At 33.2% G+C, this 144,179-nt stretch overlaps 3 protein-coding genes across 4 annotated transcripts; 2 read left to right on the top strand and 1 right to left on the bottom strand.

Annotated features, from left to right (window-relative positions):
• The first annotated feature begins 25,002 nt into the window (after positions 1–25,002).
• Positions 25,003–85,578, top strand: LOC147077908 (uncharacterized). Its single transcript, XM_085960948.1, has 11 exons — positions 25,003–25,294; positions 29,053–29,367; positions 69,519–69,570; positions 77,192–77,319; positions 78,996–79,166; positions 79,595–79,828; positions 80,432–80,578; positions 82,217–82,485; positions 82,842–82,931; positions 83,784–84,127; positions 84,866–85,578. The coding sequence occupies exons 2-11, from the start codon at positions 29,317–29,319 to the stop codon at positions 85,156–85,158; spliced, it is 1,779 nt and encodes a 592-aa protein (XP_085817074.1). The 5' UTR covers positions 25,003–25,294; positions 29,053–29,316; the 3' UTR covers positions 85,159–85,578.
• Positions 85,579–99,040: 13,462 nt separating this feature from the next.
• LOC147077907 (ubiquitin carboxyl-terminal hydrolase 20-like) lies at positions 99,041–121,579 on the bottom strand. Of its 2 annotated transcripts, none has more exons than XM_085960937.1 (20): positions 121,145–121,579; positions 119,381–119,500; positions 116,900–117,025; positions 115,932–116,118; positions 115,266–115,416; positions 114,626–114,713; positions 114,283–114,499; positions 113,449–113,563; positions 112,621–112,736; positions 108,887–109,073; positions 108,428–108,599; positions 106,639–106,809; positions 106,419–106,564; positions 104,643–104,821; positions 104,357–104,549; positions 103,397–103,507; positions 101,401–101,544; positions 101,162–101,288; positions 100,839–100,976; positions 99,041–100,602 (listed from the first exon to the last, which is right to left on the bottom strand). In XM_085960937.1, the coding sequence occupies exons 1-20, from the start codon at positions 121,220–121,222 to the stop codon at positions 99,202–99,204; spliced, it is 4,167 nt and encodes a 1,388-aa protein (XP_085817063.1). In that variant the 5' UTR covers positions 121,223–121,579; the 3' UTR covers positions 99,041–99,201. The 2 variants fall into 2 exon arrangements, with proteins under 2 accessions (XP_085817063.1, XP_085817064.1); XM_085960938.1 differs by having other exon boundaries at positions 106,419–106,534.
• Positions 121,580–122,237: 658 nt separating this feature from the next.
• On the top strand, positions 122,238–133,490 carry NiPp1 (nuclear inhibitor of protein phosphatase 1). Its single transcript, XM_085960936.1, has 8 exons — positions 122,238–122,339; positions 122,432–122,646; positions 123,617–123,725; positions 124,987–125,089; positions 126,719–126,802; positions 127,696–127,921; positions 128,351–128,504; positions 131,061–133,490. Exons 1-8 carry the CDS (start codon positions 122,311–122,313, stop codon positions 131,281–131,283), a joined length of 1,143 nt encoding a protein of 380 aa, XP_085817062.1. The 5' UTR covers positions 122,238–122,310; the 3' UTR covers positions 131,284–133,490.
• The last annotated feature ends 10,689 nt before the right edge of the window (positions 133,491–144,179 follow it).

The raw sequence follows: 144,179 nt of genomic DNA, 5'->3' as shown, positions 1-144,179 counted from the left end.
GAGCCGGCTCACCAGCGGCGCGCCCCCTTTGTGCTGCCAGGGACGGCGCAACGGTCGGACGACGGAGGGGGGCAGGGAGGAAAAGAGGGCAAGCAGTAGCATGCACCCTCACAAAACCTCCGAAGTGTACGGATCAGGGATTTGGAACGGAGGAGGTACCTGCTGGTTTTTTTTAATATCCTACCGCCATAGCAGTCATAATCTAAAATATGCCTACGTGCAAATGGTGTTTTTTCGTATTTCATTAATTTAGTTCATGTTTTAACTTACTTCATTTTAGAACCTAAGATTCCCTAAACAAAATTATGTATTTTATAAGAAAGACATCCAATGAATAAAAATTAATCGTTCTTACCATTCTTGCATAGTGATATAAAATTCACAGTCCCTCCCGACAGTGTACTAATCTAGTACAGACATCGAAATCACCCATGACATATTTTTATTATATTAATTCCTTATATAAGGGTGCGATTGCTGTAGTGCCAATATAAATAAAGGATATAGAACAAAAACGGTATTTTCCATTTTTGAAAAATTAACTTCCTGAATACGACGTATCATATTTATTACATATTTTAGAGTTAAGTGATAGGTATGTTAGAATAGCTGGTATAGACACGAAAATCACCCGTGACATGTTTTTTTCTGTATTCATTTCTTATATAAACAGTGTGATTGTTGTAGTGCCAATACAAATAAAGGCTCTAGAAACAAAAGCGGCAGTTTCCATTTTTGTAAAACGTTGGCTAGTCAATAAAAATGTCTCATTTATTTCTTATAAGTATAATTTATGTAAAAATATTATCGAATGTTATATGTTATTAGTATACCAACAATATTGAAGAGTAATACATTTTTATTAACTATCTAAGATATTACGAAAATGGAAACTTCCGTTTTTGATTCTAGACCTCAATTGGGGTTTATTGTATTTTGGATATTTTCATGTCATATTTTAAATTGAATCCTTCAACGTATTGAGGAAGTCTAATATAGACGGTATTTTAACATATATCTACCTCTTTGTATTCGACAATGCAATGATATAAAAAAGTAAATTAGAATCGCTTATAGTTTTGAAAAAATTAAGACAGTGTAACAACAATTATACCACTGTGTAGACTGTAGACAAAGCAGTCTGCTGACAGTATACATCAGTTTTGAACCTGTCGGATCTTCAAGGTCAGCGGGACGGATGGCGGAAAGCCTCGATAAATGTATTTCATTGGGCATTTTATGCGTACAACTCCGTGAGATCTCACCCAATCCGGTAGTTAACGTTATTCTTTGTAAATTATTCATTCATACCTTCAATAATAATAAAAAAAATGTTTCGCTATTTTTTTTAAATGGGCGTTCAAAATGTTAAACCGCCATAAAATATATACTTACATCACAGCAAATACGGACACGAAATTATGTTTTAATATTACAAACTGCATTGAAAAACTTACCGATTATATTTTACTATATAATGTTAAATTAGATGAAACATGAATATTAATGCACGTGTTGACAAAATAATAATTTTACAAAGTGCTATAACAATGGCCATCAGTGCTTTTATTTCATCCTATCCTCTGTGAGTGGAATATATCGCGATACGATTATCGAATATATACATGATACATTCCACTTGCCGTGGGTACATTGGAAAAAGGTTCTGATGTACCAAAATATGGTTTTTTCTCAAATTTAACAACTTTACAATAATACTCTTTTATGTTATTAATTTATTTTATGTAGTTAAATGTTAATTTCTAAGATGACAAAAAAAACAAAATATAATTATATTATATAACTCATTAAGATACCCTAAATTCTTAATTATCGACCTTTACACAGCACCTTGCCTCTTAAGAATCTAATGACTATACAATCACTGCTAACCTTTTAATTACCACATTTAAATAATACGTTAATTATATCTAATGGGCAACGACTCCAAACGCGCCAGTCGCGGTGTTAGCACTAAATGTGTTTGAATATTTGATTTGTTATAATATATTAGGAGCCATGATTGTGTAATGTACATGACGATCTTTGATTCGGTACATTTTATACAGAGGTGTGCGTACCTACCGTTCTATTTCTGTAATTTGGCATTATTGTGTTTTATTTGACGGTTTGAGATGTGAGTTAGTACGTACTTTAGTTTAGAATCATGTCTTTTGGTAGCAAACCCATGCTACGCGTGGGTATTGCAAGTAATAACTAGACAAACTAGTATAAGAAGTTTATGTAGTTATTTGGCTTCCCCTGGTCGAACCACCGTAGAGTTTGTACCCTATCCGCCCAGTTTCCCCTAAGTTACCGCCGAGTTTAACCCCCTGATGCCCATAGTTGCCCGCCTCTCCCCTTTTCGTACACGCCAACCAACCCATTTATTCCTCCTTAAATAAATTAATATGTTGGCTAAATATTAGCAACAAAAAATAAGCTACAAAATAGTTCGCTTTCGAGGCGAGGCGGGAAAATATAGATAGGGTAAACGCGGGCTGGATGAGACATTTTTTTTACGCTCAAAAATAGTTGATTTATTGTTGAGGAAATATATGTCGAATATGCATCTGCTTTAATAGTAGTTTTATAACTTTCGTGAATTATTATTTCGATTGTTTGGTCTAAAAGTAGGTTCATACTCTCTGATTAAAATGCTTATCAACATAAATGGTAAAATGAAAACCTTAAATAATATTTACTGATATATTATAATCGAAATAAAAAATAATAATTAAACGTTTTATTGAAATACATTTTGTTTTATGTTATTCTTGATTTTAAATCATAATCGTAAACTATTTCTTTTTAAATCTACATAGAATATTTTATATATACTATTTTCATGTCAGATGAGATGAGATGGTTAAAATATGAAAAAAAACTAACATTTTTAGAATTAGAAGAATCAATTTTCAATCAGTTTAATTCTTCATGCTATTAAATGTAAAAATATTGCCAAAATAAAACTTAAAACTGACAAAATAAATATTGAAATACATAATTCTCAAAGAGGTGACTATAGTTAATAATAGTTGATAGCTGCCGCGATTCAATGCGCCGACGTACAGAATATTCTTTACAACTACCAATTTGTTCAACTTTACTAGGTATATAATATTAAGGAGTTGGAAATCAAAAGTTGTAATAGAAACAGTTACTTAATATAACTTCTCCTAGTTATTAGTATAAATTACTTGATCGCTTCTCTTTCATATACGACTAATGTTTAAAATAAGAACACAAAACAATATTAGTACTTACTCTCAATAATTTCGTTCGAATTTTGAATGTGTTTTTTTTTTTTTTTTGGCTAACGTGTATACGCAGCGCAAAAGACCAAAGTAAAGTTAGCGTCACGCATATCGGCCATTCCCGGCGTAAACGGATACCATTCGTCTCCTCGAAAGTTGTATTTTATAGATCGTGATACATTTACGGGCGGGGGGACGGGGGAAAGGCGGCGCCCACGCGGTTACTTCGCGTCGGTAGACCGGACTTATAAGGGATAGTTTTTCCAACCCCAATGCGCCATGACTTTAGTTTCAACCCGTTGAGGCCGGTGGATAAATGCGTGCGATAATTGATTATTTTTTTTATTATGATATTGTCTCACTGCCAGACGTGCATGTTTCATAAGTAATAATTTAGCATTTTGTAAAACAGTGATTACATTGAACTGAGGTTACTTGACGATGTTATAACGTCATTCAGTCATCATTTTTGTATGGTCACAACATCGAAGCTCGAGTATGTAGATATAAAAAGAAATAATTTATATTTAAATATGCTTGTATGTTCTATAACAATCGACATTTGAAATTAAATAAAAATAAATACACAAGCACAATGAATTATAAAAAAAAATCACTCTTAAATAATATTCAAGAGAACTTAAAATATCAAAATACCCATATTATTTAACAAATAATGCATTAAAAATGAATATTGTATATTAAGTAGTAATAGTTTTTTTGTTCAAATTGTAAGTTTACCTTTGAAATAAAACATATTTGTTTTTATATACGTCTTGTCAATTGAAACAATTTAAAATTGATATTGCATGTCCCTCGTAGCATTAGTTGATCTCAAATAAATAAAAATCTTATAAGTAAATTGATGTTAATTACTTTAATACCATGTTTTTCAATCAAGAAATAACAGTAAAATAGTAATAATTGTTTTGGAAAACAGTAAACCCTTTGACAGAATTAATTGCTTAAATTCCATCTAAATCACTAAACTACCACATAACCGAGACAAATCTAGCAAAATGAATTCAAGAGACTGCCTACTAGAATATTAGTTTTAAAAGCACATAAGTGACTAGGCGATAATTTTACCATTCTCGAAGAGTTGAGTTTTTACTCTGTGGTACTTAGAGCAGTCTTTGCAAACATCAGTTACCCAACTCTCCCCTTTGGACGACCACGTGGGGTGGTAGGGGTGGGCGCCACTCGCCTCAAGGACTATCTACCATCTACTATTAGTCCAGTCCCAACAGTATGTTTCCGAAGTGAAGGTACTCGCAAACTATAAGTCGGTAATTGTTGGTATTGATCAGGTTTCCACATATTATACATAAATATACGGAGTAAAAGTATTTTGTTTTCTTGCCCCTAATATCTAACATCATCAACACCGTCAACAGTAAACTATGTACTGCCAGCTTCCTAAACTATTTTATCTTCAGAGATGCTGCCTTTCTACAACACTGCGGTGTAGATAATATCGTTACTGTTCTGGCAGAAGACACTAATTCGAAAAAATTACATATTGAGTTAGTACCAAAATGTTCCTTATTTCAAACTATACCGTCTGGAAACCTTCTAAATAAATAGACAGTCTTTATTTTAAAGTCATCCTTTTTACGATTACTTAACAAACTCACATGATAGACCATTATTTCAAACTTTTTAACAATTTCAAAGTCAAATTACTCAAAACTAGTATTCTCCAGTTAGTGTGTTCTGCCAGAACAGAGACGATATACTGACCTCCCTTTTTATTTCCGGTATATTGAAGAAAAGCCTCTAAGGTTTTTATTGGGTGTTTTTGATATCTGAGTTATGTTTCGTTTATTTAAAAAAAATCTTCAAAGCAAGTGCCATTTAAATTAAATAATATCTTATAAACTACATATTTTTTTATTCGACGAATAATTCACAATATTTGCGAATATAGCATTATTTATTGAATACATAATTTGAAACCACATGAGAGAAATATATAAGTACTAGAAAAAATCTTTTTGTGAAAAAATGTAAAAACTGCTAGAGTTAATTTCATCGTATTTAGATAGGACACACATAGCTTAGTTGGCGGAGGATTTTGGCGCGAATTCAGTGAACACGGGTTTGTGTCTTGCTGGACGCCATTTATGTATTTTTTTTCTAGTAGATGTTTTTCTGAGTTGCTTTCCAATTATGTATTTTAAAGAATATCTGTATTTAAAAAACACAATACTAAAAAAATATATTAAGTTTAACATGTCTACTGTCAGGAAAAGTATATAGCCATACTGTTGTGTAAAACGAATAAGTTCCCCCCCCCCCAGGGATTGATTGGTTAATTCGTTATTGGGGTTAAAACAGTCGAAATCTCTATTGAACGTAAAATCAAATTAATGTGTGTAATCAAATTAACTATATAATTTTTCTCACACATTACGCAACGTTGCTATGCCTTGAAATCATTTCATAGGTATTCTGAGAGAATCCTGAGAAAAACTTTTCGATAGCCTGGCTGTGAATTCCGTCATTATCACTAAAATGTGCAGGATCCCTATCAGTAATCTTTTGATCATGACTTTTTGTACAATAGTCTCTACATTCCATTCTTCATGGCTCATAGGAAAGATTTAGATTTTTTGACGATCAGGTATTAGCTATTTCTTCAACATATAAGAACCATGATTGAGATCCTAACATATTTTGTAAACAAAAAATTAATGTGGATTTGTCAGACGCATGATTCGAACCCGCGACGCATATTCAGAAGCGAACATTATGCCACTCGTCCATCATGTCGATAGTCAAACATTAGTCAAAGGCGTCCGAAGTTTATAACTTGTGAATAAAATACTGTTAATTACCTACTTAGGAGTGGTTCAGGGCGTTTAGGCAATTCATACAAACAGTACCGTTTTACGTCATCATTTTCAAAGAAGTACCCATTTGTCGTTCAGCTGCTTCTTCCTGAGTTTTCGCTAGTTTCATTCGGTAGGTTTTCCAAACTAGCAGAGCCTCGCCAAGATGCGCCTTTGAAAAGGTCGGGAGGGAGGTGGATGAGGGATCGAGAGGTCTTTGCCAACTCCGGTTACCCCTCCTCTTCCCCGTTCAACCCTCTCAGAGGGGATAGGTCGACGCTCACTACTGCTGGCTTTAAGGACTACCTACTCCACTGGCTTCGTCTCTACAGTGTGGTCGCAATTTAGTTTAACATACGTTAACTTTTGAAAATGGAAACTTAATATGTTTCGACCTCAAAGCACGGGTACTAAAGGCAGTATATCTCAATGTACGGCTATATGCAATTGGTTTCTGTGCGTATTTATAGGAATGAATTATTACCTTATTAACCTTAATTTTCCAGTTAAAAATAAATTCGGATGTACGAAAAAATTATAATACACACTTTTTATTTCCCAAATAACCTAAATATATTTTGTTTTAAATGCCACATTTTCCTAAACTGATCATCATAGTGCCAACCGCATAATCGATAATCTTGATAAAGAGGATATGTATACTTGACCATCTCCTATATTAATAAATCGTCTTTATTTTTCTCACCTCGATTACTAAACTTCGATTCAGTAAATCTTATTATTTTTATAAATAGTCCATTAAAAATAATAAACAATTATTTTATTTTTAAGCAAAAAATAGTCTGTAAGCCATACGGACTTGCATTATTTGCCTCATCACCTGATAAGAAAAGAAGCTAAGGCAAACGTCGATTGTGTGAGAAATTTGTGACGCGAAAAAACTTTCTTCTATAGAGATAGAGCCTAAATGTATGTAATTGAAGCAAAAAAGGACTACTAGTCCACTGGTTCAATTAACTACAAATGATTTCATATTGTATATTCATTTGCAAATAACTTCACACTACTGCTATGATACATATTTCCCAATTTTCAGGGCGTATAAAAAGACAATCCACCACAATGAGTAAATAAGCAGCCAATAATACTACACTTCTTTGACATTATTATTTAGTTTAAAAATGGTTTGAAAATATAAGCACTATATTTTATTTTAAATTTAAGGTCATTTCTGTATTTTATAAATAACAATATTTTTTTCTTTTCTATTTTCAGGTAAGTCTATGCAGCCTAACATTATTTGTTACAAATCTTAGGATTGATTGTAAAACAGGTAAGTCAATATAAAGTATAATAATGGGGAAATTGTATTTCTTGCTGGGTTATTGAAATGAAATGGATAATAAGAATAATCCACAAATGTAACTCATTTAATTGACTATATACTCGAAGTATTTACAATTATAAAAGAGGCAATCCATTTCTAATTATAATATAATATTAAATTACGAAATCTCGGTAGAAGAAGAACGTCCTGGTTCAAGAACCTCAGAAATTCGTTTGAGGTCAGCACTCCATCTCTATGTAGAGCAGCGAAGGACAAAGTGAAAATGTCCGAACTCATCGCAGAAGTCCGGTAATGAATATGGTATAAAAAGAAAAATAAATTACGTAATACGCGGAAAAGTATTCAACACACAATATTAATCCTACAGCGCGTAGATTACTTAATTGTTGACATCTTATATAAGAACGAGGAAGAATACTCCTGAGTACACCTTAATATACTTATCATTATTATCAGATATTTAATATTAATCAATATTAAATGGTCTAATTAAATCTAATTGTAACATTACTGTCTATAAATTAATATTCTTGTATCTCAAATAAACGGTAGATGGCGGAACGGTAAAAATACGTAAAAATTACCGCTCGGTGAAATTCTGGATAAAACGTGTCATCTGTTCACAATGATCCTGACATATTATGTTTTAAGAATACGTCATGTTCACGTCCATTATATACACAGACGACTGATAAGGTGCAATTTACTAGTAACCGCTGTATTATCGCAAAAATCATTTGATAAAAAAAATCGGGCTGGATGTTACAGTATAATATATATAAATAAATATCGATTTGAAATTACTTCGTAATGTAAGATATTCTAGATAGTTTCAATTAATGTAGTTAGAAGACTCTCTCGTGTTCCTGTACAAAAATATCGTAGCTGAATCCCTTCTGAAGTTTTCCTACAAAAAATCTTCATATAAGCACACAGTGGCGTACGGCGGTGTAGGTTGGTAAAAGGGGGACGGGGCTGCCTCTAAGGGCGCCACCCGATACCAATGCTAAGACTTTTCCACTGACACTGGACGCTTGGGAGACAAATTAAGGGATCGGCAACCCGCATTTTGATAGTTGCGGAAGATGGAAGTTACTGATAAGTTTATTTATGGTACATATATGTAATATATATATTTGATTTTGTATATGTTTTGGTAGTAAGCATGAATATAATATTGAAAAGTTCAACATTTCAAAACGTGCTCAGTCTAAATTGGCATATTTTCACGTTTTATTTTAATGGGTCCCGTTAGAGTTTATATTAAACCTTGTTTTATATTAATTCTGTTTCCTCAAAATTAATTCGCCTTAAATTCGTTATAGCAAAGTTAAATCAACGTATTATATATCAAAAATATCATATTATTAAAACGAAATTAATAATGTGATATAATATGATATACTTATTAATCATTTTAATAAAATAAACCCAATCTACGGTACCTTATAACCGAACCGATTTCAACTGCTCGCTTGAATTATTTATACAAATAGTTTTTTTGAATTTGCAAAACTGTGACTAATATTAATATGTTTGGTAAACAATATTAAAATTACATAAAACAAAAAACACGTACATAATGACGAGTATAATAGTTAGACGTTGTTTTATAAATTCTTATAATAAGATCTAATTAGTTTATTCGGCGTATGTGCTTCCGTGTACATGTGTTATTACTGTTTATATAATACTAATTCTATTTATTGGTGTTTTTCAGTACTGTTCAATAATATTTATTTGTCTTTTCGTCCCATATTGTAAACGTCTTGATTTTCTATTTTTTAAAGTGCACCATATATAAATAAATTAATTCGAATTTGAATATCTTCCCAATTTTGACAAACATCTGAGTTGGCGCTATTTATTTTATGGCGGCAGATAAATTTAATTTATTTCAAATATAATTTATCTTTAAAAAGTATTGACTCCTTCATATTATTATATTATTTCTAAATGTGCTGCTATGAACTTACCACATAAGCGTGAAGCTTGATAGTTTTGACAGAAAATATGATGTAATTAGAGCGACACAGAACTAGATAAAACGATGCAATAGGCTTCATTTAAAACCAGTCGGAAATAATGGTACAAACAATTAAATTTAGTCTATGTAATTCGTGCGCAGTAGAAAAAATCGTAATGTGCGAAATTTAAATATACAAATCGTCGTTGAGCTGTTCCTTTTTGTAACAAAATTTTAATTTTTCAGGAAAAAAAATAACTACTTTATAAGCACAAACTGTACGAGTTTTTTTCATTTCTTTAAGTCTCCGGATGTTTTAATTTACCTAAATGTCATATTATTATGAATAAATAAATGTTTGTAATGTAACTGCAAAGATATTACGGTTTTATTAAAATGATACACATTACATCGGAGGTTTCTATAGTTAATTATGTTTAAATTATAGTGTTATGTAGAATATTTAGGGTTTTTATAAAATATTCTATTTAATATAAACAAACAGAAGATATAAAAAATCGTTTTGACAAAAATTATCACATCGGAGGTTTTTAAAGCTCAATAGCAGAATATTGGTTTCGATTGCAGACCAATGATTTCATTCTTTTTAAAAACCGTTGCTTGTTTGTGGTGTTGTATTTTGATTACGTACATATGGATATAATAATAAATCGACAAGCAAGTACTTATATATTTTCTAACATCCAAGTACTTACTTAATTATTTAAATTATTTCTTACAAGTTCTTTGAGTAAATATTAATTTTCTGAAACCTATTAGAAGCACATAATTAAAAAAAAATCTTGAAAAAATATATAGGTGCCGGACGGGATCTGCATCCGCATTATGTGCTAATTTGATTTATCAATTTAGCCATCTACACCATACAACGAAATTTACTAATGCCAAGCTATACGCCTTGTTTATTAAATGCAGTTAATATTGGCGACCGGCCATTGTGGTTTGAGCACATTGACCGGAATCCGATGCGTACGAGTTTGGATCCCGTCCGACACCTATATATTATTTTTTCAAGATATTTTAAAATATGTGTTTTTTACGTGTTTCCGAATTATGTTTGTTTATGTAAACAATGTTTATTTTCGTATTATTATTTTTGAACCGGAGGGGGGGGAAGTGGTTTTCGCATATTTATAAAATTAAAAATACCTATGTACGGGAGACCAAAAATCTATTCATCTAAAAAGTTTGATAATCTAATGAAAATTACCTATTTCATTGTAATAAAGTGAACCATTTTACATACTTAACCATTTTCCAACTAATAACAAAACACCAATATAATAATAAACAATTTTAATATCTTGCGATCGCTTATCACGCCGTAGGGCTCAGCCTCGACCCCCTCCGAAATAATATCAGGGAATGCCTTTGAATCCCGCTCGGGACCTGACCCAAAACTTTCGGGGAAACCCGGACTGGAGAGAGAAAATATTATGAAAGAGCCAGAACTGGGATGCGAGTCCCGGCATTACCTTTGGCTGACCGCATGCGATCCCGGAATATGTACGTACAAATATGTTTTGGTGACCCTACATATTATATAACTGTACCTACATTTCAAGATTGTGTAAATGATATTAAATTGTAAATGCCGATAAAGATAATAAATACCAAAGAGTTAATATAGTTAATATAGTAAATATTCTTGTTCTATAGTAAATGTATAAAATGCACGAAGAAAAAAAGGATTCCACCGATTAAGTTACTTACAAGTGATTTCGCATTACAGAAAACTTTACACTACTGCTATAACATTTATTTTCCAATTTGCAGGGTATATATTATAAAGACAATGTACGTCATAAACAACCAACAATACTACATTTCGGCATTATTATTTATCGGAGAAATCCTGTAGAATTTGTGTAAAATCGTTTTAACTACACCCGAGTAAGTAATATAAAAATGGTAATTATTGATGTATTAATTCCAAACACAAAACCAGCTGATTATAAATGCAAACACTGTTTTTAATAGGACGCACAATATGGGTTAATTGGTAAAGCACACTCCACCGAATCCAGTGGATACGAGCTCGATTGCCATTTATAATATTATATGTTAGCTTCAACCATGTGGTATTATAATTTTTATTTGCAGGTTTTATTCTCTCAGAAACAGTAAGATACACAAAAACGCTTTGATGTTTAGCTGACCAATAAAAATATCAAGATGAAGTGTTAATTGATAATTTTGACCTTCGTCTGTGACCATCATAAACAACGTGATTTATATCTTCATTGTCGCTTCCGCATTGACATTTACGATCATCCGTTTTACCTAAGCGGGTTAAGTATGGTGCAAGATTGTAGTGAGGGAATGGGACAATTTGGCACCGCGAACTGGCCTCCGCCGATTGGCCTCCGGTAATTGGCCGCCGGTACAATCGGACGCCGGCCCAATTGGACGCCGACCCAATTCGACGCCGACCCAATTGGCCTCAGGGAGGATTGGACACCGCACAGTTGAATTAAATGCGCAAAGGAATAGACGTACGTTACGATTTGTTGGAGTAAATAAGCAAGTCAGTTTAATATGCTTCTATCTTCTCAGTAGTTGTACCTTATACATTTCGCGCTTGACACATTTTTAATATAGATTGAGAATAATCATTATGCCTTATGATGTTTATTAAAAGAAAATAATTCTTCCCTCGCTAAAACTTAAAGATGTGCATAATCAATTAATTTATTGTCTATACATGGCTACTTATTTATATTTACAACACATATTAAAAATAATGTTAGATGTTAGAATGAAAATTAGATTTTATTTCAGCGTTTTATCGACTTAATATTATAATAAAGCTTAAACATGTAAGTATATTATTATGCATAAATGCGTATTTTAAGATAGTATGAAATTACAAACAAAATATTAAGTATAAATGTTTCAGTAGTTTGATTGATAAATTACTTAGGTACTGGGTGCTGGATGAAATCCCGAAGGCCTAAATCCCGAATTCTGAAATCCCGAATGGCCAAAATCCCAAAAAATAAAAAATACAAACATCAATAATTGCGCAATTTTTGCAAGAGAGACAAAAACCCATTTTTTGTGGAAATATAAATAAATGTAAAATACAAACATCAATAATTGCGCAATCGTGAGCGCAATATTTTCAGGAGAGACCATTTTGTAGAACGAATGGATTTTGTGTCTCTTGCAAAAGTTGCGCAATTATTGATGTTTGTATTTTACATTTTTTTATATTTCCACAAAAAATGGGTTTTTGTGTCTCTTGCAAAAATTGCGCAATTATTGATGTTTGTATTTTTTTTATTTTTCGGGATTTCGGTATTCGGGATTTCGGCCTTCGGGATTTCGTCCGACACCCAGTACCTAAGTAGTTTATCAATCAAACTACTGAAACATTTATACTTAGCAGATAACTTACTTCATATTTTGTTTGTAATTTCATACTATCTTAAAATACGCATTTATGCATAATAATATACATGTTTAAGCTTTATTATTATATTAAGTCGATAAAACGCTGAAATATAATGTAATTTTCATTGTAACATCTAACATTATTTTTAATATTTGTTGTAAATATAAATAAGTAGCCATGTATAGACAATACATTAATTGATTATGCACATCTTTAAGTTTTAGCGAGGGAAGAATTATTTTCTTTCAATAAACATCATAAGGCATAATAATTATTCTCAATCTATATTAAAAATATGTCAAGCGCGAAATGTATAAGGTACAACTACTGAGAAGATAGAAGCATATTAAACTGACTTGCTTATTTACTCCAACAAATCGTAACGTACGTCTATTCCTTTGCGCATTTAATTCAACTGTGCGGCGTCCAATCCTCCCGGAGGCTAATTGGGTCGGCGTCGAATTGGGTCGGCGTCCAATTGGGCCGGCGTCCAATTGTACCGACGGCCAATTACCGGAGGCCAGTTCGCGGTGCCAAATCGTCCTAGACCCTTGTAGTGATAAGCTCTGCAGAGATTAATAATTTTGAGAATTGTTTCCCTGTCAATTGAAGGATATTATCATGTATTTAGTTTTTAATGCCAGCTTCTCAATCTCCATTACATACCATGCATATACCATGATTTACCCATAACTCATGTAAGATGGTGTCACGAAGCTAGTATTGTTCACAAAATTGTATTCTATCAAATTTTGGTTGGTTGTACATTAAATTTGATATTTTTTTTATATTCCTCTCGTTTGCAGCTGTACCTACCTCAAAAGACATTTAAGTGTATTTGAAATGCAGGGGCGGAGTGGGCTGTGCAAATTTCTGCTGAAGATATATTTAGATGGGCAGAGGGGGTTTGTCGGACTCACGGGCCGGCACGAGGTAGGCTTCTTTGCGCGCCTGTGGTACTAAGGGGAGAAATATTACAGTGCGTCTGTAATTTTCACTAGAATAAATACGCATATTATCAAGACATGCGCGTTATTTTTTTTGTACATTTATATAACATTTATTATCCTTTTTTTAACCAATTCAAGGTTTCTGAAAAACGTGGCTCTCTCAAAGAACACCAAAACAAATTGACGCTTATAGATCGGAATTCTGGGTACTCAGAAAACAGTATGTGTTAAATAATATGGATATCTTTGAGAGACAAGTCTTGAGAATAATCTTCGGGGTTTCTCAAGAAATGGTATTTTGAGGTCGAGATATAATGAGAAGCTGTACATACTTTATGGGGGGCGAAAAGATCACGTGGCATATGTAAATGTAGATACTGCAGTGGATCGAACATGTGAATAGAATGCCGGAGGAGTTACCAGCAAGGTGAGCAATGTACGCACCCTCTGAGGGCAAGAGAAGAACTGAACGACCGAAATAGCGCCACCGGAGACTTGGAACGGCGGCTGCACTGGAACGGTGGCATTTGAAAAAGGCCAAGACCCGCCAAGAGTTGTAGTAATATAAACATATACGATGGTGTGTATTAGAATTATTTCAAACGGTTAAGCGTATTTTTTCTTAAGATCTTGGTTGTAAAGGTCAGTCTTCAGACGCTAGTGTGAACAATCTGTAGACCTTATAATAAATATGCATGTCATTATTATGCTACTCGTTTCAGAAATCAACTTTTAATGATCATATAAAATATATTAATACCATAAAAAGGTTGCATTGTAAGCGTCGTCTTTTGAAGTTTTAAGTCAGTGTTTATGGCACCTATTGAAATTATTTTTTGTCAATGCCTTTATTTTTACAACGTTTTTCTTAGCTCGTATTCTTATTTGTCCGGTACAAATCTTGCAATCGATTTTTAACTAACTTCCCGACTAGTTAGACATTTGAAACTTTTAGAATATATCAGAACACGATGCCAATACATTTTTTTTAAATACTTTTAGCCATCTTTAAGTATAATTGAATTCATTTTCAGTTAATTCTGTTTTGTATGAAAAGTTATTTCGACACCATTATTGGTTGCTAGGGGTCTGCACTCATAGCAACTAAATTATTAATATATACGTACGTTACTATGGAAATCAATATGTCATGTCAAGTACATTTTTTTTAATCGTTTAAGCTAGTCAAGTCAAGTTTATATGGTTCAACAGAATTTAAAAACGTTGTATATAAAAAGTTCTTTTTATCTTGTAATTATTATTAATTTTTACCATTATACAATAAAATAATATATTCGGCAAACTTTATATTGTAGTGTGCAATTGATTTGTCTATTTTAGAGAAATTACAATTCAATATAAATTCAATAAAATTGGAAAGGAAATATCAGAGCTAAGAGATTTCTTTTAAATAAACCGATGATCAACCAATTGAAAATATCTCATCGTCATACATAAGAACCGTGTCTAATGACTATCCTTATTGCACCATTGTCGACTAAATATAATAGCATATAATATATTAGTTGTATAATGTTTAGTCAATTGATGATTTAAAATACTAAATATAATTCGATCGATATATTGAAAATGCGTGGTCAAAATGTTGTAGATTATAAAGAAATCATTGCATCAGAAGAGTCAACTTGTATAGTATATTGTCACAATATAAATTAAATATTTTTTTTATTAGTTAATTGTTTTGAATATTCTACGACGTTTAGAAAAAGAGTATTACGGCAATAATACATAATAAATACAAAATTTTAAAAACGTCTTAATTACAAATAACAACTAATATAACAAGAAAGTAGAAAAGACAGCATGTGTTTATGTAGATATTAAAGAAACATGATATATACAATTATAAATTTAATCTATTTAACCCGACCACAAACATTATACAGTTAATAAAAATAAATCTATCTTTATTATGCCATCAAATAAGTTATTGATACACATTATTTCAAACTCAAACTTTCAACCGATAAATTTATACTCTTATTATTTAGTGAGAATATTTATTGACCACCCGGTACTTTTATGAATGATCTCACTTCCATGTTGACATTTAAAATGAAAATAAAAAATCGTTTACATTTTTTTGACCGACGTTTTTTTAGCGAACGCTGCAAACATTTCGGCAGCGATCATTTTCATCATCAGCCACGGCCACCACTGCTAAATGAAAGCCTCCATCCTCAGTAACTAGTTCTTCGCTGCTACGCAGTCTGCCGAACTTGATGGTTTCGCCGATTCGGCGGGTTTTATATACCCGAACCCGTAGCATTGGCAAGCATCTCAATACATTTCATGAATTGATGCTCTTTATAAAATCGCGCACTCGACTGGTTTCTTTTAAATGTAACACGCCTTATAATTTAGAAACAACACAGAAACATACTTATTAGAGAAAATATTGAAAAAAAAATAGGTTACAGGACAGGACTTGAATCTATCCATCGGATTCCAGCCAACGTGCTTTACCAATTTAATCACTTCTATCCTATCTAATTACGACAAAATTAACTAGTAGGCGTACAACTGAAACGCTTTACAAATTTCGCTAATATTAGCAATAAGATTTTGTGGTTTTAATCAAAGTACCAGTGATATTAATTAATTTGATTAACTTATTCAAATATCAGTCTTAACGTACTCACACTTGCTCAAGTAGCATGACCACTGGTTGATTTCATATAAATTGTGTAAACAAATTGTCAAGGCTTTATCGTAATTAATAATATCTAAAATTATAAATTAAACTATTTTTTATCCAACAAATAATTCACGAGATTTAAGAATCTTTATTAAACATACACAATTCGGAAACATAAAAAAACACAACTATTAGACAAATCGAACCTGCATCCGTTGGAATACGTCAAATGTGCTTAAACCACAATAACAGAGTTTCAAATATTATCGAAATTTTGAGTTGCATGACTATTAGTTTATTTTGTCGTAATTAGAAAAGACGTAGCCGGCAACATTATTTATAAAGCAATTTTGAAAATGTTTCCAAATTATGTGTGTTTAATATAACAATTGTTTATGCAACTGCATGTTATTTATTGAGATTAATTGTTTTCGGGGAGCCGATATACTCTCATTGGTGGGTACTATTATACCCAAAATTACTACTAATTTTTATAAATATCGAACCGTAGATGTCGTTAATGGTACAAATAATGTTTCAGTATGAATAGTTCATGCATAATGGTTACAGTCAAAGTCGATATTTTAATGGTATGACAGGTGAGGGGTGTGCGGGCTGACATGTGTCCACTGACTTGCCCCGTTTTGCCCACACCCCTTTCATTACTTAACTCTGCACGGGTGTGTTCTTTCCATAACACCCCCTGGACTATAGCTATACGCAACATTTTTCTAAAATCTGTAAGTATGTACAGAAGCGATAATAAAAGAAATACTTTTATTTTATTAACCCTGACAATCTCCGGCTTCGGTGTATAATACGAGTATCTCTAGCAAAGTTGCCCTTGCAGCTGGTAGATTGATCTTGTAGCATCCATGTAGAGCAATCTATGCAACAATGGCGCCGACTGACGCACTTTCGGGCGGCTTTTCGAGCACATGTCTCAGCCACGTGAAGCGTCTCTTGTCACGAAGGACTGACTGTTCGCCAAAAATTTACGTATTTACTAAATTAACCATTATTTACTTTAACACATGTGTACGGAAGTGTTTTTTAAATTTAAAAATAATATAAATGTTTGTATCTAGGTACTGACAAAATTTATAATAATAATTAATAAACAAAATATTGTTAGCATTTTTTATTCTTGAATTATCTGTATCGCATGAGAGAAAACATACGAAAATGTGTAAGAAAGAGGCGAGACAGAGAGAATAATCTAAATTTGAAAAATCGGAAGAATCGTTTATTTTAATCGGGTCGTCAAAGAAAACAAATGATACTCTCTTAATAGTTTGACAGATGCTCTCAGTGCGGCAATAGGATATCTAGTGATTAGAGTATCTAAATATTAGTATGTTATCCAAGAACTTGAAGGGTAATTATAACAGAGATATGGTACTATAGCCCACTGTAATATTGGGCAACACACATCTAAACATAATAGATGAGGAAGATTCATCAGCTAAACGTCGCCGCTTGACATTTGGACTAGTTTACCGATGGCGTGCTCGGCAAACTCAGGAGATTCTACAAAGACTCCGCCAGTCTGAAACTGAAGACAGTTAAACAGAACATATTCGTAAACAGTATTCATTAAAAATGAAGAAGATATTATAATTCACCAAATATTAAAAAAAAAAAAAAAATATATGTACCTATATATATTTAGAAGGAAAGGTCAACAGTTTCGTGGTTTAAGAATATTCGTGATTGATACGAGTACAGTTCCACTGAATTTGTTCCTAGTATCAGATGATCAAAGCAAAGATCGCCATCATGATGGTGGCCAATGTCCATTATGGGGCAGCACGATAAGAAGAATAACATGCTTAAAATTTTACTGTTCAGCTTGTTATACTACTAGTCTCGATAATAGTGTGATAACTGAAATAGCTATCGACTTATACGCCAATCTGTAGAATTTAATATAATATATTATGATATCATCATATCGATGGTGATATGACAAAAAATATAGAGAAAATACGTTATTTTTAAAGTTAGATTAATTACAACGTTCTCTTCTCCGTTTTAAAAAGGTGTCAGCCAATAACTTTATTCCGTGATGAAGATAAAACATTTTTTTTGACAGAGTAGTAAATATAATGAGTAAATATAATATGACGAAACCAATAACATTCTTTTCTGTGAAGTTAATAATTATCACCAACGCCCTTTTGCCTGAAAAGTGTCGAATGATAAACGTATGTCAAAAAATAATAGGTGAATATGCTTATAAAATATAACGTGTTTGCCATCGTTGTAGCAATGCCGTAGCACCGGCGTAGATGTGGCGTAGATGATGCACATAAACGTAGCGATAAGTCCTGCGTTTGCGACGTATCCGCTCTATTACCGAAGAGGCACCTTTGTGGTGCTTGAGGCATCTACGGGGACATACATGCATACACATAAATATAATATACCTTAATACTTATACATTTTTATCAGATTGTTTCAAGCTTATTGAGTTATTATATTTTTGTAATAGGCTTATTTTAATAATTCAGGGCCGGTGAATATTTGAATATTTGCTACTTAACTAATTAAATATTGATTCAGAATTGTTTAACCAAATTAATTAAAAAATGACAAAACAACGCATACGTAGACCTCTGTGTGTTTCCTGCGCTTGTTAGCTTTTATAGTTAACACAATATGTAAAGCTAACGACCAGTGTGAATTTACTGAAACTATTTTGTTAATGCCTTGCCTAGACCAAGCTGCCTCTGTCCATGAACAAATTTTACAAATGTTTGTTAACATATCGAGTGCTTAAAGTCAGACAACGTTATCTACAAAAAAGTGTTTTTTTGTTGAGATAACGTTATTTTACATTTACAGCTACATGATAGTCAAACAACGTTATGTCAATCTTTTCTAATTTCTTATTAAATCGTCAATAAAGTTTAACGCTAACTACATAAGTTACCCTTGTTTTCATATTTTTTAAAAACTATCCCTATAAATTTTAACATCATCATAAGCAAGATAAATGTACAATACACAATAAATTATACAATATTAACATTAGCTTTTAAATAAACATTTCTCTTGTTGAGTTACAAGAATCTAAAATAACGATTTTTGGCTCTCCTGTAAAGTTGCACTTTTGTAGATAGTGTTGCTTGACACTAAGCCCTCGATATGTTCCAACACAAATGTCTGTATGATAACATTACATATAGTTTGGACAGTGGATAGTTTGTTTTTGTTTCTTTTGTGATTACCAATTAATTGCCGCCATATGAATATAATATAAATTCATTGTCGAACAAAAGTTCGGCTCTAATTGAAAATATTTAGTTATAGCTTATCCCGTTGTAGTACTCGGTGTCTTTTTGACGCATCTACAGAAAGAGTAAAAATAATTATAATAATCTCCGGGCAGTTTCCAGGAAAGCGAAGGAAGATGAATTGGAGTAGCAGGATAGCAGGAATTATTATTGTCAAAATATTTCGTACTTCGCAAAACATGTGGGTTAAATCTCTCCTTACCGCAAGTACAGTGCGTGCTGAAACGCGCTGTATACTCTCATCAAAAACATCACACAACAACAGAACACGAGAAAAACCTTCGCCGGGGCTTCCCTATATTACTTTTTAATACACGTCCTCGTTTTCGGATGCCAGGTTTTGTTCCGTCTAATGATGTAATTCGTAGATAATTAGGAGCGGCTCGTCGCGGGGCCGGCGCGCCCCCTCGGGCCCACGGGTGCGGCCCGAGCACCCCAACCCACCTTGTCGTTTCGCCCCACACCCACTCCGTATGATGAGGTACAGAGTGAGGGTTGTGCTGGATTTCATTGCGTGAATTCATTGCGGCAAAAAATGTATATGATATTATAGTTAATTTGTTAATTTAAAAAACACTTTTAAATAATTTGAAATCACACCTCTCAAATTAAAGTACAGCGTAATTAGTGTGTGCATCAGTACCAATTGGTGAAGTATAGAGTCTTGATTGTGAAGGTTCAGGTCTCATTTGGTACAAATATTTTTTTTCTAATTGGTATGTTACTGGTGTGTTTCTGAGAAAACATCATGTTCTTGGGAAACGATAAGTGGGCTTAAGAGTATAAATACATTTTATATAGTAATTTAATGTAACTTTTTTTTCATTCATTCATAATCTTAGGTTTCAATTTTTTGTTGTGATGTGTAGAAGCCCTTGCGCGCAAAAATTGTACAGAGCAACTTTCAGGTTTGACCGACGTACACTTTAGCAATATAAGCTAAATTTTGTAGTTCGTAATCATTTTATCCATAATTTAACGATTATTTCCAGTTAATTGAGAAAGCATTTACCCTGTAAGACTCCATTATACAAAACTCTATATTTATTCAGAAAATACAGTCTTATGACATACCTGCGATTGACCCATGTGCCACAATACACAAAAAATACAAAGTATGGAATATTTTTGAATATTAAAAAGAAGAACATGGAATAGATAAAAATACTTGCATAATAATAAATATGAAAAAATAATAATTGTTGTAATATAGTGAAAGTACCCAATCGCTTAAACAAAAAGAAAAATTAACTAATAAAAATAGTTATAAACTTAATATTATATCGAAGAATACATTAATAAAAATACAATAATTATAGAATAGACTAAACTATATGTCAACTAAAAACCAAATGTTTAGAATTTATTTATACTCGAACTATTGTGAATATTTCTTTACCGGCAATTAATTTTTGTCTCGCGATGAATTTTTAATGGTATAATATTTTACTGCGTCACCCTGTCGAAGAACAGAAAAGCTGTGGGAGAATTTTGCTTTCAGAAACAACACCATGATTTTTTTTCTTTTTTAATTTCTTTTTTTGTTTTCATTTTGATATACCTACGCTTTTGTTGAATCGATTCAAAAAAGCTGTTCCGTCCGGGGGGGGGGGTAAAAACAGGGGGTCTTTCGTTTTGAATACACATCACTTGATAATTCAATTTTACACGATTTTTAGACATAAAAAAATTGATTAGGAAATTACGCCGTACTTTGAAGGCTTACGTCACTATTTTTATACAACAGTTATGTTATGTATCAATTTAATGTTTTAGAAAATCTTCTAATTGACAGCCTTCTCGAGTAAAATTTTATTTCAACATATAATTTACTAGAAATTTTATTTTGCTGTTTTACCGGCAAGTATCTGATATTTTCATTTTACAATTTGACTGAGCAATATGTCAATTAGTTTTTATTTTTGCTTATCTTATTAAAACATTTAGATGTTGATAAAAAACTTCTTGTATAGAGATGTAGCCTTAACATATTAAAGTGAATCAAAAAAGCGACGCCTAGTAACAATAGTATCCAAGACTTGCTTCAGCGAATTTTATAGAGAACATATGGATCAACTTATTTCTAGCTGTCTCTTCAGTAATTTTCACTGTAAAGTTGACTCTCTGTTTGCGAACCCTGAAATTCCGGTAATGTGTGGACCACATATACCCACCCATTCCCCAAATCTACACATATAACCCCCTCTGCACGCTATACACTCCTGCTCCATATCAACCCCATCCCATAAGACAGTGGCGTGCTAAGTGGTTAACTAATAGTAATAACTATGTCTGTTTATTCACTTAATCATAATGTTCCAAATATTCACTAGAGATTGAATAAGTAACAACGATAGATAGTGTATTTTTTAAATTTTCTATTATACTTCTTAGTTTTCTTCGATTTTCTTATATTTTCAGTAATTTCTTCCACCCACGGCCGAATTAGCCATAGGACTAAAGGGGCTTTTTTTCAACAAAATTTTATAAATGGATTAACTATATTGATTAGTTATTTATACTGGTTGCTACAATTAAAAATCCCTACAGTCTACATTCTGGCATATCAATTATCTCGAAATGTTACTTGAATTAGGTTACGTTCCATTGGGTTAATCTAAGATAGCGATATAAAAATCAAAATAAATAACGGATTAATCTTTCTCATATTGATGGATCTTGATTGTCATGGAGCTTCATAAAACTGTGAAATCAGTGAAAAATAAGATCCATGGTAACCAATCAATAAACAGCTCTTCGAAATCGTAGTGCTCAAATCAACATACAAAAAGGTACCAACGTAGCACGGAGTTTATTAGTAATCGCATTGAATTAAACCTTCTTACCATGAAGATTTTGTGCCGTCTCTGGTACACCCTCGGCGCCGCTGTACCCTCAGTGGTTCCAACACCCTTGGAGCGAGGGCGCCACCCCCGCACGCAGCCGACAGCGCGACGCACGCACACGCGTAGGCAACATTACTTACTGTACGCATATATGTAGGCACTGTCACGCTTTTATGTGTGTACGTCGTGAAGAGTTCCCCAAATTTATTTCCTAACTAATCGAAAACTTTTAATTTTACAGTGGAAACTCCATTGTTTGAACTTAAAGTTGATTTGTTTTGGCCCCGCATCAGATAAAGAGCAACTTTGTGAAGGAAACAATTCAGAAAATATTTCTAATAATTCCTTATCCGTGGCTGTCTCAAGCGTGTTCGCATACGATAATATTCAATTTATTTTTATTTGACTACGTATTTTTGCCGATTTATTCTTCTTGTATAGGTAAATCACTATACAGTGACACCATGGGTACAGCAAAAACGACACACATGCGAATGATCTACCCATACTATCACATATCGGAGGTAGATTACCATCATAAAAATTTTCACTTTATTGTCAGATATTGGAATAGTTTGCTGGACCATAACCGATCAGTGAGATTCAAACCATAATTTTCTGATTCACTTTCTGATCACCCGACCTTACATTATACAACCTTAAAGGTTGAATTTCAACAATTTACTACGTTTCGGAAAATTCGTCGCGACCCCTATTTTGGAAAACTCTGTCAGTGTGTGAGTTTGGTGTCGGTGTATCTTTGTCAGTGTGTGTTGGATAATCGTGGACACAACTACCATCACATAACATGTGCACATATACTAACATGTCGTTGAATATTGTTAGCGTGCGTGTAGCAAAATTCACAAAAAGTGAGCACATCTTAAAATACTATAACTACACACTATACTCTTAAAAATATTTAATTTACTGTCCTGGACTAGCATGATTTTATGTATGTTTAAATAAAATGAATATATTTAATATATGGGGTGTGTATATATATTTACCTCATATAGGCTCTTTGTTTACAAAACTGCTAAAAGGACTTGTGTGATAAATACACGGGCTACGAAAATAAGCATCACCAAATACTAGCGGTAAATGGTAGTAGGATTCTGAAAGTACATGGCTAGACAGCTAGGGATGAAAACATTAGAATAGCCACAGAATAGAGAAAACGAAGGCTTGACTTGGTCATTAGAGCCATTGTACACGGTTGGGAGAAGTGGAAGTAGAAAACCAGAAAACATTAATAAATCCAGCATTAAAATAAATATGCAATTAATGTAGCGTTATGCTTCTGCAATTCGTAACGTACCTATACAGTTGTAGGTGTATGTGTTTAATGTGAAACCAAAACGCGTGCTAACACTGACACAGTTTGGAAAACGACTATAGTCTGTTGAAATGGATTTCGTAAATACCATGACTTAATTTTTTTACTGTTGTAAATGTCCACTGTTTATAATATCTTAAAGGTATAATTTTAATTACAAATTCATCTATAATATATATTTTTATATTATTTTCCGGAAGGATGGTTTTTCGGTGTTTATAGTTCAGCTCGTGTAGTCTCAATAATTTATTGACTTAGTTTCTCGTATTATAAAGTCTCCATATAAATCTTATGGTATTTTCCATTATGACAGTTCTATATTGAACATATATAATTGCTGATAGTTTTACCTGTTGTACAAGTGAATCATTGTTTTTTCGTTTATAAGCTTCTGTCCTCATTTTTACCGTGCGTCTAAATGCGCGTACAGATAATTTAAAAATCATTGATTGTCACATCTATATATCCACCAGTATAAGTTATCCGCTGAGTGAGGGTGCCACATGCTGACATTTGACATATCATTCAATACTGTTTATACTATGATGAGCTTATATCTAAATTCAAATACCGAACGATTTATAATGGTACATATATAGTTCATATAGTATAAATCATAAATTCAATTGGTTAATTGAAAAAAAATCGATATACCTTAATTTTGTCACTATTAACCTCTATTCCTAAAATGACAGATATGCATAGTCACGTTTGGAAGTTTTTGTGTGCCTATCAACAAGATACTATATCAAATCTGGATGTTTTCATGTCTCTGTATTCTCGTATATTAAACCACTCACTGTTCACATCAAGATAAGGGGAACATTATTTTCAGTGATCTAACTGTGAGTTAAATTTATTATTACTACTCCAGTATAGAATGAATGGACAACAGATTTGATCGTGTAAACTGTAAGTTAACCTTGTATTAGAATTACAAATATTCCCGCTTATTTAATTTTTTAATAGTTTTTTTGCGTCGAGATTATTTCCACGTCGCCATTTTCCGCGGTACCATCCGAACATACTATAACCTCGTAGGAAAATAACTACCTCTGTATATACGACCTCCCATTGATGCATTCGGTCTCTGCCCATGCTAGCCAAGAGCCAGTTTTCATTTTCAGTGCGCCCAGTGCAGTCGCGAGGGTAGGACGTCTTTCCGCATCCTCCGTGCCTCCGAGTCGCTATAAAGTTTTAATATTATCTCCGCGAATCCGCGAGCCCGATAAAACAATATTCACGGCTGTCAATATAATTCGCGCGCGCGGGAAATTGCCGGCGTTCCGGATTTGAAAAATTTATTATTGTGCTTTTGTTTGATTGTTTTTTTTTAATATTGTATACGGTTGTTTGGTGGAAAGAAAAGTTGACACTTGGATTCTTTGTCTGTTTTGGACTTTGAAGTTTTTTTGTGGTATGTCGTTGATAATGTATTTGTAATATGTTTTCTCTGTAAAAATATTTAAGATAGGTGATGTTATGGTATATTACATAAGGATTTATTGTTGTTACCTCTGAGTAACTTAAAAATATATCAAATTATTTACCGTATAAGGAAACCAGTAGATCGTTACTAAATGCGATTATTAAAACTGACATTTAACTACAATTTATTATTTTAAGTGGAAGTCAGGTTTATATATAATTTAAATCACGCCATTTAATTGCTAAAACTAATATCACAGATTCTAATTGTCATAACTTAAAACTTTGTCACTCTGTAAGGTATGTACCTACTAGTTTATTTCTTTTATCTTTGTTTAAACTTGTATACATATAAAAAAGAAACAATCTATGTTCTTAAATAAATGTTAGAATGCAATATAGTGTTATTACCAATACATGCCTTTGTTCTCATTGTGTGTAAAAAACTTTTTTATAGAAATTAAAAAATAAAGTATAAAATATAAAACTGTGGGTCGCGGGCCTGAACCCGCGGCTGATTAATAAAATGTATATTGTTTTGTTGAGTATGTTTGGCTTTGTGAATAGCTAAAAACTATTCGTCGTAAAAAAAGTCTGAGGAGCGAACATGGTAAAACATGCTAATCACTATTATGTCTCATTTTATAAAAACAGTAAGTACTTACGTTCATAAAAGATTTTCTTATTATTGACTAAATTCAAAAAAAATATTAACAGAACAGACAATTTTAAATTACTTTTATTCCGTGTATAAAAACGCTGCTTGTATTAAAATACATCACTGGTTGCAATTTTCATAAACAATAAACGATTCTAAGTAAACGGCCTTGTTAAAGTACACATTACGATGCTTTATAGTCATTTTTCACGTCGTATATCTGTGGAAAATATTTAGAGGTTTTTGCAACCGCTGAAACTATTTAAATTTTTCGACAAGAGGTTTGTTTTAAAACTTTGTTTTTACAAAGTTACCCCTTTAAAATAAATTGTATCTACATAACTTTATTCCGTATACCTATATCTACGAAATTCCATAATGTACTACATTTCGTAGGCATTCCTTCAAATAAAATAAGGCATCAATTTAGAATAATCATTTTTTTTAAAGAAACGGATGCGTTTTTGAATTTTTTTTAAATTTTACATTGACATAATATATTATTTGAAAAAAAACTGACAGAAAATATTAACTTTTTATATGAAAAAGTTGGATGATCACACATACATTTTTTGCTAAAAATTCACATGAGTAGGTATAAGAAAGTTATAAAATACAATTTAATATTATTTTATTCGTGATAACAGTAATTGAAAACTCAATACACATTTATTTATTGTTTCGATTCATATTTAAAACACTGGTAAATAATAAATCAATAATACAACAATTTCAATTTACACTTCATTTCTATCTCAAGAACTATCTTTATATTATGTAATATTAAAATATTTTACCAACGTTAAATAAACTCATGTTCGATGTTTTAAATACATCACTGTCCTTTGATAATAAATAATGATGCATTCATGAACTAACACACACCAAAATAGTACTAGTAACTAAAATACAAACATTAAAAATATTTGTAAATTACATATGGACGAATATATTATTAGTGTTGCTATAACATATACATAATAATTCCTTTTAAGCACAGAATTCAATGAGTAATAATATTACTGCTATATCCGGTACTGTTTAATTCCGCATCTACGAAAATGTACTACTGACCTTTGACAATAAATTCAACGATCGCTTTGTATGTAAGTCATCTTACGCATGCATTTTGCATGCTTGTATGTATGCGTGTACTCACTCTGCCCAACTGCCTTTTTATTAAACCTGAATTTGCAAGAATTGAGCGGTCGGATTTTCTTAAAATTATATTTTCAGTGTTTTCTAACCTATTTCATATTTTGTAGAGATATTAAAATTAATTTACATTATTGTTTTCCATCATGTTATGGAAATTCATACTATTCCGACGTTTTCAACGATTAATCTTTTATAGTTTTAAACTGCTATTGTTATTATAATAATAAAAAATTTAGCATTCAATATTGATATATAACAACAATAATTTGAAGGTAAGCTAATTGTAATAAACACAACATAATCGAAAATAGTTTATACTGTGTTAACTATGTAGGTAGGTAGTGTTAAATCTTTCTACAGTGGCACCATGTGAACAGGAAAATTGCAATTATATCAGTATATCGCAATTATATCGGTATCATTTGATAGCATTGAAACATGCATTCTAGCAAATAATACCAATACTCATGCGAATCGCGCATGGTGCCACTGTAGAATAATTAACCTATACCTACCTGTCGGATAAAAATAAGTTCTTATTAATAATAAATAATTATTATTTTAAATATATGTCCTAATCTTAGACATAATACAATTATAATAAACTTGACTTGTAGTATGTACTGGTAAGTTTATTCAATGTTTCCTTTTTCACACAAGCGTTTATGAAAATCGGTAGATACCTATTTTCTATGTATTTCACACTATACTGCTTTGTTACAATAATAAATCTGAAATTGAAGAAGACATACAAAATCACTTGGTCTTATTTATAGAATTGAAGTAACTAGATTCCGCTAAACATCGGCTTATAATAATGTATCCATCCATCACCTGAGTGCGACTCCAAAATTTATTTAGTTACATTGTCCCATACAAAGCGCAACTTGAATAATATTAGTCAGATTATTTCGTATGCATTTTGCATATATACATACCAGAGTGGACTGTGTTTTAGTTGAATATATTTAGCGACTGTATGCGAAACAAGGTTGATTCAGAATCGTGCTTGCCTCAAATTGTCAACAACAAAATGCCGTTGGTAAAGTTTTAATAAACTATAAACAGGGCCCGGGAACTGGTTTTCCTACAAGTTTGCCATTAAATTGGTTTATTTACTGTAATATTGATATATATCATTAAATTTCTTCACTTACTAATAGGTTTGAGAATACATATGTAAATAAATGTTGTATAAATAAATACCTATTCACAAAAAATGCATTAATTCATAACTATAGTAATAATATTCAGTTTTGTAAGATAGTAATTCAATGAAATTGTGTTTCCCATTAGTTCAGTGTTTAGTTTTTAGTTAGAATAAACAGTGTCCTAATTCACGAATTATCTTCATAAGCCATTATATATTAATTTTATTATATTGTCAGTCTTACAAATACCAGTACAAAGCAATTAATTTATTAATAAATTGCTATTGGCGAAGAAATAATTAATACACTAATGAATAATCGAAGTAAACCCATCCAGTTATGTAGATTACTAAAGACAGCTTATAAAATATTATGTACCATAACATAATATGTATTTACCATCTAAATTAAGTATAATTATGTTTATAAATACTATTAGGTATTGTGCGTCTGTAGTCAAATGGTGGATCAAAATTACATGTGTATTGTTTAATGTGTGTTTGTATCCGGAATACGAGATCTTTATGTTGGCGCGAATGGTGATCGACAGTTTCTCGTAACATATCTATTAAAATAACCTCCATCCTATGTAGTCCCATTAGAACCAAACATGACATTATATATATATTTTTATAATAAGACTATTGCTCCTCGATTATGTAGTTTTTTTTTTAAATATTGTAAAGTATAACCAAAAGTAAGATTGTATACTTAAATATTTGTTTAATTGTCTGAATCGATAGAATATTGTATTTAATACGTTGATATATTTGTTTATAGAATCTAAAAACAGTGATATATAAAACATAAGTGGACAGAATAGTTACAAACGTTTAAACATTTCTCAAAAAAAAAAAACGATTAAAATCACTATCAGGGCGTCATGACCAATTCAAGAGTGTCGCCGAATTGAATCGGCTGGCCGTTTCATCAACCGTCCAGTTGAAGACATCTTTTCATATAAGCAGCGCTGTAGGGTCAGCTATCCACCGGCACCATCGACTGGTGTCACCGACCATAAACGAGAGAGGAGAATTCTCGACGATGGCTGCAAAACGAAAAGCGGGTGCATTGCTTCAGCATGTTCTGCCAAAGGTAAATATTTAGTTGATTAATACATTGTTATTGCATACATTACCCTTACAGCAAGTACCGGCCCAGGATTGGGGCCACAACCACACAGGCATATGCTATAGTCGCCAGGAGTTGAAAGTTTTTCTTTACGGAGTTCCGCGTTCTATCGAAGGTTTGGAAAAGAATCTCAGTATATCCTGTACCATTAGTATTAATGAGTTATCCAACATTCTAAATATTAAACATTGAGGTAACTTTTGAGGCTGTGTAGCCAAAAAACAAACTGTATATTCCACGTTATATTTTTCCCTATGGCCCATATCAGTGTTTCTTAAACTTTCGACATCTGTGTACCCCTTCTATAATTTTCGTAACACTGAGTACCCCTCGTCAAAAAAAAAATGCATACGTATACTTTAATAAGAATCAAAATATATTTATTATTTCCTTTTTTCTAAGTGAAGTTGGAAAAGGCAAGATGTATTTCTATGATGTATTTTATATAGAAATACTGTGTGGGCCCCACATGATGAATAAAATTGATAGTGTGGTATAATGATTCCCAAACTGTCCAATCCCGGCACACTAGTATGCCGCGTGCAATTGGGAAATATGCCGAAGAAATTTCTTGAAATTGATATAAAGTAGTATTTTCGTATATTTTTCTCACAAATTTGTTCTACACAAGCAAAATTTAAAAAAATGTTGGTTACGCGAATATTATTATATTGACTGTATTTAGCAATATTAACTATTTTGATTGAACGATCTCAAAAAATAGCAATCAACGATATTACATTCTTGCATTATTAAAATATAGCGTTAAAATATGTGGGGGAAAATACTATTATAAGCAAGAGTTTGTAGTTGCCATCGTAATATTAAGTTTTCTATGAATACCGATTCACCCACATTCAAAACGTTATAGAATTGCTATTAAATGACTAGTAAAATATATAAGACTGAAAAATTGATAGGTAAGTACTTATGTAATCTTGGTGTGTCGCTATAATTTAATTTTTAAAGAGTGACAGGACGTGAAAAATATTGAGAATCGCTGGTATAGTGTCTAATTAATAGCATAATAAGAGAGTATTTAGTAGGCACACAAAACTACCGTAAATACAATATTTTATTTAGAAAACAATATTATGGCATTAGGTACAGTTATTAGCCAATGCGCCATAATACATATTATTCAACAATTAAATATACAAGAAAAATATATCAACATGTATAATAAGTTAGGCATTTTTTTTAATATGTGAAGCGCTTACTTTAAAAAGCGGCTAAAACGGTTTTATGCAATTTTGAGTTATTTCAATTATTTATTTATCGTTTACTACCGTTTTAGCCGATTTTGAAACTAAGGTAGATTTTTTAATAATTTATATCGACGTATTTAACCGAGTTTTGAAATTAAAACTCAGACCATACTATGGTAGACAAATATATATATTAAAATATAATATATCTAACTCAAAATACTCGAAAAACCGTTTTAGCCGCTTTTGAAAGTAAGCGCTTCATGTAACGATGAAATAATATTTTTGAATAAAGTTGTAAATCTACCCTCACTTGAAATTTTTCCGCGTGGTCAATTATTGTTCGGATACGGATGAATCATATTTTAATTGAATAATAAAAATAAACACGCGGTTTTATAAAACGTAATTTATAAAAATTACATAACAAACCCGTTCGTTTTCTTGATCGCGAGGTATCAGGCTGACATGAAGATATAAGAGAGGCTGCATCGGTCTCAAAATGCAGTTCACCTTACTCGAGACATTCTGCAGTTATGTAGGTATGAGTACCTACGTATTATTTACGCGGCGACCTTGCGCGTTCAGTCAGTCAGTAAAATTCCCTTTCGCGGTAATATTGGCTTTATTCGAGTCGTTAGTTACCTCACACAACTTTGTGTAGGTACTTCGTAGTCCAACGTGCTAAATGTTATGTCATTCTTTTACTGTTTATTATTAAAGTATAATGAAACGGTCTACCGTAACAGCAAAGACGGTAAAGGTAGTTAAAGCTTTGAACTGATAAAGCAAAGCGTGTAAAATGGGGAAAGTCTTTTATTTTATTTGTGAACTACCTCATCCGTTTTAGAAAAAAGTTAGGTTATTCAATTTTAATCTAAACACGTGCAAGACGATGGCTAGATGGAGCGAGTCGGGATGTGACCGTAACAGAAAAAGACAGCGAGTTAAAGTAATAAAAGATGGCTATGTACTACGAAGCGTCGATCTATGCGCAGGCACCCGACCGGTGTTAAATAAAATGTGAAATATATTCCTGGCTCGCTACAATACTATTAGCCCTTCCTATTTTTTGTGCACTTTGTTTCCACTATGGTACAATTTATATGGTATTTCTTGATCTTATATTATATTCAATGTAAGACATAGATAATAATGTTGACAGGTGACACTGCCAATTCGAATATTTTTTTGTAGTTTGATAGAACTACATAAATATTGTTTTTGTTTATTTATTGGGACAAAAGAGTTCGGAATATGCCAAATAAAACAATATTAATTTTCATGTTGACACATTTTTTTTATTATTTTCAACTTATTATTGGCAACCTTTTTTGAAATTTTTTTTACGTTGATAGTTTATTTTAGCCTTATTCTTTACGATTTTAATTGATTGTTCATCTAAACAATGTTGGTTTATTGTATTAAAACTAAACACATCATACGAATGTAATGCGTATTTTTATCCCAGTGCGGCTCTGTCAAATACACCTCTAACCATACGTTTGAAACTTTATACAAATTAATCTACAATCTAAAATGACTTGCAGGTAGAGTAATCATCGGCCACTACATTTTCATAGAAAGGGGGTTTCTTCAACATCTTTGATTTTGATTACAGAATCTATGGTTATACAAAAACTTGTAGATACACATCTGGGAAAAAAACAGTGGTCAAGCAGGTCAAATTTGTTTCTTCTAAATATCGCCATTTCAGATTAGTTGTATACCATTGTATAATTAACTATTTTTTAAACAGTGCCAAAATTGTATTATATATTATATACATCAAGCATTGCTCTTAGAAATACAATATACTCGACGTTCTACCTACTTACAAAATTTAAATTATCCCAAAATGAGATATTTTTTAATAAGCTGACAGCAAAATTTGGTTAAGCCGCGTTGACACGGTCCAAGTACGATCCAAGTAGACTTGGATAGGAATAATTAGTATGAAGATGTCTCATCCAAGTGACAGCTTCATACTATTTATTCCTATCCAAGTGCACTCATATGTGACATCTTCATACTAATTATTCCTATCCAAGCTACTTGAACCGCGTCCTACTCATCCAAGTTAACTTGGATAGGAATAAATAGTATGGAGTTGTCACTTAGATAGGAATAAATAGTATGAAGCTGTCACTTGGATGAGACATCTTCATACTAATTATTCCTATCCAAGTCTACTTGGATCGTACTTGGACCGTGTCAACGTGGCTTTAGGCATATTTTCAACTCCTGTTAATGTTGCTTGAAAAAATACGATTTATTGTTTTTAATATAATAACAAATAATAATAATAGATTGTATTGAACAGGTGTTCAAAAGAAAATCGTATTTTTTATGTAAACATGTTATTATTGTTATTTCAGACAGTCGAATGCATCTTGTTTTTTATTGCACTATGCATTTTTTTATACATTCAAGAATTTGCATATTTACATGAACCGTGTCAAGATATTTTCGTTGACACTAACTGTGTAATAAACGGTGCATTGAAATTGGTTAGCGAAATTGTGATTTTTCTGAACTCGTTGAAAATTGTAGGTAGAAATCCATTATTGTGCTCGTAAATATCAAGTCGTAGGTAACTATGAAATATCTGACTGACTTATCAGATATTTGATACTAAGTATTCAATATTAAATTAATTTTCTTATTGAATAATAAAATTTGAAATTTACTGTCTGAAATGCTCTACGAATAATGCGTTTTTTTCTCATTTTTTTTATCTCAATGCTATACGGCAATCCTTTTCAGTAAAAACTGTAATACCTAACATCTCTTAATTTGTGATGTCTCGGTCCAAGAGATTTTTAAAAGTTTTTTGATACATCAATTTGCGGAAAGTCTTCAGTGTTTCCTTCTTTACAGTAGGGATAAAAATTATATAGCTTATTTAAATATGGCTGCATGAACTTAAGTGTAGTACAGCATGGTATGGAAAAGTTCATGCTGAGCTTACAATTTAAGTACAAACGTAAATAAATCGACGCTATGCGATCTAATATAAGTATTTTACTAAAAACCTTAAAAATGGGCAAGATACGAAGTTCAAAGCAACGACATTAGCTGGAAATTTTTATCGCTCAGTGGTACCCAAGAGGTACGCACGTTAAATTGGTAAACATAAACACTGCTGGATCGACGTACTAGAATGAAATATGTTTGTTGATGCTTTCATCTAGAACTAGACTGATAATGATTATGACATGGGGTTACATAATAATATGTATGTGTAAAACTTCTGTAAATTATTAACACAAATCCATGACAATTTATAAAAATAACGGGAATAATTCTAAATAATGCATAAATATATGTATACTTAAATAAATATGTACTCATAAGCATGGCCCCCACAAGGGGGGGGGGGCTGATAGGGCTCTAGCCTGGGGGGCCGGGGTGACGAGCCGAGCATACATATCACAGATAAACACAGATCACAAATTTGCTCTAATGGTAAAAAAAGTCGCCTGCGGCGCTATTTTCCTTTAATGATAATAATATTAAAACTATTTGGTTGTACGATGCAGTTTTTTACTGTGTGCCGATACTCAACAACTCCATAATTCAAATGGATGTACCTAAATACATATTAAAAATATAAAAAAAATGACAAAAAAACACCATTCAATTTGGATAACGCTACTGCAGCGCGTCACACTGACTTTACCATTAGCGATAGGTAGGGGGGGCCGCCAAAAATCCTAGCCTGGGGGCCCGCTTCAGGATGTTGGGCCATGCTCATAAGTGACTATCATTAGTTATCAGATATTTGATACGAATCAAATGATCTAATTCAGTTCAAATAAGCCTCGCATTTTAAATAAATAAAGATATGTTAAGAATGCGTACAAATTACCGCTCGGTGAAATGCTGGACGAAGAACGTTTCATTCGGTCTCAATGTTATTTAAATATCTGTTCACGGCCATAATGTATACGTATAAATTACGTGCAACACCTCATAATATATTGTCAATTTTTTGTCGAATGTCTTAAAACGAATTCTGTTGAAATCAGTACCGTATGAGACAGTTATACAATAAGTTGTTGAACTAATTAATCTGAAGTGGTATGTTACATAGATTGTAGATAATTTTAAACTCTCGTCGATAGAAGTTTATACCTAGTTGGTTTTCTATTGATGGAATCGGCACAAATCTGTGCGTTGCGTGCTGTAATCTTAAAAGCCAACCTTGAATCGTCAAGTAACATAATGCCATGCCATTTCGGTCGGTCACCGCTAGATGCAACTACTCGTATTATAAAATTACTTATTATTCAGGCTCGGAATATATTAACTAAACTCGTGGAGTGTTTCTATAGGTGGGTACAGAAATATCACAGAATAATAATGTTATGAAAGGACAGTGCTGAAGATATTGTTCTATCTATTTTCAAAAATGAACTCACGGTCTTACCCAAAGACTATAAAATATAAGGAGACTTACGCGGAAACCATCCACGACCACGTCTAAAAAACTCTACAGCTCCATGACAGCACACAACCAATCAATTAAATTTCTTAACAATTATGGTCCAGCCATCTCTACCGACTTTTCACAACCACAAGCAGCAATATTGCTTTCAAAGCCTATTTTTTCTAATACATTAGGAGACAAAAGACAGGCTACTAATTTTCTACAAAGTGCTGCCTCCGTCGATTCGAAAAAAGACAACCACTGTATTACACATATTTTCCATTTTTATTTATTTTTCCCTCTGACCCACGACGAAGGGTCATGAGTTCTTCGTTAATAGGTATACAATCGTAGTACTACAGATGACGAGGATAAAATACCATCTGGCTTCGATGCCTCATATTATAACTATATACAATAGAATAGACGTTATTTATGTTATGATATTTGAAATTATTTAGGTAACGCATGAAGCATGGTTAAGTTGGTAAACTCCAGAAATATTAACATCGCTCCGTTGCCATTCCGATTTTTTACTCACGGAATGGTTAGCATTTTTTATGTTCATTGTGATTACTTACATAGGATTTTTCAACTAAATAATAATGCCGAAGTGTAGTATTATTGGCTGATAGATAATCAGTGTCATCGTTACGGATTGTCTTTTCATACGCCTTGTAAATTGGCAAATAAATGTCATAGCAGCAATGTGAACTCCTCTGCAAATTAACTTGCAATGCAAAGTCACTTGTAACTACGAGTAACTTAATTAGTGGACCACACGTCCTATTTTTGCTTCAATTTAACATATTACGGCTCCATCTTTATAAAAGAACGTTATTTCAAAATCTTTGTTCCTACCAGTGTACCAATCGAATAGTAAAACTTACCGCGTTTTTAATTTATCTCTGCTCCGGATTTGATTATCAGCTACCGTGTTTGACGTATACATTTTTTGGATTAAATATATAGTATGAATTTATAGTCACTACTACTACTCCCTGTTACGCCCCGACATCGGAACATTGGGCAACCACAAACTTGCGCCATTTACATCGGTCAATTGCGACGCCATGCGCATTCTGCCACGTAAATCCTGCAGCGTTAATCCTGGTGGTCATTCGTGATGCTGTAGGTATCATAACAGAGCACATGACCCAGCAGCTTTAAGCATCTCTTCGTAATGCGCCACTAAGCATTGACGTATTCGTTCACGACCTCGAATGTTTGTAACGTAGTCGTACCAGGGTAGATGTCGCAAATTTGGAACTAACACCAACAAAAGTGTAGCAATTGTAGTAGGTAGTAAGAATACAGCGCTTATCCGTAGATGTTTGAATGCAGCCCTCTCCATGCCCGTGCGGATTCCGTGTTCACTTGAAAGGACACCATTTTCGGAATACATCTATAGTTTATGGACATATCTCATAACTAATATATCAAATAATTGATTATATCTTATATCAAATAATATAAGATATAATCAGTCAAATATTTATAATATACATCTCCCGCATCTACGGTTCTATTGCCTAAAGATCTTGAAGAACTTTCTTCTGTCTGACAGATGTCCGACCACTGTCATACTTTCTTGGCAGGACATATCGGTATCTATGTATGTAAAAAATAATATTATGGGTTCATACTGTTCATAATTTGTAATGCTCGTTAATTGCAACAAATTGCACACATTAAACGACATTTTCATTAAACAATTGATTTGAGGAGCTGAGAACCCAAGGGGTACAAATGACAAGTGAATTAAATATGGATTAGGTGCAGTATCACTACACATCGCTATAAATACGTAACAAAAGATTTTAGAAGCATACCTACGTAAAACTAAAATTATTCTTAAATTAATTAAAGTTTTTATTATAAGCAGAACGGAGACAAGAATGATACACAAAGGTTATCATTATAATAATTATAAACATCTACATTACATTGCTTTAAACTTCGCTATCTCCTTGTATTTGAATGTTGTTGTTATTTTCATAGCAACATTTACTGACATCCATTAAATTGACCTCTCTTCGAAAATAATGCCGTAACTAGCTTCTGACAGTCATATAATAATACGAGTTGGTTACAATTTAGCTAAGATTAATATTAAGTTATGTTTCTGTATAAACTTAAGTGGCTTTAAGAAAAAAATGTTCTGCCAGTGAGCCTTTTCTGAAAGGGGCACATGGCACGCCCGCCGCAACGGCTTCGGGTAAAGGAGAAACCCAGCCATAAGTGAGAAGAGGTGACGACGATATATCGTCACTTGCTGTTCACCTGGGGTTACATGTAAAAGAAATCGGTTCCAGCTTCTTCCCAGAGACGTCGGATTAGCGTTAACGATTGCCTAGTTGATTTAATCTACTTGAATATTGTAAACTGCACGATGCCTGTAAACTTTATATGTTCTTCTTATTGGATTCGCCCCCCCCCCTAACACTACGTTAAATGTTTTGACTTGACTTGTATATCGTATTTCTTAAAAAAAAAAATAACAAACAATGCAGTTATTATTCCATGCCTAAAACCCGAATACAAATAAATAAAATAAAAGTCAAATTGTTTTCTTCGCAATGTATATTCTGACAACAAGATCTCGTTTACAGATTTTTGACAATAGTCTTGATGTTGTAACTTTAGAGTGGGGGCAAAATGAAATAATAATTGTATTGATTTCGTCGATATACCTATATATATACATTATTAATGCCCTACCAAAAAAGTTGCAGCTTTCTCATGGAATAATAACTTTGCTGACGAGGCTTTTGGGAGAATGAAAATTAAATTCTAGCCCTATACGTAACTAATTATCGCATTTATGTCTCTTACACCATTTTAGTCTGAAAACATTGGTATATTTAAATTACAGTCGCATATTTAACATTGTAGACAATTTATACAATATGGTTTATGATCCCTTATATCCTCAGACTGTCAATTATGCTCACGTGCAGTTTACAATGACTTTTAAAACTCATATCACAGCAAAATCGGTTAAAATGATATAGCGTGTTTGACTCCGTACAAGTTAGTAATAGATTGTCGTCAGTGTCAGGTTTTCAAAGAGTCATAGGTACAGTTTTCAACCCCTGTTTGTGTATTTAGTACTCCATTATATTGTATCGATACCCTTCTCTGCATGCATGCCATACGAGTGGCCATAATCGATTATCAAAAGTATCGATTATTCGGTTAGTGTCGCTTAAATGGGTACTTCCAACGCGTTACTGACGACCACCGGCACCGGATAATTGCGTCAAATTAAAGTTATTATAAGAACATTAATGTGTGTTGTTTTCTGTAAATAATTCTTTGTGAAATATGTACTATTGTAATATAATAAAAACTGTGGAGGTACCTATATGTGTTTAAGTTATTTGGCTTGTACAAGTTTATAAATTGAAATACGTAATATTAGTACCTATTTGTATTTGAGTCGTATTAAACAAAGTAGACACTACGCCCACTTATATTTCAATGTACAGTCTACTTGTCAACGCATCATATTATACAGTGGCGAAGGGTGACATTTGGAAAGAGGTAGGCTGTAGAGATCTGATAAAAAGAGCACACTTGTCAGGTATACTTACGAGAATAGTACAATATTTACTACTAATGAATAGGTACACACTAATAAATGACAACGACACACTAATTCAATGAAACTTCAAAAACTCATTGTTATTAATATTCGATTAAATGCCGCTGAAATATTTTTTTTAATAATCTAATTATTAATGATTTTGGATAAAGTGCGCAGTCGTGACAACAATATTATTATGCGCGAATGTTTTAGGCTCAGCGATAGGAGCTTACCTTATGTCCTATAAATCAACAGACTCTCTGAAATTACGAGACGAAAGGCCATACGAAAAAAAATCAGAATTATTTCACACATAATCGGAAATGTATTTACGTCAATATAGATGGCGCGCTGTGGTATATGTTTTAATACCTTTGCAGATTGTTTTGTGAACTGTGTAATACTGTAATACATTCCTATATTATACGACATCTCTCGTTGGCAAAATAAATTATTTTTATAGAACATAAAATAATGAAGTGATTAAGTATATAAATATGTCAATATGCAATTACAAAATATTTTTCTTAAGCAGGTAGGCTTTAAATAATCGCCTAGTATGGAGTCTTCGCCACTGATATTATAACTGATCCTAACAATTTTATTATTTTCATACTATATTCGTTATTGGATATTACCGATGAGTCTGGCAATATTATTCCTGTCTACCATTAGAATAATAATAGTTCAGAATGAACACACGTGGAATGCTAAGTTAAAACCCGTTTCTGATTTTTTTTGTAACATTCTTCTGTCAGGGTCTCGCTTGCCGGTAATTTTCTTTGGTTGTTGGTTGTTAAATTAGTTGGTAAATATTGTATGATGTGGTGGGCTCTAGTTCTAACTAATATATGATTATTTCTACGGTCCTTTTCATCCCATCACCTCGACGTTCGTAAACCGTATTGTTATCATTTCATCTGATGTGGAGCATGCATCTTTACAACTATATTTAAAACTCTCGTTTATCGAAAAAAAAAACCATGTATTCAAGCATATTCAGTATTAGAACCAACGACTCACGGTTTCAGAAGTTGCCAATCTGTCACTTGCCAAAATCGGACACTAGGAGTAGCATTGTATCGTCGGTAATCTTGTAAAAGACGTAAATCCAGTTTATTTCTAACGTCAGACGTGTATTATCGAATATTTACATCTCTGTAAGACTATTACATCCATAATACATCTAATAACTTCAAAAATTATTCCACAAAAACCTAGTAAATCCATACAATGAAAAAATATGCAATGTCAGGATGCATTGTCATTTATATAGAGTTTCTTTGTTTTAATTTTTTGAATTTCGAACACCTATTTAAAACGAAATATAATTGAGTTGAATAAAGAGTTTTCATTTCCATTTTTTCATTCAGTATATTTTTAACTACTGTCGATGAATATTAAAAAACACGGTAATAACATAATAATTGAGTTTGTATTTACCTGATAGAAAATATAATATTAATTACATATATTAAACTTAATAAATGAGCTTTTTAATCTATATTTATTTCGGTAGTCTATTCAAATAAACAATTCGTCTCTGCTTATGTACTTTACTTACGGAAACAACATACTACTATACTCTTATTCACTCTAGTATGGACTTATTTTTTACAACGTTTTTATTAGGTCGTATTCTTATTTGTCCGGTGGTTGTTTGTCTTGTACAAATTTTGCAATCGATTTTTAATTAACTTCCCGACTACCTAAACATTTGAAACTTTTAGAATACATCAGAACACGATGCCAATGCATTTTTTTAATACTTTTAGCCATCTTTAAGTAGAATTTAATTCATTTTCAGTTAGTTCGTTTTTGTATGAAAAGTTATTTCGAAATAAATCCGTAATGCAATCCACTATTATTGGTGGCTAGGAAACTATTAATATGTTCGTGCGTTACTATGGAAATCAATATGAGTGTCAAAATGATATTTCAGTATTATTTCTATCAAATACATTTTTTTTATCGCTTAAGCTAGTCAAGTCAAGTTTATATGATTCAACAGAAAATTTAAAAACGTTGTTTATAAATAGTTCTTTTTATCTTGTAATTATTTTTGTTTAATTTAACAAAATCAGTCGCAGAGGGATTATATACATTTGTTGGAAACGTATTGGGTGCATTAAAAAAACTCCGTCAACATTAGTGGCACTTAAACTTTACAGAAACGAGTCGCGTTTTTACGTTTGGGAAACTGTTGTTCGCGCCAAATTTTCCGTTTGTATCTTTTTGATTCGGCCTTCCTCCGCAGAAATTTGGCGCGATTTCTTTTGTTCTTTTTTTGAATACCAACCGATTTTTTCTGGCTACAGCTGCCGTGCTCATCCACTCCGATAAGGGTAAATGCGTCATGTTAGTCGTGTTTACTTATGTACGTATGTGGTATATAAAGGGTGCTGGGAGGGGTCGAGGGGGGTCTACGTTACATAGGCTTTATCGTTATCTACCTTATGTGTCGAGTATAGCCTAACCCGTGGTACCGGGTGTTTCGGAAATTTGTGACTCGTATAGCTTTTGAAACCACTAAAAATCTTTCAGTGAAGAAAGATGTTTGCGCCTATCTAAACAACAGAATTCAAGAGTTAAATGTGAAAATGAAATCGTATATTTTAAGCATAATTTCTCTATGACACCGTGAAATTTATAATATGAAATTAATAAACAAATATATACATATGACTGGGTTACCCACAACCAAACTAATATTAATTATTTTATCTATAAAAAATACGCGTAATGTATTTTAATTGTTATTTTTATTAGTTTCTATTACTAACAACTGATATTATATCCTTATTGTAAACAGAAATCTTAAAAAAAAAACGGTATATTACTATCATTTTCGTGCAAATGTATAGAGTTAATATTAATTTTAATATAAAATAATTATTAAAATCAATTAACTTTGTGTTTTGAGCGGTGTTTAACTTAAAATAACTTGCATTGTGTAAATGATAAGCAGCAAAAGAGTCAAGCATGGTCGTTATGTTTATTAATATGTAAATATTACTGTTGTACATAATTATATACATGATATGAACTATAATATACTATATGGCAAGTTCGGTATCCATTTTTCTATATGTAATTTTTTACCATGAATTAATAATAACTATATATTACTAATTGTATTTTTGTAATATTTTTCCTATGTCTTTTTCGTGACGTGTTGTGATTAGTATTAAACTTATTATTTATAATGTGTTTTATACGATATTTTATGTATTTAACGTAACAGACTGTAATCTATATGTAATGTATATTGTTATAATATATTAGCCTGAAGATGCCGAAAGGGGAAATTTGGGTGTTTAAAATTGATTCCTGAATAGTGCAACATTTTATCAATTAGAATTAAAATTAAAATTCCATAAGTACCCTCAGTCGATGGTATTTATTTTTAAATTTAAGTATATGAATAAGTGTAAGTATCTAGATTTACCCAACAATGTGGCACCAACTTTACAAACTCCCTGTAGCCGGGGTAGGCTGCGTGGTTAGGTACGTCGGGGTGGCAGTGGCGCACATAGGGTAACGATTCGCCTCCCTAACGCGCGCCGCTGGCATAGTTTTGCCGCCTACCCCCTGGACCCCCGCCCCACGCGGCACATGGGCGGCGGAACACGGCTCGGTGGTGTACCAGAGAAGTAGGCGGCTGTTAAATCCTGTTTCGTACCTAACGACATTTCGACGCCATTCAAAATTCGGCAATACACGTTTTATGTCGTCGCAGTGAAGGCGCGATTATTCATATTCTGATCGAGGAAGGCAGACTGTCTGGTCCGCGAGATCTTCCGCTAGACCGATCAGCTATTTAGTTTTATGGCTTCCACTAGGCATAGTTGTTACTTAATTACTAGTAAATCCTGAGGTCACATGTCGAGAAAGAATTTTTTTCTCAAATAGATTCAATGTAACTAACTATAAGAAAAACTTACTTTAGTGCGGCGATTCTCAGAGGAAGTTATGCGGACAATCGGTATTTGTCACCTGTATCCAATGACATTATTAATGGACAATGCACTCAATATAGTAGCTAGCAAGTAAATTCGCGCATAGTGACGTTCTCACATATATAGGTAGACGTCACGCAATTTCCATTATGCGATATCACGCATCGGGAATTTATAGCAATATCACCTTTATTTTAGTGGTTTTAGAACAGTGTTTCTAGTGTTAATGTTCATTTGAGCGAACCCGTTCGAACCGAACCATTCGGCAGACCCGACAAGAAGCATCGGGAATTTATAGCAATATCACCTTTATTGTAATGGCGTCAGAACAGATTAGCCATTCGGCAGACCCGACAAAAAAGTGATTGTCATTTTTTTCTCCAGATGCTTCGTCCATATTAATGTCATTGCCTGTATCAGAAGTAGGCGTGTAAAATATCAAACATTACGTTTACATGGTTTTTAACTTGTGTCGTTTTATGTGTTTTAAGTAGTGATGTGCTTCTACTTGACTATGAAAAACATCGAATTTTATATAATATGTTAATTATTTTATTTTCAATGTTTAATTTTTGACAAATTTTAAAGGGGAGGGAGGCGTTATCATGAAAATATGCTAAAATAAATCATTTAGTTAAATCCGTTTTAGAGTAAACCAATATCACGATTCACGACGATGGATTTAACTTTTAACTTATACTAATGTATTAGAAATATGATAGATACAAAATAATTTTGTAGTAATCCGATAATTATTAAGGTATAACCTGGGGATCGTTCTATCTGTCCCGTTTTGTGTTACGGTGAAATTTACGACTTTCCTGCACACCATTTTTTTATTGCTTTGACAATTTTGTCCGTAGCTGTAATTATTAATACACTAGTAAGAATAACCCTGAATATTTAAGATTTTTTTGATATAAATACACCAATCTCTTTTTGCGGTTGAGAAAATCACGTCGACCACGTTCAAAATTCTGTTTCGCAATTTTTTGCTGCACCATCAAAAAAGTACGTATAAAATGCTGCGATCGGCAACATAGAAATGGTCCATATACAAGACAAGACGCGGGAAAAAGATAAAAAATTGCGTTTATGTATTTTTTTCTGTTCCATTGCTCCAGTAGGGATTTCCCTCGCACACCCTTGGGCATCGGTTCCACTTTGGGTGGGCGCCAAGCGACGCCGCGAAACGGCTGCGTTACGACGCTCGGGTGCGTCCAAACGAAACAATATAGTATCTCGTTGCAAAATCGCATACCAACCAGAAACAGCTGTCAAATCAAATTGTCAATAGTTTTTTTTAATCCGTTAACATTATCAATACACTGCGGCAATTTTTCCCAATACCTCATTTAGTATATCATTAACTATTGGGCTGTACCTACATAATAATACATAACCTAACAAATTAATAATCATCAAACATAAACGACAAAAGTAAAAGTTTTATTTTGCTCTTGATTTTCGGATAAGTTGTTGTCTACTTTTACGAGTCTTCTAATTCTTAGGAGATACACACGTTTAATTTCTCGATACTCTTTTGGTCGTTGTGCGGCTTATTTTGACATAATTTATTTGGCGAAAATTAATAGACAATACTAAACATTATTTCTCATGTGAAATGTGTATTTAACCGCATGAGCGCGTCATGTGCCTTGTCTTGGGAGTTTCAGACGGTATTAATGAGTTCAGAGAAATTCGCTGAAAAAAGTTTTAGGTGGTACGAGTATTACTAATTGTACCATAATAAATTCTAGTATAGTGCTGAAATTTTGGTCCGGCTTATTTTTGTTTTGTTTTCCCAAAAATAATTACTCTATTTTCTATACTTTTTTTAGACATCCACTTAGGACTCAAAGGTATTAAGGCAATGGAATTAACCAATCTTTATTACATGTGTAGCGTGTAATAGTCAAATTCCATTTGATGTATTGTCACATTGTCGATAATATTAAAAAAATATTGGCATAATATGAAATTTATTTTGTTAACAGCATTGTGGACCAATACGACATTATTTCATAACGTGTGGACTCGTCATATGCCATGTAGGGGCGGAGGTGGGTGTGGGAGCTTCAGGGTGCGCCTAATTGCGCGGCGCTGGCGGGTGTTTCGTGTGGGGGTTGATGAGGGTGTGGGGTGTGGCGGGCGGTGTCGTGTGGGTGAAGTGCGACTGTGGAGGTTTGGGGTGACTGGCGGGGTGCAGCCGGGTGATTTGCGGGTGATAGGGACAGTGGGGTGAGAATAGGATGACGAGGCTCTTTAAGTGATCGGGACACACGAAAGATTAAAGGACAGTAAGATGGACAGTAGCGATTTATTTCAAATGGAGTTTTCGGTTATCGCTAAGCCTATCATTTGGTAATGTCAATATTTTGGAAGATCATTTAAAATAAAATACGATTTATACGATTTGCTGTCCTGTTAGTACAACAATGTCATCCTCGTAAAATATATCTTAATTTATAATACCCTAAATTATATTAATGTATTGTTAAGTTACTTTGTAACTGGGCTACTTTTTAGTTACCAATTCCGTCCACACAGTGGGGTTATAAATGATCCAGGTTTATTTGAATAATGAGTCGAGCCGTGTTGTCGATTAGTCCCGGTCGCACATAGGCACTCGTCTTGGCTGCAACACTTAGAATTTGTCAAGTGGTTTTGTTGTCATTCACAAAACACGTGTAATTTAATGTACAGCCGCACATATTTTAGTTAAAAAAATCGGCTTGTCGCGTGTAACAAATTTCACACGACGTGTTTCGGCGCTTATGTTGAAGCTGCTTTGCCATTAATTTCGTAACTGTCCCATATGGTCTCGCTTATGCGCGTAGAAGAGAGTTGCAACATTGCCGGCAGTTTTGATTTATGTCCACATCCCAGTCGAGACGGTTTTCTGTGCGAGAGGGTTTAATGATATTCGTAGTGCGGTGTAACATCGCCTTCTGCAATGTTTTTGCAACGCGAATATCTGGCACTATTATTATGTGTGTAATTTCAATATGTTGTATAATCTGTAAAGGGTGGAGGCAGGGATCGGAGGATATCTATGTACGTGGAAGGCTGAGGTTTTTAGTTCAATAGATCGCCGCTAAGATATCACAGCCATGATATTAATGTATTTTTATTCTTCGTAGAGACGTCATGATTTAGTATCGCGATCCAGGTGATTAGGGCATTCAAGTCGTGAGGCTCCATTTCTCTTGATATCCAACGACATGCAGGGACTTTTTCAACGTGAAACGTGTGACATTCTTAATTTGGTCTGACCATCCCAAGCTCTTTGAGTTTGGACTTGTCGCCCTACCAACATATCCATGTGGCGAAGAACTACATCCTCTGTGAATGTACTCCGAGAGATTGCGTTTAAAAATAATTGCGGCATATTTTTGCGAACGAGAAGATCTCTTCGCTTAGCTTTTGTATATCCGTATTATTTTAGCTTTGATTTTGTGGACATGCTTAATATTTATTAACTATAATCATTATTTTTTTGTTAGTTCACCGTCATCCTCTCTCCCATGCGCGCTTTTATTAGAAAATCTATGTAAACTAAATCAAAGTACACTTTAATAGTAACTGGTGATCGGTTTATTGAACACATCACTGCCTTGCTGTTTTGTAGGAAACAACAAATCATATTATGCAATCATTCATCGATCTTTTGTGAACGTCCCACTGGTGATGGCCCAAAGGCAAGTCACCCTGGCGAGAAGTGGTATGGGATTGAACAACGTGAACACGAGTACTCGAGGCGCGGCGTGCGTGCCCCAAAAGGGTGCCTCTGTGTGTTGGTACTCCGCTGTGGGCACAAAGCCGCAGATGGCATACTACCCACCCACTGTTCATACTCTAGCCATCTACAATTCAGCAACTAGGTACATTTTTTTAACAAAAATCCAGTCACCAATGCCTATATTAACTACCAAAAGCTGTATGTACACATAAAGACTGTCATAAGGTCGCACCGGTAGTATGTTTACGCATATGAGCGACATTGTACGAGTACCACTCGATAGCAAAAATTGACTTAAATGTTAATTGTCTTACTAAGTATAAGAGAGTTAATCATAAATCTAAAGAAGTACCGTGGCATCATAGTGAATTACACACAAAGAAGAGAATTTCATAACCATCTCCAGTTAAACCAGTGCTTCTTAACCACGTTTAGTCATCTTTTTCATATATAAGTATTTAAATGTATCACGATTATCCACTATTTTCTTTCTTGCGAATTTAAATGTCCATAAGTAATTCATTTTCAAAACGTATTTTTTTGTAGACAATATATCTGTGATATAAACCTGTAAAAATGTGGCAACTTTTTCATTACAAATCTTTTTCAGTACCTATCGATCTGTTTAATTATAGATGCAATGTTATCTAATTAAAGAAAATTAAAACTTGTCACATATAAAATAAAATAAATTATCTAATGTTTTCACAGAATTATAACTAAAAGAATTCATAAAGAATATACGTTAGCAAGTAATAATAAAAACTATTATCTACTCATTCTTTACTGGGTTTGTTTTGTTTTTAATTTCATAAAAGGGTAATTTATTTTTGTGTAAGCCACACAAGTAAATGGCAGCTGTCGAAAGAATACAAATGACCAATTTAAATAAGTGTTGCCTAAATACTTTATATTATACATACCTACAATACGAGTATACATAGTCAACTGTAATTAAAAACATTTTTATATTTTAGGACAAATCGAAAAATTTAATAGATATTTATTTGTACGTCTTAGAATGATACATAATAATATATTGGTAAAATGTTTCAGTGATAATATTTAATTTTAGAAATGATTTCTGTGTCGTTTTGCATACTATAAAATGAATTAATGCAAGTCACTATTCAGGTTGTATGAAAAGATTCAAAATGTTCGAATGGAACGGAAAACAATATCTGAAGTTGCATGCAACAGGTGGCAGTGTTTTCCTTCCAGTTACAACACAAGGAAATGCGCGGGAAATAGATCGCGGCTAACATCTCATTATTATTGTAATGCTTTTTAAATAACTATTTGGCTAATAGGTTTTTCGCTGTTTCTATTTGTCTATGATAAATATTATAACAAATATTATAATTCTATAGTAACCACCAATATCTCTTAATTATTAATTATCAGTCGCTTGAATAATTAAGCATATATCATAGATTTGAGGTTTTATATTATTATTTAGGTAACAGTGTTTTGAATTTTGTAGGTAACATCTAGTGATAATAAATATATTTATAATTTGACTATACATAATACTATGTATCTACATTAAATCACATTTTAATATTAATTTAGTAACCACAGAAGCAGTGATAATTATTTCACTTAATTAAAATAATTGTTTGTTAAAAATACAAAAAGCGTAGAAGGTGTAATGTATTGTTTTTGTAACCGATCCTGTCAGTTTTGACGAGTTGCAAACACTTACTTTTAAAACGAATCCTTTGTCTTTTATTCATAAGAACATTACATCCATAAATTATAACAGTGCTCCGCAACCTTTTCTCACCCACGGCACACTATAGGTCTTACTAGAATTCCGCGGCACACCTCACGTAAAACAATTTATACACCAAAACATGGACCCCACATACTCTAAAATAGCGTTTTTTAAATGGTCTTAGAGGTAAAATGAATGGTACTGATTGTATGTTTAGCGATTTTTTGTATTTATTAATATATCCACTTGAATTATGGTTAGTTATCGGGTTACGAATAATTGTTTGTCGAGTAATGACATGATAATATTAAATAATTGTATCCTACCATCGCATGTTTGAAAATATCAATATTAGCGTAGTAATATAGCGCCGCAGGCGACTTTTTTACTATTAGAGAAAATTTGTAATTTCTGTTTATCTCACTTATTGGTTGACCTGCCACGCCGCCCCCCCTCCCCTGAGCCTGGGTCCCTAGGCTAGAGCTCTGTCAGCCCCCCTCTTGTGGGGGCCATGCACCAAAATTTCATTAATTTATATTTTTTTATTTAATAAAAAAACTAAATATACAAACAACTTTGTCTTAACTCCTAATTTATCAGAACACGTCAATATATTTTCATTCTGACCTTGCATTGTTTTATTAAGTCTATGCAGGTGTTCAAATATATTACCAACCACGTACGCAAATTTGGCTATTTGTATAAAAGTATTGTATAATATACAAAAGTATTTGTATTTTTTTTTTGAAGCAATGCTCCGCGGCACACCTGGTATTGTTTCACGGTACACTGGTTGCGGAGCACTGAATTATAAATTACACTTACTTGGTAACAAATAGTATTATTATTTATTAAACACACATTTTTGCATTGCCATAAATTGATGATAATCATTTAGTATAAATGGTTGCAAAATGTTTACAATGTTAAAAAACGAAAAATCAACAAGGTGCATATTAGGTAGCATTTCATTATTCTGACGCACTCACGTGTAAAAGTAATTTATAGAATCTATGGGTACGTTATATCAACATAATTAATGACTAACCTATTTACTGATATTCTACAAATCGGTACCATATTTAGCGATCTGAATTATTAATCATACCTAATATAAATTGTTTTTGATTATTCTTAACTTCACACAATTACAATTAGTAGGTCGTAATTGTAACGGTTGACTGATATCGTCGTTTTGGATGTACTCGTATAATAGATTTCGTTTGAAATACGGTAATCTGGGTTCGACCCCGCCATCGAATTGAATTAGCATGTTGTTATTTTAATTAATATGCAGACACTGTATCTGAGTTTTCAGGATATTATAATGTATTTTTTCCGTTTCTTTGTCCCTTGCCTAAGCAACGGTAGCGAATGGCCAACAGAAGAACATCATAAAAAGTCTGTTCGATACCTTCCTCACATTGTTGTCCACCATGTAGGATAGATTAATTATTACGCTCCTGATCGATGGGTGACGTCTTTATACGTTGTATGGGTATAAGCAGGTCATGCATCGCTTCGGGGTGGCACACTACAAAGGGCGGGAAATGAAGGAACGAATACGAATATTGCAACTTTTGAGAGCAGTGGCGGTAAGTGGCGCTTCGTTAGAAAGTGCTGACATCCTAGTTAAAACAATAATGTAACCATAAAAGAATCCAGGCAATCTATCCTAATTTTTTTTCTAATATTAAATGGTGGTTTGTTGCACAGGAAAAAATACAAAGAGTCCTTCACATATGTATGTTTCGTGAAAATGCTCTAATCCGCAGTAGATGATGTGTTTGTCATTTGTTAAAAGTTTGTTTTGCACTTGTGTGTTTAAGATAACCGAAAATAAATAAGTAATAAAATAGGTTGGTAGGTATTTAACAAATTTGCATAAAATTTTAGACCAAAAATGAAAGGGCGCGACACTTTATCTAGGGACGTCACTGGGTTTATGTTAAGGGGAATGCGATATGACTGCAGATTTTCAATGATAAGACAATTACCATACCGATGAGAATACTATCAATTACACAAATTACTCACTTAGTAAAACCTGCGTAAGTAGATATTTATCTAATCAACTAAACTGTTGTTAAAAAAAACCTCCAAGTTGCGAATGTTTATGGTAATAAATATTCGGTTGTCAAATGGTTTTTTACCTACATCGTATTTCTATTTTGACTTACATCATAATAATATGTATAACTAACACTAACGTCGATAGCAAGTTTAAGTAAAATTTATTCACATTTTTATAAAATGTTTTTTTGCTGTAATTAAAATAAAACGCTTTATAGAGTATAAATCTTGTTCCAAAGAGGTATTCGTATATTGTGTATTTAAATTTGCACTCGTGTGAAATAAATTTAGTGATAACAGCAACCCGATATTATTATATTTTTTTCCCATGCCCGCCATTGGTTCTCAAACGAAGAGGGGCGGAGCCGCAGGTTTACAACTGACTGAAATAATAATTAGTATGCACTGCGTACGGTTACGTTTTTATAATTAATTCGGAGCTCCGTTTTTCATTAGCGAACGGGAAAAATGGCGGTTTTTTATTGTAATTTTTATTACGTTAAGCTATTTTGTTAACTAGTGTTGTTTTGTGTTTGCGATGTATCCATCTTCCAGTAGCATGGAATTTATTATAAGGCCCTCGTAGTCCAGTACGCAAAGCGCTGCCCTTTCATCCGGGGGACCCGAGTTCTATTCTCACGAGGTCACAATATATTTATGTAATTTTCTCAAAGCCTGGGTGTTTATGATTGGTACTTAATACACTACTGTCATTGGGCTTCATGACATATTGTATTACTAAAAACAATATATGTAACTACACAAAAAAAATACAATATTATACAATACAACATTATATTATTATACAATGTAATAAAGTTCGCTAAAAACCTCAAATGGAAATGGGCTGGATACATAGCTCGACGAAGGGACAATCGTTGGACAAATCTAGTCATCCAGTGGTCCACAAGAGGTACAAAACGTCTGCTAGGTAGACCTAGAGGCCGAAATGATAAAGTTCTGCGGAAGTACGTGGCAACGCAACGCTCAGAACTGAGAGAAGTGGAATCAGCTTGTACAGGCCTTCATCCAGCAGTGGATAGAATCAGGCTGATGATGATGATAATAATATCCACAGGTTTTTTTTTTCGACCATGTCCGATCATAATAGGAACATATGGGCCTCCACAGAGTAGAGGTTTGTATTAACAGATTTTGTTTTTTACGAGAAATGGATGTCAGCCACTTGCTTAAACTATTAGGTCCATAACCTGACATACACAAATTGAAAAACAATATGTGCAAGTGCCAGACCCAGGATTCGAACTTGGGACCCACGGCGTGATAGTCCAACGCTTAAGCCGCACGGCCACCGTGGGTGCACATATTGTATTCCCTAAAAACTTCGTCATTGTTATTTTATCCCCATATTATAACAGTTACTTTTGGAAGTAGGTAGATTATTGGTGCCATAGTACATTGTGGAGGTACTTGTCATTCATACTGATGGGACAAGAAGATAATAATAGTATGACGTTACTACTTTTGAAGAAATACACACTAATGTCAACGTAGAAAAATCTGAAAAGCCTTCAGTGCAATATGCCGACATGTTATGATAATTTAAAGGTAAATGTAATGGTATTTTATACAAAATCATAATACATTAACGTACGTATTATTACAGCCTTTGAACGCACGAGGTTTGGTAATAAATATTTGACACAGAGTATCTGTAGGTATAGGATCCACCAGTTTAAAGTTATCCGCAGAGTGAGGACATATCGTTCAATACTTTTTATTCCGTGATGAGTTTAGTTTTAAGTTCGAACACCCGACGAATTATGATGGTACATATTATATAGATATATTACGTATCCGATACCTCTGTCGGTTTGTTTCTAATATAATGTAATATAAAAATTATTTTTATTAAATTGCCTGATTAGAAGTCTTCGCCACTGCGGCATATTATATTATATAATGTATGTCAACAATATTTTACTGCAAATAAATCTTTACACCTGAATTCTTATTAGTTACAATGAGTTACCTTTTTGTATTTATGTAGTCAAACCGTTGATGATAAGACCCCTTTAATGTTGCGCAACAAATTGTCGTGCGTTTCTTATATCAATGGTAACAGATCGTCACCCCAGTTTCATGTTTGACATTTTTTTAGTAATTTTTAGTTAATCAAGTTTTATGATGTAATCTAGATATATTATTATGCGATGTTAGTATTATGTGTTGGGCACAGTATAATTCCGGGTAGCAAATAATTAAGCCGATTTATAAAAAATACCATTATTCCCGCTGAAGACAGATGACAACTTCATATATTTGTAGTTGATAACTGCATATAGATGGAAATTCCAGTTATTCTTCCCTTATAACAACTAAGAATTCAAACGCAGAAAGAACACGATTGGTCGTTTCAAACACGGCTCGAAATGACCGGAGCGCAGGTTCGGTTCATGAAATCCCCAAGATTATCGCTCCGTCTCTTGGAAAAAAAATAATTTGATCGTCTAAGCTAGATAGGACATAATAATATATTATAACAAAAATCTAATACACTTATTTTTTAAATATACATTAAATTAGATAAATATGTTAATATTTTCTGGAGGTGGCTTTCGTGGTGCAGTGCGTAAGGCGCTTGCCTTCCACCCGAGAGTTCATGGGTTCGATTCCCGGTCAGTACACACTATATTTATGTGTTTTTCTCAAAGTCTGGGTGTTTGTGATTGTTCAAGATTACTAACAACCACCTTGTATGAAAAAGCAAGGATATGGTTATTAATAATTCTAAAAAATATATATATTTTCTGGAAATTATTGAACTCTCCGGTTCGTAAAAAATCCATTTCGAGCACTGGTTTCAAATGGTTATCCTTCAATGTTATTGAAGCAGAGAAACGTCGTTTAATGTTTTCGTTTTTACTATTTTTAGAAAATTAGTATTATCGACTGATGGTACTTGATAAAATTTGGATTTAAATTCTAATTGATTTCAGTGTGCATTTGGCATCTGTGAGAGGACATAGTGTCGGAAGATATTGAAAGGCGAAACCCGTGTTCCAAAAAATTACTCAAATAGAAGAGTAGGTACCTACATCATTTTAATTTGTTAGAATATTTTTGTCTCTTGCTAATATATTATGTACTCCTTGGGAAGTTTCCGGTTGACAAACTCTTCTATAGACAAACATCCTATGACCGAATTTGGAATTAAAATCATCACTATCCAATATATTCAAAATAGTGAATTGGGTGATACTTAAGTCCAAAAAAATGCCTGAAATCATGAAGGTTTTCATAAAAATCGACCATAAAAAATATTTTCTTTTCTTATAATAATTATGCTCTTTTTGGAATTCCAAATTACCGTTTATTACAAAGAATGTCCAGCTGATTTTTATTGTATGTATCAATAAAAAACTATTGAGTAGTTATTTTCGTGTAGCATATTTATTGGAAAAGTGTTTTTTTGTATTGACGATTCTTCACTTCTCACGGCAAAAGAAGTAGGTATGCGTATATTTTATAACTCACGTGCATTTTTTTAAAATACATTTTTATTATACAATAACTACCTACATAGTAGGTAATAATAACTTACCTGCATTAAAAATGAATAATTGAACAGGGAACAGACGAAACAAAGTGTAATTAGAAACGCCTCGTTGTTTTCCCAACAAGAGGAGGAGCTACGAGTAGTTACTATTGTTGGTTAGTTAATTAATAAATTAAACAATGTTGACTCCTTCTTTACACTTTGAGAGCCTATGGAAAATATACCGATTTAAAAAAAATCTTTCTGTTATTTTAAGAATCTACCTTTATACATTATCAAAAGACAGCATGTAGAAAATTATGAATAGATAAGTAGGTACCTACCTATTATAAATTATATTTTTATAATTAGGGCAGGCGATCTGGGTTCATGACCGACTGCACAATAGTTTTTCAGGGGTCTGAATATTTCTTGAGCTTTCACCCTCCAACATAAGACTTTAACAGTAACATTCATTAATGAAGTCGAGTAGCAACCCTTATTCTTTGGAATTTATTTATAACAAATGGAAATATTATGTAGTTATTATTAGGTCTCATTGTCTATGGTTTCTCAAAACAGCTAGGCACTGAATTATTTTCTTGAGTTTCCATTTAATTACCTCAGGAATTATATACCTAAATAACATTTTTAATTGTCGGTTATTCCTTCTGCTGACTTATTGCTATACATACTGACAGGTAACGTGTGAAAAAAACATAAATTAAATTTAATGGCAGTATGTATTGAAAGAGGGAATTTTTCATAATAATTCATTACTACGTAATCATCGAAATTATTTTGCAACAATATACCTACGTTGGGAAAATGAATTATATATTTTCTCACAAATTTAATGTACATACAGGTAGTTATTATACCCACATGTAATTAATTATGCAAGCAAATTAATCATTCGGTTAAGTCTGTATATTTATGTTACCTGTTAATGATTTTGAAAAATATGTATATTTCCATAAAATACACCTCCCTATTGAAGAATGAAAATCTTTACGAGCAAGTTTTAACCTCTGAGATGTATTGATATACTTATTATTCAAATTCTGAAAAAAGGATGCCAAAGCCTATATAGCATGCTTAAATTTTCTCCCGGAATCAAGGAAAAGTTAAAAGAGACAAAGCGATATAACATGCGCCATATAAATACCATCATAACTAATAATCATATTATAAGCCCCAACTGCTTGATGCGCACAGTAAGATATCTCAGTCTAGTGGTTAAGCTATCCCACTTAACCGATTCTCCGTGTGTGACATTATTGACGAAATGGGTGATCACTCACGCTATACCGAGTGCCGTTGGCTCTGGTGGAGAGCAGCATTATAATGTACCGCATAAGTAGAAATTTTTGATAATTTAAAACAAGATAATGAGAGCGCCAACAATATATAAAAAGTGGGATTTTAATAAAGCCGTCAATCGCATTATGACCAAATGTCAAAATATGCCGCCATATTGTTTGTAGCTGGTATTTTAATGCATCAACGTCTATAACATAGGTCAGATTAATAATATAGAAATGTAAAAGCCGGTCGCTATGGACTAAAGTTTTAAATTCGGATTCGGGTTGTTAATTTATGACGTTTTAGGCTATAGTCGCAAGAGGCACAAAGCGCGATTGTCCTCAAATATTACCAATATTAAAATGCTTGCTTCGTTTCTGTGTCAAACTTTAATAACTTATACGGATGGAAATATTGAAAAGAACATATTTATCCGTACTCTAGAATTAAACCTTACTACAGCGTCACCCAGAATCATCATCCAGCGTCATCAATCGCACTAAAACGTGTCTATTAATTGTCGTGATACAAAAAGTTCATTTGAATCCCTCCAGCATAGTATAGTTCAAATACTCTAAATTATGCATTATCATCATCATCAGCCTGAATCTATCCACTGCTGGATGAAGGCCTCTTCAAGCTGCTTCCACTTCTCTCGGTCCTGTGCATTGCGTTGCCACGTACTTCCGCAGAATTTTATCATTTCATCGATCCAGCTACTAGGTCTACCTTGCCGACGTTTTGTACCTCTTGGGTACCACTGGATGACTAGATTCGTCCAGCGATTGTCCCTTCTTCGCACTGTGTGTCCATCCCATTTCCATTAGAGGTTTTTAGCTAACTCTATTACATCGCAAACCCAAGTCTGTTTTAATTATCCAATCATTCGCTTATCATTACTCAGTCTCAATATATACATCAAGTCAATAACTTCTATAATAATTTGTCATTTCTTCTTGTTTTTTTTAAGAAAAACTACTAGTTTTACTACTAACACTAACACACTAACCATTTAAGGCTTTTAATAAACTCTATTACATCGCAAACACTTGTCTGCTTCCTTATCCACTCATTCTTCTTTTTGTTCTTTCGCGTTATACCCAGCATGCACTTCTCCATACCACGTTGTGCTACTGTAAGTTTCTGGATCTCTCTTTTACTCCTAGTCCATGTTTCACGTGTGAAATTATGCATTATAGTTAATAATTATTTAATTTGAATCTTATTTTTTTTCATTTCAAAGGAAGCGTATCGCCCCGCCCTACTTATCTCTGTGGCTGTTTTTTTTTGTTTTTTGTTATTAAAATGCTTATGTGTCGATAATTCTTTTTTTTAATATAACATGTTGATTGATCTATAAACGCACAGCGGTGCCAAATTTATATGCCTATCTCGGCAAATGTATGTATAATTTTGAAATAAATTGTGATTATCTCGTCGCATGCGAGCTGTACTACGTGGTCATCTGTGTGATTTTCCTATACCGTTTCACAAATTCATGGCAAATTAGAACTGACTGGTGCTGTGCTGACTTGCTTATAACATTGACATGGTCAGGGCCGGCTTAGTTCATCCGTGCGGCAAGAGTTTTCCACAATATTATTTACTAATAATACAAGTACCTACATAGTTTGAAAATACTTCTGAGAAATATATTACCACTAGAAAAAGTTTTTTTTTCTATAAAAATACGACACCCTAAGTATTCGAGCCTGCGCTCCCCGTGACTCGCGTCCATGTGCTCTGACCGTTATTCGTTGAATTAAAAAAAAGTGTCTGTGATTTTGAATATCAGCATTTTGACTATTTCCATTATTTAATTTTTATCTTGTCTGTATATTTGTTTATTAAGTTATCACTCAAAAATTACTTATCCAATATTAATGAAACTTCCACAGATCATAATATACTACAGTGTTAGTACCGATTTAATAGATTTTCATCTCAATATCTCAAAAGGTTCAGTAGTAGGTATACAATTTCTGGAAAATAATGTACTTACAACCATTTATTACGACTAGGTAAATAGGTCAGATAGCAGCGTCGGAATGGTGAGGTGAGGTATTATTAAAAGATCGCACGCCTACACCTAATCGTTACCAATTTCATGGGCATCGTCGGAGCTAATAATACAATTTGAATTACGCGTAGGTAAATTGGTGAGATAGTGCCATTGAAAAGTTGTGAAATTTTAAACAAAAGAATAACAGCGTAACAGCAAAATAATAAATTTGAATTAGGAAAATGTGTCATTATGTATATAGATATTTTCGCGTAGTTTGTAGAAAATATGAACATGTATGACTGCAATTTAATGTAACAAAATATACGCGATGTTATTGGTTAATATTAACAGCTCTCATGCGTATGTTCAAGTATTGTATTATCACAGCTTAATAGCAAAGACAATCATTCAACATTTTAACGATAAATTCTCTTTCTACCATAGAAAAATTTAATACCTACCCATGTCTTTAGGTCAGCCCTGAAATTGTCCACCCCCACTGGTATGCCAGTTCGAGTATATGCCTACGCATGTTTGCAGAATGCCATATATATGTATTATATACGAGGCACATAAGCTCACTTTGGTATATGTGGTCCATCGGCTTATGTACAGTGAAATGACATAGAGCCTCCGCATGCATATGCTAGGACAGTAATCGGGAACCATTGGACATTGTAGTGTGCATAAATTAAAATAATTTTGAGTGTTATGAGTTTTTTTTGTACTATTCCATTGGAATCGGTTTTAGCGACTCGAGTGTTATCTTTTAACATTTCTGGATTCTTTGTATAATTTGCCTATGGTAAATATACAATTGACAAATTCTTCTTCTTTCTTTTGCCATATCCGCCTCTTAACTGGAGCATATGGACACCACGCGGCGCCTCCAAGAATCCCTGTCGCTCGCCAGTCTTCTTGCTTCGTTTCAGATCAAACCAGCATCCCGTATTTGTAATTCAGACAATTGACAAATATTATAGTTAATTAAATTAAATTAGTACTGTACCTGAGAGCCAGTGTATCTTATGTCCAGAAAGAATACTTTTGGAAACACATAATTTAAAATTTAAATTTCTTGATATTAATGGAATTGTATCTTTATGGCTTTGGAGATTTCAGGTTTCTGTTATGAATACATATACACAAACAGAGAATTGCCTCTGAAAGATATGTTTATTTATGTAAAAAATCTAAACGTTTGCCGTTTATGGAGTGATTGGATATTGTGGTTTGATTATTATCAGCATTAATACAATAATTTGTGGCCTCATATTGGGAGAGAAGATCGAAGATATCGTCTTATCTAGACTCACCCGAAATAACCATGCAAAATAGTCGAACTAAAAGTCATAAACTCTTCATTCTCAAGCATAGGAAGTATTTCTTCTTGGGATGCAGTTAAGAATTGATTAGGTACTCTATGGTAGACCTCCGACGATGTGTAAATACATGACTGGTGGAGTATTTTTATATTGTAATATTTTTTAAGTCAAGTTTTTAATTCAACAACAACTATTGTTAGGTTAGGTTTAAGATAATAACTCAAGAAATTATGGGTTAGTCAAAGTTTTTAAATTATATTTTATTATACAGAATACATTTCGAATATTAAATAGTATTTATAATATTACTTAAGTACTTTTGGAATAAAGATGAATTTAGTTACATTTACCCCAATATTGGGGTAAGTGTAACAAACTGACTAGTCATCAAAAAATATTAAAATGTCGTATTATAGTAATATATACAGTGGGTTCCTTCTGTACATATTAATTGTAATGCTTTTGTAGATCCTACGGTAAAGTTTTCAACTGTTCAAAACATACATATTCATCATGAACCACGTTGAAATTCATCTCATTGAATTATATGTCACACTTACCCCGACTCACCTTATATTCATATGGCGGCGAATTGTCAACGACATAAGAAACAGACACGCTATGTCACAAAATACACATAAAAAGACAATCTCTAATTGTCACATATTTAGTTTGTTTATTGATTTCACTCTGTGTTACTTTTTGCATTGTTGAGAGATTTTAATAATTATTTTGTATCCCATTTTTATTGTGCGTTAATTTTTAGTTTACTGGATGACCCATTTGGTAGCCATTCTTGAATCTGAAACTAGCAACGTATTTGGCACAATATTATTCTAAAGTTAACCAATGTTAACCTTGTGTGTAGCGTGTTATGAATCTTAAATATTAAACTATAGGTGATGAAAACCAATGGTTATGGACTACTGCAATATGCCGTTATAATATCGAAACAGCCGAATCTGTCCAATTCTGTAATCCTAATCACACTACAGCCAGCGGTACTAATATGCATGATTAATGTTGCCACTAATTATTTTGTGAAAATTCACAAGCTTTATTCGGCACAACTAAAATTTTTTGTGGTTTAACAAGAGATGGCCATTGTTCATAGACCTCTGCCAATAATTATTAATGAAATGTTTTCATAGATGCCTCTCTAAAATCTTGTAATACTGTGAAGGTATAAAATCATTTACAAATGTATTTTGAATTTATATTAATGTATCTTATAGGTAACGTAACCGTATGTTGAACGTAGAAAAAACATTCTTTATAACTTTCTCTCCAGATTTATGGATTGCCACAATGTCGGAGAGTTTACTATACACGGCCGCAATATTGGCCGAAATTGACATGCGGTAGGGCATTGCCGACTGAAGAGAAAGCCGACACATTCACGACTGGTCCTACCTTTCCGTCTCTCCTGTTGTCTATGGATGACCTGTCATTGCCTGTCTTCTATAGAGTGCTCATACCGACCCATCTCTCGTGTTTAATTATATATGAATTAAATGATAAATAATACACTAACATTAATACACCTTCTAAAAATGTAATGCATAGGTCAATGCTATATATTTTTTGGAAATCGATATTAACACTGGTTTTTGTGTGAAGTACTAGTCTGACTTTGACAGCTGATGAATAACAGGAATGCATATTAGTTATAAATAACACTGATAGTTAATATCGTCTCTGTTCTGGCAGAACACACTAACTGGAGAATACTAGTTTTGAGTAATTTGACTTTGAAGTTGTTAACATGTTTGAAATGGTCTATCATGTGAGTTTATTAAGTAATCGTAGAAAGGATGATTTTAAAATAAAGACTGTTTATTTATTATGAAGGTTTCCAGACGGTAAAGTTTGAAATAAGGAAAATTTGCGTATAACTAACTCAATATGTAATTTTTTCGAATTAGTGTCTTCTGCCAGAACAGTGACGATATATTTGTGTAAGAATTTTTTATAATATTTGAAACGAGATAGGGCGAATCAATATGTCAAGCAATCTGGGATCTGATTTTGACAGCTGAAAAGTGGACCACTCGTTGCTTGTGCAAAAAGTTATGTTCATGCTTTATTCAACTAAAGATGGCGGTGGGTAGGGGCATTACCAAAGTGATCGGTAAATTTTGATTTTCATGATGTATTACTGATAGTATATTAAATCGAATATTAAATAGAAATGACACTCTTCAATTGACTTTGATATCTGGTGTTGACAAATGGTTTAAATTCCTTGAACAAAGCATTATAGCGAACTAATTAGTCAACCAGAGACTCAATATAAAATTATATAACGGCTATCAACATGTCTAACATGCATTCTGCATTTTTTTGGATACCTATATTACTCGTGGACCGAATAATCTGGATAGACTTGTAGCTTTCGGTAACCTTTAAAGAATGTGAAGCAAATGGAGACAATCGGCGTGCTGGAGGGACTAAATGAAAAAGCTTACTAGGGGCAGCATCAGTGTTGCCATATTTTTCTATGCTGATTATAGTACAAAGGCGTAAAAATTATAGTATTTCTGAAAAACATATAGTACATGAACATTTTTCGTCTTGAATCCTTTAAAATTATAGTATTTTGGTATATTTGGCGTAAAATTATAGTATTTTACATTTTTCGCGAAATCAAAATTATAGTATTGTACTATAATTATAGTACGGTTGGCATCACTGGGCAGCATTCATTCATCGCATGGAAATAGCCACAATGTCGAACGGACTATGTCATGCGTATGCTCGAGCAAAGGTGCCTTTTAACACTGTTGCTTTTCACTATATTATGTAGACACCCAGGGTTTTTCGTTGTGGTATGCTATTGACTGTACACGAGGTTATGTAGTATCCTAACAAGTATTGTGAAAATTCATTCAACATTCTTGATAATTTAAAAATTCATTCATCGTTATTGATAACACGCACGATGTCTACACATAGCCTCGAGTGTATTAATTTGTACAATTCTGAAATTAACAACCACACATAATTATTATTACACATATTTAAATACAAATTCACTGGCCGCACATCATTCGCTGATGTGATCGCATACGCCGTCATCGATTTTATTATTCCCCGTTAGTTAACGCATTGTTGGGTGAGTCGGTCAGGGGGCCGTTGAGATTGCCGCGGGTCTCCGGTTCAAAGCCCGACCAGGCTGCAGGGCATAGTCGTGCAGAAGGGTTGATAACTCCCCCATCGTTCGCAAGTCGCCGCGAAGCTATTGCATGATTGCATCATCCCTCTGTAATAACGGAATGGTACTCAATCTACTATCCAGCCATGGAGTTTTCATAGGGAACTCATTTAATCGTAAGTAAATAATACTAATTATTTAATTATACGAGATTTTTGTAGTTTTGTTATAGATTTTATTTTATATCAAGATTAATTTAGTTTATTGAAATATTTGTAATCATATTTTATCACTCTCAACTACTATATATCTTATAGCATCAGGTTAGTTCAAAATTTAGAAAATTTAAAACAATAATTATAATATCAATGGACAAGTACTTTTATTGTTATTTTTTTTGTGAACATACATGGTATTGATATCTTAAAATGTCTTTAAAGACGAAACCAATCTTGGAGTAAATAAAAAAAATTTTAACACTGAGTACAAAAAATAAAATAGAAGATATCATAATATTATCTTTGATAAACTATTTTTTATAATAATTATATTCAGTGAATGATACATAAGATTTAAGAATATAATTTTTTTTATTGAACATACATAATTAGTGTTTACCTCGGTGCCGGTTAGAACTCGAACCCGCATCCATCAGAAATCCTGACGTCGGCTATGAATCAATGTAAGTATTACTTATTATTCGTACCGTGATTCAAACTTCCAAAGCTGGTCGTCAATATTAACGAAATTTGATAAACACTTCAGTCGCATGATTTCTGTTAAATTCGTCGTAATTAGGTAGGGTGCAGGTGGTGGCTAAATTGCTAAAGGACATTGGTCCGATCCCAAGGTTTTTTCTAATAAGTATCTATATTTCGAAGGTGTTTCCGAATTATGTATTATATTTATTCGTTTATTTATATACATGTATTTTATAGTACCTATTATGGGCATCGATTTACATTAAAGACTACAATGAAAACAGGAAAAGTTTTTTTCTACTCGGAATTTTATGATGTATACCCAATGATTAGGTAGTGTTTTACAATTAGCATTATCGTGATATCATTGCGAAAACTTATTAAATGACAAATTCCATTGCAATTCTTATTAAAGCTGTTAGCGCAGTCAATTCATGACTAAACGTCATATCATAGCTATGTGCACCTGATCCGAACAAATGGCCCGATTCTCTGCATGCAGACCAGGAATTGGTGCCCCTAGCCGTTAACCCTCATCTAACGGATGCTGGTATAGAATTGGGGTTGAATTGACCTGTATAACACTTACTCAGCTATCCATATGTGTAATTTATATGTGTAGGGGTCAATAATTCGATCAACCTACCTCAATGAGTATATAAGTTTATTAAACTTACATTTAAAATCGGTATATATGCATTGAAAACTATGTATTTATTATGCAGAAGGTTTCGACTCGTCTATTTTGGCGCTTAGTATTTCCAACTGTCATTCACAAAAATTCATGAAAATTCAAGAAGTCAACAAGAATAAAATATATTGAAGGGAAATTGATTGTTCCGCAACTAACAAATTCCTCAAGCTTAAATACATCCAAAAACTAATGAGCTGCGAAACTTGTTCATCAATTAAATAGTGCATTTTTTTTCTTTCTAGATACCTCGCATTTACTATCGAGGTTTCTTAAGGACTTTGGCACGCAAACTACTCTACTTGATGCTAGTCAAATGAAAATTGTGCCGGCTGAGAGAATATGCCTTATGAAAACTATTTTTCTACCCGCATCGGGTATTGCTAATTTGAATTTGGCCAGGGCCTATGAAACCGCCTTGCAAAAACCCTGGAAAATTCTTTGTAGCGCAAGGCAGTGGTGATTCTGATGAATATTTTGTCGTATTCATTGGGAACTGAGGACTGCGATTTGTAGCCGAGTTTTTCCCGTGGTAAAAGAAATGTCGCATATGACTGATATTCTGAGCACATACTTATCCTGTCTTATATGATTGCAGTCACTGGATCTGAAAGGCATGAATCATCATTACATGTCACCATTTATTATTTTTAGATAGTGCATGTTACATTTAATAATTTATAATTCAAAAACATAATATATAACATGTCGTATATAGATGTAAGCACATTGAAAATCGTCTCGACTAGGATATGGTCACAAATCAAAACCAGACGCAGTGTTGCAACTGTCTTTCGTGCGCATATGCGTGACCATACCGGGACAGTGATGTCACGAGACTAGCTGAAACGAATGAAAAAGCAGCTTCCGCATATGCGCCGGTGTGACATTCTGTCCATGTCGAACGAAATTTCTTATATGTGACAAGCTGTCGATAAGCAGATGTTTTTTTCTACCAAAAATAACCCACCGACGCTATGTGCGCCTGTACATTAAGTCACAACTATTTTGTGATGGGCAATAAAATCGATGTGTTCCACTCAAAACGAGTTTCAGTGTGTGATCGGCCTAAGTAGTTTAATGAGGGCACTGAGCCTTGAAGTTTTTCTATTAAGACCCATGATGTTGATTAATTAGATTTTTTTTCATTGAGGTGTGACTACCTATCCCAATATCGTCATGTATGGAATGGGAAGGTATATTATACATGGATATGTTGGTAAATAGTTACGGTATGTATTGACGAGGGGTCCCTTCCCACATAGCAAACACTCATGCGGGTGACATGTACTATCCCCTGGGATGGTGTGGGAAAACACTGGTATATGTTGCCAGGTTCTCAAAGTGTGAAAAGTGATGGTTTCAAATTAAACGTTACAAATACTCGTAACGTAAAGCATGATAATATTCATTAACAGGTGGAAATTTGAGGAATGTTAAATACTTTGCGACTGGAATATCTACATTAACCTAATCCACAATATTAGTGAAGTTTGCAGTTTCACTGACCGTGGCCATGTATGCGACGTGTGAACAAATACCACTTTTTTTAAACAGCTAATTTGAATGAATGGCTAGCTATTAATAATCGTAAACTACTGTTGAGATACCTTCGCATTGTGAAAATTTATATGGTTCATCTTGAAGCAGATGTGGTGATGTACTTATTTTGTACATGTATTTAGGGAGTTTGTGTTTTTCATACCTCCACTATTTAACTAGTATTTATTTGTACAGTAGGTTAAGTAAATGAATAAATATTAATCTACATGAAAGTGTGTTAATTAATGTACAATGGAAGAAGCGTGATTGACAACTTAGTGTTGTTTACACGGTTTTTGTCTTTGATAATTTTTGAGTGTTACCTGCTGGGTACATTTTTTTAAATTAAATTTATTTATTTACATTAGTGGATATTATACATTACAATTCTAATACGTTTGCAATACGCCATGAAACATACGAGGAAAACAATGTAAAATAATCACTTGGTAGGTCTTCTGGGCTGAAAACGACTGTCCCCAAGTGTTCAAACGTGTGCAAATCGTGACATAAAAATAATGTTATTAAACAATACGCTCAAGCCAGTATACGTGAGTGTGTTTATGTTTAAAAATCTGTTTTTCACATCTCTTGTGATTGCAAGCAAATACGTCGATAAAGGGATAGAGGGCGAACGTTGACAAGGTGTAGTGACCAAATTAAGGAATTTACTGGAAACTTATAGCATCAAGCACAAGGCTTGCAGTTGATAGTTAAAATTGGAGAAAGTTTATACATAATCCCATGATCTTCAGACAAGAGAATGATGACGAGGAAGAGATAAGCAAGCAATGGCGGGGACGGTCCCGTTGCCCCCTAATTAACTGGATTATGATATTCAATAATTGAGGTTCCCATTTTGACAATTGCTGGTCTATAATCATGCGAGGTAGGCAGCGGACAGGTCAAGCGGCCCGCGGGCAGTGTGGTACGCGTGAGAGGGCGACCGGGAGTGATGCGTGCGTGCGGGGGTGCCAGGGGGCCGCTGGGTCGATATCCGGCCTGGGAGCACGCACTGCGCCTCTCCAGCCGGGCCCCAGTTTTGGAACCAGGCTGTTTAATTGATCGCGGAGACGCCATTCTTCGTCTTCTGGATTCTCACCATTCCAGTGGGTGCTAACTGGAAATTTGATAGTGATCATTTTCCATATTTCGCAATTGCTAGATGTTGTCAACTTGTTGGTAATTATTCAAAAAGTTTAAGGTTTTGACTATAACTATAACGAATCATATTATGATTCCAACATTTAACATCAGTTCCAGAACGATTTTTAGCGTGGTATAATTGTTAAATATAGAAAAAAATAATACTACAGTGGTGCAGCTTACAAAAAATGAAGGTGCGCATAATCGATTTCTTATCTGTGTATTTTTCAATACACATGTTCACTATCGCCGACAGTGTTTAGATCGCCCATATTGTTTAAAATTTTCTCGCTTAGTATTTGTGTCGCCTGATGAAGATTTCAATCGGTTATGATAATAATCTGTGTCAGTTGGTCTATTCTATACTTATCGACCGCTAAAGTGATAAAGTGATAAAATATTATCAAACTTAGGGTAGGTTTGTATCAAAGTATTGGGGATTGTAACAATTACAATAATTTGGTTGTAATTGTTGCAATAAGTGCTATATTTTAACAGCACCTCTCTTGGCTGTGATAAAATTTAGAGCGAGATAGACAGTTTTGTCTGTTTAGACGGCTAACTTATTGTAACAATTATAATACCTCAATACAAATATGTAATAAATACTATCACTTTATCACTTTAGCGGTCGATAGTTGCCTTGTATATAGAATATACCCGCAGATATGAAACAACATATTTGCATTTAAGACACACAATTAAACCAAAACATAAAACAACTATTCTTATATTAAGATGTCTGTTTAGACAAATTTAATATTTTCGTTATCAGACGAATACATAAAAGAATATGGCTTAAAAATTAATTCTACCTACATTGCTATAAAGGTGCATTTAATTATAAACTCGTGTTCATGTCTTTGACTTATTATGATGACGAGCCTAATATTGAGGTTTTATATCGAATGATAGGTATATCCTCCATAATTCAATGTTCCACAAGACTGTTAATTTTGTGCCATTGGATTGTCCCATTAGCAACGTTCCAAGATCTTGGTTGGAATGTACTAGGTATACGAGATCCCTAATTAGACCCCTAATTAAATAATAATTACAAGATAAAAACAATTTTTTATATACAACGTTTTTAAATTTTCTGTTTAATTATTATGCTCAAACTTGTACTTGATATGAAGTAAATAAAAAACAAACAAAGAAACAAACAAATGTAAAATACTGAAATGTCATTTTGATTTCCATAGTAACGACGTATATATTAATAATTTAGTTGCTAGGACTACCCACTTAGCAACCAATAATAGTGGATTGGATTACGGATTTCTTCCGAAAGTAAGTAAAATAAAGTTCCGAAATACGAAGTATTAAAAGAATGCATTGGCATCGTGTTCTGATATATTCTAAAAGTTTCAAATGTCTAGCTAGTCGGGAAGATAGTTAAAAATCGATTGCAAGATTTGTGCTGGATAAACATTCTGGGCAAATAAGAATACGAGCTAATAAAAACGTTGTAAAAAGAGGCCTATTCGCTCCTTTCACTTTCTCATTGTAGTCATTTTTTGTTTTCTATATTTTTCGTCTTATTACGAACATTTACGTTATGTAACTTTATTTATCGATATTACCTATTAAAACGACTGCGTGACCTATTCGGGGAGTGAATTAATTTAATATTCTTATTATGCCCAATTCAGTATTATTATCTAACTTGAACATACAATATTAAAATTCAGGTGGCCAGTATAGGAAACTGTGGACCTTGCACTATCCTCCCACATATGTAGTTACTTTGTGCATTGGATAAATAGATTGGTGCATTGGACGCAACTATCCCGGGTGGCGAGTGCCTAATCCTGAATCCCGAAATCAACTGCTGCTAATTATTAGATTTATGGCTCGAATGCAAACGGGTATTGAAGGCCTTCCCATAAAATTTGAGTTCTACACACAATATTTTTTCGAATTACGAATGACGTCTACTGTAGTGGTAACTCATAGCTGGTGGATAGTTTGCGCCGTAAACTGTACGATTATTATTAAATGTCTGCGTCTGTATTTTTTTTTGCTAGTCGTATATGAAAATACATAGTATCATGCAATAAATTAACGAAAAATAATTTAATTAAAATCTATCTTACCTATCGTAATTTCATTATCCAATCTAAGGGAACTAGTAAAATATGTTGATAAAAATACTTAAAAACGATTCGTCCGTGTATTTCGGTTTAGGGAATCCAATCCCGAGCCAAAATCTTGATCCCGGGATTGGCTTTTTTTGCAATAGTTAATATAAATATTTTATATACACAAATAATGTTGATAAAATTGGTCAAAAATAAATCGAGTATAATTTATACTCTTTAAGACATTTATTGTTAATATTGTGTAAGTTCAATCTATGTGTACTTGCCAGACCCAGGATTCGAACCTAGGACACACGGCGTTATAGTCCAAGTGGATGACATCCATTTCTCGTAAAAAACAAAATTTGTCAATACAAACCTCTATCTACTCTGTGGAGGCCCATATGATCCTATTAGGATCGGACATGGTCGAAAGAAGAAAAGAAGTTCAATCTTGGAAATACGTAGGTGTAATGGAGTAAATAATATTGTTATATAAATAATAATGACGTGAAAGTAAAACAGTTTTATTTGTTTATGAAAAGATAATATAATAAGATTATTTCTAATGTATTTACCTATATGTTATTAAAAGTATTTTTTCTGTTATATTTTCTTTTTTATTTTATTTTCCATAAAAATCAATCCCGAAAGTTTCGGGATTATGTTTACCAATCCCGGGATTCATAGGTATCGAAAATAGTTCGGGATCCCGGGATTGGAATCCCTACTTCGGTTCGGAATTTCGGGTTCGGAAAAACCCTGCTGTACCGAGGGCGCCGTGAACCGATAAAGTTTGGTAACCCTTGAGTAGTCTTTGTTTGACTCTAATCTACTGAAAACCAGAGTTCAAAATAATTCTAATAAAATAATATAATATGTAAAGGCAATTGTCCTTTATCCATGACGGTTAAATAGATCGTTTCAAAATGTCATAAAATGGGTTCTTTTTAAATTTAGATATTTTTCCCAGTTTAATTGTATTGTATTATGTGATATTATCTACTTAAGGGGGGACATGCTCAGCGCAGGTAAAAATGGAGCATTTATGGTATTTTTAAAGCATTATCCTGGACATTCCTTTAACGATGACTGCATAAAGTATTTTTATTACATAAAATAGTATGCTTTTAAACCTCTCGCTCTAATGTTTTAGAATATGGTCATATTTCAGTATATATCCATGTGCAGTGGTGTTAAGATATTTTATATTAATTAATTTTTAAACGCATTTATAAAACCATTAGTATAATTTATGTCGACGTTATTATAGTGAAATATTTACGATAAAAATTTATATTGATAATCTCTGTGTCTCAAATTTGACAAGAATTAGGCATTTTATTATTCAAAAAATGAGCAAGATTAACACATTTGAAGATAATTCTAAAGATACTAATTATAAGCTATATCTTTGACCATTCAAGTGTGATAAACATTCTTTTGGCATTTCCCAGTGGTTAAGCTACAACATACGGGCGTAGCCATAAATTGACAAACTATAACTGAAGTAGGGAGTAAAATGATGTTAACGCCCGTGTTTGAACATGTACCTAACAAAAAAAAATATTTTGTTTTAAACGTTACATGTTCACATTTACCTTACCAAAGTTACCTATTTTTCAGTAGGTCTTGATAGTTTAATTGAAATATGTACTTATGTTTTTATAATTAAGTATTGAATAGAACAGATTATCATCAGTTGTACAGTTATGTTTTTCCTTCTTCATAGTTCCTTTTCTCGTATTCTGTTAAAACTTTGGATGATAGCTTCACCTTGTATACAGCTATCCTGAAGTGGGTACTTAGGTTGAATACATCCATGAATATGCCCCAGACGTCAGATTCGTGTTCTTCTTCCAAGGCTTCTTTTTTCTTGAACGTTCCTCTGCAGTCAGTACATTAAAAGAGTTTTTCACAATTTTTTTCTTTTTTCGTTTCAGGAATCATTGCACCCCGACCCAGCCGACATAACGGACGATGATCACTTCTCAGGTAAATATTAATTCATTTGAAATATACCGTCTTTCCCACCACAATGTTTCGGTTTTCTATTTTAACACACAAGGTATAATCTTCAAAGAATGATAGCTGTCGAAAGACCTACATTATGAACCATTGTTCAGGATTACTTTGTGTTAAATGAATTATGTAATAACCAATACATTTTATTGTATAATTATGATATTTAAAAATTAATTTTGAATGCTTCATTCCTCGTATCATAAAATGATAAAACTTATGTGATTTACAGTGGACTTATATAATTCTGTACAAAATGCACCCAATTCAACGATACACGTACGATACAGTATCGTAATATGTACTTCAAAATCAGTTGTTCTCTTTTATTTTATTTATCTATAAATAAGTACGTTTTTTTTGTATAGATATATTCAATATTACATAGCTCATAATTCGGTCAAAGCAAAAAAAAAACGTACACAAATCATTATTAACATATTATATGGATATCATAACATAACCTCTATGAATTTACGAAACTGAGAGCATCAACGTGCATATTATTCAATATAATTGGAATCAATTGTTTTCCGATGTTTTTTTTATTATAAGTTAAAGGGTTTACTTTGAAATTCATAACTCATTTATATTTTATATGTCGCCTGATTCGATAGCGGACATATCTACAACGCAGCCAAATTATTATAGATTATTCATCATTACATTTTTTTTTGTGTCAGTACTGATGAAAATCCCGACATAGCAAATCCCCGAAATAATAAATTTTAAATTCTTTAAACTAAATTAGTATTGAGTTGGCAAATTATAATTAGAATTCAGAACATATTATAACTGAGAGTTTTTTTGTGGCGTTTAATCTTAGAAGTCAATTAACAAGGTATAAAAAGAGTAAAACTTAAAAAAATATTTCGATAACGGTGACCAAGACCAAGACCAATTCCCGTGTTACCTTATATAGAGTACAGGCAAAGTTAACACCGATGTAATAACGAAATCAACCAAATATCCTCACAACATTGTTCGGGATTTCGACATATTGTTAGGATTTAACTGTTAAATGATCCTGAAATAATCCTGACCTAGACAGGTCATCTAACCCAAAATTTTGTCACGTTTGAATAAAACTACATTTGTATTTTTATATTAAGCTGACATCTCAAAGTGAACCAAAGATAAATGGAAGAATAACATCCTTCAATTTTAGTTGCCAGCTTACACATTTTGAGAAATTCATTGCATACCATTCATCGTTCATTTCTTATTTTTATTTTATTGTCAAAATTGAAAGTTAAAACTGACTTACCGCGAAACACCTGATTGTTTAAATCGACAGGTAGTCAACTAAAAGACGCCGATAAGCTGAAACTGATGATCCTTGCGTGGAACATTCACAGCCAGAATCGAGGTAAAAATAACAAGAAAACATAATAAATTAAAAAACAAAAAATATTTTTCTTTTCTTTTTTAAAGTGTGTTTGTGATATTGTGTGCTAGTTTATTTTTATACCGTTTTTTTTCATTCCTGGATCACAAGATAATTGAATAGTTTAGTTACTTGTTTATTATTTAGTAGGATTAACAGGTGCATGATGTATCTTTAAAAAACAATTCAAATTTTTCTTTAAATATCAATTTTATATCAATTAATGAGATTTTTTCGTGGTTTTAATTTTCATATTTTAATTCAACTTTTTTATATTTCACGTGGAATTGTATCCTTATTTTTAAATTAGTGTCCAATATCATTTTTTTTCATTTGCGCAGCAATGTATAAAACTAGAAAAAATCTTTAAAAAAATAGTTAATAAAACGCCTTTTCAACAAACCATAAAATAGGTATAATAGTTGAATATTATATTTTAATTCGAATTATATTTTCTGTTGACGCATTGGCTTGAGAGTATTTAATTATTATAGTAATAACTAACTCAATCCTCCAAATCTTAATATTAATAGATCTTGAAATTTTCTAGTTCATAATAAGATAAGGATCTTAAGTAATTTTATAATAGAATGCTGGAAAGTCAAAAAGGCATTTCAATTGTTAATAAATGTTTATTTAATACTAGTTAGATAGAGTAGTATGGGTAATTCCGAAGATAACCAGGAATGAAAATTTATTTTGAATTTGGTATTTTGGTAGTTTTAGTTTGTAAATAATTGGTTTTGAGAGTTCTGTAAATACTTTGAGATTTTTGTATGTTGTGCTTTGTGAGGTATTTGTAATTTTTTTTTTTTTTTGTTGAGATATTATATTTTACTGGAGTTTTGTGCGGTAAAGTTCCCGAAAGAATCATCAGTGGCAGTTCGTCATAATGTGTAATATATTGTTTTATATCTACAATTTACTTATATCTTCATACCCGCTCATAGAAGCAGATGGAATTATTGGATAACAGTGGCAAAGACTTGGTATTAATTTATTTCTAATGTTTATCTGACTTTTAAATTTTATTTTACTGTTTAAATTTAATACTGTTTAAGTTTAATTTTAAATTTTACTGGAGACAGCGTGAACAAACATATTATATATAATTTCAATGAGAATATTCATCTGTAATAAATTGTCACCGTAACAAAAATATCACTATTTGGTATTCCTGATTTTCTTGGTTTAAATGCTAAACTTTTTTGTGTGTATTTTTAAATCGATTGATTTAATTATGTATTGTGGAAAAAACCTTGCCGGAAAACCATTTTACATCTTGATATGTTTGTGAAAAATGTGAGTGACAAATAATAACGAATATCTGTCACAGATTCAACTGTGTTTGGTTTTATACATAATTAGAAACAATCTCGGAAACTTTGATACATATTAGAAAAAAAATCAATTTAAGCAAATGAACACCCATCATAACTAGGGAATGAAATACCGATATTCCTATAACCGGGATCCCGCTATTCATTAATACCGAAATAGCGTTTCTTGAAATCTAAAATACTGGATTTTTTGATATTGAGAAAGTAGACAAATTAAAAATAATATATTTTAAAATTTAAATGATCGAATCACGCGATAAACGTGAAATAAAAATAAAAAACGTACAGAACATTATATTACTTATATGCTTTGGGCAGAAAACTCTCGACTTTGATTTTTGACGAAATTTAGTTGTAGCTATCCTAAAAATCCTGTCGATTTTAATTTATAGATGGAATTCTATTTTATTTTGTGTAGAAAAATGATGGCAAAGAAAGTCCTGACACGTTTTGAATGAATACCGGTATTCAATGTGTAGTACCGAAAACCGGTATTGATATTTTATTGGATATTGTAATCCTTAATCACAACCGGGGAAAGCAACTATAACAATTAAGCAACCAGCTCGAAACTGTTTATGCAGAAGTTTCATATAGCATTTAAGATGTTTCCAACAATATTGACAACAATTTTGTAAATTTAAATGAAATCTAATATCGAATAATATATATATTTCCGAAGTTGTTTCAATGAAGAATGATACTAATATTTTGCATTTGTATATTTTTTAAATTACTCATTAATTAAAGTATCTAAACCGCCTTAGAATTGAGCACCTAATTAATTTTGTAATATTATTCACTTTTGTCAATACTTACTACTCAACTGAAGTGTTTAATTAAAAATTTCCTTTAAAATGTCAGGTGCATTTAATATTCTTATTTATGCGCACAATGTCCGTTGTAAAGGCAAAGGAGTACGCCCAAGGGTCCGCGAAAGGTCAAGAACGTCGAGTTTTCGCCTCGAAATTATTAGTGACCAGTAGCAATTATTTAATAACATGCTCTGTCACTGGACAACAGTGTTAGTACATAGTACCTATATCATATTACGACCATTTTCATAATGAAGTATCAATTTACTGTCACAAAATACTATCTGTATATTACAAACATGATGAAAAAAACCTTTTTTCTCTGCAGATATAACTTTTGTGCTATAAGATAAAGCTAAAAAAGCGTTACAACATATAGTGATTAAATTAGCTACAAATTCAGTTGAAGGAGATTCACACTTGTCATATTATGAGACAAATTTTCTTCATAAGCCTAAAATAAACTCATTTATACAATATTATTATTTACTCGTAAATAAACATTTAAGTAACGTTGCAAATAACAGTATATACCTACGCAAATAACCAAAGCAAAATTAAAAATTACAATATGTAAGTTAGTAACCACAGCAAGACGTCGACAGCAGACTGCATTTTTTTGAAGAAACCACGAAACTCGGAAAACTCTTAAAAAAAACCTCTTTGGGAAGTGGCCAAAGTTTTCACTAAACTCGTAATGATCAAATTAAATTACTATTGTCATTCCGCAATGGGTTATGTTAACATATTTTTGGATAAATGATAACATATTATGGAAAAAACGATATGCGTCTTTTACCAGACGCGGGATAAGAACCATGGTTTCACAGGCAGGCACTCTGGGATTGCTCCACTATGGGCCACGTCCATTATATTTGTTGTAGGTACAGTACAGTTATTGCACATACGTAAAACTTGCTCCAGTGGCTACAATATAATATATTATATTTGTCTTGACTTATCTGTCACACACACAGATTGTATCTTTGTCTGCGCATTGAACACGTTAACGTTAACGCATTTAGCGCATTGACTTTAATGTTGACAGCTTGCACTTATTTCTGGTTTTGATTTATAGCAGAATGCTTCGTTTGGCAGAATAAACCTCTCTTCAACATCGATTGAACGCATTATTTTCTATTCACTTTTTACTCAATTATTTATCATTTTTTAGTATTATGGCCAAATATAATCTCCATCATGTACAGCCATTGTTTTATAAAAGTTGGAACTTAACTTATTATAGGTATATTATAAGTGCGGTGTCAACGGTAAAACGAAACTGGGAAGGTGCGGTCGGTTCAGTCCTCGAAATGGAAAAATTTACGAACCGGAGCGCTCGACAGTTTTCTGAAGATTTTTACATAGTAAAGTTATCAAAGTTTATGTGTTTTTTTTCATAAAAACAAGTGTGTTAGATTTTATATAATATGGTCTATCCAGTTCAGACGGTCAAATTATTTATTTCACGACACGGAGCGATAATTTTACCGATTTTACGAACAGGAACGGCGCTCCGGTGCGTTCCGGTCCATTTCGAGCCCTGAGTCGGTTACTTTATAATAAAATAGGCGATTAAATAAATGTCAAACGTTACCGATTCAGCCGTCAATTAAAATTTACAATTGCGCCCCACGTAACGCCACTGCTTCTCAAACACTTTAAAAATTAAGAACCCTTCTTCTTCATTCCTGTTGTATATTTTTTGTATTCTAGAAAAAAAAAACTACCGAATGCACAACTATCACTATCCATGCTAATAATATAAATGATTTGAAACCGTCACAAGTTATAAGTTAAACCAGTGAAGTTTCCAGATTTTTTATTATTTTGATTACATGCAATGAAAGAAATGTACAAACATATATGAGTATTTAATCATTTAATGGATTGAATTGTATTTAGATACAAAATGTATAGAAAAGAAACAGTACTATTTTATCAGTTAAGTATGTGATTTTGGTGAAAATGAAAGACTGTTAATAATTACCCCTATCCGTGTTACTTATCCACTGGATTGTGTACCTTGTGTCTTTCCTCTAGTTTCTGGGCATCACCAAGCGGCTCCAATCTTCCTTCACGCATTTCCATATATAAATTAATAAACAATATAGCCGCAAAATTGTCAGTAGGGAAGTTGAATAAATGATCTATCTTAAAATTTTCGAGTGGTAATAATATAACAAATGTTGTTACTAATCTTCTATTCTTCTCATGATTGAGGATCATGACCACCCTGAAATTCATCGTCATCTTCTGAGCGACCAAGACTCTCCATCCATCTAAGTAATCTGCTTCTCTTGGGGCAGAGTGAAGGTTGGTCAAACTAAGCTCCGTCGCTCCAGCGCGCCGATGCTCTTCCTCTGCTTTGCGTTCTCGCGGACGGTTCTTGCGGACGGCTACGCAAAACTACCAGTCTCTCGAGGTTATCCGGTCCGCGCCGAATATTATGTCATGAAAATTACAGAATGCGTCTAACTGTCGAGACTCGTTCCTTTATCTAGAGTTTCTAGATGATTGACAGATTCGTCCTTATGCTCTGTCCAATAATAACTACATATAAACTATTCGGCCCCAACACCACATTTCGAAGACAACAATCGCCTTTCACTCCCTTGCCCTCATGGTCCACGATACCACACAAAAATATGCAGAACACAAAATGTTTGCACAAGTATAATTTTTTATCATTGTTTAATTTAGTTACTATTTCCTCCCGCTCCTTCGTGGAACTCACGGTTTTAGAAGTACTGTTTTTTAAAACATCTTGCACACCAATATTATACATTTTCTATATTTATTATTCATGAATAATTGTTATAAACTAAACAACGACAATGTATTAATTATTTAAGAGTAGGTACATTGTAAATATAGAATCGTGTAGAATAAATAATAATATTATAATGTACCTAAACACTGGACACAACGCTGCCAACATTCCTGTCATAGCAAGATAATAATTAATATAACAATTAACAACTTCTTTAATAATTATATAATTATTTATAACGTTGGTATTACTGCACAGAAGAAAAAAAAGTTTGCCATGTTTTGGTCCACAAACTGTGTCTTGAGAAAACAACCTCTTAGAGAAAATTATACACCGGATATATTTTGTTTGTGTCCGTGATATAAGTTGGCATTAACTCGGTGTGTTTAGTTACTACAGAAATCCCCGGAATGTATAACAACTATTACTTAAAGACGTAATTGTTTGGTAATTAGCTCTATAATCCGATGCGGATCTTGACTGCTTCATAAAGAGGTTTCTTAACTAATTTTATTTTACGAGGAATATGTGTTAGCCACTTGCCTACCTATTAGAACCATACCCTAGTTTCCAAACACTTAAAAAGATGTATTTTTTTCATACCCACGAATTTGTAAGCAGACACGCTACCGTTCGGCCATTGCGGAAAAAAATTCTATAAATACCTAACTAAAAGGTAAATAAATCGTCTTACATTCGGAATACACAGAAAATTGGACAAGGCCAAAATTAAAACAAAGTTAATGAAGAAAATTCTTCTTATATGTAAAGCTTTTTATATATGAAAATCAAGTTGATCGTTACTTAATGTAGTGATTATATCAGCTACAATTCATTTGACGAACACGTTTCAGACATGTGTTCTGGAATTAATTTTTCAGGGGCGTACTGTGGATATAAACGGCATTAATATAATAGAGAACTATTTTTTATACACTGGACAATCATTATTTGGGTAAAACTGTAAGTAACAGTGGGTAGGTAAGTTACAAAAGCAAGTAACTGTTGTCAACAGTAGATCGCAATTTTTATTATTATATACAAACAATGCTGGAATATTATATTAATTAAATTTAATATATTTATGGAAGTACATTATAAAATGATTATTTTATTCTCTTCTGCTGTATTCTAGTTATTTTAGGATGAGCATGACAATGCACATCTGAACTAATCTCAAGTGTCATCCATGGATTTTCCTACTTTCACTGGATTTTGAATTAATTAATTTAAAAAATGAAGTCCAGATAATAATTCTGATTTGTGTCACTTGTTCCAGGTCGCAACGGAGAAGCATCGGAAGGCGTCGGTGTGGGCGGTGATGCCAACATGGCGGAGCTGTGGGCTTCGTATCACTCCGCTCTCGGACTGGCTGGATCGGGGAGGAGGAACACCAGAGACCAGCCGGTTAGTTGGAAGGTCGTGTCGGACCGGGGACAAATTGCTTACTTTCTTAAATTCCATCTTCATAAACGTCATAATATAATATATAATACACACTACCAGTGAATATCCATAATATCGACTTTAGAACGGAAAAAAGGAGTAACCCTCAGTTTTTTTCAAAATAGGATTTATTGCATAATAACGTTGTATACGACTAAATACACATTATGTCCAAAGGATATAAGCTGCAAATGCCGATTTATTATCTAAATAATTTAGCTGGCAATTAAAAATGAAAGAAATAAGTGACATGGGAAAAACGACTTAACCATCATTTTTGTTGGTTTTTTTTAATTAACCCAATAGTTAATAACAGATTAGGGATACAGAAACTACATTATCAATAATTATCATGCATTCCAAGGTGATGTCTATTTTGTATTTTAACTTTGATCGAAAACCATGACAAAAACGTTTTTGTGGCTCCTGTAAAATGATTTGTGTTGATTACGTCGTTTTTCCTTTCCATAGTCGATATGAAATGTTGAGGGACCCCAACGTTCACTCTAAGGCAGACGGGTAATTACGTAGAACACTTTTCTCTGGGTAGCCTTATTTCAATCATGGTTTTTACTCTCTAATACTGGTACGTCTCCACACAATTTTTGCATTTTCACTGCGCTGCGTTGGTAAAATGTTCCAAGAAAATGTAAAAACGTGATTACTAAAATATAAGTGATTTTTGACAGTGTATCACTTATTCTATTCTATATCTATTATCACTAATCTTTGATAATAGCCAATATAGAGGTTCACATTCCTGTGAAAATGATAGCTACCTATATTTTTTATAATGCATAATATTATCTAGAAATGCAATAAAAGTAATTTACTCAAAAATTACTTGTAGGTATCTACTATGTATATATTTGGGACAGCCAATATACCGTGACATAACTAACGAGGAACGCCCTTCAAAGTTGTGCTAGGTGCATCATAGGAAGAACTCCTGAGACCCTGCGTGTACCATTATACATAGAGTGTGCAGGATTTCTAGTTTGACAGTGTTCATTATTCTTGGATTAAGCCGTATTGTCTCTTCATATTAACCAACATAAAGCGGTCGTCGTATTCCAATGCGTAGTGCACCGCCTTCTGATTCAGGGCTCCGGGTTCTATTCCCGGTTAGGTCACAATATTTTTCACGAATTTTCTCAAAGTCTATGTGTTTCTTTGATTACTTCACTGCTATTACTGTACTCTTGTTTCACTACTATCATAGGGCCTCGTGGCCTGTTGTTGTAGTGTTAAAAACACTATTTAAAAAATACGTATTCGTAAAAATCAATTTTTGTAAAGAAGTCTTTCAATGGCCAACTTTTATGTCAATAATATGCAATCTCTGAAGTTGAGACTTGACGAAAATTGAACTATAAATCTTCAAAATCGATTGATACTTTTAACTAAGTAGCCTATTTTCTTGCTACACCTAATTTTAAATATTAATAAATATTTTTTTCTTTCCTTGTGCCTTTTACATTGTCATGCTTATGTGTATAAAAATTGAATAGGTTAGAAATTATTTTTAAATCGTCTGTTTTAGGGAAGATAGAAAATGCGAACATGTAATAATTTCATAAAAACAAACCTACTGCCACCGTTGATTAATAATATGTATTATGAATGTATCGTTACAGAGTCCTGTGCTCCTGGGAGCCGGTGGCACAGAACCAGGCGGTCTCCACGATGAGACCTCTTCGTCAGCAGGCAACGGAAAAGAAGATGATGATGCGCTCGGTTCAGATGATGAGAGCGACGAAAGACTGGACCCCCAGCAGCACGACCCAGAGAGGTTGAAGGCATTTAATGTGAGTGGACTATCTTACCCTTTATTAGCCATATTATTATGCATTAAGAGGCTACCATAAGGCTAACCTAACCTAATTGTGTATACAATCCTTTGATTTTCAATTGGTTACTTTTACAATGACGCTGTAAATATCTGTTTTCAATGTGTACCTTTATATAGATTCAATTGGGTCTAAAACTGTAAGCTTAGGATTGGCTCATTGTATGAAACAGCTGATAACCTCAACTCGAAGAATTAATATTGTTTCTCACCATTTAAATTTCACATGTGATCCTTCCCACACCACAAAGTAGACATGCGTTACTCTCATAATAGGTAACGTATGTGTATGAATGTGTGATATGTGTATGTTGCTATAACATGGAATCAATTAAGCAATCATTTTCCGTTAATCATAAAATTGAATCAAGTATTTAATTATTCCAGATGTTTGTCCGCCTGTTCGTTGACGAGAATCTCGACCGAATAGTCCCGATCTCGAAACAGCCAAAGGAAAAGATTCAGGCCATCATCGACTCCTGCACCAGACAGTTTCCAGAATTCGCGGAGAGGGCGAGGAAACGTATCAGGACCTACCTCAAGAGTTGCCGGAGAAATAAGAAAGTCAGAGGAGAGACGCCGCAAGGAAATAGCGCGACGACACCTGCCTGGGATGCGACAGTATGCATTTATTTTATACTTAATTTACCTATTTTCCTGCAGTCTTGCTTTTCATAACTGAACGTCGTAGTTCTAATAATGATTGTCTTTATATCAAATTTTATAAACAGGCAATCTTAATTCAATGCACTGGTTCTTCATGGTTACAGTGATAGATTTTTGCTCTTCCCTTACCGCAGACATTACGTACATAGTTGAAGTCAGATGTTATTTATCTTTGTATGCCGACACATTTCTTCACGCCAAGTTAAAAATCAACTGTCTTTTTGGAATGGATTGAGTTTTGAATATCCAGTATTGGATGAATAATATCTTTTATTGAGTACTCAAACCAGCGAATCTTGGTTCCTTTTGCAGTGATATATCTACCTCTATGAAACTCTTTTCACGGCGGTAGCTGTAATAAAAATAAAATATCGCACAAAAACAATAGTGTGAAAGAAGAAATGATGGAAGGTAGGTAGGTGTAATCCGTATCAAATTATATGATTCCAGAAAGGATGTGTTGAACATCCTACTAATTGCTGTTTCTATGGCGCCGTGTAGGCAGTTATTTATCCTGAAAATATTGTGAATTGATAAAATTTGATGTGCTTTTATCAGATTCGTCCAACGCCAGCCCACCTGACGTCGGTGCAAGCAGAGCAGATCCTCGCGCAAGCCTGTGAAAACGAAAGCCACAACGCCAAGAGGATGAGACTCGGCCTGGAACCAGTCAGCCAACCGATGCCCACTTCCAATCCTGGCAGCGTGAGTCGAAAAGTCATTTCATTATATTGATACTCCTTAGCGATAGTGCTCATAGAACGCGTCGAGTGGGCGAAGTCGGCGTATGAAGCGTTTAGTCATAACCATAATCACACGTCTCTTCCCGCGCATTACTCTTCACCTATGTAATAAGCGGCCCAAGCAGCACAAAATAATTATTTTTACAGCGTCTCTCATAACAAAGCAATAAAAATATTATATTATTTCGGGGCTTGTAATTTATATTTACGACAACATTATTCAACCAGCGAAATATAGGACACGGAACAAAGAGTTCCCTGTTATTAAATAATTGCTTTTCGCCCGTCGATCGACGACGCCTCGAGCAGCGTAATTTTGGTAGCCGTGTTCAATGAATGGACTTCTTTGTATTTTCATTAAATCGTATCGCCGAGAAGCGAAAAACGGTGACTCATGCGGCAGGCGGGGCGCAAGGCATCGTCAAGTCCAGTGGGCGCTGGCGTATTTGATTATGTTGTATTTTTGATGATTTACGCGCCACTTGTAGAAATTTTGCGCGAGCGCCGCACTCGCTGCGTCAATGGGCTTTATGCCTTACAGTAATATTAATAATAATTTGGGACTATTAAAAGATTATCTGTATTTTGTATTGTTGAGTAACAGAGATTTTTCTTTTACTTTGTTATAGAAAATATACTATTATGCCTAGTCTAGACTAAGATAATATATATTATGTACTTGAATAAATGAACATTGTATAAAAACTGGTAACAAACATTTCGTTAAGAACTTTTAAAATGTTTTGTTCATGTTATTGTACTCAGCCGTATTTTAATCTTGACTAGGCACTGGGAAATGAATGCTGTAGTTGTTGACGAAAAATCTATTTCAGACATTTTTATGGTAGTGCAGCTTTAGCAAATAAATCTTGGACCACAAAAGTGTGAGTTGTATTTGCCACCACAGAACAGATTCCGATCATGTCCGATCCTAATAAGATCATATGGGCCTCCACAGAGTGGAGGTTTGTGTCGACAGAATTTGTTTTTACGAGAAATAGATGTCAGCCACTTGCTCAACCTATTAGGTCCATACTCTGACTCATACACAAATTGAAAAACAGTATGTGTACTTTCCAGAGCCAGGATTCAATCTCAGGACAGAACAGATTAGTAAGATAGAAATTACGAAAGATATAAACCAAAGCTTTAAAGCCGGATTCGGTTTATTACCTACTTTATAATGATCAACCCATAAAATGAAAGAAATACAAAATATCTTACAAGAAGTCTTCCAAAATATTACCAATATTGAATGCGCATTTCGTTTATGTGACAAACTTTAATGCATACAGATGTAAATATTAAAAATAATGTATTCTTCGAGATTTAAACCTTCTAACAGCTTCAACCAGAAGACAAACCACTCCCCATTATTTTTGTGTTCTCTGTTTTCTACAAATAAATCTGCAATGTGGAACGACGTGCAGCTTTTTTAATCATTAGTAACCCATTTTTCAGCTTCTCTGCGTTCAGCTTTTGTTCTAACCTGTAGAACAAGGTTTCTTCGAAATCCTTGGTTCTATACAACTTACTATGTGATAATTCGCTTTATTGTTTTAATATTCGTATAATAAGTTTTATATTATTTAATTTTCAGTCTATCGACACCACTGCATCGTCAACCTCCGTCACCCATCCACTGTTGGGCTTGTACAACAGCACAGTTGCTGCAGCGCAGATGCAAGCCGGCTCAAGTCCCGGATTGCAGCAGAGCAAGGGAGAGTCCACTCTGTCCGGGTTGCCCAGCCTCCTCGGATCGTCACTTCAAAACTCCGCGCTCGAGAACGGAATTTGCCTCAACAATAATAATATTAGTAAAGGACAGAATGACGTCAGTTCGGGGGGAGGGGGGAGTAAAAATGCAAGGTGAGAATAAATATTAAATATTATTTTAGAGATAGTGCAGTTCTACCAAATAATACTAAAAGTTTACATTTAAAATCTATAAATCTATTTTTTAATTCCATCATAAATTCTCATCATTATTTTTATCATTGAAATATGTAGGAGAACTTTTTGAATTACATATATTTTAATGTTTTTTTAATTAATTAAAAAGTTTAGATTGTATTGCGGGCACCTAGAATGTCTGTGTGTAAGGTGCCTCATTATCATTTAAACAAAAACATATTTGATGCTTCATAATATTCTATAATAGTATAATTTCGTATTCTATAATATTTAGTTATGTAAAATAAAGTGGTTTGTGAAAATCTTTGCAGTCCCGCCTCATCACCAGCACCGCCTCTACCCTTGTTCCGATCAAACTTCCCCCAAGCGTTTGGACAACACCAAACATTTGGAAGACAGAGGTAAAACAACTAATTAACGTTATCTACACACCTCTGTTTTTATTTTTTAGGAACAATTAATTAAATAAAATTATGCACATTAATAAGATACTTATATTAATATGTGCGGTGTTGAAACGGGATAAAGGATTTTCCTTTAACATATTGTATATTATATAGTAGGATTGTTATATTTTGTTTATAAATTGTATATGTATCTTAAAATAAAGTTGGGTACCTACCTATTATTTTGAACATGTCATGGGGACATGGTAAGAACCCGTATAGCTATCCAATACTGGCAACAAGATCTGCTCCAAGTATGTAGAATATATAATGAGATATTAAGAAGGTTCAAATAGCTTTTATAACACAATACCCCATTTACACGTGCATGGATTTACTGCTGGGAGTACGTATTATTGGCCATAACAAAAAAATACACATGTAAACACGTATTATCGTGCAAATTCCAAGATTCCATGCATGTATCAAAAAAGTTCAAAAGCTTCTGAATTTTCACGGGACAATTGGACCGTGCAATATCTGCGAGTTCAGTAGAACAATATTAGCGAACCTGCTGGTTAAAAAAGCGAACTACACCACCCAGAGACTCATTTTGGGGTTAACCGATTTTCATGACCTGTCAAATAGTACCATAAAATGACAACGTCGTGCATCGCTTACTCTTGGAGTATGAGATTGGCGAGACGTGTAAACAGTTATTATCGTGTTAATTTAAAATACAAACTATTGGTGCAAGTAAATCCATGCACGTGTACAGGCGCTATAACACTTTCTTTTGGAGTGTTTACATTTTACGCAAACGGTGAACAGAAACCAGTAATGAATTAAATTTCTTTTAAATTGCAGTTCCCGAACATCAACTCCCTTAACAACGAGCGCAACAAACATCACCGACTTGGCGTCATCTCTCGGAGTGAACTCCTCGACATCTTCAGCGATCCACGGTTTTGGGAGTCACGTCAGCAACCCTCTCTCGCTGAACTCCTCGGGAGTCGGGAACAACACTAATGCTCTCCTGTCATCACTGGGTGCGGTCGCGGGCTTGCACAATCCGGGAGTAGGAGGATCTAGTGCAGCCGCGGCCGTGGCGGCTTACCAAAGTGCACTTTTCTCTGCTGCGATGGCGGCTGGTGGCCACCACGGGCAGGCTCTTAATTTCGGAGGGCTTGGCGTCGCTCTGACTGGAAACGGTAAGAAGAATATGTCTGCTATAAACCGTCATACCTGATATCATGGGTGTCTATTATTCCTTCTTTTCAGCTTTTATACCAACATAAATTTTTGATAAAGTAACTATGGTAGAAATGAAGAATTTCACAATCTGGTACATTCGAAAAGCATAATTCAAAACCATAAGATATTATATGTCTAACTTACGATACCGAAATCGACAATCTAGTTTGAGTAAAAAACCGGTGTTTTGTTACAAATTGTTTATCTTTTCTTCTTCTAAGTATGGTCTTGCATTACGCTCAGTCTTTCAAAATCATTTTGTATGGAATATACCACATAGAAACGTCAACCTGTCTCATAAAAACAATAGGGACCATTTTGAAATCATGTAGGTGGTTTCTAATTGCGAAAGGAAAAGAAAGATAAGTCTTCAGAATGTAAACATTTATTAAATACTATGCTTATTTAACAATAAATAATGCATAATATGTAAAGCTGTCCTATCTTCTTTTGACCCTTCTGAAAAGTATGTAGTAGTTTTGGACTTTGGACTTTGGACTCTTCTCACTTTTCTTTTCGCACACAGATTTATTTTCTACAATCATTTGCCTACATCGTTATATTCTTTTTATAAAAGAAAGACACAACAATGATGCAAAAGATAATATCCGAAATCTCTGTAATAATCCATCTTTTTTACAACAAAGCTATGAATATATTCTAAAACTTTCTAATATGTTGTCTCATTCTTTTAGGTCCGACAGACTTATCGATGAAAACTCCTTCAGCATCAGTGGCATTGTCCCAGGCAAGTTTTTCCTCATCATTGTCATCAGTGAATGCAGCCAGCGCGTTAGGGCTCAACCCACCGATCGCATCGGCCTCCCATGCGACGCAGAGCTCCTCCAAACCTTTGCTATTATCACATAAATTGAATTCAGCAGAAATGGCTGCAGTAAGACAGCTGATCACTGGATACAGGGAGTCGGCCGCCTTCCTCCTGCGCTCCGCTGATGAATTGGAGACTCTTCTTCTTCAGCAACCATGAGGGTCGCTAAAGCGCCCGTGCGCTACTCTTTTGTAATCGCTTCAACGCGGAAAAACTAAAGAACAATGTGTTTATGTTTGTCATGTTTAGCTGAAAGTGATCGCTTTATTTAATTTATATTTTAGTGTTTCGCGTGTTTTATTGATTTTGTGTCTTCGAATATAATGCTCAACGATATTATGTTACTTATATCTTTATTGTTTGTCAAAAAAATTTATCAGTCTACTGAAATGAGGTATCTACAATATATCAGAAAAAATAAAATATTTAGACGTGGAATGTCAATCAGTGGCGAAGAGTACCTGAAGGTGATAGGTAGGCTATGGGTAACTGAAAAAAAGTGCTAGGACAGTCATATTATGAGACATGAAGTTGAATGTTGTTTCATCAGTATTTACTTACAATTATTTACTGAACATCAAAAAAAACCATTTTAAAGTAGATAATATTTTATGAAAAAAACCCAAACACCAAACCGCAATGGCTTGCTAAACGTGTGAAAAATAAATACGTTTATAAACAAAACCAAACTAGACGAAAGACCTCAAAAAATGCTTCTCTTTTGTCCATAAACACTTTCATTTTACTCATACAATCTGGAACTTGTGATTTGTGGAATTCGTGATGTCATTAGGGTATGTGTTTTACATTTTGAATGTGTGAAAGGCTACGATAATTGAGATCTCACTACTAATTTCATTTAATTATTTCTTCTACCACTACATTTTAGTGGTTAATAAATTCTCATAGTCAAGTCAAAGTGAAAATTAATATATATAAAATTAGTGTTTGCTATCGAGTCCGTGCCATCATGTCGCTTATTATTAAGATTGATTTTCATTGAAGTAGGCTCTAAATAATCGCCTAGCAAGGAGTCTTCGCCACTGATGTTAAGTGTTACATGATATTGAGAATGTTATGAGAATTTTTTTCAGTATTTTTCTCAATTTCTAACACAAATACAACATTCATGGTTTAATATTACAAATGAATGTAATTATGAACTTGATTTAATTTACAAACTATCTGGACTAACTAAATTAACTGGAGATATCAAATCTACATAATATTTACTCCTGATTAATCTTGGCTGTACAATATATGTATTCATGTTACTGATTTGAAAGTGGATTGTTGATAACAAAATTTATTAGAATCTACAAACCGAGTCTACCTGTGTTTCTTTTACAATTTGTGGTTGTCTTTTTAACCAATCATTACTCGCCAACACAAACATTTTCTGTTGGTCCATCCTATTGTAATTCTCTAAATTTAGATATTTATTTATTGAAATCTTGGTGTACCAACAGGCCGGTTCGGATTAGTAGAGTAATTTAGTTACCACTAAATGATTTAGTAACTGAAAAGTGTCCGACAAAGTGTCGAGAGTGACATGTCAAAATGAACAGAGCACAGCGTAACAAAGCAAAAATAATTCATTAATTAATTTTTTTATTCAACAAATAATTCACAAGATTTAAGAAAGTAACATTCTTTTTATTGAACATACATAATTTGAAAACACTTTTTATATATTGTTATATATGTGTTTTAAAATAATGTATCTTCAAAAAATTAATAAGTTAATAACTTCATTTATAATGGCTATATTAGAAGAATTGAAGGAAGAAATTCTACGACAACTAATGAACTTGACTAAAGATAACATCTTTAGACTTATCTCGTGGCTTGTTTGGTATATATAAGCATGGGGGCCGCTACTCAACCGAAAAAATAGAATAAAACAGATTGACTCGACTAAATGATTTTACTAAATTACCTAACTAAATTTGTCTGTTCATACATGTTTAGTTACTAAACCACTCGCCACTCGACTAAATTACTCGACTAATCTGAACTGGCCTTACCGGTCATAACAATATTTCAACCTCAGCTAATAAAATAAATAATTGGACAAATTTTTATAAAAATTATATTCATTGTCAGATTTTATAACATGGTTGCAGTTAATTTGAAAATACATTGCTTAAGTTAAATAAATTGTCCTAATTGAATGTGCTCTTAGTATAATAGTGAAATGATGTGTTATATGTGAAACATTATTATTACTAAGATAATTTTTAATAATATTTAATGTCGATGTACAGATTAATTACGCAAGAAACACGAATTGATTGGATATCGAAAAATACTTTTCTCCATTTTTAAAAATTATTAATTAACATACCTAATTAATTATCCATAAAATATTGCAATCTTTGCTATCTGTAAATTATACATTGAATTTAATATTGACACATCATGTCTGTTGTCTTAAAGGCACTGTCAAACATCATTAAGTATGTTTCGAATTAGGAGCTTTAAAAATGATCTACAATATGATTGTCGATGACAATGCCACAATGCCAACCCTTTAGATTATTTCTAATCGCGTCTATAAGGTAGATTATTATTATTAGTAAACAGTCTTTGTACTAATTAAGACATTTTTATAAAAGATTCCATGTACAATATTTTTCAACGCGTGAATGTAATAATTACAACAAAAAAAATCACCATTGTTACCGCTTGCTTGTACAGTAATAATATTACAAATTAGTTTAGAAAAAGCTCTTTAAATTTAACCAGAATAAATTATCGGTATTTAAAACTAACTAAGCTAAATTATTATTGATGATCTCAGAAAATTTTAAATTTAATATTCTCGATGTAGCGTAATTTACGGACGAAATATATAATATTATATAGTGGTTAAACAAAAACAACAAAACAAAATGTGATGTATTTATTATAATTACTTTTTGTAACTATTGATAATTTATTATTGTATTTATCTATCTTGTAAGTTTGACAAAATTGATAATTTGCGTAGAAATTATTATCAACGCGTGTATAAAGATTAATATAAGTAATAGTGATGATAATTTATATTATTGAAAGGGGATAAAATGCGAGTAAAACTGCCATATTTTAAAATTTAGATTGTAATATTTTACACCTCTTTAAATGCTGAAAATTATAATATTATATCTAAAATCTAGAGTACCTTTTTGACAACTAATCTTATGCTTTTGAATTCCAAAAATTATCTTTAAGTGTTTATTTATCATTCTTTTCAAATGTTATAAACCCTTTTAGGATGATTCAAAATTAAACTGTAAAAGATTCCCATGTGCCATAACTGAGTTATTTAAGTCAAATAAGGTTCATCTACACGAGCATGACAGTCTAAAAACATTACATAGGTTCTATAAAGTCAAATAACATTTGTTTAAATCTCGATGGTGATTAATAGTAGGACCCAAATGAATTGAAACACCATTGCTTCACAATAAACCAAACAGTATCCGCAGGTACATGAATGCAGGTTTTATGTAGATAACATTGTTTGACATTAAGGTCTCCAATTCAAAAACACATCTAAGTGAATATTAGCCGCCATTCGAATCTCTCTAAACACGCACGTAGCCATTTTTTGAACCCATCTTATATTACGACAATAGTTCCAATGACATTATGGTTGATACAACTTCAAATGACAGTCATATGAGAAGAGGGAACTGTATCGTAATACTTACTTACTTTCTGTTTTCATATTATGCCACGTGCCTTCAGTGACGTTTTTCAAGTCTAGATCGGTGCTTGGCGTATTGCATTTGATTGGTCTGTTTATAACATTGCGCAAGTCTATTTTATTACATGTAAGTATTTCATTTATATATTTTTAAGTCTAATGGAACTTGCAAATCTCTTTAATCAATTCAATTAACTTGTCATGTTATTGTTATTGATGATGTCGCCATGGTGATACACCTACATAATGTGAAAAGATTCAGAAATATATCTATTGCAACAATCCTAAAAAAATCGTTGCACCAAGTGGGATTTGAACACACGCAAGGGTTCATACCACTAAGATAGCAACCGAAGTACTAACCTTGCAGATGTAAAACCTAATAATTACAAATTTAATTATTTCTTATTCAAGATTGAATGAATATACATTAATTATTATTCTGCGTTGAATAAAATAGTAATTAAATGGATATTTATTATGTATCTTGCTGTCATTAAATAACATAAACATTCTGCGTATTGAATAGCATTTAACTTTTTAACTGTCGGTAGGTGTATGTATGGTACCTTGCACGCCGCGAATTTTATTGCAAAAATAAAAAAAATGTATTAAAGTTTATTTATAAAAACTTACCAAATAAATGAAGAGTGCGCCGATTGTGCCGCCATTTATCCCATAATAACAAAATTAAAATGTTTATGATTTTGTATCTTTAAAATAATTGATTTACGTTAGTAAAATCCTGCTTAACGGTACGTCCAAAGACATCATTTTCGTATGAGCGGCGTTCTGTTCACGAAAAAGTTCGCGTCTTTAGACGTTATTGGCAGCCATCTGGTTAATTAAACATACAATATTGTATGTATATTAAATTTGCCCCACATATAACATCATAATGTTCATGACTATCCATTTACAATATTATATTTAAGCCTTTTTATATTCAGTTATTTTAAGGATAGTGTTGTAAAGTATCGTACTTTTTAGCTTTATATATTTATGATTAATTTGTAGAAGTCTGCCTTGTTACCCCCGAATTGATTGATAAATTCTTAGATATTACAAACTTAAATTATATTACATTGATAAGAAATCTTGTTCATTTTAGATCTATTGTGTAGTAGTGCCAGTTTTACGGTTTTGTGCATATAATTATTACATATTGAACATTGTATTTAGTGCCTATATTTGACATCTGATTTTTACTAAACTATGAGATACTGTTGTAATGTATGTGGGATACAAAAATACCTGTAGATAAATTGCTGATTTTGTTTTCTACCCCATAAATCAAGATGCTTCAAAGTTAACGTAGCAAGCACGAATCAATTTAGTCTATTGTCATATAAAAGTCTAAAAGTCAAACAATATTTACGTACACCATTGCAGGATTAAAAGTTTCTTGATTTAATATTCAGCCAGATCAGTGATTCCCAACCGGTTCCGCGACCTCTCAGGGATTCTGCAATAATTTGCAAAACCTTGCCTAAAAAATGGACAACTTTTGGGTAATACACCTATTTTGAAAGTTGAGCTCGTTTTTTAGGTTTAGATATTGCATCATTGTTATTATTAAAGTAGAGATAATAATTCTAAGGAGGCGAGTGATTTAGGAAGGAATACAAATAATACAATCTTTGATGGTAATTTACATCGACATTGCAAAATTTTCACTTGCGGCACTAATATCCTACTAATGTATGGTTTTGAAAGTTTGAAAGTTAATGTTTTGTCCATATATCCATTTAAAATATACGCACAGAATTGTAGTAGATAATGAATTTAGAAAACACATTATTTTGAGACTAAAATATTAACGACCGGTATTTTGAGTAAGTTTTGTTCATTCTGTCTAAGTACTTTGTGGTCAGCCAGGTAGGAGTTCCATGAGATTTAATAAAATTTCTTGATTTTAATGAGCTAGATGAAAATTTAAGTTCTTGATATGAACGTAGATTATAGGGTAGCTATAGAAAATATCCCGTATGTTCGTTCCTGCCCGTAATCTGGCTACTCTATTGTAAAAAAATTGTCAAAGAGAAATGACACTCATCGACCAATAAAACCTGCAAAGAATTTTACAATTAATTTTATAGTACAATAAAAACAGGTTTTATGAATGGAAGTAATATTGTTTGACTTTAAGACCTGGAAATATCCATTGAGTTATCTGTTACGGAGAAGGGTTAGAGGAATAATTGGCATCTTGATTTGTTTATGGTCATTTGTGCTATCTTGGTTTGGACACTCCATTACGCTATTATAAACCAGTGTTCTGTAACCGAAAATATTTGTTACTCAGTTTTTATGCTGATAGCCAGCCACCTTTAGATGCTGATTTTGGTGTTGCCAGTCACTGTAGAATTAATGTTACGTTCTTGTAGTTGATTCTGGCAGAACTGTGCAGAATGCTTCATCCCACAATACTCATAATAATATGCAAATAACGGTGAATATATTAAATTAATACATTTACAGCTATCTATAAACTATGCATATTCTCGATTTCAATTTATGTTACATTCGATTAGTTGCTTCTTGGATTCATGTCTAGCAAGAGTTCTGTTGCAATTATTACAAAATATATTATACTGTTGAATGTGTATGTATCCAGAAAAAAACTAACTATCCCAAACATTAAACATTTACATATTATTATGTTATTTAAATTGTATGATAGTTCGTATTATACATATTGTCCTTTTTCCTTATTATTTTTTAATGGTACACATTTTTTAAACAATCTTACAAAAATCAAATCAAACTTGTCATGTTCACATCACGTCAACATTCCAATGTGTTACAAATTGGTGAATATAATGAATGATATATGTTATTGTCTGTGTTTGGGATAGTTGAGTTTGATTTTATTATCAATAAGTTTCATTGTTTGTATGTGAAGTGTGTAGATATGTACCGATTATTTTTTTTAACTTGTCTTGGATATTTAAAGATAGATAAATAATAGTTAATAATATAATATATATATATATACATACAGTTGTCGTGATAAATAATATAAAATATGTTTAGGGCATTAGAGAAGTCGAAAAATGTAGTCTACTCACAAAAAAGAGGGTTAAAAAATATTTATTATATTTGGAGAAAAATGACTAAATTTGTAAAGAAAACATAAGAGAATTAATTATATATACTAAATTATATTTGTTAAGATGAAAAATTTAAACATGAAAAACGAAAACTATACTAGTGAAAAACTACAAATTTATCATAATATATTTGAATGTAATGCAAACAAAAATGACTTTTTATTCTACCTGTACAAATCATTAATTTAAGTCTAATTTCGTTCAACATTTGCCGGATCCTGCATACGTAAAATAGAGCTGTATTCAGTATATTCTGCACAATGGAGACATTTTCGCTTATGCACAATCGAAATTCTATATAAAATTTAACTGTGTTGATTCCGTCTGGTTTCAAACACATGTTTAAGGCCTTTTATAACACTGTCGATGGTCTCCAACAACCAGAAACTGTGGTTGGTTGCCATAAAAAGAAGTGTGGGAACGGGTCAGCTCGGGTAGGGGATCAGAAATGGAGTTTCGTTGAACATGCAAGAATAAAAAGTGAATGAAAAATTTCATCCTAAAATGACAAAACATGTTTTAATGTTGGAAATTCACTGTGTAAATTTATAATAAATGAAGAGTTTTATGATTTTTATACAAACAAAAAAAATCGAGTATCTTGAATTTTTTTCAATTTTAGGGGGACATAAATTTTTGAAAAGAATTTTATCCATATTATTTATTTCTTTTAATGGTAACCATGTAGTACCTATTTATTATAGGTTGATTAGTAAAACCATTATATCTTTGCAATGATTTTGATGTGCGCTGTATGCAGTTGTCAAGACTTAAAGAGTGGGGGTCAGGGCTCTACAAAATACATCTGAAAGTGTGGGGGAAACGCAAGTTCTGCAGCCATGATATATAGTGGTAAGGCTATAAGTGTGCTTGGGTACCTACAAGTTTTCTATTACGCATTTTTCACTACTGCCCCGAGCACAAAAATACCTTGCTACGCCTCTGGTCGCAACTACAAGCGCAAATACTGATTTCCTTTCTTAAGCCTCGTTGTTGCTGTTAATCTGGTCAGCAGCAAGTGGTTGACAAATGCGTAAGGCTTATCTACTATTAATGAGTACTCATTCAAACCTAATTCACACGCTTCTAGAATGTTTTGGCGATTGCTTTATTACTTACAAAATAAAGAATGGGAGATAATGATGTGTTTTGGACATATGCACAAAGAGATTAAAATACCATACTACCCACACAATTAACTTCTAATGTCCAGGACAAGGAGGTACAGTAAAAACAAAACAATGATTCGGTTCGTGGATTGTATGCTTATGAATACCTACAAATACGCGCTCACCGGCTGCCAGATATTTAGTACGGCTCCCTATCCCCACGCACACTATCGACCAACCGAATCATTGTTTTGTTTTTACTCAAGATTTGTGATGATCAATGATCATACACAGGATTGTCAGGTAAGGAATTAATGTGAAGTGAAATAAAAAAAAATCTTAACTGACTCAGAATATGTATTACAATAAATACACAATAATATTTAATACATAAAACACAAAATAAACAACAAAATTTATACAGTTTGACGCAATAATATAATATTTTTTCAAATGTACCCAGACGATAGGTACTAGTTGCAAAACCTGTTACCTCCATAAATTTTAATTTTTATACAAAAGTACGCAAGCAGAATAACTGATTAAACAAAACGTACATAAAATATATAAAGCATACATAATTCGAAAATACTTCGGAAACATACCTTCTAGAAAAAATCTTTGAAAAAAATACGATGCTAGGCGGGATTCGAACATGCATCCATTGGATTCTGGCCAATGTAGTTTACCAGTTGAGCCACATGCGTCCTACCTGATTACGACGAAATAAACTAGTAGTATATACAAACTGACATACTTTATCAAATTGTGTACCTATGTCTAGCGGCCATGACTTTGAAAAAGAGACCCACAGATGGCGCTGCCCACTTGCCTGGAAGTCGCAAGCGTAATTCAAATGGAATAGGATTTAACCTCTATGCTCACTTCGTAATCTTCACTCGCAATCTCTCAGTTTCAGCTGTGTGATTAGCTCCGATCCTTTTGATCATACATGTCCTCTATTTTGAGACTAAGCACTTTACACTATTGAGATCCGTTTCTAGTGCTAAGTGTGATTATCTAGTTGTCAAATGCGTTACACACCTGAAGTGAACTAATCCTTTGGCAATTTCATCTGCTCATTGGGTCATCTTGTTAATTTTTCCGTGTGCCATTTGAAGTATTCTCTTTTATTGTTGATTAATTTCTGTGAAGTCTGAATAAATATTATAACCAGGTATTTCTATTTTATAATAAACAATCTTATATTATGTACAATAAAGAATATTACATTCTAAAATTGTAGAATAAAAAATAGTTTATTATATATGAAGATTTAACAATGCAAACAACGAAATATATTGACCCAAAACAAATTCCGATCCAATTTTACTAGTAAAAGGAGCTGGAACATTTAATATAATATAGTTAATGACATGTCAGTGTTGCCATCTTTTTGCGATCGAAATATAGTACGCGGTCCAAGAAATTATAGTATTTTGGCAATGTATAGGATTTTTGCCTCTCACAAAAAAAATAATGGAGATTTTGAGAAATTCCGAGACCCCTTTTATTTAGGTACCTCTTCCGACCAAAACCGCTTACCGACGAATTCAAGAAATTTCATTTTAAAACAAAGTCAAGGGATTTTTTTCCAGGTTCTCCAAATTTTCTTATATCGCGAAATTATGGTACTTTGCACCAATTTATAGTACGGAAATATCGAAATTTTAGTACTTTTTACTTATTTTTTCTGATATTCAAAATTATAATATTTTGGGCATACTATACCTGTTTTATATCGTACATAGTACGCAGACGAAAATTATAGTACAAATACTATAATTATAGCACGGTTGGCAACACTGTGACATGTTAGAAATGCAATAAAATTATTAGCAATATAAAAAAAGAACTTGGAGATAACCAACTGACATTGCAACTAAATTGAATATATTTTATAAAATGGTTCATGTTATTTCCTATTAAATTATGGTGAGCATTTTTATTACACATTATCCGTCTCGGTCAGCAATGGACCTCTCCTTATAATATAAATACAATTATTCAATTAAATTAATACTAAATAACATTCACATAACTTACAAAAAAGATAATAACAACAAAATAATATAGTTAATTACAAAGAATAAATAATATCAAATACTTTCATAAAATTCGATATTATAAATATATTTCATTGAAATAAGAAAGACGTTTAATATTACAATTTATCACATGTTAAAAATACTAAGAGACCTTGGCAAACTATTTTATTTATTCCTATTAAATATTTTTAGAATCAGTAAAGACACTAATAGAATTTATTAAGGTAGAAGGAACCTGAACAATTTAATTACGAATACAAGTTATAACATTATTATTGCACCCACCAATAAATTGAAATAAACATTATTGTTTTTCAATTGGCACTTAGTAAAGTAACAAAACAATGTGCAGTATAAGTTTTATAGTCAAACCGTTTTACCCAAGCCCCACTATAGTTAGGCCGTTACATGTAAACTTCGGTGGCAGTGTTAGTTATTGCTCATACTTTGAATGCAATATGGTAAACTGTTTCTAGAAAATGATAGATGAAATAATAATTTGAATGAAATATGCAATCGATTACGACATTGCGTTTGAAGATAATTAATAACTAGCACTACTATCATAATTTGCTTCAGTTTAACCAATAAATATGCGCAGAAGTGCACTTCTATTCGTGCAAATGAAGTATATTTAGCATGTCCCCAGACTTGACCTTGTTTACATAGACACACAAAAAGTTCATTTTATGAGACACAATAATATATTTAAAGTTTTGAAATGAATACACGAACAAGTACAAGAAATTGTTTTTAATGTTACCAAATGATTTAAGTGGTGAAAAACGGTAGAATTTGGACCAAAATTTTGTAATAAACTGTTAGCAGCATGGGTGGGGCGGGGATAACACGGCTTTAGCCTGGGAGGCCGGGCTTTTGAAGGGCCCAGCGTGGCGGGTTGACCACATAAATGAGATAAACACACATCATAAATTAACTTTAATAGTAAAAAAAAGTTGCATACTTCATGACCATTAACATTTTAAATTATATGATTGTGCAATGTAATATTTGATTATTGTGTGTAAATACATCTCCATAATTAAAGTAGATGTATTGAAAATACAAAAAATCGCTAGTAATACACTGAATAGGTACCCTTAATTTGACCTAAAACACTATTTGAAAAACATTAGTGTAGTGTGTGCCTTTAACCTTAGCTTAGCGATAGGTAGAGGGCCAGCCAAAGATCCTAGCCTGAGGGCCCGCTTCAGGATGTGGGGCAATGGTCAACAGTATTCAAAAAATGATGCAGGAAGGTAATGAATCGATAGATTTGACAGGTCACATGTTATTTAGTTTAGTACTCACATGTAGGAAAGGCAACAAAATAATCTGTGATGACGATTTTTAGTCATAAAATTCATAAATTCTACACCATACTAAAAGTTATTCCTAGATTGAAGAAACTATAGGCAGCCTTAAAAAAATACTTCTCGCTGCACTACCTTTCTGATGGAAAAAGTGTCGGTCAAAACGAAAATTGTTAATTGAATGATCTATAATATGATCAGAGTCAAATGACAGAAATATCAAACAGTGAGTCAGATATGATATCAGAATAATGCGTGATTTATATTGTATTTTTTGTACAATTGAACAATTTGAAGTAATAAGGCTTGTCCCTCACTTAGCTGAAGAATCTACAGGGCACGTAGTGTTTCATTATAAGGCCAAATAATTGACTCAATATGAAACCAGATAAATTAATGAACAAAGCGTATAGTAATATATTTTTACTGTAATAGGAGAGAAAAGTCCACTATCCGAATGGTTATGGCTGAGTAGCATTGAACTAAATGTGGATATGGACTGACAAAAAGGTGAACTCTAACTCACTTATATGTGGTGTATTACACAAACAGACTTCAAATACGTGCTTGAATATTTTTCTATCTAGAATTATTATACGAATTACAAATATGTACTTAATGACAGCTTTCCCTTATATCCGACTGTCATTACCTGAAATTAGGTATACCAGTAATAACAATGTCCCAAAAAGAATACAATGACGTTAAAGTTTGAGAGAAGAGGGAAAATATGTATGTATTATTTACAAAGGAATTTTGGAGACATGGAAGGTGTGTGCCATGTGCTCCACTGAGTAAGAGTGAATATAGCAAAAGAAGAACTGTTAGACAATATACATGTATAATCTTGATATAGTAAACCCTCATTAATTCCAACACTGATAATTCCAACACTGATAATTCGAATTCAGCTGTGATTGTATTTTTTTCCAATTTCTCCTATGGTGTCATTAGATTTGTTAAATTTTGGCCATATGTGGACTCATCAGTTTTTGTTATTAGACGCCTCATATGCTTGGTTATTACATACTGGAATATTATATTAGAATACATTATTCAGTGTGTATTTATTTTCCGTTAACTGCAGTCGAAATAATTATATATGTATCAAATTGCTTAAGTTATATTGATATTTACAGGTTTTATTTGGTAACTAGGTTTTATAATAAATTATTCTAATAAAAGTTTGTAGAAAAACTTTAAGATTTAACTAATTTGATTATAATAATATAAATTCAGTTTTATAAGAATTGTAATAGTGGCAAAGACATTTATTTTGCGGCATCTTAAAAGGCCATTGGCATATCATTTTGACAATCATCAACATCACAAACTTAATCAATACATACATATTTAATTAACATTTTTTTTCAGATTTAACCAAGTCAATGTGTACTTATTTTAATAAATCTTTCTTAACATTTGAATATAGTTACACACTTTTAACTATTATTGACATAAAAAATGAATTACTTATTAAATTGGGCAAATTGGGAATATGTATATTAATTTCTTTCAAATAAAGGTAAATTCCTAAAATAACTGGCACAATAAATTTGACAGAATAGTGTTTATTAATACTGAATTATTCTTATTATTACATACAATATCAGAAGTATTTCTTATTATTGTGCATAAAATTGACAACGTTTTTACTAACATTTATGGTAATTAATATTTAAATCTAAGTGATTGAGAAGATCGCTTTTTAAAAGACACTTACATAATTATTTATGTGTATGTACAAATCACAACACAGTAAGACAAAAATATTACACAGGTAATGAAATATTTACATGTCCGTTAGTAAATTAATACATTTCTTTGATAAAATACAAATAATTAACAAGTAGAGTAAAGCGTAGACCAAACCAAAAACATCTGTAAGTGAAAAATGTTTTCCATCTGTGGCACACAAACACTATTGTTCAATTATCATAACATCATCAATACTGAACAGGAGGGACAAGAATATTGTGTATAACTAATATACAGTAAAACCCTGTCAATACAAACACAGATGAATGAATCATACGAGTCACCACTGATATTAATCTAAAAGAAATTGTATTGGAAACAAAACCAATGTTACAAAATTTCTTTTTTCAAAAGTTTTTGTAACATTGGCAAACGGCATTAGATTTTTTTAGATTTTCAGTCCTGACAATTTCGAATTAAAAAGGTTTTACTGTACTACATCTTAGAGGATGAAACTATTTTCTTAAAAGAATTTTTGATACATCTTGTATAGTTTTTCAAATGATACATAGCTGGTTTTGAAGGCGCAATGAAAATATCAGCACATAATATTTATTTTACACTCTCTTGCTTTACTGTCCCATTACTATTTTTTAAATTCAAGCAGTAATTCACAAATAACTATACACCAAGTAATACGTTAAATGAATTAATATATACCTATACAGTTTCAACAGAACAAAAAATGAATAGGTACGCACAAGTGGTACGTATTACCAATGTTATTATATAATTTGTATAATTAATTTACTACTTAAAGGCTACATAAACCATAAACACTATTTCTTATATTATTAAATAAATTAACTAGAGAAATACATAATTAATTTTGTAGGTAATATTAATATAAATAATTCTTTAGAATCCAGCCATTTTGTGTGATTATTAATTTTCATATTAACGGTGTCTATTCACAAAAGTATACGATACATAAAATCACACAACTTTGAACTAATAAAAGTGAAAAAAAACAATTGTTTTTAAATTAATTTCTTTATATGTATATTTATATCCTAATCACAGTTAATTTTTCCATAAAATTTGTTATGTACATAATTTATGGTCCTTAAGAGGTTGCGGCTACTGCGTACCTTGTCTATGGTTAATAATAACATTGCTACCACCACCTTTAGTGAGCCGATGCAGAAACCTCACGGCGATAAGAAATCATTTGGCAAATTTTTCACCCCCGTTGGAGACGGAAGTATTACCGTTCTCTTGCTGCGAAGAAATTTTACCGCTCACCGCACTGCTGATAATTTTTTTTGTACTATTGCTACTGGCGCATTGCTGCCGTTTTAACTTCCTGCCGGCACTCTTCTTATGTTTATTATTACTGTTAACTTTATTACTACTGACATTATTACTCTGAAGATTGCTGTAAGAATTCGAAACGTTGTTGAAGTTGTCATTTTTTGACAGGTCAGATTTCGACTTAAGAGAAATATTTTCTAAATTCGGCAAGTCGACAAGAGACGACGACACGTTACGCGTGCTCGAATATGAAATATTTGCATCATTAACCGCATTGTAGCTGCCTTTATGTGCTCTATTTCGAGGCGTTAACAATGCATTATCACCGCCACTTTGCATAAGTCTGGCATTAAACTCGGCTCTGTCGTCAAAATGAGTGTTGTTATTATCAGTATAACACGAATTATCGGTATCCATTTGCTCATCTTTATCCGATTCCTGGCGGCACACTTCGCAATTATTACTTCCGGACGCGTAACTATTGCTATCTTCGCAACTGGAACTATTTCTTGCGCTATCGACCAGCCTGGCATGACTCTTTCTCATCGCCCTACTCGGCTTGTGCTTGCCTTTATTACTACTGCTGACATCCGTTGCGGAGCTATTAAACTTTGAATTATTCATCACCGGTGTCGTACTACGATTAACGGTTACATCGCTGCTGTTATACCCTTTATTTGTAGAATATTTAATCGATCCGCTGCCGGTTTCAACGAGGGTGGCTTGTTTATCAGAATCCGCACTAGCGTTTCTTTCGCGCATTTTAACAATATTTTTATAATGATTTTGTAAAGACACATCTTGTAATGACTGCGCACTTTTAAAACCAGTATTAAGATCGCGATTCCTTCGTTCCGAATCATATAAATCAATATGGGATAGAGATCTTGTATTTCCTTCATCGGTATCGTCAATAGAATCGTCACCATAACCACTGGACTGCTTATAAGTACGTCTTTCAATACATCTCTTAGCGTCATCAAAATTACTGTCCGAGTTCCTCAACTGCCGATGCTGTCCTACACTGCTGGACACTCCTTGAGAAGTTGTGTCATAATTGTCACGGTAACTGTGCTCAGGCAGCTGGGAGTATGATGTTGACGTCGAGTTACTTCCGTAGCCTTGGCTGGATGATTGGACGGAGTTAGGATAGTGGGAGTAGTTGGGTGCGGATTTTAGTTTGACTTCCGGGCCTCCACCATATATTCCGTGGAAGAATCTCCAAAGTTCTTCGTTGAATTGGGCGAGGTCCGCGCTAGGTCGTATGGAAGGCTGGGATGAGGTTGTCGACGCTTTGCCGGATGCGTTGGCGTCCTGTTCATAAGAACAAAAAAAAAATTAATAACAACCCTCGAAATATTTGCAACATAGACAGACATAGACATTTGCAGCAATACGATGTCTTGGAAGTGTACAAATGACAAACAAATGAAGTGTTTGAACATGTCATTAAGTCTCAACGGATGTCATCAGACCAAGAAGATCATTAGGCCAGAAACAGATTGTTTATCATTTATAACTCAAGTAAATTGACAGGTGAAAAATACAACCTGAGGTGGTGTCTTGAGAATGATGTCAGAATTGTCAATAGGTGGAGGAGGTTGTTGAGTTTTATTGTGCGCAAATGCCTGCCAACATCGGAACCAGTTCATACTGATCGCATAGATAGGGGATACAGATTCCTGTACCTGAAATTAATAAACCGACATTATTAGTTTTCACTCAATTCAATATGTCAACAGAACATAATATCTATGACACCATGTTTACACACAAGTGATTGCATTTATCATATTTAGAATCTAATAGATGTCTCAAAAAATTACATAACAGCTGATGTTTCACATGAAAACAGAATAAATTTATATCTAACCCCAAAGTGATGATGTTGAATAGTGAAGTTCTGGAGCTCTGTTCTTTGTCTTTTCCTGAGTTGTTCGGCAGCCGCGCGACAAAGGGAACAGGCATGAAGATGGTTGCAAGCTGGACCGCCACCAAAACTATCAAACATAACATGTATATTTACAAGATGCGGGATTCAACTTCACAACCCACCGCTTTGACTTTCTTTGACAAGAATTGTGACCACCAATAATAGACAAAAAAACTTACTTATCATAAAAGAACTCCCAGAGAGGTTGCGACACGACAGTCGTGAGTTTTTCAACAATAGACAATCTTTCTGGTGACACCCCTCCATGAGGGCAGACAAAATCACAGTTATCTATGGGTCCTGGCTCTGCGTATGTGTTGAATCTATTGACATATAAATATACATAATACTATTATACTTGTACAAAACATTATTTATATTGTAAGTGATAGATATATACATTCTCGTAATTAATGATTTTTAAATTATTTTTATATTAAAATAATCTACTGTGTTTCTATGAAAAAAGTACTGCATAACAAGACATGTTGTTTTTTACGGTAATTTGAAAACAATCAGTAATCAATTTTAAATTGACAACAATTGATGAAGATACGAGGGTGGGTCAATAATTCCTTAGAAAAAAGCATTAAAACAGTTTTTATTTTTGTATTTTTTTTTTATTTCTCAACATAATCTCCTTGGAGCTCAATACACTTGGTTAGACGTTTCTCAATTTTTTTTAAACCGTCAGAAAAATAAGTTTTCGGAAGGTCCTCAAAATAAGCATTTGTCCGATCGATGACTTCTTCATTTGAAAAAAAACGTTGTCCACTTAGCCATTTTTTTAAGTTTGGGAAAAGGAAAAATAAATCTGGCGAATACGGTGGGTGGTCGACCAATTCGAACTTCAATTCTTCAATTTTAGCCATTGATCGTAAACATGTGTGAACACGGGCATTGTCCTGATGAAAGAGGATTTTTTTCCTGTTTAAATGAGGCCGTTTTTCTTCAATTTTGTTTTTTAGCTGGTCCAATAAAGATGCATAATAATCCCCTGTTATTGTTTTTCCTTTTTCCAAATAGTCAACGAAAATAATTCCACGTGCATCCCAAAATACAGTAGCCATAACCTTACCAGCTGATTTTACGGTTTTCGCCTTCTTTGGACATGGTTCGCCTTTCGCAATCCACTGCTTTGACTGTTCTTTCGTCTCGGGAGTATAGTGGTGTATCCATGTTTCATCTACAGTTACAAAGCGACGAAAAAATTCATCCGGATTGCGTTGCATGAGCGACAACAGGGCTTTAGAGGCCACCACCCTATTGCGTTTATTGTCGACTGTGAGCAAACGCGGCACCCATCTTGCAGAAATTTTTTTCATGCCCAATTTGTCATGTAAAATAGAAATGACGCTACCTTTTGAGATCCCTGTAACCTCGATTATCTCACTCAACTTTAATCTTCGGTCACTTAACACCATATCGTGGATTTTATTGATCATTTCTGGTGTAGTCACCTCTACAGGACGTCCTGAGCGTGGTTCATCCTTTGTTGATGTACGACCACGTTTAAATTCATTTAACCAGTTATAAATAGTTGCAAGTGAAGGAGCAGATATGCCGTGAACTAAATCCAACTCATTTTTTATTTCCTTTGCTGTTAACCCTTTTATATTAAAATGTTTAATAACAGCTCTAAACTCAATTTTCTCCATTTTCCATTTTTCCATTTTCCACAAACAAATTTTTTTTTTTTAAATGTACGAGAAACACACAACAACCCGACCAATCTGATTGAAACTTCGCAGCATACTGAATCGGTAGTGCCGCTGCATGAAAACAAAACGCTTACAGTACTAGTCGCGCCACCTGTCGGCTTTTCTAAGGACTTATTGACCCACCCTCGTAGGTTCGAGTGATTACGAGGAATAGTAATTTTTCAATACAGTCGTTCTACGTTCATAAATGCGATAGTTGCAGGAAAAATCTCAATTAATGTGATGTGTGCACTGAGTATGTATATTTTTTACAAAGAATAACACCAACTCGACATAATGTCGTATTCAGTGTCGCATAGAAAAATAATCTGACACCAACTAGAGATGCGTTTGTATTCCATGCTATTTATCGTATTACAATAGAATGTAATATAATCATAACTCTACTTATAAGTACGTACTAATTAAAAGTATATTTTGAGTATTTTTAGAAAAAAAAAATTGATAACCGTACCTGTTAATCCATTGTTTTGAAATGTAGAATTTGATGTCATTGAGCTCGTTGAAGGTTTCTAATAATTCTAATGCTTTTTGTCTCAGAGCTGTCATTCGATGATTGGTTTTTCTGCAAAAATTAAAATAAACAACATAATGTAAAATATTAACATATTTCTAGTCTTGAATCGTGCCACTAAGTCAAATATGTTTAGACACAATATATAAACACGCTTAGTTCAATCTTTAGGATGTTAAAAAACAAACACAACTGGCAAGAAGTACTGAAACTTGTCAATTTTCACTAGATAATGACACAAACATGTTCACAGCAAACAAAAACAGAACCACTGGCAGGTGAATATCCTCACTACCTCGCCAGTGACTGCAACAGGTCACCGCTCACAGCTGTTGCCTACGTGTGAATATTTTAGGCAACATATGTATGTCTATGGGGGGAAATTGGAGGTTGATCGCACCGAAAAGCCGTGGATTCAATGATTTCCACAGAGAGTTACACGTGTTTGATGTAGTGAACACAGCATGTGTAAAAGTCTCATTACAAACAGTATATGAAATGCAGTTAATGGCGTTTGATAGCAACAAATGGTTATACCTGTTACAGTAAAACCCCGTTAATTCAAAATCGACAGGACAGAAAATTGAAAAAAATTTTAATTACGAAAAACGGTAAAATGTTGAAGTATTTCTTTGTTAAAATTTTGTAAAATTTTTTATTGCAGTGTAGTTGAAAATTGCTATAAATATGTAGATTTTATCACTTCGTGAAAATTTTGATTTACGGCGAATTTAGAATCAAACATGTTTTACTGTAATTGTTTTATTATTTATCTTCTATTTTTTGCCGGTGTCACAATATTGTGACATCACACTGCGCGTCTCTACAAGTCCTGAATTTTGACTGAACAAAGAAAGCATTGTTATATGGTAAAAATATTATAGATAAGAATGTACATACTTATAAAACAGCACATATGCCTCGCAAGCAGCTACTTGTTCAGGAGTAACTCCGGTGACGTACTGATCATCAAATTCAAACCACTGCGCCGCATGTCTGTTCCGCGCTACACAGGTATAATGGCCACCGCCCGCTGAGCCCGCATGGCAAATTACGGCTACTAAATCGTACGTTGACACAGTGGACGTGCAATCTGAAAGTAATTAAGATAAAATAAGTAACCATAGATACTTGAAAGTATCATCAAATCATTTAAAACTAATAAAGTATTTTAAACTATTTATACCTTTATGCAGGTAAGGCCTCATGTCTAACCCGGAGAGAGGAAAGGAAACTTTGACACCGATTTTGGAGCTGGACATCAGCTCATGTCTGAATCTCTTTAAATGAACGCAGAGGACTTCCGGAAGGCCTAATACCTTTGAGAACTTCACTCCGTTGCGAAGTTTGTTGCATTTTTCGCAGCTGAAATAAATAAAAAAAAATATACAGCAAAGTATTCTGATGCCTTATATTAAATATAGATTTATGTATTTATTATGTAGTCATAGATTTAAAAAGATGTAAATATGTATTAGTCACATCATTCCTAGAAAAATATTTTCCTTCTGTAATAATTAGAAAATTAGCGATGGAGTACATGATATTGTGTATGTCGCTCTCTACACAATGGTGACATTGGCTTGGCCCGATGTGAAAAATGAGCGTAATGTGAATTATTTGATACATTTATATGGTACAGTTAAACGTTAATTTTATGTTTTTGAAGAGACTAATACAAAAAAAACATAAATAAAATCATAATATCGTCACTGTAGGATTGGTTTGTCGAATAGACCAAATGTCAAATGTTCAGGAGACGAAAAACAAATTTCATTATCCTATATTTAAATGCATGGAGGTATTGAAATTGTTGTTTTTACAGCATGTGAATGCTGTATTCATTACAAAACGATTTAAAGAAAATGATGGTTCTGGTCCATTTAGATACAAAAAATCATTCAGCATTAAAAGGTTGATTTCCACAAAAACGGGTATTCGACATACCAACCATATAGCGACGATATGTCAACATGTTCTTTTATCTTTTCGAGAATGTTTTATAATGGGCAGTAAAAAAAACAATACAAAATGACGAAAAAAATATGTATACAATCACGCTGTGGAACCTTCATCTTGGGCACTACAGACATGTATATAAATAGTAGCGCACACATGTTCGCGATCATTACACGTGTTTAAATAAAATCGACTTTATTAAGAGGAACTTCTCTTTCTTCCTTCCCTCTTATTAATATTTATAAGTCGTGGGTTGATTGAAGTGTATATGGTATATTTTATCTTTTAACTCTTTACAGTAGAATAATTGATACAACGTGGGTATAATAAGTTTCGGGGTTATTTAGAATGCTAGAACTATGGCGTAGTCAGACCATGTACCTAGTTCAATCGAATAGCTCACTTGACTCTGATAGGGCTTACGGCTAACCGCATTTATCCGTTTTAAGAATGCAAGCAAGGCTGCTGTAGTGAACAAAGTGAATTAGATCTCTTGACGAAGTCAAGCTCAACTCAATTCTAATTGATAACCGAAGGTCAAACATCGCCTTTTATAGCTAAACAGGTGACCCCTTCTCTGCCGTCTGTGTGATAATGTTTGCTGCCCGCTGTGATGGGGGTGCCTGGACGGTGCTGTATGCAATGCCCGACTGAGTGAAAGAGAAGGCATTCGATGGCCCCAGCGCGGCGCTATAACTTTAATTTAAATACGTAATTTAAATTTAATTTTGAATATCTCAGACGTAAATTGCGGGAAATAAAAATGTAAAACCAGGAATTAAATGTAAGTACGTGTAACTTAGTAATTATGTAAATTAAGTGTTAAGAGGACTGCAAAAATTACACGCAAATAGTGGGAAAACGTAAATTACAGGCATGTAAAATCGGGTTTCCTTTCTACTTAATTTCTAGGCACACAATAAACCTGTTTTGATGGAATATCATAGATAAGTAAACACCACGTAGATTGAAATTAATGTTTATTATTGAACACATAGCATACCTGTACATGTTATCTCCCTTCAATTCATCAGCACTGAAAAACGCCGCCAAGCAGTTGTGTAATGTGACCGCGGGACCATAGAGCCATGACCGTAGCCACCCTAGCAACCACCAAACCTGCAACACAACAATAATAACAACTCCCATCTTAACAAAAAAAATAGTTTCAAAAGAATGTGTTTAAAAAAAAAATATTTAGTAATAATTTTTTCTTCTCTTACCCATCCCTCTTGGGCAATAGCTGCTGAATAGACAGCTGACCTTCCATTGTTGCCATTGCTTTGCGATTGCTGTGAACTGTTGCCGGTGGCGCCTCCATGCAATACCGCCATGTGATCCCGTGATGGAATCGGTAATGATAAGTCCTGGAATGTTTCTACACGAGTGGAAATCTGAAATCAGTATCAAACATTTTCTTTATCATTAATAAATGATTACTTTTCATCATTTTTTCTACTTCTTTTTGCAATTATTATCAGCTTGCTCTCCAAGAGATGCAAGGATAAACTCGACACTCATTAAAGAGGTGTGGTAAACTTCAAAACATTATATTTTTTATTAATTCAACATTAATAATATTATAATAGTGTTAAATGAGAACATAGAAGAATTTTCATCCATGAACAAATCGAGGAACTTCATTAGAAGAGCCTGTACGATCAGTCATAGCATCTGAGGGATTTTAGTAACAGAGGAGCCGTCAATTTTATTAGAACTGTCGGGACATCGCAGCGATCGATCATCATCATCATAATTTATTTAAGTACTCGCATTAGAACTTAAGTCAACCATAATTACAATGTAAAGCTATTTGATTCAAGTACCCATGTTACATTATAAGAAATCTTGTTTTAATAGAATTTATAAACCTATTGTTGTCTGCACACAGGAAAGGGTCAGTAAACCATGGTCAAATAGACGTCGCGACGACAATTGCATAATTGTAATATAATATTTCTTGATAACCTAGCTATTTCTGTTAATACGAAATAAGCACAGCACGAGCATCGTTTCGTGAGGCATGTACTTGCCAGGCAACATACAATACGAGTCATGCTTACTTCGTAGTTTAAATTTATTATTAAAAATATTCAACTCAATTGTTTTGTAAAGCAGACTTATGCAAGGGCTGAAAAGTGTCGATTTTCAGAACTTACTGGTACGGTGTGAACCCTAGTGGGGTTCATGTGCTAAAACAATGACGCAACGCCTTTAGGTCATTCGCACCGAACGAGTACCTACTTTCAGCAATTTTCTTTTGTTCTCAAACAGTATAAATATAAATTAGCTATCCAAGTCCACTCGAAAACACACGTAGTAAAATCATTCACACTGTAACATCTCTGATCCATCGAGTTTTGTAATTTCTTATATCGCATCATCATAATCTTAAATGTTAATCGTAACTTAACTTATCAATCACTACTGTAAACTTGTCTGTAATAATTGTATCATTTATTGTTGGGGATAAATATATTGGGTATTTACTTTTATCACGCATCAACCTTCTTATCATTGGAGTCAATCAACCTACCTACCCTTCCATCATCCCTCACGATAGAATCATTACAGTGCGGGTTAGGTGAGAAAAGTTGATTTGAATATTTTTTACGGCCCGCTCAACCACCAAAGCCACAGATTACTGAACACTGACTATTGCTGAAAATGTCAGACGACATGACTTAACTCATTCAGTGCGAACCAGTTAATTTACCATATTTATATAACATGCTAATTGTATCTAATGGCCATCAAATGTCAACACGGCAGCCGTGTCATCAGCACTGTATGAGTTAATGTAGCTACTCTACCTGTAACATTGTATTCCGACTAAGCACATTCTATTCCCATAATTTTATAAGTTGGGATGTGAGGGCTTTTTGGAAACCATAGTGAGTTTCATCTGTAATTTAGAGGGTGGAAATTTATAGAACCCAATACTAGGCCGTGTAAAGACAATGTTACGCTGTTCATTAGTGTCGGATAAAAGTTACTTATCATGAAACTTACCCGATCACACGTCAAGCATTGCACAGAAGAAAGCAATCTTCCATCAAAGATATCCGAGATGACACTCCTGTAAGTTGGCGGAGCCGGCGGACTTCTGTCTGCTCCTCTACCGTTGGTGTCTCTCTCAACCAAATTACTATCCACTCGCCTCTCTGTACAATCTGAATCGTTCCTGGAAGACACAGAAAATATTTCAATACATAAGTATGCTGAAGAACGATAATACTTTGTAATGTGATAAATTTAAATTATTTGGTTTGTCAATATATTAATGACAGTGACTGTACAGTGTACGTCAGTAAGCAAATTCTGACACTGGGAAAAGTGTATTTTTGGCTAATGTCCATGTGACCTAGTAATTATGAATAAAGAAGAAGAATATGATAGGTCTGTGGCTGTGATGAAGACATTACAAGACAGTTTTGAACAAAATGAATCAATTCATAAGAATGATCTTACTTTCTTTTGAACCCTTTAGTTGGCGGTGATTCTTCTCCGCTGAGAGACGAGGAGTCACTGACTCCCGAGTCACAGGTCTCATAAGCATCATCCTCATCATCATCATCGTCGTCTTCCACGTTGGTTCGGTCGCTTCGGAAATCGTTAGAATTAGTTTTATTGCTATTGCTACCGGGGTATTCTCCAACTAGAAATAAACAATAGAGTACGGTAGTATCAGAATAATGGTGATTTAAATTATTGATTGTGCAAATGAATCTTGTAATGTATCTGCCAAGAAATAAGTCCAGCTAAGTTCTGAAATCTCACTCTCAGGTCACATAAATAAGACAGTGTCAGTGGCGCACCCAGGATTTAATATTGGGGGGGGCCCAAGGAGGAGATTGTAAATTAGTCCCATAGGCTCATTTTCTTCTTCACAGCCTAATTTCTCGTTATCTATTGCACTCGGTGTACCTACACCATGGTCCCCACATCCTGAAACGGGCCCTCAGGCTAGGATATTTGGCGGGCCCCCTACCTACCGCTAAGATTAAAGGCAGTATGAAACACTACATTAACATTTTTCAAATTGTGTTTTAGTTCAAATTAAGGGTACTTATACAGTGAATTATTGGCGATTTTCAATACATCCACTTTAATAATGGAGCTGTCGAGTATCGACACATAATAATCAAAAATATATTAAACAATTATATAAGTAATTGAAAATGTTCATGGCCATGAAGTACAATAGCGCCGCAGGCGACTTTTTTTACTATTAAAGCTAATTTATGATGTGTGTTTATCTCACTTATCTCGTCAACCCGACATGCCGGGCCCCCAGGTTAGAGCCCTGTCAGCCCTCCCCAGCCATGACCTACACCACTCCGGAATTCGGGTGGACACCAAGAATTTTTTGATAGTTCCTTTAGGGATTGGGTTTCTAAAAAAACCTGACATTAGTGTTTCGAAATTTTTGTGTTTGAAATTAAAATCTAAGAAATTGTTCTAAAAAGGGTGCTGGAGAATTACAAATCATTTTTTTGCCAGTGTTTTTATTTGTCTAAGCCCAAAGGTTTATTGGCTTTCAATTTTAATGGTTAAAATCATTCTGATAATTTTCATGTTTGGGGGGTGTCAGGGCCCCTTGCTCTCCCCCCCTCCCTGGGTGCGCCACTGTAACCACCTCACTTCAGTGTGAAAAAGCAAACATTCGTACTTAGCTTCCATAGAAATGCAAAGTTTTTTTTTAAAATGCCTATTTTTAAAGGTCTGGATTTGATGAAATTTACCATATTGGTCTAGTACAGGTTTTAGCACTGCGGTAATGTTTTCGAAACTATAGATTCCCTGTGTAAATAAAACAGAGCGTAGATATAATGTTAGGGTTTCTTGTCTTTGCGAGGGTAACAAATCCTTTAAATGAGCCTAACATTGACGGAGCACCATCCATACAAATTCCTCCATGATATTTTAGATTGTTCTAAATATGAAGAAATATAATCAAAAACATCTTGTCATGTTGTACGCTCAGTGAGCAGCATAAATATTGATCCACTATTTTGTTTTCATTTATGAAACGAAAACCTGTGAGGCCAACGGTAGACGCGTGCGATCGATTCGGCAACATCGAAACCACATTAGATCTTTCATCAGCTTTCATAATTTCACGAAGGACTTTTTCGGTTTTCGTTATTTCGCGGATTTTTCTGCTTTTATCATCATTTTCGCGGTGCACTTGCAACAAGCCAGCGGTGCACCGGTTAACAACCACTGGTCTAGAGCCACAATATTTATGCTGAATTCCACCGATAAAAATGTTTTTTTTTTAAATTTACACCACCACCGACAGTGGTGGGCATGGCCCCCACATTATGAATGTTTTGCGGGCCTCCTTACCTATCACCAGGGTTAAGAGAAATGTGATGTTCTACAGTAGTGGTCCCAAATGGTATTCCGTGGATTTATCTATATTGTTAAATAATTCCCTTGAATTCTTGATTTGTCGGACCTCATATCATATTATCGATCGTTATCATACTATGAACCATTGGTCGCGACCCCCTCTTGTGGTAGCCAAGTAGCATTCGACCCTTCGATATTGGATAAATAACCAATTTTATTTTTCTAGAAACACTGAAAATAATTGTAATATAAAATGATACACGTGAATTATTATCATGTAGTTACGTATATCATATTTTCATCATACTTCATATTTTTTATGTTAATTTTGATGAAGTAGTATAGCGCCACATGCGATTTTTTTTTATAATATAACAAATTTTTGGTGTGTGTTTATCTCACAATTAGACGAGCCGCCACGCCGGGCCCTCTTAAGCCCGGGCCCCCAGGCTGTAGCCCTGTCAGCCCATGGTGGTGAAAATGGAAAAAAAGTATTATTGCATTTAACTTATAGGTACACAAACCTACCCAACAGAACACAGCCTAATTTCTCGTTTATCGGACTTTTGTCTATTGCACTCGGTGTACACCACTCAGGAATTCGGGTGGACACCGAGAATTTTTTGACATTTCCATTAGAGATTGAGTTTCTAAAAAAACCCGACATTAGTGTTTCAAAATTTTTGTGTTAGAAATTAAAATCTAAGAAATTGTTCTAAAAAGGGTGCTGGAGAATTACAAATCATTTTTTGCCAGTGTTTTTATTTGTCTAAGCCCAAAGGTTTATTGGCTTTCAATTTTAATGGTTAAAATCATTCTGATAATTTTCATGTTTGGGGGGTGTCAGGGCCCCTTGCTCTCCCCCCTCCCTGGGTGCGCCACTGTAACCACCTCACTTCAGTGTGAAAAAGCATTTTTCTAGAGGGTGCTGGAGTATTTCAAATCATTTTTTGCCGTGTTTTTATTTGTCTAATCTATTGGCTTTTAATTTCAATGTTTTTGGGGGGGGCCAAGGCCCCTTGGCCCCCCCCTGGGTGCGCCACTGGACAGTGTAATGCCTAAATTACACAACCAGGCTTGATGAAATGTCAGTCTGATGCTTGAAGTGTTGACAGAATAAAAAAGCTTCAGTTCTACCCCAACCGGTGTTGCTAACCATACTATAAATATAATATGTATGTAGTATTAATTTTGTATGTAGATAATACAAATAAGTGCACATATTTTTTTTTTGGGAAAGTAAACAATTATTGGATGTGAACAGGAAATATTTAGACCTTGTACAAAATCAGAAGTCATGAACACCTGCATTTGAAACGTGACAAAAATTACTCGACGACCGACAGTTAACCTCAAAGAATTTGTCAAAAGCGCTTTCTTATTTTAAGCAAGGAATGAACTTCCTACTTCTAATCGATCCCAATGAAGAATGCATTTATTTTTGTGTAAGGAAATGTGATTTTTAAATGAAATTTCAACTATTTAAAACTATGAGATTTTCAATTTTTTTCTCTAAAATTGGAACCGATACTATGGGAATTGTAGGGATTTTCATGGAAAGAAATGATTCGTTTATCTCGGCTGTAAAGCGAGACATTAGTCAACTATTTTAAAATCAAACAATGTTATGTATGTAGTAATAATTTTAATTTAGTTTAAAAATAAACAGGATCGGTTTCGTCTGCTTCAAAGGGACATTTTTAGTCGAAGCGGACGAAGCCGGTTCTGTTTATTATTAAACAAAGTGGAATTAGTACTACATATTGTGTTTTATTTTAATTATTACAAAGAATTTTTACCAAAAATTGACAGTTAACACCATAACTGGTATTGGTCAACTGTAATACCTTTGTCAAGTTCTTGAGAGAGTGGTGTATAACCTCTTGTATCACAAAAGCTGGCAGAACGCCTGCCACCATCAAAGCCACTCACGTTTCCACTGATTTCTGAAGCCGAGTGCATCCTACAATAAAAATTATTAAACAAGTCCTTATATTCCTTTCAAAGTTTACTACTAATAAAGACAGCATTATATAGCGCCTGTACACATGCATGGATTTACTTGCGGCAATAGTATATATCTTAAATTATCGCGATAATAATTACTCTTTACGTGAAAAAGTGCTGACCGTTTCACCAATCTCATTCTTCAAGAGTAAGCGAGATGCGATATTGTCAGTCCTATTTGACAGGTTGTGAAAATCGTTTAACCGCAAAGTGAGTCAGCATGATGCAGTTGGTTTTTTTACCGGCAGGTTCACCTCAATCGTTCTACTGCGCAAGCACAGATATTGAACAAACCAACTGTCGCGTGAAAATTCAGAAGCTTCCGAACTTTTTTGATTCATGCATGCAATCTTCCAACTTGCATGATAATACATGTTTATTGTACGACAACATCTTCTTGGCTACGCTTCTAGGCGCTGCTGTCTACTAAATGGGAGGAGCTTCTTAGTTTATAAAGGAATTCCGGGTAAAAATAGGCGGAGCATGTTAGTTCACAGTTTTAACACGTAGCCAAAAAGATGTTGTCATACAATACACATGCATTTTCTTGTTATGGCCGCAATAATAGCTACTGTCAGCAGTAAATCCATGCAGAGACCAGATAAGCGTAAATTAAAATCACGCAAAGTATTAAAACATTTGATTATATTAACAATCAAAGTACATACCTGAAATATCCTTTGTTGGTTGCTGATGGAATATTATCAGAAGATCTTGCGGGTGATCTTTGTGATCGATACAATCGCCTGCTACTATTTTCACAGCTGTCTGTTGATCGGCCATCTTAAACAAATACAAAACATAATATATTATATTATTACACGAAGAAAATAATATAATTTTAGCCGACGTTGCTCGGCAATAAAAATGTCACTTAAGTTTTTGCATTGCAAGATGTTGAGCCGACATTTGAAATGCATCTTGAAAGTCATGTTTAGCTCAGAAACCTTGACATGACTTAATAGAGAGAATACTAGAAACCTTACAGCGGGAAGTGCTCAGTGGTATGTTCGGATCCATTAATGAGTCAGTTCGGGTGGAGAAGGAGGTACAATGACGAATGGCATGAATTATAAAAAGACCCGCAAAACCATCAAGATGAGACGCCTCAAACAAACAGGCCATGTATATAGGTCATACGAGTACGTACAAGTCATACACGGCAAAACCACTGACATTTCAGAAGCCAGTTGGCAGAAGTATTGACCGACCATATATAAGATTGATGGGTAATGTTGAGCGCAACCTCAGAATATTGAGAGGAGTCCATATCTGAATAAAAATCGCCAAGGACAGGTATTTTTGGATGCGGATTCTGAGGGTGGGCAAAACCCACAAAAGGTGCCAGGAAAAGAAATAAAGATATGATTTTAGTATCAATAAATCTCCAATTATTGTGTTCCATATAATATTACATATAGATTTCATACAGGTAATTATTATTCCTCAATAATTACGATATATAATTAAAAAGTCTCTTTCAGAAACCAAATTTCACTTACTCTTTTGTTGGGAGGTTCCATTCATAGGTGTGCAATGTGACGTGTTCTGATTGGATGCCTCTTGGTGTCTGCTGGTATACCCTTGGTCCGATTGGACACTCGACGTCTGCCTGTCTTCTCTGATTGGCTCTTTCAGTTCCTCATGAAGCTGATCCATGAAGCATCGCAAGAACTCTTGAGTGTCGTGCTGCTGGTAACCTCTGAACATCGGATTTACCTAACATCAAAAAACAAAAATATAAAAAAGTGGCGTGGGTTCACTTCTCCTGAAGGCTTAATATTAATAACTTCCAATTAAATTAAGTGTTTTATTACATTGTAATATAATAAAAGAGTAGCTTACATTTCTAATTCCATAGAGTATGCCATTGGGTACTACGTAACCCCTCGTCCTCTTATTCCAAATTTCTTTCACTAATTTTTGGTACGGTCTGAAAGAAGAATAAAAATTAATATGGATGTAAAAATGTACTTTAAAATGAATAATCTTTTGCCTAATAATATTGTAATGATTTTAATAACCAAAGTATATTTGCTGGAATTAAATGGATGTGGGTTCGAGTCCCGCCCAGTACTAATATTTTTTCTGGTAGAGTATGTTTCTGAAATCTTCCGAATCTCGTCTGTATAATAAATCAATGTTTGATTTGCAGTGACACAGATTTAAATAAGATAATTCAGAGATAACGGAAACGTAGCATCTGACAATATAGCAGAAAAGGACTTTCAACTACTTGTTGACCATTATTTGTTTTACCCACTGTGTCCGTGCCCTATATTTTAAAATCTTCCGCAAATTGTAAGACACTATTTTAACGATAAATATTTTCCAATCCTCTCTCTGGATCTAATACATGTTGAAAAATAACCATAATGATATTCCGGAATTCGAATCCAGAAACAAAGTTTTAGGGAAAGCCACTCTGGAACAAATTGGGATCCTAATATGTATGAACTTGTAAAAAGGAAATTGATTAGCTAACCTGCTGAGTCCTGGTTTTTTGGTTTCTGTGAGGAATTGCACAGACGCTGCACAATCCATGAAGTACTGTGTCAACGGCGGGGTGTTGCTGAGAGCCTGAATAGCCGAATTCATGTAGCAAGTGTTGCCAATGTTTTGGAGTCCAACAAGACCTGAAGAAAGATTGGTATTAGTTGATGACAACTCACACTAAGCATTCATTGCTCGCTGATCGATACAAGCGATTATGTGATACAATTATTTTTTGCATTCTCTTCTTTTTAGTTTGGTTTGAATTTTTATAATTTGGAAAGACTTGTTACTATTATAAATAAAATAATTCTCTTCAAAAAAATCCTATAAAACATTAAATAAAAGAACTTTGATAGTCCATACCTGTCATACTATTTCTTTTATTCAACGAATAATTCACAAGATTTAAGAATGTACAATTCTAATTATTGAACATACATAATTTTGAAAACACTCGTGAGAAAATAATATAGCCAATAGAAAAAATCTTTTTCAAAAAAATAACCCTGCTGGGTGTGTCTTACTTTTTTCGAAAAAGATTTTTTCTGTTGGCTATAATTTCTCAAACACAAAATTATGTATGTTCTATAATACAAAGCCTGTTCATTAAATATGTGCTGGAGAAAAAGCAATGGATGTTAAAGGGTTTACAAACCTCTAGGTTTCCCATCAAACGTCCCTTCGAGCCCATCGTCATCGGTGTGGCAGCTGGAGTCTTGAGAGTCTCCCAATTGTGATGCGTTCATACGGTTTCCTCTGTCGACGCTCAAAGAGGTGTGGGATTGCCTTCTGTCACCCGAGCATTTTGAATTTGAGCTTATCGATGATGACATCGTGTTGGTCTATAAGAAATATAGATATTGAATAAAATTATAATACACAATCATAAGATAGTAGCTAATAAGGACTGCTAGCCATTTTATCAATTACTATGTAGTTGCACGTCTATTAAATTACTGCAAAATTCGTATATGATATAGTGGTATAACGGTATTGAATACGAAGGAGATAGAAACAATTACAGCAAACCTGCAGGTACGATTCCCAACCTTTATTGTTTAGCCGAAGCCTTGAGAACTTTTGAAAAATCTCAGGGAATCTCTACTGACTGACACATGCTAAGGTTCAGTAATTAAAACTACAAAATATATGCGCATATATATATAAGCAAAATGTCGGCCTTAAGAAGGCTCAAAGTTGTATGTACCCAATACTATTTTTAATCTCAAATTTTATGTTAATTCATTATCTACTAATTTATATTATTTCTGCATGGCTATTTTAAACAGATCCATGCAAAGAAAGCCGATCAGCTGACACCTGATTGGCTGCATGCTGCTTAATACCGATAGGCCAACCAATGAACGGGCACTGATTGTTTTACGAAATGTAAAAAATGATGTATACATTAAACCTATATGAAATTAGCTAAAAGCCTATCCTAATTAATAAATAAAGGTCTTTGAATGGGTAGTCAAAAATAATGAAATGATACATCTGAAAAAAAATATTATAAAAAGTATTTTTATTCTTCTCATTTCGGATACACTGTTTGGGAATGTTTGGCAAGCTTTTGTGAATTCTCACGGAAAAGTCCATGTAGTGATATTGTGGATGATTTACCTGTATGCAGTTTGAGTTATCGCACGGCAAACTGTAAAGTGGCGGGAGAAACACCTCACGTTTGCATTCATAGCACCACAGACGTTCTGTTACCAGGTTCATTCGTACGCAGTGAAAAGGGTTGTTCTAGAAACAATACACCAAATCGAATTAATGAGATTGAAAACACTATTTCATAGGCATAAGACTTCTCCATTTTGACGTTTATTATTTTATTAAGAAGTGGTCTATTTAACAATTATTATTGTATCGTCATAAGGCGTGCTTCTACTGTCAAAATATTGGTGGAGGAGTCAGTCGCCTCAAGATACTCCATTATGGAATAATTGAGCGTAGTAATATGCAAAGCAGCCAGTCCACACAAACCTCAAACAGAGATGGAAGCACTTTTATGTGTGAAGTGTGTTTCTTTAAATCCACAAAAACTGTGTATACTGTTTATACTTTTTGAATTATAGATATTATATATATATATTTGATTTTGTATAACTTTAAAAAGATAAAAGCATAAAATCTATGAAATTATGGTGTTTTAGCAGTCCAGGCTGTTTTGTGCAAAACCGTTTTTTTAGAATGTTCATTCTGGAATGCAGCTAACTCTTATTTTTGTAAGAAAAATCTTTATTTTTCCAACTATTTTCTTTAAAAAAACTTTCTAAGTCACTCAATTATTATGGGAATTTCAAAGTTCTGAAAATAATTCAAAAAAAATAATATTTAGCTGCCTGGGACTAATTATTACATGAAAAATCTATATATTTAGGTATATATAATAAAATGAAAAACATATTATACTTAATATAATTGAGAAAATAATGTTTTTTAATTGAATGTAGAAAAACACACCTTAAACAGTCAGGATTTTAATAACTAGCTACATAATATTATCATGGGGTTTCTTTACGCAGATCGAAGTTGGCATTTGACATTTTTGTATGACAGCAGCTTGGTTGCTTTATGCAGATCGAAAAAGTCATATTCTGCAATTTGTAAAATCTTTAAAACGCATTTATATGAGATTTTTTATGACAGCAGCTTGGCTGATTTGTGCAGAATGTAAAACAAACGTGCGAGATTATGGAAATCACAATAACTATTTTTTTTCAAAATTGTGGCCTGGCTGCTTTGTGTATAACTACGCTCAGTTATAAATAGGAAATATCGATAAACCATTCAATTTTGGTATTAATTACATTCAAAGTTAAACGGTGAAATAAGAAAAAAATTAAATAAAAAAATCTAAAAAAACACCCAAACATGATCGATGATCGGTTTTTATAAGATGAGAAGACAAAAACAAGGCTAAACTTAAGTCTAATAATATTTCTTGTTATTTTTCATCAAAATAAACATTTTTATAATTACACAACTTTTATTTTTCTTCATAATACTATCACAAGTTAACTCTTTCAGTGCTCAAAACACGCCTGGCGTGTGGCCATTCGATACATATTCTTTCACTGCTTTTAAGAAAGTCAATAGTGAAAGAAAAATAGGTAAAATAACTCCTTTGTCTGAAAAGTTTTCTGACCACTGCCTTAGATAGAGCAAATGGACATCATGTGGCACCTCCAAGAATCTCAATAATCATCTTGTGACTACCCAGGTCACACTAGCATTACGGGATGACTTATACACCCTGTAGGTAGATGATAAGACACTGGAATCCATTTGGCTTAAACAAAATGGAGGACAGACTGATACAATATTAAGGCATCCGTGGCCGAGCCAGGTCCAACATCGAATCTTCACCTTAGTTGTGATGAGAGGCAACAGATTAAATATGTAGCTGACAGATAATGCAACACAAAGTTTTTTACAACCAACGAATTTTGTCTCAATGTACACTTTCAATCGACAGCTGTTTCTGGCAAAGTATACACCACATAAATAGTTCGATGATGGCCACATAGTCCATAGATAACTGTCAAGAATAATAATACAGAACTGTATAATTGAAAATAAATTGCTTCTCTCTACTATGATCTATGAGTCTTATGCATGGAATGTCACGAATCGCTAAAAACTATTCGCCGAGTATCGGCTGCTTCACACATAGTGAAGAAAATGTAAACAAACATAACATTGCACACTAGAATCTGTGTGTGAGACTAGTGATGTATGCACCCATCATGTCATTTTTTACCAGAAATTAAATGAAAAGTTTCGAATTTCATTTACCTGTTTACAACAAAAAAAAATATTTTAATGGATCTAAGTTTTATACTAGGTATTCATTTGGGTCAAAACTTAAATCCATTAGAATTTAAATTCAAATTCCATCAAGTAAAGCCAGCGCTCCATTGGCGAGCCAAAAGTACGAGGACAATAAATCGTCCGATTTGTCTATGCTCTGCTGATAGGCATGATATTTTAATGTTATTTTGATTTAACATAACTTAACATTCTATGCTTCTCGGATTTGCTATATTCCTAAGATTCGTTTATCAAGATTTATTATAACGATTCTAAATAAAATACCTTGTAATGGATGGCGCTGTGATCATTTCTGTTTTCTGAGCAGCCAATGTGGAGGCAATTCTCTTCGAGGCAGATCCACAAGTTTAAGCCCTCACGGCCACAATCCACACATGAGACAGGCTGCAAACAAAAACGTACCGGTCACCAACTGTGGTTAAATGTGACGTAGCAATGATCTCCAAATTATTATTAATCGGTTGTCTCTTTTCGTATAAAATTAATTTTTCACTATTACATAATATTATTATTTGACAAACACACAGTATAGTCATCAATCTAAGACAGGGGTCAGCAAAAAGTTGATCATGATCTACAGGTCAATCGCAAACATCTGTTTGAAATGTGTACATCAATATCGCCATCTGGATCACTCCACTGCCGGATGAAAGCCTCTCCAAGCTATTCAACTGTTCTTGGTCATGTGTTCTGCATTTCTACATACTCAACTATTTCATGAATTCAGTGGCTTTTAGGTTTACTTTTTGGACACCTACCCTTTTGGTACCACTGGAAGACCAGATTTGTCCATTGATTGTCTCTTCTTCAAGTTGAAGTCCTACCCATTTTCATATAAGGTTTTCAGCAATCATAGGAATATATTTAAAAAAAAAAAAAGACAAAAGCAACTTTTGGTATTAAATGTAATATGTAGGCAATGATGTAATTATTATCAAATGTACAATGAAATGATGCAAGGATCTCTCCTCTGTCCTCAGCCATGATCACTTGTGGGTCACTAGGTACAGTAACATGGTTATAGTCATTGTATACACAGTGATATATATATATATATCTATAAGATCTATATATCTATATCATAAGCATGGAAAGGTGCATGTTGAGCATAACACAAAAAGATCACAAAAAAACCAATGGATAAGGAGGCTCGGCGAGTGGACAATCGCTGGATAAATGCGGTCATACAGTGTTACCTAAGGGGCACTAAACAACCACAAGAACACCCTAAAACTTGCTGGACTAATAAACTCATAAAGTTCAGCGTTCATGTATGTGGCAGTTAAGAACTAGGGACTGAGAAGAGTGGAAGGATCATGGGGAGGCCTTCATTCAGCAGTGAATAAACCGCGGCTGATGATTGATTATTTTCATTTGCAAATCTTAATGTATAAGAGGAAATCTTTCTTTTAAATAAGTCTAGAAAAGGGAAAGTACAATAGATTAAAAAATGACCAGTAGACAATGTTTACATAGGTAACCAAGGTTCCTACAAAATTCACTAAGAATTATATTTCTTTTTATTTACCCCAATGTTTACTGTTTTACATACAATGCATTTTTATATTCAGAAAAAACTAGGTTCAACATTTAAATCTCTTTTTCGTAAAGTAACTAATACGACTTTAAAGTTTGCTAACCCCTGATTCTAGGATACCCGGTACCTATCTTAAACTATATTTGCATCCTTGTGATTGCTTATCATATGTAAACTTATTTACTGTACTTAGTAATAATTACTTACCTATGTAGAAACATCTTTGTATTGAAAACCATTGATAGACTATATATTTATCAAATAATAATATACGTTTATATAATGGAGACAGTTCTTGATTTACATACTGTACAAAGTAGCCACACAGTTGATTGGGAACAATTAAGATGATTTTGTGCCTGTGTTCTTAAGTTAAGAGGTAATTTGATTGACATTCAGGGTCAATCTTGCATAAAGGAACCTGTAATATAAGCTGAAACGATAACATACTAGGTATACTTATTTTAATTCGTTGGGTTTTTCATACTCACATCTTGGCCTTGCCAAAGATCCTTTACAGAGACATCCAAGAGCCTGTCAAGGTGCTCGCAGTTCGTAGAATTTGCCATTTTTTGTGAAAAATTATAATTAGTATACTATTTGTATTGAGTGTGCATATAAATCTTTACACCTGACACTGAATCAGCAAAAAATAAATCATCGATAATTTGAAGGATAATATTCCATTTCGATTTCGAAATGTTCCTTTGAATGTGAAATAAATTTCTGATAACAGTGACGCAGTTGTATTTCAGAGCCTCATTAGCCGATATGAAAAATGAATAGGCGAAATTATTGCATTTTAAATTATTCAAAAATATGTGTAATCTCGTTAGACTTCAAAGTGACGGATAAAATTTGTCCGACAAAACGTCGCGACCGACGAAATAAATAAATTTGTTTTGTTTCGTGACAGCGACAGTGTTGCTGTTGACATAACGATTTACAAAACAAATAATAACAGTTACATAATATAATTTTAGTAAAACTACTATCAATAATAATTATTACAACTTACATAAAAATAAAGTTTATTTTTGAACTGATTATAAATTATTTAATGTTATTAATGACGTTGTCTATACATTATTGTGTGCCATGATCACTGTTATTTAATTAAGGTAACATCACAAAAAACTCCGCTGTCAGCAATGCAATAACCGTTTCAATATTTAGTTGAAAAAATGAAAACTATAAAATAATGTTTTAATTTTAATAAAAAAAATCATAAAAATAGTAATTTATTACTTATATACCAATTTTTAAAGTATATATTTGTTTATAAGATGTTTTATTGTCTTCGTTGTGCGCTATTTAAAGCTTTTTACATGTACGTGCGGATGATACGCAAATGCTGGTGAGCAACTTAGAGGCACGTAAATACGTAATCAATTTTCATTACCAATTTACGATATTAAAAATTCGCCAACAGAGTTAAATAACAATTATTACAAATCCATTAAATTTATTAAAAATACATTTGAATTTGAAACCACAATGAACAAAAATTTAGCTTTTGACACTTACTCTGAATGCGTCTATGGTTTCATTTCGACTTCGAGTTCGAATGTTTATGGTTACATTGTATAAAATAGGCAACTGAATCCTTTAATGGAGGTTAAAAATATTATGACTTTCGCAATATAAATAAACAGTCATGGCCAATCATTACGATGTTCCGAACTGGTAATACGACAGCGAAAATATTAATGTTTTTATTGTTGTGAATTTTTAAAACATAAAATGCTGGACAGTGACACACCGTGCATTTCTTTCAGGGCCGGAAAGCCACCGACCGGTCTCCACTTAGATGTACTAAAAGGAGATAAATTGATACAGAAATTGATGTTGGACGAAAAGAAATGCTACCTGTTTGGCAGAAATCCGCAAATGAATGATTTCTGCATTGATCATGCAAGCTGTTCGCGGGTCCATGCCGCGTTTGTTTACCATAAACATTTGGACAGAGCATTTCTCGTCGACTTGGGAAGCAGTAAGGAAGACATACGGCTTAATTAAATATTTACACATACACAATGAATACAATCTTTTCAGTAAAAGTGTCACGCATATTGTTAGTTAAATGGTTGTGACAGGATAGGTCTTATTTACACAGCTCTTCCAGCTGTCGGACTCGTTCGCGCCATAATCATGGTCATTTCATCAGAACAATCTAAAACTTGACTTGAGTCCTAGTCTCTCTTAATGCCATACAGCAGGCATGTCCAACTTCAAGTATTGTGTCAGGTATCAATACTGGCTTTGATCTTCAACTTGAACAAACATATTATAATTGGCTAAGGACACAGGCGTTACAAGTTAATCAACACTAGTCTTCACCGTCACAGCTTAAAACACGATTATTCACATCCTCTCTTTCTCTCACTCCTGCAGCTGGCCATGAGTGATGCAATATGAATCAAGTGATACAACGAAATCATGTCGGTTTGTTCATGGTTAATTTGAAAAATTTTCACATAAGCTGATTTAGGAAATAAAAATGGTTTATTTTTTCCCTGCAAAACTCAATGAAATCATATTATGTTAGGTATATTAAAACTGAATGTACTAGCTTTTTACATTTTCATGACTTAATTCCTATGGACTTATGATGCAATCGACCAAAATCCATCTCGCGATCGACGCATTGGGACCCATAGAGGATCCGGTCTCTGACATTTAATAGCTCATTAATTACCACACATTCTTGCAGTAACCTGAACAGAGTTAAAAAGATGATTTAGTTATATAAACAGTTTTGAGTACCTATTCTTTATTATAATATAGGAACACCATTGAATCGTTTACCTGACAAACTAATATGGGTCCCTGAATTCAGTATTCGACCACGAAATGCTGGAACCCTGACCAGGTTGAAATGAAAACCTAAAATTCAACCTGTTGACACTACTGGATAATTTGAGAATCATAATCAATTATCATCATGTATCTAATATTTCTAGCTCACGGTACATATATAGGACAAATGAGACTGGAGTCAAACAAACCCACCCAATTACCCATAGATTCAAATTTCCATTTTGGCGCGTCAACGAGAAATTACATTATCAGGTATGTATTAGTGGTATATTTGCTTACCCACTAGATGCAGAGATGTCAAACAAGTAAAAATTCAAACAGCTCCCTATATACTGAGACATACTTAAAACAGTTGCCTAATAATTAAAGTAGTTGGTAGAAATCTCTATTTTTTTTTAACTAGCGACATCACACGTCTCTGTGAGTGGTTTACGGTAGCGCCTGGGACAATTCTTATGTTTTATTAGTTATTTAAGTCATTCATTTGATACAATCTAAATTGTACAAAGTATATCAATCTAAACCAAAAACATTTGTGACAGAAGGCAAAGAAGGGATGTTGTTACTGAAATTGACAAGGAGAATAAACCGTGAAGAGCTTTACGCAAACATGGATAATTTACAAAATACCAATATAATTGTTAATTAATTACGAGTCAGATATTCCCAGGTCTGGGGTTACAAAGATTTGATAATATCAAAGAGATCTGAGTTCATCATATTGCACAATTCACAACTAAATGCAATCATTTCACCCATATGTCATGCTAGTAAAATTCTCCTGCAACATCGGGAAAAAAAACAGTCGGTTTAGGGTGCCGTGGAAAAATACTGATGCTCCAAGGGCACTGTTAACAGTAAAAGTTTGGTAATAGTCAATACCTACAGCCTTTAGTAATGACTGTCGAGTAATTTCAACCATATTATCGCGAATAATACATCAGTATTTGATTTGAGCGCCCACGGTTGCCGCGCGGCTTAAGCGTTGGACTATCATGCCGTGGGTCCCAGATTCGAATTCTGGGTCTGGCAAGTACACATTGTTTTTCAATTTGTGCGTGAGTCAGGGTATGGACCTAATAGGTTGAGCAAGTGGCTGACATCCATTTCTCGTAAAAAACAAGATCTGTTAATACAAAACCTCTACTCTGTGGAGGCCCATATGATCCTATTAGGATCGGACATGGTCGGAAAAAAAAAATGAAAGCGTGTGCACTATTTTTTATTTTATATAGAATTCGCAAAATGCGTTGGCAATTGGGAATTGTAAAAATTAAGCACTTGACCTCAGTAAACGTTCCATAATGTAAATATCGTTCGATAGTTCAGGAGTGGGAGAAGGGCTGAACAAGACACCAATATGAAAGGAGCAATATCGGTGACAGCAATCACATACAATATAAAAATTAGCCCCTGTCTACTTATGTTGCATGGAAAATAATGGTATTCGCTTACCTTACTTTTACTATGGTGTCAGGAGTGAAATTGTCATTTTTTTTTATTAACTTTTTAGAGAACGTCCGTCAGGAAATGCTCGAAGTATAATGGAAGACATACCGGCCGCTGATGCAGATGGCGTTCTTCTTGGATTGCCGGAAACACAGACAGAATTAGATGTAACGCATTCATAGATCTTACTTATCCCTTAAGGCCATGCATTAGTTGAGGCACGGTCTAAAAAGATCGTTGCTAGGCGATGTGCGGATTGCGGGTCGCGGTTGCAAAAGACGCCTGTCAAACGAAATATTATTTCTCATTTAAATCCAACATACGTCCATTTTATGTTCTGTTTATTATTCTATTAGTAACAATAATAATATATTCATTGACATGTTTTCTTTTTAAAGTAAATGGGTAACGTTTTTAGTCATCTTTACACGATTTTAGAATTAATTGGCCCGTCGCCATCACGCAGCAAAGTGACGTATGTCTGACTCGACGTTCTCTCAATGAATGCGAAGCGAGTACAAAATTTCGTCGCGCGTACAGTTGAAAATTATTTGGCGTTTCACTGATGCGTCACCTTAACATTTATTTTACCCAAAGAGAAAAATTTTGATTAGCAGAAAATTGAATAAACAATGTTGATTAAAATGAAATCATTAAAAGTTCAGACGGAAGTATTTGTAAGTCATTCCACAGTGGCACCATGGGCGTTTTGCAGGTGTATTAGTATCATTTGCGATAATGCTTGTTTCAATGTTAGCAAGCAATACCTATACAACTGCAAATCTCTTTTATTGTACCCATGATGCCACTGTAGAATGATTTACCTATATGAATCGAGACAAAAGAGTCCAAACGGGATAAGTCTGATAGGACCTTTGATTTTTTATTTATTGTCCACAATACTATTTACAAAAATACATATGTAAACATCTACTGTCGCAATAATTTTAACATACATGCTTATTATAGCCCTGTCTACATTTGGGCATTTCTTCATTCGCTAGATGAACGGTGGTAGTGCATGTGTAACCTGCGTATTGCCTGCCTCAAACCGGTTTCAAAATGGCCGTACTGTGCTAGTGTATTTACCTCCATCACGGATGGACTTCTTTTCAACATCACGTCATTGCCAACCAAATGACTCCGCGAAAAATATATAATAATATATTATATTATAATTTTACGCCAAATAAGCCAAAAATACTATAATTTTGAAAGATTTAAAACAAAAAATGCACCGTGTACTACAGTTTTTTCAAAATACTATAATTTTTACATCTTTGTCTTAAAATCAGCATTATAAACATATAACAAAATTGAAAACTATTTTGACGTACGGACGTGTAGACAGTTGACGCAGTGCGTAACACGCCATCTAAAGCATATGCATGTGCAAAATTACTCGATGTTAAAACCAGAATTAAAAAATTGAAGTGAAGTGAGCTAATGTAAACATAGTTATAATGCACGAAGTTGGAAGCAATCTTATTTTTATTGTCCCAAAAGTTCAATGTATACTGTCTATGGTTCATACTCGCGACAATAAATCCATGCATACTATGTAAAGCTTCTATTATGGTAACAACATAGTTTTGAATATGTATTTCTATTGATATTCTGGATTATCTGGAGTAATACATTTTCCTATCTACCCTGATATATTATCGAGAACCAACTGCTATTCCCACGATGTTCGTATTATACTCTATAATATTATACATACTACTTCAATCGCTTTGTTAATTTTGATTTTTTACGGTTAGTAGGGAATTGTAAACAATATTTTTTTCTTTCAGAATTTAACCGAATTCAATACAGCCCATAATAGACGCATATCAATGCTGGGAATACAAGCTGATGATGGTTCAGATTCAATGAAGGTATTTATTATTATGTTAAGTAGTGCACTTATTATTGATGCAACTAAAATTCACATGAATATGTGAAAGACTCAATTATCTTCAATGATTTCGAAACAATATTTTTAGTTTTGTTAATTTCAGAGCAATCACAAACTGAAAGATAAAAAGTTTGAAGCCCGTTGGAGGACAATGAGATTTGATTTTTTCGCAGCGCTCAGGGAAATGTTCTTACAAACGAATATCGTACATTATCCCACCTTCAGTATTGGCAAACTCAATATAAAATTTCATTGCATCTCATCTCATCTCATCTAATGGCTTCGAATGCTTTACGAACTATCAGAAAGTGTATATGCATCAAATCTGTGAATTTATTTAGCTAAAAGCCTATTGTAAATTCTTTTCCCAGATAGCAGAGCGTTTACGCATCATGTTTATAATTTCGTGGTTTCTGCGTTTGAATTCCATTTGTAATTCACACATTGTTTTTCAATGTGTGTTTGAACCCAGAGTATGGACCTAGAAGGTTGACCAAGAAGTGGCTAACATCCATTTCTCGTAAAAACAAAAATCTGTTAATACGAGGCCCTAATGATCTTTTTAGGATAAAAAATCTTAAAATAATCAAAAACTTTAATTGTTAAAAATGTATGACTTGGTGCAATCTCTCATCTCGCCTTACAACATTCGGTTGTTTTTTCCATTGTCAAATATGGTTGGTTTCTACAGTCACTCCAGCTGCATATACAAACCAATCCCCATAATAGATATAGCGAAATTGACCACCAATGTCGCATTTCAAATGTCACCCACCTCTTGCCTTGTTTCAGACTGGTCAATCGAGATGCATTTTGTTATGTAGCTTTTGGTAATTATTACAATCTTAGCCCAAATATTAATTTAATTTGCAGGGCAACGCCAACAATAGAGCTTCCGCAACGTCTGGTCTCGGTAACCCCGCTGCGCCCCCAAATAAGCGGCGGTACGAGGTTTCCTTCAACGAGGATGTAGACATCATCAACCCTGAGGACGTTGATCCGTCTGTCGGTAGATTTAGGAACCTCGTCAAGTCAACTATCGTGCCAACGCACGGTCACTTAGGCTCCAAGAGGATGAAATTAAGCACCGGAGATGAAAGTGAATACAATCAACTTAATCTCGTTAGCTTTATTCCAACTGATCTGTCCTAATAATTATTCTCTCACAGTCAAGTAGTAATCAGAACACCCGCCTCGCCTCTAAATGGGTTGGGCATATTATGGCTGGCAATTTTTTCTCGTAAGACAAGTCTGTTAAGATAATCTCTACTCTGTGATGGACGCTCATAATATGCTCTGTAATTTTAGTATATTTCAAAGGATTTGATAACTGTTCAGAAATTCAACACTTTTCTTCCATCTGAATGGGACTAGTTATATAATATGTAAATCTGTGTGAAAACATGTTCATTAAGGAATAGTACTTTCTATACTGCATCAATTCTCTCTCAGTATTATAGCAACATGACAACGTAAATAATATAATTGTTAATGTTTAATCAATGTACAAGAATGTTTATTTTCGTAGCTAACCAATCAATGCGTTTCCGTGAGCTAACGAAGCACCTCCACCCGTCGGCCCTGCTTTACCAGGACATTCCTGCCCCGCAGATGTTGCCGCCGCAGTCTCCCGGAGCTGGCGGACTCATGCTCTCTGGGAGTATGTCGCTCTTCGGATCCAGGTTCATTCATCACTTTTGGAAGTTTTTTTTTCTTACATATTGTCTACATAAGTAGCACAGCGATGTCTATAGGCTCAGCCATTTTTTTGCATTATCCAATTACACTGTTGAGTCGATTACCTAATATGATACAATCAATAATAATGAAAACCTGTCAGAATAGATCAAATAGATCGTTCTTATGAATAGTCAGTCATTGGCGCACGAATTTCACAGGTGAATTTAATTATGGTTACGGTTTTCACTCCCGACTTCAGTCACGTCTAGCCTACTGCATCGCTTTCTCTCGGACTATGACTTATTTTCTGTCTAACAACCGTGATGTGTTTATAGGGATTTTGTAACATTATGTATTAATATTTTTGGCTTAAAGAATATTATAGTGACACCTATCCAAAAATATATGATTGGTAGCTTTAGATTTTAACCGTGAGATGGCACTGTTGAATTCAAAACTACTGATAAACAATTGAAGAGTGACATTCCAAACCAATCCAAGTTTAAAAATCAGATTTTGAGATCATCATATTTTTGTGATTTGCAATTTACCTCTTAATTTTTCGGTACTATAATGTTTGGCAATTTCATAGAAAATTCAAAGACTCGAAAACATAATATATAAATAACATTAAAAAGTATAGTAAAACTTCAAAAAAATTCATTCAGAAACTGACACAATAAAGTAATAAAGTATCTTTTGTGTGTACAATTATCACGTTGATCGCCATGGGGGTCACCGGTGACCGGCATTGGATTACGTTCAGGGGGCCATGGGGGTCACCGGTGACCGGCAAAGAAGACCTGCCTTAGAGTTGTTCTACAGCGCCGGCGGGCATGCGCGCAGTGCATTTTTCGATACGCGGTGACCGGCATGGCCCTTCTGTATATTACTGCCACTTGGCCTGAAAATATGTCTTCCCAGTCACAAAATATAGGCTCACTAATGTAAAGAATGTACATAATGAAAAAAAAAGTTAAAAAAAATATGTAAATAATAAAAAAATAGAATAAAAAAAATGATTATAAGGTATGTATACGTATATTTCCAGTTTATGTGTATCCAGGTATTATACTACCCAATTTGAAAACTTTTATTCCGTATTTGTGCCTTTTCTGTTTATTATACTATCTAAATATAATTCGACCGCGAAATGGCACCATGCTCTCGTCAACACATATGGACAGGTGACCGGCGAAGTGGCCGGCCCGGCGCAATAGAATAAATTAACTTGTTGGCGCCGCGACGGACACATGTGGCCGGCACATCATAAAAACCAATATTTACGTAAAAAAATCATCAAAATGAAAAATAACATTATATTCTTTCATTACCTATCAAATAATACCTTAGAGACAAATAATCATTTTTTAACTATTTTATGTAAAACTAGTTGGCGATCAATGTGTTAAGATTGTGTAATAGAATGTGGTCATGGACAGGTATGTTGGGATGATTAATGAATAAAAATAATATTAAATTTCTTTCACTTAATTGCATTTTTTGATAAAAAGGTAAACATTGTAACTTTTACAGCATAATAATATATTATATAATAATACTACAATGTAGGATCATCTTCAATAAAAAAAATAGTTTACTGATGTGCACATGAACTTATAAAACACAAATTCTCTAATATTTCATCTAACAATTCTAATCTGACGTGTTACAATATTACATTATGGCCGCTTGGAGCGTAAATGTAGCAAAAAGAGTTCAATTGTGCATGTGTATATATCCTTAGGCGAGTTTGGAAAGAATCAACCGTTACCTTAGTGCTGTTTTGAAAAAAAAAGGCACATTTCGACTTCAAATTGAAGAGTTTTGAGGATTTTTTGTAAAATATAAGTTTTAGTGAGACTATAGATCTCAGCACACTCTATCGGATTCCATCAAAACATGAAAATTTGTAATTTTGGACTAATGCCGGTTTGTAATGTCACTCTTCAATTACATAACTTCATTTGTAACAAGTACTAATTACATATGTACTTATATTCAACGACCAAAAGCACGTAATTCAATTTGTGTAATAAAAGTTTTGATGCTACGTTTCGAGAGTTCAAATCCATGCTAACATTTTTTGGTAAATTCTTATAATAGTCCTACCCCAACTGTGTATAAACCAAAATAATTCAAATCATTTTCTTTAATCGAATCATACATATTCCCATCTTCAATATACAACTATTAAAATAGCAATGTCTGGCTCAAGAGATTATCTATTCAAGTACCTACTTACTTATATAGAAATATATAATTTTATTCTTTTTAACACTACAAAAGGCCGTTAGGCCCAATAACAGTAGTGTAGTAGTAGAATTGAAACAACACCCAGGTTTTGAAAAATCACATAAATGAATTGTGATCTCACCGGAATTGAACCCGAAGCATTGTAGCTAAAGTTGTAATGAGATGGATGTATGCATTTATGTACATAAATATACAATGACAAAACAATTTCTGCACTTTTTATCGTAAATGCCATCTTGATTACTGTTGTCATCGTACGGTGGTTTTGTTTCGTTGTATTGATCAGATATCTATGATTCTAGATTGGGTCTCAGCCTACCAAATCCTGCTCCCGATGTGGACCTGTATGAAGAAATGGACACGTTCGATATGAACGTACCGACACATCCCGGTATCCATTCAGGGACAGGGCAGCGTACCTCCGATGCCAATGAACCTGGCCAAAGTTCCTCAAATGAACCGAAGAAGAAGAAATACGCCAAAGAGGCATGGCCCGGAAGGAAAGTGCCTCTATCCGGTGTTTGAGAGTATCATGATCTGTGAAAGATGTCTATTACTATTGACGTACTTTAAGTGGTGTACAAAAGTATAGTGCATGTTAAACAAAAAAAAACATTATAAGATGAACCAAATTTGAATTTTGGTATTTTGTGGTGCCGCTGTTTTAAATTTTTTTTTCAATGAATTAAAGTCCAATTATGCGAACAGACTTATATATGAGTCAGGCCGATCATCAATTCATGTACTGATTACATCATCTCAACGCTTCGGTTGGAAGTCAAAGGTAGTGGGGAGTCATTGGATCTACGAGTCTACTAACTAAATCGACTCACTCACCCATTAATATTCAAGGGAGTTCAATACCTTTTTTCGAATTACAAAAAACGGTGCTCGGTTTTTTGCGATTATCCCAAAACTCGATTTTTGGAAAATGAGAGTTATCACTCCAGGCAACTCACTTATCTAATTTACACTTTACAGTAATCCATTATATTTTACCAAGTTTGATTTTTTCAGTCTTTTACTCATAAAATATTAATTATCACGACACATGTTTTGGTCTCACCAAAAAAATACTTGAATCACTAATATAAGTTATTAGCGAAAGTACCTTATTCCTAATAAAAGAATTTACTCAGGTATTTGAAATTTTGCAACAAATAAATCCACTATTGGTAAATGCTAGAAACTTCTAAGCATTAGAGCCACTTTACGAATAATGTTATTTTAATGAAGGATCATAAATAATCATACCGCATTAGCATGAAGTTCAATAGATTTGACAAAAAAAAAGATTGACAATTTGAGGAGTGTCAAGCGAGAGACAAGATGCAATAGGTTTGATGTAAGTGCAGTCAAGAAATTGTAACCACAAGCAGTGCACTAAAATAAATGGCATCTGCGCATATTCATTGTTAAATTGTTCTCAAATTGGGTTTCTTTGTTAAAAATTTCGTGCACTTCAGAGTTAATTTTTTGATTAAGAATAATGCACTTTCACATTTAGTGCCTATATAAAAGGTAAATATGTTACTATATTCTGTGTAAATGTACATTGATGAGTGCATAGTGCCTAAAGACACTGAAAGACAAATCCCGGGTCGCAAAATCGACTTAAATTGAAAAGTACAAAGCTTGAATCAATGAGAATTTAAATTGAATATCCATCAAGTACCCTCAGTCAACTTAACGTTGTTTGACTATTTTTATTCAATTACTTATTAAACTTATGGGACACTGTAAAGAAAATAAACAACCTTTGCAAATATTTGAAAACCAGATATTTTCTTTGAGAGCCTATTTTACATTTCATAGCATCATTGTACCTACATGAGGTATTTTGTATTGGATGTTATAACAAAATCCTTTGAGTCTCAAATATTTCTTTCGCTAAAACATAGCAGCTTCGTATTGTTATTACCGTATTGTCGAGACTATTGAAAAATCAGATTTGGGTGCCTTGTACTTTGTCTTATTTCATAAATCAACTACAAATTTCATGTCATGTTGAGTGTAGCCAACTTAAAAAAACTCAAAATTCATGTAAAAGGTCATGGAACAACATAAAAAAAATATTAAATGTAAACAAATCGCACCTAATCTAACCTATAGGTAGAGTTGGGTATTTCCCAAGAAAATCTCAATCTCGTGATTCGGGATTTCCCGAAATGATGAAATTTTGAATTCTCGATGTTCGGGATTTCCAGAAAAGAATTCTCAAGATATCGAGGAAATTAAAATTAAAAACACAAATTCCAATAACATATGATTTTTTTTATTTAAGGCTATACTTCAGTTTAGGCATGGTCTAAAAAGATCGTGACTACGCGACGCGCAGATTGTGCAAACGACGCGTGACGAAGAAAACATAGTTGCGAGAACCGAGGCAAATGTATCGACCTGCCGGGCGGTTTCAACTGCACTTGTCCTGAAGAATTTACGGGTACCAGGTGCTCCACTCTGTTTGTCATAAAAATTCAACATGCGTCCATTTAATGTACCTAGTATTAATAATAATATACTCATTGACATGTTTTCTTTTTCGAGTAAATGCGTAACGCTTTTTAGTCATATTTACACGATTTAAGAATATATTCCTCCGACTCCATCACAAAACAAATTGACGTGCTTACAGCTCGATTATCGCTCTCCGATTGGCAACGAGTGTGAAATTACGTCCCACCTATTGTTGAAAATTATTTGCCGTTTCACAGCTGTATGCGCTTAAGTAAGAAGACAAACAAATAGAAGTAAGAAAACAAAAATAATTCAAGACATTACTTATTAAAATAGAGTTTTAAAAAACACAGACTCAATGGCTGCGTCTGACAATCGCGTACGCTTTTGAGACATAAAATTCCCTGATGTTGAAAAATTGCGCTCATTTTGAGTCAACATTGGCTTAATTGTATTAAATGCCCGGATCAGTCTTTGAACATTTTGTGTTTTCTGTCCACTTTTTTCATATAGATTTGGTTTGTTTTTAAATGACGAAAAAAGTTCGCTTGTCGCATGTTGTACAATGTTTGTGTTTGGTTTTGAGCATTGCTGAACATATTTTTCAAGTTGTTTCGTCATTTCTTCTTTGTCGCTGTTGTTCACAATCACGGGCACGGCATCAGCGTCAGAATCGGTTTTCTCAATGAATATTTGATAATAAAGAAATCCCGAATCTCGAGAAAAGATTCTCGAGATCCGGGATTTCCCGAAATGTTAAAAATTTCTCAAGAATTCCCGAAACCCAACTCTACCTATAGGTGAAAAAAATAGATGAAAGCTTTAGTTTGAACATTGAGTTAGATGACCTAGGTTGCAACGTTATATTCGATTAAGTGTAAGTTAGATTAGATTGGGTGATATATTATAATATTTGCATTTAATAATCTTTATCTTGAATTTTCTAGATTTATTTATATATTAGAATCAATTTTTGGTTGGCTACAATGGATGAAGATTGTGTGCTATGAAAATAAAGTGACTGTCGTTGACTATTTGGATTGTATTTATTATTTAAGAGCATACTTCAGTGAAACGGCAAATAATTTTCAACAATAGGTGGGACGTAATTTTGCATGCGTTGCCAGTTGGAGAGCGATAGTCGACCTGTTGGCATGTCAATTTGTTTTGTGATGGCGTAGGCAGAATTAATTCTTAAATCGTGTAAAGATGACTAAAAAATGTTGCGTATTTACTCGAAAAACAAAACATGTCAATGAATATATTACTATTATTACTGAAATAACAATAAACATAACATTAAATGGACGGATGTTGAATTTATATGACAAATTATGTTTTGTTCGTCACGCGTCATTTGCACAATCTGTGCGTTGCGTAGTCACAATCGTTTTAGACCGTGCCTCAGCTGAAGTATAGCCTTAATAATCTCAATGCATATTAAATATTTTAATTGTGTTACATTCTATAATTTTGTGTGACTATGTTCACTTTGATTTTTTCTCCTAAAAGATCGAGTACAAGGTTCATTTATGAAATGGGAAATCCACAAAGTACAGTTATTGTACAATCCAATAGTACATTAAGTAGACATCTAAAATAATTTGCTACTCAATAAAGTGACAACATTATTTATTTGTATTTTATTTCTCTTATACGTATATAATGTACAAATTAATGTATTTTGCAGATTTTCACTGCTCTGATATATTTTTATATTAAAATACACTATGTAGATACATAGTAATTAGTATCGAGAAGATACGGACACACGAGTCTAGAGATGTTATTTCATTCATGTAATAGTTTTTTCAAACTCATAAACAATCATAAATATTTATAAATACAATAACACATTCTTTATTTGAACATGTACAAATTGGTTAATGTTCAATTATATTTAACATTATTTTTTTATAAACAATATTGTACATCTCGACAACGATATCGTACATAACTTTAGAGGATGTTTATAATCCTAATACATAATATAAGAGGACAGTGAAATCTATTCTTAAAGTGTACTTGAATAATAAAATTTGATTTAAAAAGATTTGTTTTAATTTTAATTATTACGAATTATAAAAAAAACTACTCGAATTGAAGTAGGTATGTAATACAATTTTGGTTGCCCTGTTATGCAAATCTTCTGTCCTGTCCGTGCGAGAGATGCGCCTAGACTGTTCCCAACCATGCCTTGGCCACCATGATGGTCGTGTCATTGGCATTAACATATCGTTGATGGTGCAGCTGGTCGCAATGAGCGGATGGACTATCACATATTCCGTTCTGTAAATTACTTCCAGGACACTGCAGGATGTTCGAAAATTTTAATAATTTCAGGTGCCCTTAATTCAATACGCTGATGCATAGTCAGAATGACTGATTTGTATGCTTTAGTAGCTGTTTTCTTCAGGTTATATTATTTCAACACAGCATACTACCAACGTTCCCTCTAATTTTTCTGTTGTGTGTGCGGATCATCAACGCACCTGAGCAGTGGCGTGCGTATCCGGTGCAGTAAATTTATAACCCCCCCCCCATAAACACACAATTTTTAATTAAAACTTATATTTTAAGGTATTTATTAATTTCAGTGATTTTTTATACTTAATAACACAAAAAACAATAATTTTTGAAGTAAATAAAAAAATAGGAAATAAAGAAAAAAATTCAGTAGTATTCATTGATAAAATATATTAAATACTAAACTTGCAGAATTCCGTAATTCGTCAAAAAAATCTTTTACTGCATTAATGCATTCGACAAATTCGAACGCATAATTTTTATTTAACCAGCTTTCGGGAATATCTGTATTTAGATACATTATTATGAATATCTTGTACAGAAAGCATAGAATCATTTATTTTTATAGCCAATAGTACATTATCAATAAAATTAACACTTTGACTAGATCGCAGTGGCGAAGGCTCCATACTAAGCGATGATTTAAAGCCTACCTTCTAAGAAAACTATATCTTCAAGTATTTATTTCAAATTGCAATAAATAAAAATATGGAATATTTTAAAATATTAAGAGTCATCTATTGTGTGAATTTGAATGTAGATTGGCCCGACTGTGTAAATTAGTCAAGTTTAGAATCAAACAAAAAATTACAAGCGAGTAGCGACATCTGTCTTTTTTCTTTGAATGACGATTGTCGATTATTGACTTCATAATCGAAAATTGTTTTCTATACTTATTATGACTCATCTCTTCAAGAAAGTCTACAAATTTTATCGCGTTTCGGAAGCGTTCGAGTGACCGCTTCCAACTCTTTTTATAAAGTTTATTGTCTATGCCTGCCGCTTTAAATAATAATAAATAAATAAGATGATTTAAAAAAATAATGTCTATTGGGTTCAATCAGATATAATTATTAATTGATTTTAAAAATAACAAATAATTGTATCTCGTGATAATTATTTAGATTAGCTCATTGCTGTAGTACGGATCAAATTTTAAAAATATCGTTTTCAAGTTTGACGTTTATCCAAAAATCAGAAATTATCAAAGCTGGAAGATCAACCGTTCATTTAAATTTGCATACAGCAATAGTAATGATATATTTTTGGGCGTATGTTACGTGTATGAATGTTTATGAAAATACATAATTTAAACTCATCGCTCAATTTTATACCGTCGGTGAGCTATTGAAATTTCAACGATTCAGTGTGTCGTTGTCATTAGTGTGCACATATTATTATTCATCAGTACTAATATCGTAAGTATTATCTTCTTATTTCCTGTAAGTATACCTTACAAGTGTGCTATTTTTCTCTGATCTCTACAGCTTACCTCTTCCCAAAAGTCACCCTTCGCCACTGCTAGATCGCAACCACAATGATTTTTTTGCGTTCAGCGATCTCAATCCTATTCTTTCATTCTTCTGGTGTTTCCGTCATTATTTTGTCCACCTCTTTTCAATTTTTTGAATTTCGTAACAGCATCCCGGTGTACTTTTTGACTTAAATGCCTTTTTAAAAGATACAACCTCCTTTCAATCGACTTCTTTCCAGAAGTGAATTGTTCTTCTTGCATAATTGCTGCGAAGCATAATATGATGCATTTGACAATCATCTGTTTCCGAATAAACAAATATTTCACCAATTCTTACTTTTTGCAAATGCATTGAAGATGGCATTTCTGTTTAGACAATTCCAGATAGCCATTCCAATTTAAATTTATCGCAGGATTCTTCTTAATGATCGCATTTGAAATATCACATCCACTCCTTTTTGACATTTTTAGGGAATAAGTTTTCTATACCTAATTAACAGGTATAATAATTGTACTACATGTAACTGTGCAAGCAATCGTATTGTTCACTTGAATTGTTGCTTTCCTTTACAATATTTTTGTGTGAGGACTGTGCGGGGATGAAAACATGTGTACGGGCACATTTTGATAGGTGTGCGCGCGCACACCTTAGAGGGAACATTGCATACTACCCTTCCCTAGTTGCAGATATGGTACACGAAGTCATGATCAGAAAAGGCTTCACTTTCCTCTCTCAGTTGCCAATCGTCACCTTTCAGGTTTTTGTCATTATTTAGCTGTAATAAGAACCAATTCCTAGGAACTGAAATACGTAACGGGTGTGGAGTAACAGGCAACCGATCTCAAGTGTGGAAGAATATGGGATAAACTTAAACACGTGTCAAAAATACGCTTGTCCTTCGTTCTTACGACTGCTCTCAGTTGATGTACTGATGCTCATTCAATATTGGTGTATTTGAAGGTTGCAACACAGTATTGTATGTCTATAATGTGGTTCATTTTCGTAGGACACACATTCAAAACCCTGCGTCAAAATGTACTGTATTGGGATATAGCCTATCGGAATTCTATTTATCTCTTCTGTGACCAAAACTAATCGTGGCATGGGAAATGAGAGTAGCAATGACTCAGTCGATTCTAAGATCCAAAAAAATTATTCTAGCATCTCACAAATTGCTAATGGCAATTTGGTAGGTAGGTACTATCAAACAATTATTATAGTAACACTAGGTATCAAAAAAGTATAGGTACTTGATGGAATTTTTTAAACTCAATATACAAAGCCGATCAGAAAACAGGGCTGTCAAAATAATGCATAAATTAATATTTTTAAAATGTTAATTTCATCATAGTTTTTAATCAAACCTGTGCAAGTACATACTGATAACTTGAGTGGATATCGTAGCAAACATACTATTGATATATCTACGGGTATTTTATTATTATTACCTAATTCAAATTGAGCATAGGTTGATACTCAAATACTATTATAGTATGTTTATGATTTCGAGAAAATAATACGATGGTATATAATCCATATCAATTATTTGAAAACATTACATTTGCATGTAGGTACATGTATAATATAGTGAAAAGGTCAGATACCTGTTTAATTTGCAAGATGACATCAAAATTTGTATATACTTACCTAAATGAAGAATGACATTCATGAGTGAGCACGGCTCAAAGCTTGGAAAATGTGTTTTTTTTGCATTTGAAAATATTTTAATTGTGTATTATTTTATTACAGATTCAAGGTCAACTTTATATAACTAATAGAATATACTGTTTTTTTCTATGAATAAAAAAGACTGGAAGGAACATGTGTACAAATCACGGCAATCAAGAAAGGCCGGCAAATATGGCCAATAATGCATGATACACAAACATAAAATACACAAAATTACCTATTTACCACACGTGCAGACTACGCGATATTTGTTTACGCAAAGTCGTCGCTGTCCAAAATGGCGAATTTGGTTGCCAGTTTTTATTGCGATGAATCAGTATGTTCCTTCCTGTCTTTTTTTATTCGTAGGTTTGTTTACTATGTACACCTAAAAAAAAACTAAAACTGTAAAAATTCTATCATGGGTGTTTACTTCTTGAATTAGTTGACCCCAGAAACAACAGGTCCATGCCACTACGTGAATCACAGTGGATATTAGATGCACAAAACTTAAATAAAATATATTATAAATTAAATTTAAAAAGTACAAAATAATTAATTGCGTCGACAGCACTGGCGTCATTTTTTATTCGCCCGCCAGTCGGATGTGCAAAAAAAAAAAATAATGTCTAGTGACTGTATGTTAATAATTATTTTTAGGCACTCATGATATAAATTATTTCGCTCATTGGCTTTACATACAATAATGGTACTACCTACCACTTGTTTCACTAGTATAAAAGTGAAGTTGCGCAGGCAATAAAAAGTCACTTTCTTTTTATAATAGGCAGACACTAAATTCTACGTTTTTAAAAATATTCATTAGAATTAAACAATACCCAACATTTTTAATACGTAGGTCCTTAACATTACAAATAAACACTATTCATTAGTAATGTTTTTTGGATAGCACATGAAATAAAAATGCAGGTAGATATGTATTTCAACATCCTTCGTATGTTTAGTTCTCGGACAATTTCAGGTTAAAAAGTTAATTATATATTATTAAGTTTATATCGTGGCTAACACATAATCAAAAAAGTTATCATATCCATCAACAGTTGCAATATTTCCCACCAAACAACTGATAAACATATTGAATTTAGTAACATTTATTAGAAAGTACTATTTTTTGGTCACCCCATAGCTTCACTTGGAGGGAGTTTATTGAGACAAACATTGGCGGCATCCTTTTTATATTAACTAGTAGACCAGTTATTATGGACCACATGTAAAAAAATCATATTTTCAATTCTCAAGGCCGATTCTGTAGAGCGTCCCCTTAAAGCAGTGAGTTAAAAAAAATGATTGTATATTATTGCACAGATGAAATTAGGTAGGTACCTGCGTCATATACTGATAAATCAAATGAAATTATGAGAAAAAGAATACTTACTGGTGATTAGTCACATCATTTGGAAAAGAGCATTATTACTTACCTCCTTGTAGGATCTTGATATTAAGGCAATGTCTTTGCCTAAATAACACATATAATGTGACTTTTACGCCATCTATTTATATTTAAAGGCATCTACCATGAATTTCTAAAAATCTGTTACTAAAAACTTTGGTCAATTCCAACCAGATGTCAGTAAGTTACCATAATAATGTAATGTAAATAAGTTACCAGTATGATTAAATTGCCAGATGAAAAAAATTGCTAGACAAAAATTCATTTACATATTATTTTAGATTATAATATTATTATATGTATACCTATTCAAATAATTATTAAGTTTTTAAATAAGTACAATATTTTATTATATCGTATTGACATTTTTATGATTTAAAAAAAAAGTTTGAAATCAATTTATACTTGCCAACTTCTTTTTTCATTTTGAATAGAAATTTAGAATACAAAAGGCCAATATGGGGCCAAAGGAAAATATGTATAATACTGAAACGCATACGTAGATTAGAAATACTTTTTATTCCGGTCCGGTCCGGCAATTGTAGGAATATATTTTAGAAGAATTGCCAAAGAAACCAAAATAACCACTACATAGGATAAAATATATTGTAGGAAAGTATATAATTTGATCAAATTCAATTACACAAAAAACGTTGTTTATGGAATTACCTTCACTTATTATAATATAAAAAAGTTCCACTAGTTATTTTCCAAACATTTTTGATTATAATCAATCATTGGTTACATTGTATAGCATTGTGAATATAATGATTATGAGATACATTTAGAGAATGCCATATGATTAGTATTCGTTGGATTGTATGGTCAGTGTTTTTTATATAGAGTGTGTCGCCAACCGTACTAATTATAGTATTTGACATTTGTACTATAATTTTCATATGCTTACTATGCACGATATAAAACAGGTATAGTACGCCCAAAATACTATAATTTTCAATATTCGGAAAAAAATTCGCAATAGATTATAATAAATAGCTCTAAAGGTGCTCCGGAGAACTAAAATAAGGTGAGTCGGGGTAAGTGTAGCTACTAAGTTTTCTCAGTATCTACTACAAATTGGATGCTGCCATCCATAGAAAGATGATAGCAAACTCACTGATTTATAAAAATAATCAGATATGGTGTCGATACCGTGTTTCCTGAGGTAACTACATGGATTATTCTCCAGTAGCCATTTTGATGTCGTCGACTGAGTTGGTAGCTGTTGCTAAAATATTTTTTTAAACACAGAAATCTGCACATTGTGGTTGTAAAAATCGGTGAGTATATGTGTTTTGATACGCTTCTTCACGTTGTGTTATCGTTTTACTGATTTATAAGCATTTGAAACCTTTAATCAAGTAGACACACTTCCCCCACGAAAGTAAACACGTGGGGTAAGTGTGCCTTTGTATTGTGTAACACTTCCCCCATATATTTTCTATGAATTTGCAAAGTCAATATTTTAAATAGTGATGGGTCATGACGCATTATTCGTATGACGCGCACAAATAGAATGTTTATATGTAAGAATTTGTATACCAGTATGACCTAGATAATTCGAAATCCAAGGGACTCTGAAAATTTGATTTCGAATTCGCGAAAATCGCTATAAATCGAATTTTCTGAAGAAGAAAAATCGTCAATTTGTATGGGGACTGTTCGACTCAAAAATGTTCTTCTAATCCCATAATTCTGGATTGCAAAGTTGTTCAATTACCAGATAAAGAAGTTACCGAAAGTTTAATAGAAATGCCACTGTTACAAAAGTTTCCTACAGAAAATATAGAAAAAACTTCGTTTGAAACACTTTTGCTGAATTCTATCAGTAGTAAGGCGCCTATAAAGAATAAGAGAAAAATGGTTGCTCCAAGAGCAGAAGTGATTACATGTTATGATGTTATAGAGTGACTGAAAAATAATGTCCCAAATAGAAAAGAAAATAAAGCCATTTCAAGACAAAACTAACATGCAGAAGAACGTATTGAAACCGATAAAAGTACACCAAAACAAAAAAAAACACGAACCCATGTCATCGGAAGAAGATTTTTCATGGACACCAAGTGACGAAAGCGAAGATAATATGCAAGACTATATTAATGATTTGCTTGGCGATGAGGAAAACGATCCTTCAATTAATATACTTAATATACCTATCAATGTTTGATCAATTTGATGATACTGCAGGTGCATCTAATTTAGAAATGTTAGAGATTGGAAAATGGATTGTAGTACAATTTGCTACAAAAAAAACTGTGAAACATTTTGTCGGAGTTATAATAAAACTTGAGCAAGATGACAGAATTCTGACAAAGTTGCTCGAAAACTTAGGACGATTAAAAAAGAAAACGAAACTTTGTTTTCATTTCCAAGAGTAGAAGACATTTACGAAGTGAAAGAAGAGGATGTCATCTGCATATTGCCTCAACCATCAACCGGACGAAGAGGCGAAATAATTTTCAAAACAAAAATCTCTGGTTACAATATTCAGTAGGTACTGATATATACCGGGACCTGTGGCTAGCTCGGGATGTTGGTGGGACCCGGGATTCACAAAAAATTAAAACTAAATTGGTATTTTTTACTTTTATGCTCGGATTTTATTTGTGTCACTCTCCGAGTCGTGAGGGCCGGATATTCACCCCTTTGGCTCGCGGCCTAGACTGACTTTTTTTTATCGAGCGGTGTTGCCATCCCTCTCTCACATACTCATTAAAATTAGATACAATTCTTACGTGCTAAGTGTACAAGTTGAATATTTTGACAGTTAATCAAGGAATAATGGACGTACGTACGCCCATTGTTGACTAGAAGGTCAGGTGACATGGTTATACCTAATAATTAATTTTATCTATCGGGAGAGGCCCAATAATCATGGGTATGACAGTACTTAGTCATGCAATTTCAAATATTGCAATTCGAAATAATTAAGTTAGAATAAATAGTTTTGTAAGTAAGCAATTAACTTGAATTGGAAGTACAGTAAAAACGAAAGAATGATTCGAGAATGAGACCCAAAACGTTACTAGAGATTTAATGTATTTGTGTATTAATTATTATGTTTTCTCTTATATCTTACTCTCTATTTGTATCCACATTTTATTTTTGCTGGTTGTTATTTAATTTTATAATAATACGAAAATAGTCATATAAGGTATATTAAATTTCATCAACTGTTTGTTAATGCTCACTGTTTCGAGCTAAAAAATAATGTTTTACCCTATTAATTTTTGGTGAAGCTAAGTATTATAACATTTCAAATTTAACTCATTCTTTCGTACACTTATTCTCACGCCCCACACAATCGACAAACCTCGTTATCGTTTTGATTTTACTGTAAGTGCTTACGTCTTTGTCATGTAAGTACTGACTATTTTTAAGGTTACTCTGCATTCCTGTATTGCAGTGGCGAAGGGTGACTTTTTGAAAGAGGTAGGCTGTGGTAGTAACCATGCATGTCAGATATATTTGCGGGAAATAAGAAGATAACCCAATATGAATAGGTACGCTAAAACGTAGAAATTTCAAAAGCTTAATTGGTTTGTTATAATTAGTTCATAAAACTAAGCAATTAGCTTGAATTACTTATGTATTTTCCTAAACATTTATAAACGTAACATACGCTCAAAATATATTACCTATCATGTATGAAAATATCCGTTGTTGTATAATATGTATTATGTTCCATAACAATTTATAATTTGACCCGTAAAACTAGACATTTTAAAATACTTCTATATTTAAAACACAGACTTAGGTACAATATCAGATATCTAAATTGTCTAACGAGTGAACTAATGAATAAATAAAAATCACGAGATAAATTATTTTATATTTTTATCAATACATATTTATGTGATTTAATGGCATAGAAATTATTTTTTTAAATTATCTTTTTATAAATTATTTTGAATAAATGCGCTCTCGCGACGCAAGCGCTAACGAAACAGCTTGCACATTTGTATGCGGGACGCCAGACATTTTGAAATTATGAGAAAAAAACTTCATATTGAAAAACCCGTCGATTAACGCAAAAATAATCCTATACAATATGTGAAGTGAAACGCGGCGTGTTTTATTTTTTTAAACTTTTAAGAGATGCC

Source organism: Rhyacophila brunnea, unplaced genomic scaffold (assembly GCF_057557595.1).
Source record: "Rhyacophila brunnea isolate RB1 unplaced genomic scaffold, BYU_Rbru_1.0 scaffold_12, whole genome shotgun sequence".
NCBI classification, from domain to species: domain Eukaryota; kingdom Metazoa; phylum Arthropoda; class Insecta; order Trichoptera; family Rhyacophilidae; genus Rhyacophila; species Rhyacophila brunnea.
This window is presented reverse-complemented; position numbering and strand designations above follow the sequence as displayed.

Coding starts and splice junctions, on each gene's coding strand:
- LOC147077907 (XM_085960937.1), bottom strand. CDS start 121,222: ATGGCAAATTCTACGAACTGCGAGCACCTTGACAGGCTCTTGGATGTC. Junction 109,074..112,620: donor CTCTCAAGAACTTGACAAAG/GTATTACAGTTG, acceptor GTTTATTTCTAG/TTGGAGAATACCCCGGTAGC. Junction 104,822..106,418: donor AAGGGAGATAACATGTACAG/GTATGCTATGTG, acceptor TATTTATTTCAG/CTGCGAAAAATGCAACAAAC.
- LOC147077908 (XM_085960948.1), top strand. CDS start 29,317: ATGGCTGCAAAACGAAAAGCGGGTGCATTGCTTCAGCATGTTCTGCCA. Junction 29,368..69,518: donor TTCAGCATGTTCTGCCAAAG/GTAAATATTTAG, acceptor TTTTCGTTTCAG/GAATCATTGCACCCCGACCC. Junction 80,579..82,216: donor CCACTTCCAATCCTGGCAGC/GTGAGTCGAAAA, acceptor TTTAATTTTCAG/TCTATCGACACCACTGCATC.
- NiPp1 (XM_085960936.1), top strand. CDS start 122,311: ATGGCCAATCATTACGATGTTCCGAACTG. Junction 123,726..124,986: donor ACGAGAAATTACATTATCAG/GTATGTATTAGT, acceptor TTAACTTTTTAG/AGAACGTCCGTCAGGAAATG. Junction 125,090..126,718: donor AAACACAGACAGAATTAGAT/GTAACGCATTCA, acceptor TTTTTCTTTCAG/AATTTAACCGAATTCAATAC.